Source organism: Indicator indicator, chromosome 24, assembly GCF_027791375.1.
Source record: "Indicator indicator isolate 239-I01 chromosome 24, UM_Iind_1.1, whole genome shotgun sequence".
Classification (NCBI taxonomy): Eukaryota; Metazoa; Chordata; class Aves; order Piciformes; family Indicatoridae; genus Indicator; species Indicator indicator.
The window spans coordinates 16,764,169-16,902,992 of record NC_072033.1 but is presented as its reverse complement, the minus strand read 5'-3'; the positions used below and the strand labels follow the sequence as shown (position 1 = coordinate 16,902,992).

Sequence of the window (138,824 nt, the reverse complement as noted above, 5' to 3'; positions counted from 1 at the left end):
AATCCTTCACGTGCCAGGCAAACCTTTAGCTGCTGCTTGCCCCCAGGAGGCTTTGGGGGAGCTGAGGGCTCCTGACCTGCTGCTGGCTCCCAATCCAAACTCCGTATTTTGGAGAGACAAACTTTCCAAGCTTAGAGCCTGAGAGGCTGCAGCCTGAGGTGTGGACACACAAAGGCAGAGTCAACATTGCTGTGTTTGCTTGGTGTGGTGACTGCAGAGGGGCAAACCCAGCAGCTTGTTCTCAGGCACCTGGGAGGGCCTGTGGCAGAGCAAAGGCACCAATCCTGCCCCCATGGATTTCAGCTGGGAAAAGCATTTGGTGGCCAAGCACATTTGTGTGTGTGGTGTCTCCAGCCCCACTGCTGTGGGGGTTGCTCTCTTTTTCCCAGTTAACAAGTGACAGGACAAGAGGAAATGGCCTCAGGTTTCTCCAGGGGAGATTCGGGTTGGACATGAGGAACAATTATTTCTTCCCCAAAAGGGTTGCCAAGACCTGGCCCAGGCTGCCCAGGGCAGTGGTGGAGTCTCCATTCCTGGAGGGGTTTCAAAGCCCTGGAGATGTGGTGCTGAGGGCCATGGTTTGGTGGTGACCTGGAACTGCTGGGTTAATGTTGGACTTGGTGATGTGAAAGGTCTCTTCCAGCCAGAGCAATTCTATGATTCCAGCTGATTTCCTGTGTCTCAAGTCATGGTGCTGCCTGCTGTGCTAGGACAGCAAGAGGAGCAGAAGCCAGACAAGCAAAAGGTCTCCCTGTGCATCATACCCCTCTGAGCTCACTCTCAGAGGGGCAAGCCCCCTCCTCCCATACCACCAACCCACCAAGGGACACATGTCCCCTCTCCTCCTCCCCCATGGCTTTCCTGTGCCACTTGAGCAGTCTCTGTGGTTTGCCTGGTGCTTCACTCACACATTTGGTCCAAAACCAGGCAGTGGTTTACTTGCAGGGGCCCCTGTGCCACCCCTGCCACCTCGGGTGAGAAACATTTCCCTTCGTTGCCTGCCTGGGGAGTGATGATGATGTTGTTCATCCAAGCAGCCTTGCTTTCCCCTCACCCTTCAAAGGGCAACGCGGGACCTTAAAAATAGAAACAAGCTATGCAGGTCAGACCATCCCAGCCCCTGGCACAGGGTTCAGATGCCACTGGCTCAAGCTGAACCCACAAGTGGGGCATGTGCCAGGCTGACAGCAGAGCTGCAGAGTGGCCCCAGCAGCAGGGCTTGCAGTGCCCACTCTGAAGGGTTTGCAAAGCAGTAGAACGCCAGCAGCTCTGCCTTCGTGGGGTGGATTTTTGGGAAGAGCCTGCTCCCTGTAGTGGCCCCCATTTTAGGGTGGAAGCTGCAGCACCCAGCCCAGACTGAGATCCTCGGAGCAGCTGAGACTGTCTGGGCTCCCACCCAGCCCTGGCAACATTGAGAAAGCAAGCAATGACTTAGAGAAATGCCAAACCTCAGCTGACCCTGCTGGAGAGCAAACCCGGGCAGGGGATCTGCTTTTAAATCAGCTGCAGAGGAGGAAGGAAAAGCTGCTGTGGGTAGCTCTGTGCGTCCAGGGCCGCCCTCCACACCTCCCACCGCGGCGTCACCACAGGAGGCTGATGGCTCTGGTGCGAGCAGGAGGGAACACACCAGCAGGGCTCCCCACACCACCCCAGCACCTCCAGCGCCTTCTCCTCCTGCTTCGTTTTGAGCTCCATCTGGTGGCAGCCAGCCCTGCACGTTTGAGATCTTTGCGCATTTCATACTGAGTGCTGAAAAAGCTCTGCTCCACGCTCGGCCCTGCTCCGTCCTGCCAAACCCAGCAATGAGGCTGCCGAGGGCGTGTGAAGAGCAGCTGAATGAGCTGGGGGTGTTCAGCCCAGAGAAAAAGAGGTTGAGGGCTTCTGGCTCTCTACAGCTGCCTGAAAGGAGGTTGGAGCCAGGTGGGGATTGAGCTCTTCTCCCAAGGAACAAGGGACAGGACAAGATGAAATGGCCTCAAGTTGTCCCAGGGGAGGCTTAGGTTGGATATTAGAAAAATGTCTTCAGCCAAAGGGTCGCTAGGCACCAGACCAGGCTGCCCAGAGCAAAAGTGGGATCCCTGTGCTTGGAGGGGTTTAGAGACCCTTGGCTAAGGTGCTGAGGCCATGCTCTGTTGTGTGCAGGGTTAGGTTGACTCAAAGACCTTAAGATCTTTTCCAAGCAGGTGACTCTGTGATTCTATAAACTTGATTAACTTCACAGTTCCAGCCCTGCTGGGTGTTTCAGTGCCACCAGTCACCTCCTCTGCTGCAAACAGCTGAAATGGATTTATCAGGAGGAAATCTAAGCCCAGGCTGTGCCAGGCTTCCTTTCACCCACAACATGTCATGACACTAGTGCCCCAAGCTTGACTCTGCTCAAGCAGCCATGATCAGGCTGGCCCCAGAAAGGTTTTGGCACCACTCCCAGTGCTGTTTTTCAGTGAGTTCTTCCACCACTGCCAACCACAGCCCAGCCTCCAGGAGTCAGCATGAGCAGCAGGGGGGGAAAGCTACCTGGCTGGAGCGAATGGGGACAAGAAGCTCAAGGTCCTCCTGTACTGGGATACCTGTGAGCAGGAAGGAGCTGGAGGTGCTGGGAACATCCTTTGGCATTGCACCATGAGTGTGATGAAGACCAGGGCAGGGTGAAGCAGGTTTTACTGAGTGGTGCCTGCACCTGGGCTGAGCACATGTTAGAGATTTGAACCCAGAAATTAATTTCCCTTGGAACAAGCACATGGTGGTGAGCAGGGTAAGGAACCAGAGAGGAGCTGCCAGGGGCTTGGCTGAGGAGCACCAAGGTGTAATCCACACCTGGGCAAAGAGAGAACAGAGATACGAAGATGTTTGTGGTTACAAGAGCAGGACTGGTTGCAAACTTCCCGGTTGCTTACCAGGAAGGGACAGGAGCACCATGGTGAGGGTGAGTGCCCAGGAAGGAAGGAACAAAGTAAAGAAGGGAAGGGAAGGGAAGGGAAGGGAAGGGAAGGGAAGGGAAGGGAAGGGAAGGGAAGGGAAGGGAAGGGAAGGGAAGGGAAGGGAAGGGAAGGGAAGGGAAGGGAAGGGAAGGGAAGGAAGGGAAGGGAAGGGAAGGGAAGGGAAGGGAAGGGAAGGGAAGGGAAGGGAAGGGAAGGGAAGGGAAGGGAAGGGAAGGGAAGGGAAGGGAAGGGAAGGGAAGGGAAGGGAAGGGGAGCAAGGATGGCTGCACATACGTTTATTGATAAATACACTGAACACACACAAGAAAAATCAAGCAGAGCCACAACTGAACACAACCTGCAAACCTTCAAGTGTGCCTGGGAGCGACAGGGACCTCCCACCCTGCTGGCTGACTGAAGATGTAAACTCTGGGTGATGCCTTCACTGCCACAGGGCTTTTTCAGACTGGTGCACAGCCAAGTGCTGGCAATGAGTTCTCCACAGCCCATTGCCTTTTCCCTTGGCCATCTCCTTGCTTCCTGACCAAGAGGGACCATGAGCTGGTTTTCAGGGGTGGATGTGCTTTTCTTGGAGCTCTGTCAGAGGGCAAACCAGAAGGCTTCTTGGCAAGAGCTGGCCTGGAGGGGCTTGTGCAGGAAGGGTGGTGGTCCCTCAGGAGAGGAGGCTGAGCAGCCGTCTGTAGATGAAGCCCAGCTTCTCCTGCAGGGCCAGGAAGGTAGGACGTTCCTCAGTGCTGCCACTCCAGCACTCCAGCATGATGCTGTAGATCTCAGGGGGGCAGGAGCTGGGCCGGGGCAGGCGGTAGCCTCTGGTGATTTGCCGCACGGTTTCTTGGTTCGTCATTCCTGCAAGGAAGGAGAAGATGCCCCTGAACCTAATGTCCCCAAAGGAAGCCCTGAAGGTATACCTGCAGTGGACCAAGATGTCAGCTGGTGTTGCTGTGGAATGGTGTTTCTGTGCCACAAGACTGGTAGAGAAGAGATTGTGGGAATCATCCAGCCCATACCACCCAGCTGCCTCCAGCTCCGGCACCCAGCACTGAGAACACTTCAGAGCAATCCCCAAAGTGGACAATAGAAAACAACTTGCTTGTGCCCTTGGAGCTGCCTCTACATTCCCTGTGCAATGGATAACCTGGCAGTCCATGACGTGCTGGCTTTTGGGGAGCATGGCCAAGCTGCCTGGGATGTGGCTGGAGGAGGCTGGCAGCTCTACCTTCATAGGGGATCTGGCCATAGGTGAAGACTTCATAGAGCAGGATGCCGTAGGACCAGACATCGGACTTGAGGGAGTAGGTGCGGTAGTTGGCTGCCTCTGGGGCTGTCCACTTCACTGGGATCTTAGTGCTGCTGCTGGTGGAATAAATGTCATCCTGAAAAGAGTGGGAGATGGTGTGATGAGCTCAGCCCATGCTGTTGGGGTTTTGCTGGGGCTGGGAAAGGGACTGAGGGGGAATGGCTGCAGCGTGGGGCAGGCTGGTGGGCTGGGGTGGTGGGAGGGACCTCAACATCCTGCTGACCAACCTTGAGCAGCCGAGCAAGTCCAAAATCAGCGATTTTGCAGGTGAGTTCCTCTCCCACCAGGATGTTTCTGGCTGCCAGGTCCCGGTGGACAATGTGCTTCTCCTCCAGGTACCTCATTCCATCTGCCACTTGACAGGCGATGTTGAGCAGGTGGGAGGTGCCCAGGGACTTCCCTTCAGGACCTGTTAACCCAGATGACCCAAGCATTGGGGGTAGTCTAGCAGCAGCTATTGTGGATGCTCTGGTTGGAAGGAACCCCTGTGCCAGCAGTGTGGGACCAGGGGAAGATGGAAAACCTTACACTGGAAGTCCTACCTAACCATGGCAGTTGTGCTGCCTGGGCAGTTCAGCACAGCCACATGCTGTGCTGAAACAGGCCAGGGGTGAGCTCTGAAGAGTCTCTGTGCCTTAGCAAAGGTGCAGATTTCCACAGCTCATTCAAAGCTAAAGGTGACCTTCTGCCATGCAAATCTCCAGCTGAGCTTCTCAACCTGTCCTAACTGCAGGCTCCAGCTCCTCTGGCACCAAACACTGCTGGAGCCTCAACCAAAAATGAGGTCAATGTGGGGGTAGAGTGGGGAATTGTCCTAGGCAGAAAAACAGGTCTGGGGGGGAGTGGTTTGGCTTGGCTTGTTTCTTCTCAAGACTGATTACTGAGTCAGGAAAAGAAAGGCCAAGAAAAATAAACTGACAGCCACTGATGAGTGGCCTATGGCCTGTTGGGAGCCCTGCACATGAGCAAAGCCACAGTGCCAGCCCCGAGGAGCACTGGGGCATCTCATTCCTAATAAAGACAGAGTTGCCCAAACATGGCAGTGGGGGTTCTGTGCACTGCTGAGGGCTGGAAGAACAGGAGTGAGTGAAGAAAGAAGGCTGAAAGTCCTTACCAACACTCTTGGGCTCCCAGGGACTGATATGGACCCAGCTCACAAAAATACCAAAGGGATCATACCAGACTATGGCTTTGGGTCTAGGTGCCACCCAAGATGGTCTCCACCAAGCACCCAGGACTGTTCTGCATGATCACTGATCTAAGCAGGGCTCAAAGTAGTCTTGTGCTCTCTTAGAGTCCCCACTTGGGTTTGTGGAGCTGTTCTGGGGCACAGAAAGCATCCCCAGAGAAGCAGTGCCCCAGGAGCCTGCAGCCCGTGGTGCCAGCTCAGATGGTGCCAGCTCAGGTGGTGCCAGCTCAGGTACTCACTGTGGAGGTAGCTGTGGAGGTTGCCTTTCCTCATGAGCTCGGTGATGATGTACACTGGCTCACCCAGCGAGCAGACAGCGTGCAGCTGGATCAGCTTCTCATGCCTCAGGTGCTTCAGGTTCTGAATCTCCTTGGTGAAGTCTTCTGCCTTCATGTCAGCTGAGGGAGAAAGCCAACTACTGTAGCCTTGGAACTCAGCACCTCCAGCTGAGAAAAAGATCTTTTTCTTCCTCACAGCCACCCTTGCTCTCAAAGGTCACGTCTGCACATCCTGTGACTCAGATTCAAATGCCCCAGAGGTGTTTTCCACAGGGCTTTGGATCCCATTTTCCAGATCCCATCAGGATTTGACTTACCACAAACCCATTGGACTCGACTTACTTTTACTTGTCACAAACCCATCTGTCTGGACTTGGTGTGACTTGTCACCCGCCCCTTTGATTTGACTTGATGTGACCTCACAAATCCATTGGATGAAGCCATTTCAGAAAGGTGCAGCCCAACCTGAGATTTGGCCACAGGAAGTCCAGTGGCTGCTTACCAGCTCCTACCACACTTTGCTTGGTAAGACAGACACAGCCACCAGGAGGGCTGGGAAACAGAAGGAGGCCAACCACGTGGCAGTGAACAAGACATGCAGCTGGCTGCTGTTAGCCTCCTCTCCTCCACCTACCTTTTATGATCTTGATGGCCACTGGCACTGTGTTCCTCCACAGCCCTTCCCACACCTCTCCGAAGTAGCCCTCGCCCAGCTTCCTCCGCAGACTGAACTCCCAGCGCGGGCGTTCCCAGCCGTCCCTCTCGGGGGGAGTCTGAAACGGGCACGGCATGCTTTGCACAGCTGCCCAGCAAGGACCAGCTCTTGGTGCCCACCGAGGCCCGCCACGAAACAATGAGCAGGATGTGATGCTCTACCACCTGCATGGCTTCTCCCTCTGCTAAATATTCCTCCAGGGCATGAAGCATGTGCAGCATCCTCTACCCTACCTCTGCTGGGGCCCAACATGCACAAGGGGGCAGATTTTTGGAGGCTACATGAAACATCAGGAATTCAGGTCATAATTCACTCCTCAGCAGACCTCAAAGGTGGCTTTTCTCCATTGCCACCAATACATAAGAAAGATTAAATGAGTATTATTTCATATTAAGGCTGATTCTGACTTCAGCTCATGAAGCATCTCTTTTATCTTACACGTTTCAGGCTCACCCTGGGCTCATTTACAGGTTTAATTGTTATTTCTGAGTCATAATCAGTGGATGGAATCTACTCAGGAAATGAGCTGGCAGTTAGGGATTAATGCTCTAATTGGATTGATGAGTGCCACCCTAACTGGCATGAAAACGATAGAAAGGCAACATGGTCTGATTGTGCTCGAGGGAAACACAAGTTGGAAGTGCAGGCATTTCCAGATTGCATAGCAGAGAGATTGGTAACCACATGGACAGGGAGGGGCCTTGACAGGCTGGAGAGGTGAGCCCATGCCCACCTCATGAAGTACAACAAGGCTAAGTGCAAGATCCTGAACCTGGGCAGCAGAAATGCCAAGCACAGATACAGGCTGGGTGATGAGTGGACCGAGAGCAGCCCTACAGAGAAGGACTTGGTTGTGCTGGTTCATGAGATGTTGATAGGAACCCCAAATGTGCTCTGGCAGCCCAGAAGCCACCCTTGTCCTGGGCTGCATCAAAAGCAGTGTGACCAGCAGGTCAAGGGAGGTGATTCTTCCACTCTGCTCTGCTCTGGTGAGACCCCACCTGGAGCATTGCATGCAGCTCTGGATCCTTCAACACAAGAAGGACCTAGATCTGTTGGAGAGGGTCCACACAAGGCCACGAAGATGATCAGATGATATGAACCTTTCATATGAGGACAGGCTGAGGGAGTTGGGGTTGTTCAGCCTGGAGAAGACAAGGCTCCAAGGGGAGAAATAGATGATCTTTAAGATTCCTTCCAACCCAACCCATTCTGTGATGATTCTATGGTTTCAGAAGAGCCTTGTGCAATGTGGCTGCTCAAAAATAAACTACAGTGCCATGTCCTGGCCTTAACACTGCTGATAAAAGGTGATGCTGGCAGCTCCACTAATGGTCTATCCTAAATTTAGTTTAAGAAAGCTCAAATCCCAATGGACAGACTAATTCTTTCTATTTTTTCCTAATACCTCTTCCCTTTTCCCACCCTGGCCGTGGCTGGGCGCTTGGCTGAGCCATGCTGTGTACGCACCGCGGGGCTGCAGGGCTGCAGCAAGGGGCTCTGGATGACCTTCCAGTGCTTGGTGTAGAAGGTGAGGAGCTCCTCCATGTCGGGGAAGGGATGTCCCTTCTGGATGTAGAGGCTGCCCCCAGGGCTCTTGCAGATTCGGAAGTGGCTGACCTTGGCATAGTTCCGCACTGTAGGGAAGTCCATTCCAGGGAGAGCTCAGCTCATCCATCACCAGCTCCTTCCCAGCCTCCTTCATGACTCTCACCTTCCCTCCTTTCCAGGCATTCACTCTATTAATTCACTCTAAAGCAACCCAATCACCCTGGGGTTACATCCCAATCCCCATCACCCTCTTTGCTCCCACCTCCTGGCTCAGAAGGCTCCTGGCCACGGGCGAGTGGGGCTCAGTTGGACTGGAGAGGCAATGCCTAATTAGCAGGGACAGTTCCCCCCACAAATGAACTGCTTGGAGAGCAGTGGAACTCATTGCTGCTGGGGGTGGGTGGACCAGCAGCAGGTGGAGCTCCTGCAGGCACCTCACAGCCCATAGAACTGATGGGTGACATGTGGGGTTCATCATGAATATCTCAGGGTGGATCAGACCAGATCAAGTGGAACTGCCTGGTCTGAAACCCTCTGAATTCAGACTTCTCTACATGGGAGCATCCCAGGCCCTGGTAATCTGGAGGGGCAGCATATTTTCAGACAACCCTCAGATGACAAGAGGGATGGAAGACAGATTGAGATGGTTGGGGTTGTGCAGCCTGGAGAAGAGAAGGCTCTGGGGAGACCTTAGAGCAGCATTGCAGTATTTGAAGGAGACCTACAGGCTGGGGGTGGGGGGAGGGCTGTGGGGATAGGACAAGGGGCAATAGTTTGAAACTGGAGTAGGGAGATTTAGGTTGGACATCAGGAGGAAGTTCTGCACAACAAGGATGGTGAAATACTGGAACAGGTTGGCCAGAGATGTAGTAGAGGCCCCATCCCTGGAGATATTCAAGGTCAAACTTGATAGGGCCCTGAGCAACCTGCTCTAGTTGGGGATCTCCCTGCTCACTGTGGGGGAGTTGGACAAGATGACCTTGGGGGTCCCTTCCAGCCCAAACCAGTTGTGATTCTATGACAACAGCCACTGGAATGAAATCCTGGGAGTTAGTGAAACAGAGGCATCATTAAGCTGCTGGGAGTTGTTTCTGGCTCTCATACCTTGGGCAGGAGCAATTCACTTTCCTTGGCTGCAGTAACCCAGCCACCTAGACCTGCACCCATGAGTTTCCCACTCACTGCTTTACAAGCAGCCAATTAATTCCCCTTAACAAGATGCTGTAAAACACTTCAAATCCCACATTTTCTACCCCATGCTGACCAAGCCAAGAGCTGCCCCTGAGGAACAGGCTGCTGCTTTCTTTCCCTCTGCTAATTTTCTCTGGGTAATTGTCACCAAATTACCTGAGAGAGAGTACTCCCCCTTGCTGCTCTCGCTGTCCCGCACCAGGAAGGAGCCATGTTGGTTGGGGGCTGAAAGGAGCAGCTGCTCAGCTTCGTTTCGGCTGATCTTGCTGAAGTACCAACTGCAGAGGCAGAGCAGAGGGGGTAGTGAGGTGTGAGAAGATGGTGAATCAGCAGGGACACCTCAGGGACCTTCTGAGCAAATTCTAAGCCAGGGAAAGGGAGCAATTCCCTCTTGCCATACACAGAATTATTTTGGCTGGAAAAGACCTTCAAGATCCCACAGAATGGTAGGGGTCTGGTGAGGAGCAGCTGAGGGACCTGGGGGTGTTTAGGGGTAGGAGGCAGACTGTGGTACAGCAGGCACGAAAGCTTGGCTGTGCTGGCTACCCAGACTGACTCTGCCATGGCCAATGGAAGACTGAGCTGGGTTCACCTTGCACTTCTAGAACTGCAGCTCATGGACACAAGCAGCTCTCAGAGCCCATGAGCAAATCATAGCAGTGAAAACGTCTGGCACCTGCCCTTTGCAGTGATGCTTGGGGACCTTGGCAGCACCACGCCGGGAGGGAGGGCCCAGCCAAGCCCCTCTTGTGTGCCTGATCAGTGCCAAGACTGATAGGAGGCTCTCCAGCAGGAAGAGGCAGGCAGGCTGACTGGGTGCCAGCTCAGCAGGAGCAGGGGGACATGGGGAAAAGGCTGCTTCACCCACCCTACGGCCTGGAGGACATGAGGAGCCAGAGGTGCCCTCACAAGCTGGGATCACCAGGGCAGGAAATTACACAGGATGGGGTTTGAGCAGCTGGACAAATTAGCACCCAGCCCCCACCTGCAGCTCCACAGAGTCTGTGTGCTCTGCACAGCTGCACATGGCTGCTGCCAACCAAAGCAGCAGCATGAGGGAGGGGATTCTGCCCCTCTGCTCTGCTCTCCTGAGACCCCCACCAGGAGTACTCTGCCCAGTTCTGGTACCCCAATACAAAAAGGACATAAAACTGTTGGAGATGGTCCAGAAGAGGCCATGAAGATGGTCAGAGGGCTGCAGCACCTCCCCTATGAGGACAGAATAAGGGAGTTGGGGTTGTTCAGCTTGGAGATGAGAGGGCTTCAGGGAAACCTTAGAGCAGACTTCCGGTACTTGCAGGGGGCTCCAAGAGAGCTGGGGAGGGACTTGTGACAAGGGCTGGGGGTGACAGGACGAGGGACAATGGCTTTGGGCTGGAAGAGGGGAGATTGAGACTGGAGACTCTCTTTAGAGAGAAGGTGAGGAGACACTGGAACAGGTTGCCATGGGAGGCTGTTCAAAGCCAGGTTGGATCAGGCTTTGAGCAGCCTGGGCTGGTGGGAGGTGTCCCTGCCCATGGCAGGGAGCTTGGAACTAGATGGTCTTGAAAGTCCCTTCCAAGCTAAACCATTTTATGAGTCTATGAACCTGCTCCTGCATCTCTTGGTGTCTCCTCCCCCCCCTCTTTCCTCCTTGTCAGGATGGGGCTGGGCAGCAACTGGGCACAGGTTGTGCACACACACACACAGAGGAACTCTAGCTGCAGCCTGCCCAACCATTTCTTGTAGTGGGGCTAAAGGGGACTAGATGGGACTAAAGCAGAAAGCTGGCCCCATGATCCTCACTACTGCAGTCCCAGCATGGTACACTCCAGACCAGATTTGTCTTTCTCCAAAGCACACACAGGAAAGTGAGGGAGGGTCTCTCCCATCCCACCAGCTGCAGTCATTGCCCCTGCATGTCAGAGCCCTTCCCAGGCCTACCCTGCTCCTTTCCTTTACCCCAGCCCAAGGGGAATGCCTGGGAGCTCTGCAGGTTTGCTGCACCCAGTCTGTGCCTTCACTTCCCATCCCTGGGCATGACTCAGGGCCTGGGACAGAGGGAGCAGCAGTGTCTCAGGGCGCTTTGCCCGGTGTGTCAGGACCAGGCTGCCTTATGCAATGATGAGCCTGGGCTTTTCCCTGCTGAGAGAAGGCTGAGACATCAACCTGACCTCATCTTGGGTAGCACAGGATCTGACAAGGAGGGATCCCCCAGCCCTGCAGAGCTCTGAGCTTCCCAACAGGTTCCAATCCAAATTGCTTCTCCCTATGCTCCTGGACACTTTGGAACTGGCAGGGTTCAGGCACAAGCTTTCTCCAACTCCCTCCCTCCCTGCTGCCTCCCCTTTAATGTGGAGAGGAGACAGAGTAAGCAGGTGTCCACTTATTCAGCACCATGACTGCATCAGTGCACACCATCACCCCATGTCCCAGTCCAGAGTCACCTCATCCTGTGTGAGGGTACAAGCCCAGGAAGAGGACCCAACATCTCTGCCCCTCAGAGCATCCCCCAGGAAGGGGAACCAGCATCTCTGCCCCTCAGAGCATCCCCCAGGAAGGGGAACCAGCATCTCTGCCCCTCAGAGCATCCCCCAGAAAGGGGAACCAGCATCTCTGCCCCTCAGAGCATTCCCCCAGGAAGGGGAACAAGCATGTCTGCCCCTCAGAGCATCCCCCAGGAAGAGGAACCAGCATCTCTGCCCCTCAGAGCATCCCCCAGGAAGGGGAACCAGCATGTCTGCCCCTTGACACAACCCCAAACCCTTGCTTGCCGTGCTGACTACCTCCACCCCACAGCTGTGAGATGCAGGAGCTTCATGGAAGGGATGTCCAAAGAAAGGCAGATCCTTACTTGGTCCCACCACTGCTGATGGGAAAAGCAGGGCATAGAATCATAGAACCATTTTGTTGGGGAAAGTACTCTAAGGTCCCTTAGAAAGTCTTCAAGCCAGCCCTGATCTGTCCTTACACTCGTGCTCATGCTCCCACCACAGGTTGCCTTGCCCTGGGCAGGGGCATGGTGCCCTGGGCAAGCATATGGTGCCCTCAGCAGGGACATGGTGCCCTGGTCCAGCCTCCATCCCTGATGGATCTGTGGGTTACTTACGGCCGGCGAGCAGAGGTGCCCTGGCTGAGGCTGGCCACATAGGCAGCAGGAACGTAGCCCACGGCCGGCTCCCCCAGCAGCCGACGGGCAAGGACGTAGTCTCCTTCCTCTCGGAGGACACGCAGCTTGTCCCCTGCACTGACGCTCAGCTCCTCCTCACTGCGGGCTGTGAACGCGTACAAAGCGATGAAGAGGGAGGACTTGGGGATGAAGGAGATGGAGCTGGGCTCCGAGTGCAGCGAAACCGAATCAGAACCAAGATAGGCCAGGGAGCAGCTCTCCTGCACGGAGCGGGGACGGAGCTTGTTCCAGAAGGATGTCAGGAAGGTCAAACGCTTCCGGACAAACTGCTCCATCCCTGCTGGACGTGGTGGGTGTGGTGGTCTAAGGCACCGAGCTCCTGGAGGTCAGCAGCAGGGCTGCTCCCGGGCTCACGCCGCCGCCTGCCTGCCTCATGCCGGCGTCCCGCGCGCGTCTGGGCGCTCGCCGGCAGCTTCCCGACCGATCCCTACTTCTGAAAGTGAAACTGGTTGGGCTGGTGGGACGAGTCTGCCGTTGAGATGAGTCTGCAGAGGGGACGAGCCTGCAGCTGAGACGAGTCTGCAGGGCGGGAGTGCTACGCTCAGAGCCACAGGCACATCTGGGAGCCGGGCACAGGTGGAGCCAGGCTGGTTGCTCTCCAAGAAGCAGAACGGCTTCGTGTCTGCTAATTATTGCTGCAAAGGCTGCTCTCCTAAACACAGCTCTCCTGTGAGCAGCTCTCCTGACAAGAGGCTGACTCCAGCTAATACTCTTCATCTTGCTGGTGTGGGAGGGTATTTTCTTTCCCATAGGAAAATAATTGCATCCACGAATGTGGGAGAGCTCAAACAGAATTAAAGAAATAACCTCAAAAGAGACCTGAAGTGGTTTGGATAGTTGCTGCGTGGATGTTTGCTGGCTGGGGGGGGGGGGGTGGGGGCTGGAACTAGATGATTTTAAGGTCCCTTCCAACCCAAACCATTGATCTGTGATTCTATGATTCTGTACTGCGGGATTTATAACAGAAGAGCCTTTTGATCTGCAGTGACCTCCCATGTTACCCCACTGAAGCATTCATCTCCTCCCACTAATTCCCCATTGCAGCAGATCTCTAGAAAATCCACCTCCCAGCTCCACCAGGATCTAGTGCTTGCTGGGCCTCCAGCAGAGATGGGTCCCCATCAGTATCAAGATGTCCTTGGCTGATGCAGGGTATGGATCCTCCCTGCCAACTCCCAGCAACCACAGGCATTGGTTGAAGGATGTAGATTTCCACTTCACATCTTGCATGCCCACTTTAAGCCTCTTGAAGTCCACTGCTTTGGTGAAAAATCCCAACTCCAGCCCCTGCCTGGGATTTGTCATTTAACTGTTCCACCTAATTAGTGGGAGCTTTGTGCCTGGCAGCTCCTAGCCTTGAGCCCAGCACTTCAATCCTCCTCTGCTTGTAATCAGTCTGGGTAGCTCCTTTTGGATGTTCAGTTGGGTTTTGAAAGAGGTTGTTTAAAAAAAAATCCTGATGGAAAATTAATTGTAAGGATGTAAGCTCCAGGCTGCAACCATAAAGTGTATGAAGAACACACTGGACCCATCTCTGGGTCAATAGCTCTAGGTCTGCCCTGTCCTGCATCCTGGGTTCTTCACCATGGCCAAACAACCTGCAAAAGCTGGATTTCAATATCTGGATTTAGGGGTCAGGCCTTTCATTATCCTCCTCCAGGCAGAGAAGCCCAGGGCAGAGGTCAGGAGTACACAGAGCTCCCTGAGCATGCCCTGTGTGATACTGCACAGATGGGAACTAGGGGAAAAACAAACAAAAAAGGTCTTTAATAAAAGATTTGCCCCTCTGCTTCTCAAAGTAGCACCTAGATATATGGATGGTGCCCCCAAGATCTTCCCTTAGGTGCTCAGCACACAGCCTCCCCCTTGGTGGCACACAGGGATGTGTCATTGCTCTTTGAGTTTGGGGAGGGGAACAAAGGATGGAGCACAGAAGGGTTTGGTACATCTCCCCTGCTGTCTTGCAGCACTTCCACCACATCTGCTCCTCACCCCCTGCTCCATCAGAAGGAACCTGGACTGCTTGGTTATGCACTTAGAGATGATCTGATCAGATCCAGCACTCCACATTTATGCCTTTACTCTTTTGAATGGGGACTTGGTAGCCTTGTGGCCCGCAGAAGGAGTCTGGAGACTGATTTACCTTTGTTGACCTTTGCCAGATTGGGCTCTCTGCTGGTACAAGGGATAGACAAGGGCAGCTGGTGGATAACACACAAGGCTTTGGATCTTGATTTGCGCCTAAATGAAAGAGGACTTCAAAATGACAAACAGCCCTGGGAACTAAATGCTGCCTCTGAGCTGGGCTTTCCAGACATGCACAGCACACAGTCATCACTACAGCCCTGTGGCAGCACAGCACACAAACAGCTCAGAGTCCCATGCCACAAAGGAGCTGAGAAATCACAACTTTTCCCCTGTTTTTCTTTTTTTTTTCTTTCTTTATTTTCCTATGAAGTTCCATGAGCATCCCTGCTGCTTTGAATCCCTTTGGTTCTACAAGAACACCTAAAAGTAGAAAAGAAGGAAAGAAAAAGCGAGTTTCTGGTCCTTGTGTTGTGGGAGGGTGCAGGAAAAGTGAGAAAGATGAGGAAGGCACAAGTGGATCAAGTGTCTTCTCTTTAGTCCCTGTGATCAGCTTCCAAGGGTGTATCAAAATCAATCTGTCCACAGGTTTGGAGCTATGGTGGCTACACAGGGACCTTAGTTCTAGCACCACTACAAAGCACCTCCAAAGAGCAACAAAACCAGAAGACCTCCTCACTAAAGCTGGTTTCATGATCTTGGTTTCGTTGCAGAGCACCTGGGATGAATAAGCAGAGCCACATCACATTCATCCATGTCTCAAATGCTGCACATCAAGTTCTCCAGAACTGATAGACAGGAACCAGCAGCTCCCCTCCACTAACAAGAGCACCCATTGCATCTAATTATCTGAGAGAATTACCTCCTCCAGGTCCTGCTAAGTCTGAACCCAAAATACATCTTCCAGCAAGGAGCCTTTTTGGGGGGAAGGAAAGGAAGAGAAACACAAATTCATTTCAACTGCTAAAGAGGCAGAAAGTGTGAGGCCATGCCAAGGAAGATGATGTTGAGCACTGGGTGCACAGTGGCAGGTCACTTGCAGGATCATGCAACCAAGGATGTGCCACTTGTTACCCAATGATTGGCAAAGAAGAGCAGGAGATTGAGGGCTTCTGTGTCTGGCATCCCATCCTGGAGCAACCCAACAACTGGGAGACTTCCCCAGCGCTTGGTTTCACCTCCTCACTGCTGGCAGAGGCTGTGAGCCCAAACCAAACGGTGCTTGCCAGGGCCCTGAGGTTCCTCTTGCTCATTGTGTTGGCATGAGAAAGTGGTTGGGGGGTTGTTTGGGGTTTGATGTTTGTTTAATCTTATTTTTGTTAGATTTTCCCAGACATCTCCTTGGCACCACAGTGCATTTGAGAAATGTTTTGCCTCTTGATGAGTTGTTTTGGTTGGGTGCCCATGGAACATTTCAGACAAGGGGTGGTGAATGATGACAGCGTTGTGTGGGAAGAGCAGAAGAGCAGAATGGTGGCACTAAAAAGCAGCTTCAGGTATCCTCCATTCCTGGGGACTGTGGGAGAAACTGGCTTCTTGGTACCATCAAAGAGGGCAGAGCCCATTCCGGGAGGCTGACAAGGGCAGGAATGGTCCAAGGGCTGAAGAGCTCACAGTCAGTGCAGAAGATTTGATACAGGCAGAAACACAGTTGTCCTGGGATAGGGAGTGATACAGGAGGTGTGAGAGGAGGCAGAGCATGGTGGGGGCTCGTGGCTGCTATTTCTGAACCCTCTAGGAGTGGATTAGGCTGGTGGAGTGCAGGTCACAGAGCACCTGAAATGGCACAAGGAAGCAGAGCAGCTAGGGCAGAGCAAGGTATTGGTACTGTGTCTGGGAGATCTGGGGCAGGCATAACTGCAGCATGAAACCAGCAGCAGCCCTTTACACCCTCAAAAACACTTTTCAGAGACCCTCTAGAGCCTAGAGGGTTTGCCCCAGAGGTCCCATGGGGTCCCTGCTCTTCAAGGGTCTGAAGTGATGGCAAGGGAAAGCCAACTCAGGTATCACACTGCAATGTCTGTCAAGTGTCTTGAGGTCAATTTCTGTTTGAGTGGAAAATCTAAGACAACCAACACAGCAAATCCGAGTTGGCAAAGGATGTGGCCAGCCTATAGGCTTCTGCTTTCTGCTGAGATTATCAGCACCAAGCAGCCTTTGCTGGTCCTGCCCTGTAGTCTGCCTTCCAGAGGATGCTCCTTCAGCTACAGACTGCCTGGCAGAACAACCCTTCTGCAGAACTCCTCTGTTGCTGTTCCTGGAGTGATCATTTGCAACCACTCAACACCTCCTCCAGACTGGCAGGTGCCAGCGAGTTGCTCATCCTCTCCCTCAAGGCTGTAGGGATCTCCATGGGAAACTAAAGGAGATCAGTTTGTGCTTTCTAAGCCCCTGAAGTCCAGCAGCTTTCTGCCAGCACCTTGCCACAGCTGAGCAGCAGCAGGAGGCCCCAGGCTGATGGGTGCTGCCTGAGCCCTCAAACACCCAGTGCAGAGCCTTGCTCCCTGGGCTCGAGCTGAGCAAACAGAGGGCTGAAGCCTTCAGCAGAGAGCTGCACAGTGACACAGATGTCAAGGGGAAACCTCTGCCAATATGTAAGCAAATGATGGATTGCTCCATCAGCCCAAATGTCCTCGTTCCTTTCAGGAGGAACCAGTCCATCTACTCCATCACTGAGCTTTGTGATATCTCTCCCCACAAAGGTCCTTTGGAGGCTGTTGGATGTGGGGTTCTGATATTAATTGTTAGAAGAAACCTACCCAGAGTCCCAGGAGAACAGGCCTGAGAGACCTCACCCAGTCCACCTGGTCCATCCTATACTTATGTCTTTCCCCATCTTTGCCAAACCAGTTCTTAAAAGACCTCCAGGAATGGACAGACCACAAGTTCCCCAGACAATCCATTGCAGTGAGTCACTAATCAGTGCTGGCAGAGATGAGTGTCCCAGCTGCTGCACTTAAGCCTTAATTACCTCGTGTCCCATTCATCTCCTGATTGCTACAGTCCTTTCTTCACCAGCTTCTTCTCTGTGTAAGGACACTGAGGTGTCCCACTGCATGCTCAGCAGAACCACACTGACCCAGCTCTGGGACCCCAGCCCAGAGCAAACCCACTGACCTTATCTGAGCAGGCATCATGGGAGCTTTATCTCCATTTGTCTCCAATCTTCCTCTGCCTGTGTGTGCCGATGTGCCTCTGCTGCCACCTCAGCTGGCCCTCTACTGCATTCACCTGGTGGGGACAAGGAAGCAGCAGCTCAGAGGAGATCACAGATCAGCTTCAACCTGTCCCAAATACAAGAAGAAAGTGCTGGCTCAAGTTACTTTCACTGAGGCTCAACCTCATGTTTACCCCACAGCCGGCAGAGGTCTGAGCTCACCAAGATCAGCTTCATCTCTTTTCTCCCTACGCTACCTATTCTCTACCTGCCACTACTTGCCTCTCATGGGATGCTTGCTCTTGGCTGTAGAGGACACAGAAGTCTCAGAGGCTGCCTGTAGCAAACAGCTCATTCATGCCATGGGGTCACTCCCTGGCAGACAAACACTGGGGCACAAAGTTTTACCTGTTTCCGTAGGGCAGTGACTGTCTTCTCCAGCTCAGCCACGAGGGACTGGAGATCCTCTCTGGAGGAAGGGCTTGGAGAAGGCACCTCCTTCCTGGGGTCAGAGAGAAAAAGTCCAAGGGATTATGCAAACATCAGATGTGAGAATCATGCTGCCTTCTCCAAGAAAGCATCACACAGAAGGGCCCAGCTGCCAGAATCACCTACCAAAGGAAGCCAACCAAAGAGCCACTCAGCCCAAACATTGAAATATCAGAGCTGGGCTCTGCACTACAGCACTGGAAAACTTTGAACTCAGTACCTATCTACTGAATCACCCCTGACCTCCACACCTCAAAGGTCTGAATGGGTTGACAGATCACAGACTCATAGGCTGCATTGGTTTGGAAGGGGCCCTCGAAGGTCAGCTTGTCATCCTAGAGCAACTAGAGCAGGCTGCTCAGGGCTCCATCAAGTCTCACCATGAATGTCTCCAGGGATGGGGCCTCCACCACCTCTTTGGGCAACCTGTTTCAGTGTCTTCCCACCCTCACTGTGCAGAACTTCCTCCTGATGTCCAACCTAAACCTACCCTGCTCCAGTTTCAAACCAGTGTCCCTCATCCTATCCCCACAAGCCCTTCTGCACAGACTCTCCCCAAAGCTTTCCTTCTGCTCATAAAGTGGAGGTCAGAAGTGGTGATACTACACCTGGAGGAGGCAGGGTTCTCCTCTGGGTAGCTGAAGCCAGGAGACCTCTTCCTTCGGAAGCGCTGGGAAAGAGCCCTGAGCTGGCCCCGTGTCTGGCAGTCTTGGGGAGGAAGGGAAAGCCTGCAGTGAGCACTGGTGTCCAAAGCAGAGCCATGGCAGAACTGCCCTCCTTCACCACACACCCCTGACAGGGCTCATGCCAGAGGGGAGGAGGCAAGAGAGGTGTGAGGCAGGACAGGCATTACACATGGATCCCCGTGTCTCAGCTGGACCTGTACCCAGAACATAGCACAAAGGGCCAGGGCAGGATCTGTGGCTTGGTGGCAGTTTGTCAGCCTCCCAGATGAGTCTGTAGAGTGACACGTGGTGGGGATCACCATGGCTACATCTTGCACTCTCTTCCCTCAGACTGCTGCCAGAGACAGAAGCCCTGAGCTAGACGGACCTCTGGCCAGGTCCAGTGAAGCTTCCCAGGGAGATGATCGATGCCCCAAGCCTGCCAGTGTTTAAGAGGCACTTGACAATACCCTTAATAACCTGCTTTAACTTTTGGTCTGCCCTGAAGTGGTCAGGAGGTTGGTCCATGGTTGTAGGTTGTAGATGATGGTTGGAGGTCCCTTCCAACTGAAGTAGTTCTGTTCTATTCTGTTCCGTTCCATTCCGTTCCATTCCATTCCATTCTATTCCATTCCATTCCATTCTATTCTATTCCATTCTATTCTATTCCGTTCCATTCCATTCCATTCCACCCCATCCCATTCCATCCAATCCTTCTCCTTCCACCCCATCCCATCCTACTCCTTGCATCCACTTGCTGGCATGTTTCTCACGGTGTTGTTTGAAAGCAGGCCCTAGCACTTCACGTGGGCTGATGGCATGTGACAAATGCCCCCCAGAGCCATCCCCACATCATTTGGTGCTGGGGTAGTCGCCTTCCTTACCCTCACAACAGTCCTGCCACAAGCGGAGGTCCACCATGGGAATCTCTTCACAGCCCACCATGCCCTGTGGGTATGATGCCACCCGGAAGACATCTCTCTGGAGCTGCTGGATGTGGTCACTGTTGTCACAGATGACACGAGCAAGGGATGTCTGCCTGATCTGAATCAGCTGTGCCGGTGTGAAGACCCCAGGATTCTCATACCAAAATCTGCAGTGGGTTGTAATCAGAGCATGATTCAGAAGCAGAAGACAGGGAGTGAGGCTCTCTGGCAGCACCCACACCCCTCAGAATCACAGAATGGTATGGTTTGGTTTGGAAGGAACCTTATCTACTTCCCACCAGCCCAGATTGTTCAACCTGGCCTTGAACACCTCCAGGCAGGGGGCATCCATGACTTCCCTGGGCAACCTGTGCCAGTGTCTCCCCCCACCCTCACTGTAATGAATTTCTTCTTCATCTCCAGTCTCAGTCTGCCCAGCTTTCTTGTAGCCCCCTTCAGGTACTGGAGGGCTGCTCTAAGGTCTCATTGGAAAGAGCTTTTACTCTGGTTTCAAGTGGCTGCCTGCCTTTTTCTGAACCCTTGAACCCCCTGCAGCTTCAGAGTGCCACCATCTGGAGGTACAGCCCCTTGGAAGGCAATCCCAAGGCCGAGATAGCTCTGCTGTAGCAGTTGGGACATGGGTGAACAATTCTGCTATCCTAAGTGCCTCACCAGCAAAGCTGTGTCTCATTCAATGACAGGTTGGATAGGGGAGCAACCTGGTCTGGTAGGAGGTAGCCTGGCCCGTGGCAGGGGGTTGGAACCAGATGATCTTTATCTTTAAGGTCCCTTCCAACCCAGACCATTCTGTGATTCACACAAGCAGCAAACAGGGATGAGAAAGAAGCTGCTGTGGACATATTCAGCATTGTCAGGTGACATTGAGCACATCCTCAGTGTCCTGCAATGATTGGGAGCCATTAAATCAGGAACAGATTCACTGACAGTAACTGTGGCAAGTCCTTTTGTAAAAGTTAAAGGAGACTCTTCCTTATATCACAAGACAAGAAATAATCAACAACTACAGGTTCTGTTCTTCTCCATAAGAACGAAATGCCCCCAAAGAGGGTACCAGAGATGCTGGGTTGACCCTGATGACAATACCTATCTCCATCCCTCAGCCTTCTGAATTGTGTTGTTAGCAGGCACATCAGCGTTGGGCCAACTCTGGTACCAGGGACAAGATCCTCCACCATCAGTGCTGGAAACAGGTCAATATTTTTGGTAGTTCCATATAAACTGTGGAATAACATAGGAAAAGAAGTTAGGAGACTGTTCAAGAGTGGAGACAATACAAATCTGATCCCATCATAGGAATCTGTACACAAGGAACTTCTCTTGGACACTATTTCTAGTGGTCTTATCTACAAGATAATGAGATAAAGGCCTGCTTTGGAAAGAGGCAGCTAGTGCAGGTGGGAGATAGTTTGGTCTCACTGGAAAATAGCTCCAAGGCTCAGTCTGCTCCCAAGCTACACCACAGCAGGGCTTGATGACATTCCACTAAGAACCAGACTGATCACTTGGAGAGACACCATTTGTCCTACCCCATTCTTACACCACAGCTATTACCCATCTTAAGATCAGTGGGGAGCAATATCTGAGAAGGTTATTTGATGGGTGTCCTGGGAGAAGCAGGAACTTTTGACTGACTATCTCCAGGGACTGTGATGCTTCCAAGCCCAGGCTGCAGTACCTCCTGAGTTTTTCCCTGATCTCCAAGTTCTTAATCTCATTTCTGAGGTCCTCAAACTCCTGTGCATATGAGAGGTTGCAGAAGACCCTGAAGTCGTTGTAAGGGGGGATGCCATGGTCTCGCCCTCTCTGGATGTTGATAGCAGCCAAGTCCAGTGAGACAGAGTGAGCCATGGAGAAGAGCTTCTCTGTCAGCTCCATGTTGAGGAGTTCAGAGGGGACCCGCATTTTCCCAGGCACCCCAAACAACCCACGAAGGAGGGGATCGATCCCACCCTCCTGTGTGATCCTGAAGGGGGAGAAGAAGGCCTTGTGCAGGGGGATGTGACCTTGGGGTATGGGCTGGAAGGTTTGGTTCAGGCGGTACAGGATGGGGTTGATCAAGGTGTGCCCGAAGCGGAAGGCAGCAGTGGCAAAGGAGTTGAGAATCCCTGCGTTGACGTTGGGGTCGTAGCCTTTGTACTCCCCCAGCATCTTCATCCCAGCTTCCCCAAGGACCTTGGGCAGCCACTGGGCATAGGTGATATGCTGCATCTGGGCCCCCACAATCTTCCGTGCCTCATGGTACAGGAGGTCCCCATCCCAGTGGGGGTTGAGGGCCGACAGCGCCACGGCCACGCGATTGTGCTCGCGGAACCACAGCGTGTGCATGGCCGTCAGCCCCAGCTGCTCGTTGGCACGGTGATCCCCGGCCAGGAAGCACGGCACGGGGCTCTCCTTCTCATCCCTCATGCACTCAGTGGGTGGCCCCACAGAAAAGGGCAGGAGATGCTTCCCCGAGCTGGGCACCACTTGCCCTCGCTTCAGCAGCCCATTCTGGCCTCTCAGATCCCGCAGCTCCTGCGCCTCCTGCTCTGTGCTGCCATAGACATTGGAGGCGTCAATGTAAGAGGTGAGATGGTTGATCTGCTCCCGGGCATAGACAGAGTTCATCAGCAGGGAGGTCATCCCGCTGCCACAGACGGGGCTGGAGCGCACAAAGAACATGCAGCGGCCGCTCCTGACGCGGGGGTCGTTGGCAGGCACCGTGACGGAGAAGCAGGGGGGATCGTTGCTGCACACCTGGCTGCAGGGAGCTCCATCTGAGAAGCGAGACATGCTGATGGCTGCCACCGTCTGGTCCATGTCATGGTCCAGAAACTGGCCCCACTGCATCAGCATGTGTGTGAATTGGGCATCGGGGGTGACGGTCTCGGTCCCAACCATGGCGGTGGAGACCAGGCGAGGCAGGGGCAGGGGCAGGTCCCTGGCATCTTCTGCTGAGGAGAACCCCCGAGGGAGGTTAAATCCGTTCTGGTAGGCAGGTTTGAGGAGCCTCTGGAAGGCAGTGAGAGATGCACCCCACATTGGGTGCTGGAGGTTGTTGCAAGAGCCATCGTGGGTCCTGTACTTCTGGTGGAAGCAGATGTCTGAGCAGTTGGGCGTGCGGCGGTGGGCAGAGCAGCCAGAGAGGTTGGCAATCATGGCCAGGTAGTGAGGGGACACCAGGTCATTGTAGCGGTAGCCTGTGAAGGCAAAGCACCAGTCAGACCCTGCCTGAGGCAGCCATCTGCATCCTACCAGCCCACCTCTGGCCTCCGGCGTGAAATGTTCTGCTGGGGCTGTCCAGGTGGGCACAGGCAGGTCAGGTCTCTGGGCATGGTGTTGCTGTGCAATGTATGGATGGCAAATGGAGCCTGGGATGATACCAGCCCACAAAGAAGAAAAGAAGGGGAAGAATTTAGACTAAATTGCACTGAGGTGGAAATCAAAGATGCGAGTAGTAGACCAAAGTGTGGGGGTGGTCTCAGTGTCCATTCTAGGCTTATTTTACATCTCTCTGGGTTATTGCTGCACCCTGGAGCTCCACCAACCACCCAAACCCTACGTGACAAGCAGCAGGGAAGCTGTGGGTGACTGCCAGGCTGCTACACCACCTGAAAGCACTGAATAATGCTGCACTCTGAGGATGCTGACAGGCAACCAGGAGTCCAACCAGCCCAGACAAGACCTGCAGCCTGGAGAGAGACTCCTCATGCCCTGGAATACATCCAAGCAGGCAAAAATATTTATGGGCCTCAAAGGTACACACCTGCTCCATGGTGACTCACATGTATGGGTAGAAACATGCAGCATACAGGAAAGTCTCTCGTACTAAGGAAGTCCCAAATAAAAGTTTTGGAGTCCAGCTGCTGGCTGCTTGGACCTCACTAAGTTAATTTGGTGTTGCATTGCTTTGCTCTTTGTTATCCTGCCTCAATAAAAGGAACCTGAGTAGTGCAACCCAGCTGAGCTTGTAGCTAAGAGGTTAAGTAGTAGAAATACAGAGAAGAAAGTCAGAAGTGGTATCTCCCTTCCTCTACTCCAGTTTGCAGTATGCTCCCTGCCACTTGGAGGGCAGGAAACCTCTCTGACCACACTACTGCAGGACTCCACAAAGGCTCTCCTTTGGGAGTCAGGTGGTTAGATGGTTTTAAAGATTAGAACTTATATAGCCAGACCTGAAAATCTTTCCATCTTCTCCATAGTCACAGCCCTCCAGCTCTCATGAAAACCGTGAGATGGAAGAGAGACCACCCAGACAACACAAGTCTTGAGAGACCCAAGATCTGTCTGGACCTTTTGGTACACCATTGCCCTTCTGAGGGTGTCTGCACATTGTTGCTTTAGCTTAGTCCTAGACAAAAGGTTAAGAAAGGGAAAGAAAAACCTCTCCTACCTGTGACATTCATATCCACGATCAGTCCTTGCTGCACGTGTTCCTGAATCAGCTGCAAAGTCCTCTCAAAGATCTCCCCTGCCCTGGCTGTCTCTATGGTGTAGGGGTCCCGGGGGTAACGGAAGAGAGCCAGCAAGTCGTTGGGAGTCTTGGGGCGTCTGTTTGAAGGGGTTAAGTGAGGCAAGAACATTAAAAGAGAGACTTCACAACATCCTTTGGCTTTGGATCAGTACCAATGTGGCCAGCAGGACAAAAACTGGGTTCAGTGTTGGGCCCCTCACTCCAAGAAGGACATTGAAGGGCTGGAGCATGTCCATAGAAGGGAAACAAAGGTGGGGAAGGGTCTGGAGCACAAGTCTGGTGAGGAGCAGCTGAGGGAAGAGCTGAGGGCCCGGAGAAAAGGGGGCTCAGAAGAGACCTTGCTCTCTACAACTCCCTGAGAGGGGGTTGGAGCCAGGTGAGGGTTGGTCTCTTCTCCCACAGAATAAGCAATAGGAGAAGAGGAAATGGCCTCAAGGGGAGGTTTAGGTTGGACATGAGAAACAGTTTCTTCCAAAAAAGGGTTGTCAAGCCCTGGAACAGGTTGCCCAGAGGAGTAGTGGAGTCACCATCCCTGGAAGTGTTCAAAAAACATGAAGATGTGATGTTCAAGGACAGGGTTTAGTGGTAGGCTTGGCAATGGTAGGATAACAATTGGACTTAATGATCTTGGAGGTCTGCTCCAGCCTTAACACTTCTACAGTTCCCTGATGCTATAAAGTTCACATCATGGAGCTCTACCACCACCTTACACCTGCATGGAGCTTTCCTTTGTGGATTGGTAACCACAGGGGATTCGAGGTAGACCCTTGCATTGTCTTTCCCACCTCTTCCCTGCCTCAGGCTCTCAGGTGGTAGTGCTCCAGGGACTTACTTGCTGAAGAGCTCTATGCGTGTGGAATTGATGGCGTGGTCCACGCTGCTGATGGCTTCTCGTAGTGAGGTGGCCACAAATGTGTCCCCACTCCGGCCAATGTCTGTGGCTTCCCAAAGCAGAAAGAAAGGAAAAAAGATCCTAAATTTACTTTGGTAATCATTTGTGTTCCAAGCTCCAGAAAATCTGGCTGTCAGCACAAGCCCTGAGCTAACTCCATGGCAGATTGAGCTGCAGTTCTACTTGCAACATCAGCAGCATGAGTTGATTGTTTCCAACAGATATGACAAAGGAGACTGGAGAGAGTCCAGCAGAGACTGCAAAGATGCTGAGGGGCCTGAAGCATCTCTGTGAGGTGGAAAGGCTGAGAGCCCTGGGGATGTTGAGCCTTGAGAAGAGCAGCCCCAGAGGGGATCTGAGCAATGCTCAGCAAGAGCCACAGGGTGGGGGGCAAGAGGACAGGGCCAGACCCCTGTCAGTGACAGAAAAAGGGACAATGGGCACAAACTGGAACCCAGGAGATTCCATCCGAGCAGGAGGAGAAACTTGTTTGGTGTGAGGGTGCAGAGCCCTGCAGCAGGCTGCACAGAGAGGTTGTGGAGTCTCCTCTGGAGAGCTTCCAACCCCCTCTGGGCATTGTGCTCCTGGACAAGCTGCTGTGGGTGCCCTGCTGGAGCAGGAGGGCTGGACTGGGTGATCTCCAGAGGCCCATTCCAACCCTCACCATGATGGAATTCTGGGATTCTGTTAATTAGTTCCTCCCTCACAGCAGAGGCAGTGACTCCAGGCATTCCAGCAGCTGGGCTTGCAGGAGGAGGATTATGACAACACCTTTGGCTTTGCAGGGAGCAGCTGCAGCTCAGCTGAGAAAACAGCAAGGAGCAGTTGGGGATTTGTGGGGCTTTCACTGTGGAGACTCTAGTCACGTCTGCAAGGGACCTGTCTGCAAGGCATCTAGAGAAATACCAGAGTTATCTGACCAAAGTGTCCACACAGCAGAGCCCTGATCTCAGGAGAGCAAGAGAAGGCTCAGGAGGCCCACAGGAGGTAGCCTACCGGTGATGGTGAGCTGCATGGTGCTGGAGGTGAAGCCAAAGGGGTTTCTTGCTATGCACTCGTATCTGCCCTGGTCAGCCACGCCCAGGTCTCGAATGGCCAGGGTCCCATCCTGGCTGATGTGGAACTTGCCACTCTCTGTGATCTGGATCCCCTCCTGTGGCACCACCAAAAGACACAAAACCTGTCAGGGGATGGAAAGCTTCCCATCGGCCCAGCCTGCAGCCTGCCCAGCGGAGCTGCAGCTGGGTGTGATGAGCAAGGTGGCCAGCAGGTGTTAGCATTGCTCTGCCAGAGAAACCAGAGAGCCACCCGAGGACATCTGCTCCAGCCCAGATCCACTGCCAGAAGGTTCTTGCCCAGCTTCTTCCCCCAGCTCCAGCTCCAGCTCCAAGCACTCACGGCAGGGCACAGCCACCCCACACATTTCCCTGCACCCCTTGCAGACAGGCTGGTGCCAGTGCTGTGCCCTGATGCTGCCACTGCAGGGTCATGGCACAGAAGGGAGTCTAAAGGTCTGCAGTTTGGGGACAATCTGAAAATGATGGATTGTTGATGGCCTTGAACTGTAGGTAGCAGATTCACTGGCTCTGGGAAGCATCACTGATCCAATCCACCTCTCAGCCTGGATGTGGCTTCAGGTTTGCCTTATTTATTCTCCTTTCTTAACATCCTCCTGCTGCCCTGCCCCAATCTCATCCTTACTCTTCTTCCCAGGCTCTTTTCTTCTGCTCCCACAGCTGGCTGGAGCTCCAGGCAAGCTGCAAGGTCACCTTCCATGAAACCTCTGCAGGGTAATTGGGGCTCAAGCTTTTTCCCTTCTACTTTTGTGTGTGGCAAGGCTTGGAGCATTCTTCTGGACCATCAAAACCCTCAAGTCAGTGGAAATGCTGATCCTTAAATCTGAACCAAATACAATTCCTTCCATGTGTATTGCACAAACTGATTTAATTAGCTGAGCTGGGAAAGGTGTTTACTGAGACAGGTGTTTAATGCCTCCATGGAGGAGCCACCCTGTTCCCAGGGGCTGCTGCAGTCATCTCTTACCTTGACCCAGGTTATGGTGGGCTGGGGGTCTCCTTGGGCAGTGCAGGTAATGGCAACGTCCTGGCCTGTCTCTGCCACCACGTCTTGGAGGGGGTGAAGGAACACAGGTATCACTGTGGGGAGAATCACAGAATCACTGGGGTTGAAAAGCCCTCTAAGATCATCCAGTCCAACTGTGTCGGTGTGAGCTGAAATTCCCCCCCCCCCCGACAATAACCAGGCTAGCCCAGTCTGGAAGCAAATGAAAAGCTGTATTTACAAGCAGATGAAATGCAATGAATATGTACAAATATACAAAATTCACAACATTTACAAATATATACAATCAACAGAAAAGCACAACCGATCTCCCTTTGCTTCCCCCCAAGGGGACCCTCCCAAAGGGGCCACCCTCTCCCAGGAGCTTCCCCCCCAGACCCCCCTGGGCAGAGAAGCAGAGTTTAGTTAGAGCAGAAAGTTGTTAACTTAGCTGCCAAGGTCAATACGTGTTATCTTCAGCCAGAAGAGAAGAAGAAACAGCAACCAGACAGCCCAGCAACTGCCCCCACTGCCGAACGCAGAATGTGCCGAATGCCTACTTTGTTTTGGGTAATAGTTCTTAAACATTTCTATCTATCCAATGGAAGTGTTTAGAACAATCGTTATTTTGATTTCTTACACCCAATAGTGACTTATTTACATTCTTTCACTTTCTCTGTTCTGAACTTTGCAAGGAAAAATTAAAAAGACAGTTTCAAACCACCACACCAACCATCAGCCCAACACCACCATGGCCACCAAAACATGGCCCCAGGTGCCATGGACACAGGTTTCTGGAACACCTCCGGGGATGGGGAGTCCACCACCTCCCAGGGTAGCCTGTTCCAATGCCTGACTACTCTTGCAGCAAAGAGATTGTTCCTCATATCCAACCTAAACCTCTCCTTGGCAACTTGAGGCCATTTTTTCTTGTCCTATCGTTAGTTACTTGAAAGAAGAGACCAACGCCCAGCTCACTCCAACCTCCTTTCAGGGAGTTGTAGAGAGCAATGAGGTTTCCCCTCAGCCTTCTCTTCTCTAGATTAAACAATTCCAGAGAAGTCACGAGTGGAAGAAATCCATCAAGGAAAAGAGAGAAATCTGAGTGTAGAACACCTCAGCATGGGCAGGGCAGAGCTGCTGGACTGCTGTTCTTGCAAGGGCTCTTCAAAGGAGTGCATGGTCAAGAGCACTCCTTCAAGGAGGTGGCTGCTTTAGGTGAGGAGCTGTGCCAGCCAGATGTTAATCACATTATAATGGCCACAGTTTGAACAAAGTTCATCTGCAGTTAGTCTGGAGCCACTAAACCTGCTCTAGCAGGCTGGACAGACCTCCTCTGCCCTGACCCTCTTGTTTCTCAAGAGTCTTTCAGCAATCATTCATCCACTGCTTCTTAAGACCCGTGGTCTTTTGGCTATCATTCACCCATTCCTACACTTCGCAGCCTGCCCTGGACGGGTGAGCTGCAATAGTGCCCTGGTGGGCATCTACCACCTCTCTTGGCAGCCTGGGCCAGGATCTCAACGTCACAAAAGTCTTCCTTCTACCTAGGAGTACATTTTCGAGCCCTCATTCCCCACAGCCTGAGGAGCTTACCTCGAGGGGTCACTGACAGCTGTACTGGGAGGGTCTTCACGCCGATGGCACTGATGGCATGGCATTCATACTGCCCCTGGTCGTGCAGGGCCACCCGCAGCACCCGCAGGGTCCCCGTGGAGAGGATGCTGTGCCTCCGATCGCTCGGCAGCGGCCCTCCTGCTCACACAAGGTTTGTTAATGGGCTGTGGGACTTCTCTTCCCAGCACTGCAGGGGTTGGTGGGACAGCTACAAATCTCATTTCCTTCCCAACATGCCATCAGCCACCCTGGAAAACCAACTTCATCCTGCCAAGGGAGGAACTTAGGTGCTGCTCTTCCCATAAGAGGGATGTGCTCCAGCAGGGAGGTTGGACTGGTTGATCTCCAGAGGTCCAGTCCAAGCCCCACCGTGCTGGGATTCTGTGATGATGACTGAATCAGAATTGTTTTGGTTGGAAGAGATCTTTCAGATCATTGAGTCCAGCCTTCAACCCAACACCACCATGGCCACTAAACCACAGCCACAAGTGCCATGGCCACAGGTTTCTTGAACACGTCCAGAGATGGGGACTCCACCACCTCCCTGGGCAGCCTGTGCCAATCCCTGACCACTCTTTCAGCCAAAAAATGTTTCCTAATCTTGACCCTAACCCTCCCCTGGCACAATTCCAGGCCTCTTGTTCCATCACCTGACACTAGTGAAAAAAGACCAACCCCCACCTCACTCCAGCCTCCTTTCAGGGAGTTGTAGAGAGAAGTTGTCTTGTCTGAGCACCTGGAAGGGAGCTGGTGCCCTTTTCTTTCCTCCTCACTCTTTCCTCAGTGCAAACTGCAGCCTTGCTGACACCTGATGGGAAGCAAATCTGTGTCCAATTACCCAAAGTGCTGTTTAACCAAACAAATGGAAGCATTCAGCTCTGCTAATTGGGTATTTTGATTTCCTTTTCTTTGGGATCTGCATTGTTTCAATATTTCCTCTATTTAAGGAGAAAAGTTCAAACTCAAAATACTTCAGCAAACCCAATTAGAACTTCACAGTTCAGTGACTTTTTCTTTTTAATATTCTATTCCCCCACCAAATAAGGGCTCTGTTTATTCATCCCAAATACCAAAAGGAGTCTGAGTCCTCCGCTTGCTGTCAAAAGTGGCTTTGGGATGAGCGATGCTCCATCACTTCTTGTCTTTCTCTTAGCAGCCCTTCTGTGGAAGCACTGCAGAGCCTGGTTGATTTCTGGTTGCTGAGTGACCTAGCAAACCTGGTTACAAAGCAGCCCTTGGCCCTGCTTCTTGTCACCATGCTCCTGGCCACAGTTTGTAAGCGGCCCCCTCTGAAATCTGGGCAGTGGAGGAAACCAGGTTAAAGTAGATGGAGAACATGATGGTGGAGGAGAATTTCAGCTGGTCCTTCTTAACTCCATGTCAGGGCTGTTGCTGTGGAAGCTGGAATACAATAGCCATGAATTCTCCACAGCACTAAACCATTAATTATGGCTTGTGAAGCATAAGGGAAAGCTGGAGGGGCTCTGGGCCAAGCATTGTTGGCTCCAGTCCCAGAAAGTGTGGGATGGGATCAGTTCTGTGGAGCCAGTGCTAACAAGCAAATGAGACCTTAAAAGTCCACCACCACCTGTTGGCCCAAAGTGCTTTTTGCTAAGCTAGAAGAAACCTCAGAGGTGTGTCAGTGGTGAGCATTGCTCTCCTGCAGTGTGCTCCGTCAGAGGAGCAAACCAATGGCAATGATGGAGAGCTGGTACAGAGTGAGAGCCTCTGCTTTGCAGTGTCCTGACCTTGTCTTTTTAGAGGTCACAAGCCACCACAGGAGGAGGTTTGAGGCTTTCCATGGGTCTCATGGTGATGAAAACCAGCACACTCCTTCTTTCTGACACAACAATTGAGTGTGTCAAAGATCTAAGCAGCTCCTCAGTGCTTAACATCACCCTTGGTGACCTGTAACATCCCTCCTAATGTGACTGGCTCTGGTGATCTCCAGCTGTCCTGTGTCACCAGGCAAGTCATCACCCAGCCCGTGATGATGGCACGGGAGAGAAATGATGAGTCAAGTGAAGCAGTACCTGCCCTGGTCCAGGTAATCACAGGGGGAGGGTGACCCTCAGCAGAGCAGGGAAAATCCACACTTTGTCCCTCAGTTGCTGTCTGATCAGTGGGAATGAGGAGAAACCTGGGAGAATCTGGAGGGGAAATCAAGGACTGAGCAGCAGAAAAAAACTCAGGCAGCAAGTTTGGGTTAGCTCTCCATTCATGGGAGGAGAACCAGTGACAGGGCTTAAATCCACCCCCTTGAGCAAACCCCAGAAATGTCACCTGGGGCTCCTCACCCTGTACTATGATCCTTGCTGTGGCCTGGATGGAGCCCTCGGTGTTGCTGGCATTGCAGTTGTACTGCCCCTGGTCTGAGAAAGTGACATTCTGGATGAAGAGTTCTCCAGAGCTGGCGATAGCAAAACGAGGGTCCTGTGGTAAAGAAGAGCCTGTGCCAAGGGTCCAGCTGATGCGAGGGTGGGGGTGCCCAGAGACTCCGCACTCCAAGGTGACGCTTTCCCCAATCAGCACTTCAGTGTTCTGTGGCTGGATCACAAAAGTGGGCTTGGCTGGAAGGAAATGAGCCCTTTCAGAAGCCAGAAGCTCTCCTGCCCACTCAGCTGTGGGCAGAAATTGTTTGGACTCCTCATGCAACCCAGCTAGCAGTCACCTGGCTCCTCCCTGGCCTCCAGCTCCTCACTGTGAGCAATTCCCCTAAGCACTACTTCCTACCACCTCCTCCCTCCCAGTTCTGGAGCCCCCCAGCTTCTGTGTCCCCTTCACCCTTAAGCCCTCTGTGCTGCTGAATTCCTCCCAGCCTCCAAACACCCTCCCCAGCCCCAAATTGCCGTCGATCTCTAAACCTCCAGTTTCCCACTCCCATGAGGAACCTCCCAAAGTTCAGCCCACCCTATCCCATAGGCATCCTCTTTCCCACCACACCAGGAACACCTTGGCACATACAAAGCTGGGACTGGCTCTGGCTTGGCTCCACTCCCAGCCCCAACCTCCTGAGGGGTGCCCAAGGGAAATTACCTGGGGTGCCAAAGTAGCGCAGCACAACTTCCTGAGTCTTCACCTCCCCAGCTATGTTCTTGGCCATGCACTGGTAGACTCCTTTGTCTGACTCCTTGGTGTTCTGGATCATCAAGGTACCATCCTGCAGCAGGTTCAGGCGAGTGTCATCTTTCATGTCAATCTCATTGCTGAAAAACAGCCACAAAGAGGCAAAACCTGAATGGAGTAGAAGCTGATGATCTGCCCCTGAGCCCCTGGGAGCAGGGGGACTTTGCAGACATTGGTGCTCCTTGGAGATATTCTGAGACTTCCATGAAATTTATAGCAAGAGTGATGATTTACAGCACTGAAGGTCAGCTCCAGCTCTGGCTTACACCCTGGGTGAGCTGCTGCTTCCCTCCCCATTGATTACAGATGACATTTATGGACCATGAGGAGAGCACTCTTGCCATTGTTCAGGGCAGCCTGGCCCAGAAGGCTCCTTCCCATCATTTACTAAGTGCAAATATAACAAGGAATTAATATTATTATTTCTATTCAGACAGACTCAAAGGCCTCAAGAGGGCACAAAGCTCTGAGCAAGTCACTCAGCACAGCTTGGACTCCAACCCAAGAACTGTGAAACTTCTTCCTTCTCTCTACAGTGACCTGTGACTCCTGGATCCCAGCCTGCAGCAGGTCAGGTCCCACTACTGCATCCCATTTGTCCCAGCACAAGGGAATCTTGGATGGCTGCAGAGGACTGAGAGGGAAGAAGGGACCTCTTTCTGCCCAGGACAAAGGTTGAATCCACTCTGCAAAGCAATCTGCTTGCTGGGCATTTATTTAACTCCTCTGGTGTCTATCTCGCTGCAGCCATATCTCACGTGAGGAACATTTATTATCATTCCCCCTCTGGCAGTGCTAGCTTTGGGAGCCTGCCAGCACTTCCCTAACAAACCTTCCCTTCCAGAGGGATTTAACTCAGCCATAAACTTTTGCTCTGTGCTGAAACTCTGCCTGGTGGGGAGTTTGCTGAAGAAGCAAACATGGATCATTTTTATTCGTAACCAAGCCTTGCTCAGGCTCCCACAGACAAGAAGCTCCTAAAGCAGTGAAGTGACTTCACTTGCACAGCTGCTGGAGCACAGAGGGTTTGATCCTGCAGCATTTCCCAGGAACACTTAGCATCTAGCAGAGCCTTGTATCTCTGGAGTTGCTGCATGGAATGAGGATCTCCAGGCTGCTTTACAAGGTCTGTCCTTCAGGAGAGCACAGTGATTTATTCTTTTCCCTTGGAGAGGAAAACAATACAAAAGCCAAAGTGTACTCAGAAAAACCTAGAGAGGAAAAGCATCCCAGCAGCTAAGGAAAGGCAAAGATGGTGCCTTAGAGCAACACAAAACACTCATTGGATTTTTCTCTTGCTAACAAGACAATTGCTTGCAGCCTGCAGATTGTGTTTGTGGGAAAGTTGCAAGCCCTTGGAATCCATTCCAAATGCAGATGAAATGTTTCCAGTGCAGAAGCAAACACCCGTTGGGTCAGGTGGCCACCAGAGAATGCTGTTAAAGGGGAGGTGGATAAACCCCAGGGACTATTTGTGAGGATTTCTCTTTTCATGTTGCATGAAACAGCTTCTACAGTTACAGGCAGTGAAGAGCTCAGTGCCTGAAAACCTCTGCTAGCCCAGGGCTCCTCCTGTGTGACTTACTTGTTGTGCAGCCAAATAATGGCAGGTTTGGGGTTGCCTTCTGCCCTGCAGGTGAAATAAACTGTGTTTCCCAAGAGGACGTCGACATCGTGGGGCTCAGAGGTGATGCGAGGTCTCTCTGTGGAAGAACATCCCAGCATAAGCCAGGTCAGAGCAGCACAAACCACCCTCAGCCCAGCCCAAGTGTAGAGACAAACACAGCCCCCAAGCCAGCAGGCCCCAAGCCAGCAGGCACCAGCAGAGCACAACCTGGGCACAACAGCATCCACCCAGAGCCACCCCAGCACTCCCAACCAGCACCAGCAAGCACAGCATCGTTCAGCTGAGCCTACTAAAAGCCCTGGAGAAATGATCATCTCCAGAGGTCCCTTCCAACCCCACCATGCTGGGAAGAGTCTACTCCTTAGATCACAAGTTCTTGGCTTGGCACTTTAACCCCAACAAGAGCACCAGAGCAGGATGAAACCCACCCCAGCCCCACAGTACCAAAAGCTGTTCCTGGGCAGATCTTCTCCCCTGTGAGCCATGGTGGGTTAAGATGGTGCCAGCAGCTCTGCACTGACTCAGATATCAGCTGCCTGCATCATTAGAGCTTGATGCTGAATTATGCAGCATTTGTCTTTCCCAGCTGGCACCAGACCAGCCTAAAAGCCTAATGCCAGCCAAATCTTCCCACCAGGTGCTCTGGATAATTTTCAGGCATCCCACTGTGTGCCCCTGCCTAAACCAGAACAAATTTACATTAATGGCTGTGCTGTGGCAGCAGGGGTTGCTGGGGGCAGCTCCTTGTGTGCCACATCCACTTCCAGTGAGTCTCACTCCATATGCCTCCCACCTGCTTCCTCTAGACCCTTCCCAGAAGCCCCTTCCTTGAAGATCACAGACCCTTTTGTGCCAGAATCACAGAATGGCAGGGGCTGGAAGGGACTTGTGGAGATCATCCAAGTCCAACCCCCCTGCCAAGGAAGGTGCACCTAGGGCAGGTCACACAGGAACACATCCAGGTGGGTTTGGAGTATTTCCAGAGACGGAGACTCCACCACCTCTCTGGGCAGCCTGCTCTAGGGCTCCAGCACCCTTCAATTAAAGAAGTTCCTCCACATTTAGATGGAACTTCTGATGTTCAAGGTTGTGCCTGCCACTGGGTACCACTGAACAGAGCCTTGTCGCATCCTCCTGTCACCCACCCTTGATCAGCATTGATGAGATCCCCCTCAGGCTGCTCTTCTCCAGGCTAAACAGCCCCAATCCTCTCAGCCTTCCCCCATAAGAGAGAGGTTCCAGCCCGCTCATCAGTTCAGCTCCCCAAGGCAGAAGGCAGGCAAAGGGTGGCAGGAGCAGTCGCCAGACCAAAGCCTGCCCCCACAGGCGGAGGGGTTTGAGCTCCCTCACCGCAGTTGAAATCCTGCGCGGTCAGGCTGAGGACAGAGCGGCCCTGAAGCTCCCGCGGCGCCTCGCAGCTGGCAGCTGTCTGGATACTGCCCTGCTCCGTGTACCTCTGCAGCAGCTCAGCCAACCACATCAGCTCACAGTCACACAGCAGGGCGTTGGAGTCCAGCCTCCTGCAAGGACAAGGAGCAGGCAGCTCAGCTCCCAGCCTCCTCCTGCTGCCTCCTCACGCAGGACACAGCAGGGGACCAGTCCCCTGGAAGGAAGGGTCACTTAGAATCAGAGAATCATGAAGGCTGGAAAAGCTCTCAAAGATCATCCACCCAGCTCCATCATGGCCACTAAACATCAAGTTTCAACCAGGAGAGGTTTAGGCTGGACACAAGGAACAATTTCTGACACCAAAAAGATTGTCAAAGCCAGGAACGGGCTGCCCAGGGCAGTGGTGGAGTCTCCATCCCTAGAGGGGGGTTTGAAGCTTAACCTCTCCAACCTAAACCTTCCCTGGCACAACCTGAGATACAGGGCAATGGGCACAAACTGGAACCCAGAAGGTTCCATCTGAACAGGAGGAGAAAATTCTTTGCTATGAGGGTGCAGAGCCCTGGAGCAGGCTGCCCAGAGAGGTTGTGGAGTCTCCTTCTCTGGAGAGCTTCCAAACTCCCCCTGGCCATTGTGCTCCTGGGCAAGCTGCTGTGGGTGCCCTGCTGGAGCAGGGGGTTGGACTGGGTGATCTCCAGAGGCCCATTCCAACCTTCACCACGCTGGGATTGTCTGACTTGGACTCCCCAGATTCCAGAAGGATGTTTGGTGGGTTCAAACCATTGTGAGGACTTCCCAGTAATGTTCATTCCTGTGGCACTGCTGAGCTGTAAGCAGAGTGCAGTTGGATTACAATTAGACACTAGTATAAAGAAACTACCAAGTGGTTAAATCAGTGCCCAATCAGCTCTGGGGTCCAATCAAAACTGTTTTATAAACTGAGCAGTGGCCTTAGAAGTGCAGCAACTAAAAGCTTTGCCAAGCAGGCACATTCTTCCTCAGGTCCTGGCCATTTGAACAAAGACGAACAATTGCTCCTTGCAGGCACTGGTTCTGACTTACAGTCGTTTGAGGGATTCCAGTTGAGAGAAGGTCCCTGGATGTATCCTGGAAATCTTGTTGTTGTGCAAGAATCTGCAACAGGAAAGCAACAGAGCAAAGCATGGCTGAGGGTTTGCACTCCACAGATGACAGCAGCCCAGGTCAGAACTCAAACACAAAGCTGCTCTTCAAAATGGAGCTGAGTCCTGAAAGGCTCTGTGCTTGTTTCCAGGAGCTGTTGGGATGTCATTCATTTGGGCAATGCAACCAGACCAAAGTGGAGAGAGGGTGGGGATTGGAAAGGGTGATGTAACAGGCTGAGACTGAAACCTCAGTCTGCTCCATGCTCTCCAAAGAGAGGAGAAAGGGCACAAAATCCCCACAGGCTAGACCCATCCTGTGTTTGCTGTGCCTGTCCCAGCTCCAGTTCAGAAGGGCACTTCTCTCCCCCCATGGAGAAGATGTGAAGATTTCACAGCAGCAGCCATCAAAGGAAGGCTCCAAGAGACACAGGACAGCTGATGCCCTGGGCTCAGGGTAGTTATTAACCCAAAGCCAGGAGTAAATCTAATTCAGACGACAATAGCCTAAGCTGGGCTTATCTCCCAAAAAAACCAAGGCAAGTTCTCACTTCTCCAATCACCTCCAGAAGGAGCTGTGTTTTCCTTGGGAGATTTTTCTTCTGACTTTATTCCACCCCAGTTTTTTGTTCACACTGCCCAAGAGTGACTAATGTTGACTTTCTGGTCTGAGCAAAACCCCAGTTGGCTTGGGCAGCTGTAGGGCTTTCTGCAGACTTATGCCTGCTTGGGTGGAAACATGGACATAACACACCAAGGGAAATCCTCTTCCCATGCTCAGTATGCCTTGGCAAGGACACACAATTCGCTTCTCCAAGGAAGGTCTTATTGGTTTTGCATTTCTCTCCATTTTTGAAGATCAAACCTCATGCTACCCAAATTGTTACACAAACCCAAGATTTTATTTCTGCCCTCTTTCTCCTCAGCCCTAGGAATGTCCCAGCTTTACTCACAGCCTTTCAAGTTTAGGCAGGTCACTGAAAGTCTCCAGCTTCAGGCTTTCCAGGTTGTTGAAATGCAGGTAGCTGCCACATAGAAAATCACAAAGGGCTGCCTTACAGATTGCACTTTAAGACAGAAGAACTTTCAACCTACCAACATCCACCAACTGGACACCACCCCTCTCAGGGCAGATGGAGAAGCCAGGATGAACTTGGGTGCCTCCACTTCCCCCATGCAAACAGAGCAGCCCATGCTGCCCATATCCTGTCAATCAGCTACTCTTAATGAACACAGAGGAGGACAGATTTGCTCTTCTCTGAAGCTTCAGACCACCACCTTCCCTGAGAAGGGTCCTGATGCTGTTAAGGGCCAGGATAAAACCACTGTCTATGGAGAGCCAGCAGCATCTGCTCCCATCTGAGACCGTCTGAGAATTTTCCCTGTCATGTGGAGCTGTCTTGTAGAGGGGGGCAGGAGCACAGGGCAGGGGCACAGCAAAGTGAATTCTGAATTCCTGCCTGAGATTGCAACCAGATGGCCTTTAGGGGTTGGTTGTTGGGCTTTACTTTTTTTCATTCCTGTATTCATGACATCAAGTATGGAATGCTCATTGTTCAAACACCACTGCAGCCAGCACCATCTCCTCTTGAAGCACTCTCTGCTCTCTCCCAGGTCTCCTGGCTGAGCTGGCTGATGAGGAACCAGCTTGTGCACAAGGCTGGTAGCACTCCTGTTATTGAGGCCACAGAAATCAGTGCTGGGACCTGCTCTTCACAAATGAAGCCAATGTAGTCTTGCAAAGCTGGAGGCTAAGACAGTAGAAGGTTCATCTTCCCCCTTGCTAAGGTTCTGGCACCTCACCCCTGGGAACACAACCCTGGGGTTCAGTGAGCTGCTGAATCAGCTCTGACACCCCTCACATTCAGCACAGACAAGACCTGTGTGTACTTACAGCTGTTCCAGGGAAGGGAGCCCGTTGAAGGCATGCTGTTGGATGCTCTGAATTTCATTTTTATAAAGGTAGCTTTCAAAAGAAAAGGAAGGGAAAAGCATCAGGCTGAGCATGGGAACAGCTATGAACCTCAACCCAAAGCAGAGCTTGCTGGTTGGGTCCAAGAGCAGTGTTTCATAGCTGTGACATTGACACCAGAAATTCTGAGCACAGAAAAGGTGTCCCTGACTGGCAAAGATCAGAAGTTCAGTCTCAAAGAGGTTAAGAAATGTGTTGAGCTACCAACTCACAGGTACTTCAGGTTCTCCAGGCCTTCAAAGGACCTCCTCACAATGTGTTTTATCTGGTTGTTGTTCAGCAGCCTGTTCAAATCAAGAAGGAAAAAGACAGCTGGTGAAGTCAGCACGTTTGAGACTGGGGGCATGGCTGTCCTTGGATAGCCACCAAAACAGCCCTGAACCTCTGCTTTGCAGAGCTAAAGGTTTAAAGAGGTTGGTCAGGCAAAGGCTGGGTTCTCACTCCAGCTAAGACAACGAGCAGGTTCCTCCCCCCGAGGTGCCAAATGCTGCCAGTAGCTGCAAGGTTCAAAGACTTCTCTCACCTTTTCCCACAGTGGTTTTCACCCCAAAGTTACCATTTTGGCCAAGAAATGGATGAGGGGAAGGAAGACAGGCAGAAGGCAGTGAAAGTGAGGGAGAAATCAAATCATTGCTGCCATTCTCAGAATCATAGAATGAGCTGGGCTGGAAGATCATCGAGTTCCAACCCTTCTGCCATGGGCAGGGACACAGCTACAGAGTCACAGAATCACAGCATGGCAGGGGTTGGAAAGGACCCCCAGAGATCATCCAGTCCAACTCCCCTGCCAAAGCAGGATCACCCAGGAATGCATCCAGGTGGGCTTTGAGAGTCTCCTCAGATGGAAGCTCCACAACCTCTCCACTAGAGCAGGTTGTTCAAGTCCATTGCCAGGCTTGGAGCCTCCACAACTTCTCTGGGCAACCCGTTCCAGTGTCTCACTGGGAAGAAGTTCTTCTTGATGTCTAATCTAAATGTATCTTCTCCAACCACACCATGCTGGTAAGTGACCTCCCACTTGTATGTGCAGCTGCCACGACCATGCATGCCCCTGGTGCCAACAGCAACAAACACCTTCCAGAACCACCACAGAGGTAACCACGGAGCTGGGCCCTACAAAAACCTCTTCTGCAACCACTGCCAAGCCCAACACCCAGAAATACAAATAAGTCACTCAAAAGTAGCTTATTAAGACACAACATTGAACTATCCACTGTGGCTGCTCAGCCACACTCCTCGTGGTGGCATGTAGGGAACTCAACTGCAGAGACACTTTTGGAAGACAGAACAGTAAAGGTCTGAGAAGAATCTCAGTATCCATGACTTGACCACCCTCTCTTCATTAGCTGTCCTGCCACCATGGAAGGACAATGCCACCTCCTCATGCCAAGTCTTTCCTGTGAGGGTGCTGGATCATACAGGCTGTCCAAGAATCTCCTGGAGAGATTCCGTATCATCCTGGGCAAGCTGCTGTGGGTGCCCTGCTTTAGCAGGGGCTGGGTTGGATGCTCTCCAGAGGTCCCTTCCAACCCTCACCCTGCTGGGACTGCACCCCATGCACCAACATTCAGGGGTGTTGGTGCCACTACCAAACTGCACACTGCCAGGGTTGTGGGCAAGCAGCTTGAAGAGGTTAAGGCAGAAAGCTGCTGGCAGGTTTCTGCCCAGCTGGAATCAATGGCTCAGGACACACACAGCTGAGGTTACACAAACCCACTTCACTCATGAGGATGCAAAAATGATGTCAAGTCCTTGGAACACACCATCCTGCTTTGGCAGCCAGAAATGCTGAGCGCAAATCCAGCCCCTGAGCACCAACCCAAAGTTTATTTGATGATTGAACACCCCAAGACTGGGATTGCTTGAGAGCAGCACAGGAGAGGGCCTTTTGCCTATTTACCCAGAGGACAAAGCCAACAGAGGCAGCAGCCATGCAGGCTTTCATCTCCAGCCAAGGGAGAACGGAGGCAGCTTGTTCTCTGCTCTCTGATCCTTGGCCCCACTTCTGAACATGCTAGATGGGCTGACAGATGGGTGCCAGCTCCCCTGTCCTTCCCACAGATACTACCACCTGGCCTGTGCCATGCAGCTGGCATTGGCCACTTGTTTCACAGGGGACATGAGAGAGTGACCAGGCAAGCAGGTCTTAGAGCAGGGTGACACCAACAGCCTGAGCAGCCTCATGCACCATCATGCTCTCAACTCCTCCACTGACCCTTTTTCTTCAGCGCAACAGGTTCAGGCCAGGACTCAAGCCCGGGGGGAATTTCCAACGGCAATGTGTTCTCTGATTGCATTTTAGTGCTATTTAAAACCATTAGCCTGAGTCTGTTTTGTTTTCTTGGCTATTGAGGCCAGTCCAAGGGGGTGTGGTCAGTGCCCCAAGGCAGAGCTCTGGGAGCTCAGCTGGCATGCAGCACCTCTTATCTCATCGTCTGATACTCAGACAGATGTCTTACTTGCCCAGGGAGAGGTTAAAGACCTATGGCAGAAGACATCTCCATTTCCTGTCTCAGGATTCCCCACTGCAGTCGAAGGATTCGTCCTGGCAACCCCTCACAAGTGAGAGGATTGATGAAGCTCAGCAGCCTCCACGTATTCCAGCTGCTGCTTTCGGAGAAAGCCACAACAGGACAGCCCAGCTGGTTCCTAGAAAGACTGTAGGTGGCTTGTGCCCAGCTAGGGCTGCCCCTCAGCTCCTGTGCACTTCACCCAGGCAAAGAAGTGTGCAAAATCCTGCCATGATCTGGGCATGGATCCCAGCTTCAGTCCATAAGAAACCCCCCAAATTCCTGCTAATGGGAAAGAGGATTGAAGGCTAAGATCTGCTGCTGACCAGACCTCCTGGGAATAGCCACTCTGGCAGACTGAAGCTGGGAAGATCAGTATCAGTTGAATCATGGAACGGGAATGGACCTTCAAGCTCATCCAGCTCCAACCCCCTGCCATGGGCAGGGACACCTCCCACCAGCCCAGGCTGCTCAAGGCCTCATCCAACCTGCCTTGAACACCTCCAGGCAGGGGGCATCCACAGCCTCCCTGGACAACCTCTTCCAGTGTCTCCCCACCCTCACTGTAAGAATTTCTTCCTCATCTCCAGTCTCAATCTGCCCTCTTCCAGCTCAAACCCATTGCCCCTCGTCCTGTTGGTACAAGCCCTTGTCAAAAGCTCCTCTCCAGCTTTCTTGCAGCCCCCTTCATGTCCTGAAGGCCACAAATGATGTGGCATTGCCCTTCGTGCCAGCTGGTGAAGAGCTCCATTCAGCAGTTGGACTGAGTCATACAACTTTTACTCCTGAAAAATTCTTCTGGGAGGTTTGAGATCTACAAGCATGACAAGATCCAGCCCTGATTCACTAAGAGTATTTTACATTCAGCTTCCTTTAGGTTTTATGTCCTGACCACCCCTCCCTTCTCCTTCCCCACCCTCTCGCTGGGTTGCCAGGTGCAGGCTTAAGTTGCATTCAGTGAGTTGTTCTCTGGTTTGAAGAATGTTTTAAATGATGTGAGAGTTCAGAGCTCAGGCTCAGACCATGCTCTCTTGCCTCTTTTCCTCTCACAAACCACATGCTGCAGTTATGGGGACATAAAATATGTTTTTTTCCTTCCCACCAGTAACAGAAATCATCTTGTAGGGTGTTTAAAGGGGGAGGGAAACTGAGTTTACCATTCAGCCCTGAGCTGTGCTTTGGTGGCAGAATGATCTGGAATAGCTATTTCCCATATTTGAGAGAGAAACTTTTAACTGATCCAAGCAGGCTCCAGCATCCCCTCTTTGCTGGCAGGAAGATGTTATCTGGAGCTACTGGAAGGTTCCATAGCCTCCATATCACTTCTGTTGTTCACCCTGAAAGCCTTTACAAGCAGCATCTCAAAGAGAGCTGCAAAGCTCACCAGAAGTGCCCCTTGCTGTCACCTCAGCAGGAGGAGAAACATGATGTGAGCAAAAGCTCAGGGAGAGGCACAAACAGTGATGTGGTCTCCACAGTCACAGCATCTCAGCATGGTGAAGGCTGGAAGGGACCTTTGGGGATGATGCAGTCCAACCCCTGCTCCAGCAAGGCAACCACAGCAGCTTGCCCAGGAGCACAATGGCCAGGGGTGGTGGAAGTTCTCCACAACCTCTCTGGGCAGCCTGCTCCAGGGCTCTGCACCCTCATAGCAAAGAAGTTTCTCCTCCTGTTCAGATGGAACCTCCTTGCTTCCAGGTTGTGCCCATTGCCCTTTGTCCTCTCCCTGGGCACCACTGAGAAGAGTCTGGCCCCAGCCTCTTGTTCCTCACCCTTCAGACATTGATCAGATCCCCTGCAGTCCAGTCCCTCTGGGCTCCTCTCACTGCCCACCTCCCTGCAGCCACTTCAAGGCTACAAAGGTTTCCTTATCAGGGTGGCTTCTAAGCTGTCGAACTCAGACACAGCACAGCCACCCTGCCCAAAAGGAGACACAGAACAGAAGCTGCACCAGAATCTGCTGCCCTTCCTCTGGCAGGCCAAAGCACTGCAGGAGAAGGCTCTTTCTAAAGTGTTTATTTGCTTATGCAACATTTATTGAAGTCCCAAGGCAGAGAGCTGCAAACTCAGAGCTCTGCATGTGGAACCTGAGCTACTCTGCTCTCCAAACCTCATCTTTCAACTGTTCTGGCCAAACCTTCCCAGCAAGTCTGTCAGGGATTTGAAAGGATTTCTTCTCTTTATTGCATGAAGACCTCGCTGAGTCGTCAGGCAAAAGTTTGCCATCTCTGAAACATCAGCAAATTCTTCAGCTCTTGTCAGTTTTGATGTGGGAATAGGACAAAACAAGAGCCCCTGCAGAGAAATTGGCTTGAGGAGGGTCTGATGTTGGCTCATTTTCTTAGCAAGCTCCTCAGCTGGGGGGATTTAACTCCTACAAGTGTGAGGAGAAGTGATTCTTCCAGCTGCTGGCCAGAGCAGGAGCTACAACCAAGCATACAAAGAACCACCTGCAGGGAAAGATTTTATAGTGGTGTAACAAGAGGGAAAGGTCTCAAGATGCAGCCAGGGAAGCTTAGGCTGGACATTAGGAAAAGGTTTTTCACTGAAAGGGTTCTCAGGCATTGGAACAGCTGCCAGGGAGGTGGTGGAGTCCTCATCCCTGGAGGTGTTTAAAAGCAATGCAAATGTGATGCCTTGGGACATGACTTGGTAGAGGAGGGTTAATGGTTGGACTTGGTGACCCTGAGGAATTTTTCCAGCCTAAAGGATTCTGCAATTCTGTGGTTTGCAAACCCAAGTAATTTTCAGCATTCCCATGTAAAAATGCAAGATGTTAGAGCAATGTTTCATCCAGCCCAGGATTCCAGCTCAGAGCAGGGCTGCAGGACAGTGCTGGGAGAAAGCAGGAGGGTCTGCCCTCCAGCTCTGCAAAGCACATTCCTCTCACTGCCCTGCATCAAGTGAGGCATGTTAGAGGGTACAATCCTGCCTCTTCCCTCTCCTAGCTGTTGCTGGTCTTGAGGTCCCTGTCCAGGAGGGTTGGAAAAGGAAGGCAAAAGGAATTGGAGACATTCCTGGAGCACAACCAGGTATGACAGAGGGCTAGGTCTGGCCACCTCAGCCAGGCTGCATGTCTATACCCAGCTTTAAGCAGAGGGGCAGGAGTCAGGAATCACAGAATTGTTTGGGTTAGAAAAGCTCTCCAAGACCATCCAGTCCAACATCAACCCAACCCCACCATGGCCACTAAACCATGTCCCAGGTGCCATGGCCACAGGTTCCTTGAACTCCTCCAGGCATGGTGACTCCACCACCTCCCTGGGCAGCCTGTGCCAGTGCCTGACCACTCTTGCAGTAAAAAATGTTGCCTAATCTCCAACCTTACCCTCCCCTGGCACAATTTCAGGCCATTTCCTCTCATCCTATCACCTGATACTGGGGAGAAGAGACCAAGCCCCACCTCAGGCAACAGAAGCCTGGCAGCTGTCAGGGACCTGCCTAGGGCAAGGCACTGGCAGGGCAGGAGCTGGGTGGAGCATCTCTGCAGCTCCAGGCCTGCCAGCAGCCTTCATGTCCCCAGAGTCCAGCTGAACCTCGCCTGCAGTCCTGCTGGGCTGATACCAAACATCTGTCTGCAGCACACAGATGACATCATCTGGAAGGGTTTCTGGGCTCAGGAGAGCTTCAGGGGTGGAAGAGCAGGGCTGGAGATCCAGATGCCTCAGCAGAGCTTTGTGATAAAGTAAACCCCTGTGGACTCAGGCTTTATTTTCTCTCTCTAGATATTTCAGCCTCATTTATCACCTATCTGACCCCAGGCTCAGATGGCAGGAATCCAGCCAAAATATCCTTCCTCTCTATTCTTTTTTGGGAATTAAGCACCACGTGGTGCTGGTTAACAGCCTGCCATGGGCTGTTCTGTGCTCTGGATGAGCAGCAGCATTGGCCAGGAAGTTTTCAAGCAGCCTACCAGTTACACATCTCTCCCAGGAGCAGGGACTTGGGCCATGACCAGGGTGCTCTGAAGCGTCCTGCAGTCGTGGTTTGGCCAATCAGTCCCACACAGAGTGGAACAAGCTCTGGCAAATACTGATTTTCAAAGGACAGCTTTTGAGCAGGGCTCTGTGATGAAGCCCTGCTGCACCCCCCCTGCTGGGTGTGATCTCCTCCCTGTAGGGTCACTGGGTGGAACTTACAGAGTGCTGAGGCTCTTCAATCTCCGGAAGGCTCCAGGCTGTATCTCCTTGATGCGGTTGAAACGTAAATCCCTGAAAGCAGAAAACATAATCAGAGCTAAAGAAGCCATCAGCAACCAGCATCACCCATGGGAGGGAGGAGGGCTCTTGGGAGAGTCACAGAATCACAGCATGGTAGGGGTTGGAAGGGACCTCTGGAGATCACCCAGCCCAACCCCCCTGCCAGAGCAGGATCACCCAGAGTAGGTCACACAGGAACACATCCAGGTGGGGCTGGAAAGTCTCCAGAGCAGGAGACTCCACAACCTCTCTGGGCAGCCTGCTGCAGGCTCTGGCACCCTCACAGGGACAAAGTTTTCCCTTCTATTCCTGTGGCACCTCCTCTGCTCCAGCTTGCCCCCAGTGCCCCATGTGCTGTCCTTGGACATCCCTGAGCAGAGCCTGGCTCCAGCCCTGCACATCTTTATCCCCAGCATGAGGGCAGCCCTCAGGCTCCTCTGCTCCAAGCCCCAGCTCCCTCAGCCTGCCCTCACAGGAGATGTTCCACTGCCTGCAGCAGCTCTGTGGCTCTTGAGTCCATCCTACCAGGACTATGTGAGCTGGAGAAATGGAGGCAAAGACCAGGGAAGGAAGAAAGAGCAGGGACAATGCCTGTTTGCAAACTCAGCCAACAGCCAGGACAGGCCTAAACTTCCACAATTCACTTTAATTTCATAGGAAACTAAAGACTGAAAAGGACCCAAAGGATCCTTTCCAAAGTCTGCTGCTCAGACCCCAAGTGCAATTAGCCATGCAGCTCCTTCTGATCTGCAGAGGAATGCATCTCACCTCACAGAGCCATTCACTTTCTCCTTAGCAAAATTAACTTTGCCCTAAAATGGTTAAATGTGATCAAATCACCTCACAGGGCGAGCATCTCTCCCTGTGCTCCAAGGCTCAGACCAGCTTATCACTGCCTGCATTTCACATTTGTGCCAACTTCAATTAGAATTAGTGCAGTCCAGGGGATTCTGGCAAATTTCTGGTTGTAGCTACATCAACTTGGAGCCCTGAGAGGTGGGGGTTTGGATTGTTGAGGAGGTATCAACTAAGGGCTAAGTGGTTTAACCTGGGGAACAAAGCAGAAACACTCCTGTGGGGAACATGCATTGGTTTGACACCTTCCACAGTCTAGTGTGGGAAAACAAGTCCCAGAGGAGTGACAACCCTTCCAACCCTGTCTGATTCTAGGATTCTATGACAAAAGGATTTGTTGCTGCTTGTTTCTATCCAAAGCACAATGATGAATCTGCTTTTACTTTTTTCTCCCACCTTGCCCTGGTCTCCCACATTTAGAGGGCACACAGCTATTTCTTGGTTTAAGGCAGCCTTTTAAGAGGTAAAAACCACATCAAGATGCCCCCTGAGCAACCTAGGCCAGTGGATGGTGTCCTGGCCCATGGCAGGGGGCTGGAACTGAGTGATCTCAAAGGTCCCTTCCAACCCAAACCATTTGGTGACTCTGCTGATTAGTGCAAATTTCTGATGACAAGTCACAGAGCACTTAGAGGCAGAGCTGAAAACAAGAATTCTATCCAAAGCTACAAGCTCAACCTTTGTTTTCAGAAGAGGCACCAAGAAGAGCCATGGTCTGTGGAAAAGGAAGGAGAGAAAGAGGTGAACTCATCACAGGTGGCTGGAAACCTGAACTGAGAGTGAGGATGCAGAGAGCTGAAGCATCTTTGAGCAAGTACTTGAGAACAGAATCATAAAGGTTAAGATGTCCAAGATCATGGAGCCCAGCCCTTACCCCAGCACTGCCAGGGCACCACTAAACCACATCTACACAGCTTTAAAACCCCTCCAGGGATGGGGACTGCACTGCTGCCCTGGGCAGTCTGGGCCAGGCCTTGACAACCCTTTTGGGGAAGAAATTGTTCCTCATGTCCAACCTGAACCTCCCCTACAACAACTTGAGGCCATTTCCTCTTGTGCTATCATAAATACCAAGGTTAACAAACCCCTCAGGTGGGCTGCAGGTGAGACAGACATCAGTCACATATGGTTTAGGGGGATGGATGCTGTCCAGGAGGCAGCTGGATGAACTTAGCATACCCTTGTTTGGGTTGGAGAAGCCCTCTGAGATCAAAGCCAGCTGCTGACCCAACCCCACCATGGCCACCAAACCATGGCCACAGGTACCATGGCCACAGGTTTCTTGAGCACCTCCAGGGATGGGGACTCCACCACCTCCCTGGAGAGCCTGTGCTAATCCCTGACCACTCTTGCAGTGAAGAAATTTTTCCTAATCTCCAACCTAACCCTGCCCTGGTGCAACTTGAGGCCATTTTCTGTCATTTTAGACTGTTCTGTTCCCTGTACTCAAGACAGCAGCTTCCTCCTTTCCAGTGCATTAAGATAACCCCAAGAGGTTTTGCTCATCCATCATGTTTTTTTTTTTTCCTCCAGACCTTGCCTTAACCTGAAGCTTAGGTGATGATGAAGGCCACAGAGGGCTGCACTGGGCAGTTCATGGCTTTATGTGTTTGAGAGCATTCCCTGGAGTTTGTCCCCTCTTCCACAGGAATGTTTGTTTCTCTCTGTTCCCAGGGCATTCACTCTGGAAATGTTTCTTTTCCTGAACAAGGAGCTTTTCATGGGGACCCACCACACAGCTGCTCCCATGCCAGCCCTTTCCAGCTGGTGTGAGCACCAGCAGCTGGGTTCCCTCACTCCCTCCTGCTGCTTTTCCACCTTGGAATGTGCAAAATGGGGGGAATAAAAAAAAAAAAAAACAACCCAATCCCCATTGTGATTTAACCCTCCTCTGTGATTTCAAGACTTGGCAGTCTGGGGTTAATCATTGAATCAGGGAATGGTTTGGGTGGTAAGAGAGCATTAAAGCTCACCCAGTGCACCACCCCCTGCACTCAGCAGGGACATCCCCAGCTAGAGCAGTTTGCTCACAGCCCCAAACAACCTGACCTGCAATGGTGCCAGCTGCCACCTCTCTGGGCAACCTGGGAGAGGGTCTCACCACCCAGTTCCTTCCTTCTCTCTGGTTTGAATCTCCCTCTTTGAGTTCAAACCATCCTCCCTTGTCCTGTCCCAATAGACCCTGCTCAAAACTCCATCCCCAGCTTTCTGCTCACCCTTTGAGCACTGCAAGGCCACCAGAAGGTCTCCCTGGAGCCTTCTCTTCTCCAGGCTGAACAACCCCAACTGTCTCAGCCTGGCCTCACAGCAGAGGGCTTTCAGCCCTCCCAGCATTGCTGCAGCCTCCTCTGGCCCTGAACTAACAGCTCCAGGTCTCTGCTGTGCTGAGGACGCCAGAGCTGGCCCCAGCCCTGCAGGTGGGCAGGCAGAGCACAGCAGTAGGATATTACAAGATACCTCTCTCCAAGGAAGAAGGAAGCTGCTGCTGGGGGATGTCAGGTCCTCTTCTACCTTCACACACAGTGCCTGGAGTCCTGGGAGAGCAGCTCTCCTCCATCACACAGTCCTGACCCTTCCAGACAACAACAGCTCAGGTGGCTGAGTAGAAAATCCCACCAAAGCTTCACGCCAAAGCACCACAGCTCTGGCAGGACACTGGGATGGAACATGTGGATCATCTGGGATCACCTGTTCTGGCTGCTGGAACTCCTAACCCAAGGATTCCAGAATTTGTGAATGGATGGGGAAAGAGCTCTTTAGGGAGTGACACTTGAATCTTGCTGACTCTCAGCTGCTGCCAGAACAATCACTCCTGACAGTGCTGTGTTAACTAATGGGCAGTAATTAGCACTCAGAGCCTGCCCTGGCTTTTAAAAGAAACTTCCACTTCTGTTGAATCAATTTAGGCTTTTACAGAACCCTCTGACACTATGTCAGCTAAGCAGATAATTAGCTGCCAGAGGTGTTTCACTGCAGCTCCATGGAGGTTACTGGCTTGGTTCCATTAAAGCATCTTTGGAGTGCAAGACCTTGTGCACATGGATTGGTGCTGGCAGTGCTGGACCATTCCACCCAGGGCTGGTTGAGGAAGGGGCAGCCACCCACCCACTAGCAACAAGGACACAGGAGAAGGACCTGGACCTGCTGGAGTGAGTGCAGAGGAGGCCACCAAGATGACCAAAGGGCTGGAGCACCTCTGCTGTGGGGACAGGCTGAAAGTTGAGGCTGTTCAGCCTGGTTAAGAGAAGGCTCCAGGGGGACCTTAGAGCAGCCCTCAAGAGCCTGAAGAGGGCTGCAAGAAGGCTGGAGAGGGACTGTTCAGAAGTGCTTGGAGTGACAGGCCGAGGGGCAATGGTTTGAAACTGGAGCAGGGCAGATTTAGGTTGGACATCAGGAGGAAGTTCTGCACAATGAGGGTGGTGAAATACTGGAACAGGATGCCCAGGGATGTGGCTGAGGCCCCTCCCCTGGACACATTCAAGGTCAAACTTAATTGTGCCCTGAACAACCTGATCTAATTGGGGATCTCTCTGCTCACAGCAGGGGGGTTGGACAAGGTGGCTTTTGAGGGTCCCTTCCAACCCAGTGCAATCTGTGTGTGAGGGAAGGTGGTTTTACAAAGAGGGCAGACATCAAGGTTCCTTTCAGTGTTTCCCAGGGAAGGAAGAGTGTGAAAGACATCCTGAAGACAATTTTAGAGTTAAGTTGTCCATAACTAAGCAGCCCCAGAACATCCATCAGGAAGATGCTCATTTCTCTTCCTTATCCACAGAGCTAGCTCTGCAGGTTCCTCTGTCCTGCCAAACAGCTTCAGTCCTGTCAGGAAGGAAAAATTGCCTTGCTGAGATGGCAATGAAGTCTTCCAGACTCACTGTCATCAGCTCCCCAACTCAGGAATGTCCCTATCACACATAAGCCCCCAAATGGCTTTAATAAATGACAGCCTTCATCCCCAAATCCCTACATGGACAGCTAAGTGTTGTCATCTCTGCTCAGCAGATGAGGAGGCCACAAGGAGGCTCAGTGCTGGGTTTTTTTTGCCAAGTCCTGGTTATTTTGGGGTTTACTAACTGAAGGCATCAAGATTTCAGAGAGTGAAGAGGAAAGAAAATATGTTCAGAATGGAAAGAGCAACACCCAAATGATCTGCTGATGGATGGAGCTATGCAGAGCAAGCAGTGCTGCTGCTCTCTCTCACTGCCACACAGTTTGGGACTCAGGATGGGCACTCGAGATTTTAACTAAGAAAGGCCCACAGGGGTTCCCCCTTGGGGACCACCCTTTGAAGATTTCAGCTGCCACAAAGAGGGCTCAGTTGTCCTGCCCTGCTGAGACCTCACCTCCAATACTGGGTCCAGTTCTGGTGTCCCCAGCATAAGAAGGACACAGAAATGTGGGAGCAAGTCCAGAGGAGGCCACAAAGAATCTCCAAGGGCTGGAGCAGCTCTGCTGTGGGGACAGGCTGACGGAGCTGGGGTTGTTCAGCCTGGAGGAGAGAAGGCTCCAGGGAGACCTAAGAGCTGCCTTCCAACGGCTGAAGGTGGCTACAAGACAGCTGGGAGAGACTTTTTACAAGGCCTTGGAGTGACAGCACCAGGGGCAATGGTTTGGAATGAGAACAGAGCAGATTTAGATTGGATGTGAGGAACAAGTTCTGCACCAAGAGGCTGCTGGAACACTGCAGGAGGTTGCCCAGGGAGGGAGTTGAGGCTCCATGCCTGGAGCTATTCAAGGTGAGGCTGGAGAAGGCTCTGAGCAAGCTGCTGAAATGTGCTTCTATAAACAGAGCATGCAGGAGGCTTTGGTCACCTCAGAAAGGTTTAATGAGGATTAAATACTGCAGTGAAAGAAGTCAGAAAGAGCTCCCACCTGGCAGATGCAGAATGTGTAGGAGTGCATTTAATGGCTGCATGCAAGGCTATCACAGACAGAGGAAATGAGTAATGCTCTCTTCAACTCAAAGAGCACGACAGAGACCACAAAGGGAGCAGCATTTCCAAGAACTCATTTGCCCTGTGAACCTTTCCCTAACAACTGCAGACGGTCCCTGATCCAACGTCTGCTCCGTCAGGCTGTGAGCTGCACGCAGTCCCACTATAGCTTCCCTACTGCAGTGTAATCACCCGAGGGAGGAAGAAAGGGACTGAGTGGCCACCAAACAGGCAGCACAATGGTGAAGGGAAGAAAAAAAACCTTGTCAAGCTGGCCATGCTTACCCTGCCCAACTAGCAGCCAGGCCTGTGAACAATTGAGTCACCTTCTGTTGGTGCCAGCCATGCGCTGAGAGCCCTTTGCTTGTGCCCTCAGCTCCGCTCCTCCAGCAGCACTCATTAGCAGCAGTGCATCAGTGCAGAGAGGAGAGTAAGCCAGGGATAACTGGATTGCAGCCCATTAGCTGCCAGCCAGAGGGGAACTTCTTTCCATGAATTTCTTCTTCTCATGCCCACACGTCTCAGAGTTTATTGTTTTAAATGTCAGCTGTAGAACAAATGGCTCAGAAGGTTACAGACCTACTGAAATGTCCTGGTGCATGTTTCACAGCTGTTCCCTCCTTGGGCTGCTGCCTGGAATTGCTGCTTGAATCCCAGCAGTGACCAGCAGATCACATCTGGATAATCATGTTCCAGCTGAGCAGACAGCAGCCAAAATACCTTTGCAGTTCTGCCCCAGGAGGTTTTCACAGCTTCCTTCTCCATACACACGTAGCCATCCCTGCCACCCTCTTCCCCTCTCAGGATACAGCCAGCAGGCTTCCCTCCCAGAGAGAAATAGTCCATTGGTAAACCCAGACTTTGGGCCAGATCCTCAGCTGCACCCAGCTGGGCCTGGGAGGGGAGGAGGGACATGGTGACCATAGAGGAGCCAGTAACAGCTCATCAATCCTGGAACTGGTTCCATGCCAATCCCAGCATCACTGGGAGAAGGCTATGGGCTGCTGGAAGTGAAGCCAGCTGGCTGCAGCCCTGAGGGGGCCATCTGCCAGTGGGGCTTGTTGGAGCACAGCCTGTGCCGGCTACAAGGCTTCCCCACTCTTCAAGGATTGCTAGAGAGAGGGTGGCATGGAGTCATGGGGGTCAGAAAGTCCCAAATTCCCAACTTCAAAGCAAAATCCATCTGGAAAATGCAGCTGTTCCATGAGGGAATCGAGCTGGAGCTTGGGGCTGGTGCTTGGATCTGCAGTCACTGCCTTGGTCCTGTTCATACCAAAGGGCAAATGTGGAAAATAGCTCAATCCCACATTTTCCACTCAGAATAACTCCACAAACAGGACTGTTCTTGCTCTAGTTCTAAACCTCCCCTCTGACACAAGGGTCCTCCCAGGAGGAAGATCAACAGGGACACAACAGGATGCTGGCTGGCAAAGGCATCTGCATGCACCAGAGCTTCAAGGTTTTTTCTTGCCACACATCGCACAAAGGCACAGGATCTGCCAACAGGGAACACTTCCCAGGCTCCAGTGTCTGTCTGTCTGTGGGGATCTGTGCTCATCAGTTTGGGGTTTGGTCACAGTTATGCAGGCAGGACTAAAGGAGAATATTCCAGATCAATCTCTTCAGAACACACTGCTCTGTTAATGCAGTTTTCTCATTTTGGACTGTTAGTACTTTTCTATCTTATACCTATGCCCTTTAGCAGTTTAAATCCTGTTTCCCCCTCCCTCTGGCTGAAGATGTCCCTGCTGTCTGCTGGGGGGTTAGATTACAACACCACAGCACATTAGGGGTTATCTTGCTAAAATCAAACAGTGGGAGGGTAAACAAAAGACTATAATATTTCAAGATGTAGGGGAATAGGGGGAGACAAAAGTTTGTGACAATTGAGTGAGTCACACTGTGCAGATTGTTGTAGGGCAGATAACTACTGCCCAGTGTCCCATACAGTACTGACCACTCCCACACTACCCAGTTTGCAAGAAGCCACAGAGCACTGACCAGGTCCACCACCGGCCTAGGGAGGAGGCAAGCCCAGATGCACCACATCAGGATGACTGTGGGTAGCCCAGCTGCCATCAGTGTCCCACCAGCACAGCTCTGGCAGCTGTAGCAAGTGTAGACATTCTCCTGTCTACCACTAGTGCTGGAACCTCTGTGGCTTCCATCTGCCAAAGCAGGTCTGGGTGGCAGCATCCTGCCTACATTGGGTTCCTTAGGCTGCCAGCAGAGAGAATGCTGCAGCAGTATCAGGGAGAGAAGTTCTGGGGAGCACACATTAGGTGTGTGAGAGGCACAGGGAAAAGATTCTCTAACTGTCGTGGAAAGCACTTTACAAGGGTCTTAAGGAGTGGTTAACTTTAAGCAGGATGAGTACAAAGAGAAACTTTTGACAAGTCTTTCCTACCGTTTACAGAAAAGCTCCTTCCCAACCAAGGGATCAGCCCAGAGTAGCACAAAGGGAAGAGTTTTGTCCCCTGCCACTGCATCTTAAAGCTGCCTTGAAGTTAAGAATCACAGGGAAGTGCTCTTCTGGATCTGTCAACTGTTTAGGAAGCTCTAAGCATTAACTGCCCCTTTTTACCTCTGCCTTTTCCATCCAGACTCAGCCAGCAGCTCCCTCACCGCCAGTGACTTTAGTTCTGAAGGACTCTGTCACCAGTTTGGTTTGTGTAATTCAGCTAGAAACTGGAAAAGCAGCACCTAAGGAGTGGGTTAGAAATGCTGCTGCCTGTGCCAGAAGAATGTTTGTTAAGTACAGACAAAGTTGGAGCTGCTGCATTTCCCCTCTCTCCCACACACAAAGCCTCCTCAGACATTAGCTCTGCACATCTCTATAAGCTCAGTTGAACACTGGTGACCTTTGCTTCTCCAACCCCCCTTTCTAGTGACATTATTCTCCCCACATTCCCCAGTCCCTTGCTTGCCCTGGTAATGATTAACTGAAGCCAAAGGAAGCAAGTTCTGTTTCACGCTTTAAAAGCACGAAGCTGTTTGTGATGCAGACAATGCTGCAGGAAAAAAACAGAGGCTAAAAAGCATCTCTTTGGCCTTGACTTTTTCTTTCCAGAGCCCAAGGAGGTAAGAAAGGCAGTAAAATGAAACAGCTACTCACAGGATGCTCGTCTGGGGCGGGATGTCAGGGATGCTTTCCAACATCAGATGCATGCATCTCACTGTAGTCCTGAAGCACAGGCAGCGACTGGGACAGGAGCAGGAGAGACTGGACAAGAGAAGCAAGAACAGAAAGCCTGGGAGAGCTGCAGAGGTGAGCAGCATGGTGTTTGCTGCACTGGATTTGCCTCAATTCCGAGCTGCAGGGAGCTGACAGGGAAAAAAAAAAAAAAAGAAAAAGAGTTTCCCAGCACTGAGGTCCAGGAGGAGGGGACTCATCAGCATGTGTTTGTGATTAAATTAAGGCACTTCGACAGTCCAGCCACCCACCCTCTCTGCCATTAAGCACATCACTGAAGACCAGCCTGTTCCCACCCACTTTAACTGAGGTGCTGAACCCCAAACTCTTCATTTGGATTTCATTTTGCCTCCTTACTTATTCTGAACAGAAAATTAACTCCCCACCTTCTCCTCAGGCATCCATATGAATCTTCATGGATAGTGACCACAAAACGACCCTGGGCTTCCAGAGCTGAGCAAGGATGCAGATGGCCCAGGGTCAAGTTTGATAATGGCAAAACTTTTGCCTTAGCACATTAAGGACAGTGTCTTATCTAAGAGCCTGTCAAAGCCATCAGGCAGCAGGGCTCTGAGGGTAGAGGCTGTCTCCTATTACATGTGGTTATAACATCCAGCAAGAAGAGGTCTCCAGCCATTGGTGGGAGCAAGAAAAGCTACAGATAAGAGATTTTAAAAGGGAGATCATCCACAGAGATAAAAAGCCTGCAAATAAAGGAAAGAAAAAAAACCCACAACAAACCCAAACCAACCACAACCCCTCCCAATTAAGTACATTCTGCAGTAAAAGCTGATTAGTGTCAAACAGTTTCTAAACTAGTAAAATTTCTTTTTTCCAGGGATGTCATCCAGCAAAGTGGTGGGATTTTGGAGAAATTGAAGACAGTTAAGGGTTGGAGAGGAAAACAAACACTGAAATCAACTGGGATTGAACTGGAGGAAGTGCAGAGCTCAGCTTGTTCCTTCCACGGGAGGATAAAGCTGAGATGCAGGAGGGACAACTTGTCTCCAGGTGAATTACAGAATGGTAGGGGTTGGAAGGGAACTCTGGAGATCATCCTGTCCAATCTCTCTGCCAGAGTAGGGGTACCCACAGCAGCTTGCCCAGGATCACAATGTCCAGATGGGTTTTGAATGACTCCAGAGACAGAGACTCCACCGTCCTGAGAGTAAAGTAGTTCCTCCTCATATTAGATGGAATTTCCTATGTTCAAGTTTGTGCCTGTTACCTATTTTCCTTGGCTGGGTACCACTGAAATGAAGCCTGGTCCCATCCCCCTGACACCCACCCTTTATGTATGGATCAGCACTGATGAGACCCCCCCCTTAGTCTTCTCTTCTCCAGGCTAAAAAGCCCCAAGTCCCTCAGCTTCCTTTCATAAAAGAGAATCTCTGGTCTCCTAATTCATCACATTTTGCTGCTATAAAGAAATGACAGCTGTGGCTTCAGCAGGAGTGAGAGGATTTAACCCTCATGAGGACAGAAAAGTGCTTTAGGAATTCCCAACATGGCATCACCCAACCATTCCACATCACCTGGTAGAGCAGCCAGAAGTTTCCCATCAATCTGCACACCTGCTTTGGGCTGTAAGCTACAACAGAAGGAAGACAACACAGCACTTGAGAGTGACATGTAAACCTCCTTGGTTCTCTTCTCCCTTCAGATTGCTATGTGAGCATTTTGGGGACAGAACCTTGGGGTTTGGGGTCTCACTTACATGTCATAGGTGGGAGATGTATTTTTTCCAGCTACCGAGGGCATTATACTGCAGGTTTCCTGCACCTAGCCCTCAGGGGATCTGTTCTTTGCTCGCCCTGACATCACTGAGAGCTGAGGAGCTCGACTCCTCCCAGCTCTCCTGCGGACCCAACTCACGGCTTGAGCGCAGCGTCCCCTAGCGGCCACCCAGCCCCTGCCTGCGAACTCAGGGTGCCAGAGGCCAAAGACCTGCTCCAGGCTCCAGCTGAGGGCAGACAGCTCCAGCGGAGGAACAGCTTCCAAGTCCAGTTTGAGAAGTGCACTGAGTGCATTCTTCATGTGCGGCAGATGAGACAATGCAGGCAGTGCCGTCAAAGGCCCCAAGACTTCAGCCATGTTCTTCCAGCCTGGTTGCTCTCCATATCATCTCTTTCCAAACCAGACAGAGCTCTGTTAGGATACAGCTACTCAGGAGCTGCTCTGTGAAGAAGTAGCTCCAGGAAAATAGCCAAAACTGCTCTCTTCAAAGCACACTTCAGAGTTTAGGGCACTCATCACCATCAAGTGAAGCGTGACCAGCAGGACAACAGAGGGGATTCTGCCCCTTTATTCTGTTCTGCTGAGACCTCACCTGGAATATTGCCTCCAGTTCTGGTGTCCCCAGCATGAGCAGGACACAGAGCTGCTGGAGAGAGTCCAGAGAAGGCCACAAAGATGACCCAAGAGCTGGAGCAGCTCTGCTGTGAAGATAGGCTGAGGGAGCTGGGGGTGTTCAGCCTGCAGAAAAGAAGACTCCAGGGGAACCTTAGAGCTGCCTGCCAGTACCTGAAGGGATCCTACAGGAAGGCTGCAGAAGGACTTTTCATGAGGATGTCTAGAGACAGGACAAGGGGGAGCAGGGTTAGACTGGAGTTGAGGAAGAAGTTCTTCTGTACAAGGGTGGTGAGAGTCTGGAATAGGCTGTCCAGGGAGGCTGTGGCTGCCTCCTCCCTGGGAGTGTTGAAGGCCAGGCTGGATGAGGCCTTGAGCAGCTGCGTCTAGTTGAGAGGTGTCCCTGGGCATGATGGGGAGATTGGAGGAGATGATCTCTGAGTTCCCTTCCAACCTGAACCATTCTGTGATTCTGGGATCAGGCTGCTCTACAAACACCTTGCTTCTGCCTGCATCTTGGTGCATAAACTCTGAGCACTAAACAAATCTGCAAAACCAATCCCTTCCAGGTTCATTCCTGTTGCTGACAGAGAGCTGGGCTGGCCACCAGCCATGTGTCTGCAGGAACTGCCTTTGGAATCCTAGTTCAGTGCCTGGCAGCTCCTGGGAGGGTTGAGGGGCATTTCCTGCTGCTTTGTGGGAATAGGATCTTCAGCCAAGTCAGCAGATTTTAATGGGAACAATTTGAATGCAAAAAGGCAAGTTCTGAGACCTGTACATTTCCTTAGAAGCAGATCTCCGTTTGAACTTGAAACATAGCTCAGATGTCTCCCCCTGACGGGATGCCTGTGAGACATTAGGAAACATCAGCAATCACAGTTCCCTTCTGCCTGCATTAATTCCTCTTATTTTCCATCAATATTGTTTTAAAGGGACTGTGAAGCTCTCAACAGGAACCAAAAGTTCACTCCTAAGCCACAGCAAAGGAAGTTAACTCTCATATGTCCCATGTTTAAGCATCTCTAGCCTCTGCTGGACAGAAGTTTTTCTTACACCAGCAGAATACAAGGCAGGAAGTTTGGGGTTGGTTTTTAGTTGTGGGGTTGTTTCCTCTCACCTTTTTAAGTCTCACTTCTGCCCCAGTAGGAACACTTCATTGGAGTAGGTTCCCAGAACTGTGATAGGAAGGGGATTAAGGGGACCTGGAGTAGGGAAGAGAGATGTTTTACCTGACACACTTAATGCACCTGACACCATTTGTGTGACACATCCAGAACTTTCCAAAGCAGAAGAGGTTTGTTTTTCCACAGCAGTAAAAGATTTTTCCTTTCAGCAAGCATCACATGAAGGAAAGCATTAGGAGTGAACTAGTCCTGTGCTGGTGCAAGAATGAAGGTGATTACCCTGTGGAATTTACTCTGCTCTGGTTAAGACCTCACCTGGAGCACTGTGTCCAGCTCTGGAACCTTCAGCACAGGAAGGACATGGACCTGATGGAGAGGGTCCAGAGGAGGCCATGAAAATGCTCAGGCAGCTGTGGCAGCTCTGCTACAAGGACAGGCTGAGGGAGCTGGGGGTGTTCAGCCTGGAGAAGGGAAGGCCAGTAGCTGAAAGGGCTACAAGAAGGCTGCAGAGGGACTGTTTGCAAAGGCCTGCAGGGACAGGAACAGGGGCAGTGGTTTGAAATGAGAGCAGAGCAGATTGAGATTGGATGTGAGGAACAAGTTGTGCAGCAGGAGGCTGCTGGAACACTGCAACAGGTTGCCCAGGGAGGGAGTTGAGGCCCCATGCCTGGAGCTATTCAGGGTGAGGCTGGAGAAGGCTGTGAGCAAGCTGCTCTGGTGGAGGATGTCCCTGGTGAGTGCAGGGGGTTGGACTGGGTGACCTTTGGAGGTCCCTTCCAACCCAACCCATTCTAGGATTCTATGATTTCATTAGCAAAAGCTGTGTTTGCTGCTATGATCCATTCCAGATGAAGACAAAATATTATTCTCAGTAGTAGCAAAATGGAAACTTGAAAATCAGCTCTGAAAAATCTACATTCATGAAGCACTGACAGAGAGCACAGGAGGCAAGAGAGTAGCTGCAGTTCAGAATGAATTCAACAAATCCCTCACCTTTGGTTCAGGCAATTCCTTGAAGTACAGAAATGGACTAAATGACCTTTAGGTATCTGTTGTCCATAGGTCTAGCAGTGAATTCACTCTGTCAGCATCCTGATCTATTAAATTCAGATCAGTTCTGTCTGTGCTAATTCCAAACCACTGCTTGCACAATTCCATTCCATAAAGGTTTGGAAATCAGCAGCTGGGCAGGTCTGAGAGATTATTTTCTGAAGAGTTTACCTACAACTATGCAGCTGCACCATATTATTGAATGCCTTTTCCCCCCTAGTGTTTCAATTAGGGAAAGAAATCCTTCTCCACAGAGTATTCTGATCACAAGAAGATGCAGAGCCAAAGTAAGAAGGCTAAAAAGTCTTTACTGAATTTATTGATACAGAAAAACTTCTTAAAGTTGAAATTGAGTAACACTTGTGCATGCCTCAGGCCAGCTTCACTCTAGTTTCTACAGAGAGTTTTGTTTTGGTAACTTACACACTAGTGATTAAAGCAGCTTCAAGTTCAGTTCTTTCTGCAAGTTAAGTTTTATGACTTAAAAGGAGTCAGATCCAGTCAAAATGAAGAGAAACATCAGAGCAAGAAGGGAAATAAAGCAGGTAAAAACCACCAGACAGCTTCCAGACTCTACAGAAGCAGTTGTGCTGCAGTTAATCCACAAAGAAAACCACAGTGCAAGTGTCTGTGCACAGGGGAAAGGGCTTTAGCTGCCCTTCATTTCCAGGCTCTAGGCAATCCTAGCTCACAGCTGTTACTACACATCACATTTCTGCTATGGGGTTGTTTGGATCTGTGGGGTTTGAGGATACTCTGATAACCCAGGACAAAAATTTCCTGTATAAATATTTATTTGTCAATAACTTCCAGGGAAAAATAGCAGTATTTTTATAGGCATCTTATAGAAAGCTACAAAAAATCTAGCAGATGTGATTAAAAACAAACAAATAAACAAACAAAGGCAAATCTGGTGAAAAATCTGCTAAAAGATCTTTTGACAGCTAGGGGTAGGATGGGGCTGAAAATCCAACAGGGATAAATGGAAAAGAATTCTCCCACAACTGGTCAGCTTTAACAGGATCTCAGCAAGACCTTCACAGAATAGTTCGGGTTGCAAGGGACCTCAAAAGACCCTCCAGCTCCAACCCCCTGCCATGGGCAGGGACACCTCCCACCAGCCCAGATTGCTCAAGGCCTCATCCAGCCTGGCCTTGAACACCTCCAGGGAGGGAGCATCCACAACCTCCCTGGGCAACCTGTGCCAGTGTCTCCCCACCCTCACTGTACAGAATTTCTTCCTAATCTCCAGTCTCAGTATGCTCTTTTCTAGATTTTCCTATATCTGACCCAAAACATCAGGTGCTTTAAAAGAAGTTTTTTAATCAACAAACTGAAGTATGACCTGGAAACCAGAAGCAGGAGCACCCTGTTCTATGTAGGGATACCAAACTGTGCCACAATTCAGAAAGGCACCTGGTATGACAGCTAAAGAGCAGAAAAGCCTCCCAGATGGAGGTGACAGCCTGTGGGGAAACACAAAGAGGTCTCACACCTTGATTATGCTAAGCCTCTATTTGCCACCAGCTCCAAGATTTTCATTTGTAGATAGAAGTTCATGGTAGTTGCCAGATTCACACCAGGGGTGTTTGCATGTGTACAGGAAACCATCAGCTCAGTGGCCACAGAACTGCCCTGTTTGAACAACGAACTAAAACCTGAGGGAGCAAGGTGGTTTGGGGTGCACTGAGACCAGAAGTGGGGACTTGGGAAATGAGAAGCAAAACACAGCCTACAACCATGTATGTGCCAGCAGCCACATGGCAGACACCACATTATCTGACACTCTTAAAAATACACCAAAAAAATGAAGAGCAAGGAAGAATTCTCTACCTCAGACTCAGACATCAAAGTCATCTGTTTATTTTCAAGCCACACAGAACTTGGAGACACTGTTTAGCACTAAGCAAGCTGTGCAACTCAGCACCATTAACTGAAACCCCAACAGATTTTTGGCCACTCTTCATCCATTCCTCCTCACACAGTGAGCTGCCAGCCCAATAAAAAAACCCACAGAAGATATCAAAGTGACATCAACTGAAGTCCTTCTGCTGGGGCAATGCCTTACCATAGCTTCATTACCTACTGAGAAGGGAGTTTTAACCCCCTCCCAGCTTTAGGGGTGTTTGACATCAACACAAGCTTGAAGGTTTCTCTCCAGCCTTTACTGGTTTAGGTAGATTCTTCTAACAGGCTGATCCAAACTTCCCTTCCTAAACCTATCTCCTTCCATCACCATTTCAGGAAGACTTGAGGATAAAAATTCAGAGTTCACATCCACAGAACTGCAGGGTGCAAGGTCCTTCAGCATGAGCCTGTTAAAACATTCCTTAATCGCTGCAGGAAGAAAATCACCTAGCAAGTGAATCAACATCATTCCACCCATGTATGTGGATGGTGTGTGCATGGCTGTGCTCCAGCCACCTTGCAGGCTGCACACACACAGGAGCACTAAGGGCTGCATCACTGTGGCTTTGTAGAGTGTTTTCAGGTTCTACACACCCTCCACAAAGCTCCATTTGGCTTATCCACCAGGACACAAAGCACCCTGCTCAGCCCAGCATACTGCACTCCCATCTCTTCGCCCCAGCTGATCTCTCGCACAGCAGCAAAATCCACAGATTCTGCTTTCACAGGCAAGTTTTCACAACCTCTCTGCTCTGCTTCTCCTCTCTACCCTCTTCCCCACCCAGAGTTACTCTGTAAATATCTCCACAGACAATAGCCCCAGCCCTGACTCTCCCAGCATCCTGCCAAAGCTGATCAGGTTTGCAATTCTTCCCTTGCTTCCATCGCTATAATAAATGAAACCAAGCAAGAGCTTTGCCTCTCTTAGACCAATTCACCAGAACAGCTGTTTCCCACCAAGAAAACCAATGTTCTCTGAAACATTTATACTCCTTAACCTTTTACTAATTATAGATATTTCTAAACAAAACTGAGACCAAGCAAAGAGGAACTGATGCTTTCCTTCTTGTTCAAAACCTGGATAGGACCTAAGGTAACACCAAGGATTCTTCCCTTCTTGCCAAAGTTGTGCTGTTTTTAGATGACTGGATGAGACAAGAATTGCCCAGGTTAGTTTTTACTAATGATCTTCAGCCTCCCTTAAACACACACCAGAGTAAACACATGGCAGGTGTAGTGGGAGAGAGCAGACACAGCCAAGGGCTTTAGGAACTGCTTGAAAGGATTTAAACCTGCAGTTCAGCAGAGCAGCCACGAGATATTTCGTGTCTCTGCACAGGTAGTCTCAGGGAATTCAATCCTCCTTTCTATCAGCAGCTGAGCATTTCACCAACTTGCTTCCTAAGGAATCCCTGCTGTAGGATAAAACTCTAGCACACAACTGAGGAGATAGAAGAAACTCAAAAAAATAAAAAAAAAATAAAAGCTATCAAGTTTAAGTGTACAGGAGCGACATTCCCCAGCTAGCCTACTGCCTTGGGTGGTCTTTTAGCAGGCAAGCAAGTGGTATACATTTGTCAAGCCCTATGTAGCATCTTCTGCCTACTCCCCACTCTCTCGGAGGAGGGAATTACTTCTCCCTGTAATAGAGCAGGTAATATTTCAAGGGGTCAGGCAAAGGCAGGCTCAAGACCTTTTCTCTCAGAAAGTTTACAGGGGGCTCGGGCTTTAGCTCAGAGGGTTTGGTTTCCTCCTCCTCGCGCCTCTCCTCCTCGGGGTCCTCGCTGTTGTTGTTGTCATCCGAGGGGCTGGAGATGCGGCTGGCAAAGACCTCCTTGTCCAGGAACACGATGGTCTCCAGCCGGCGGCGGCGCAGGCGGCGCCGCTTGAACCGTGGCGGGTCCTTCAGCCCGGGGCCACTTCTGCTCAGGGCTTCCTGGTGGATGATCTTCTTGATGGTTCCTCTGATGGCTATGCGAGCCAGGTCCTGGAGGCTGCGAACCGCCACAGGGGCTGAAACGGAATGGGAAGGGCGAACAGGTAAGGGGAAACCTCCCTCGAATGTAGGGTCAGAGAATGGAGGAACGGCAGAAGGCTTGGGGCTGGAAGAGAACTCTAAAGATCAAGTCCAAATCCCCCTTCCAGAGCAGAGTCACCCACAGCAGGTCACACAAGAATGCATCCAAATGGGACTTGAAAGTCTCCAGAGAAGGAGATTCCACAACCTCTCTGGGCAGCCTGCTCCAGGGCTCCAGCACCCTCCCAGTACAGAAGTTTCTCTTCACTTCGAGGTGGAAGTTCCTGGGTTCCAGTTTGTGTCCACTGCCCCTTGTCCTATCACAGAGAACCACTGAAAAGAGCCTGGCCCCTTCTTCTTGCCCCTCACCCTTTAGATATTTATAAACATTAATAAGATCCCCTCTCAGCCTTCTCTTCTCCCGATTAAACAGCCCCAGGTCTCTCAGCCTCAAGTACTCACAGGAAAAGAAAGTGGTATTTGCTCAAAATTAAAATCAGGCCACTGGAATTCCCTGCTGGGATTACAAAACCAGCTCTATTCAACTGCTGTCAGCTCTGATAAACTGGCTTGGAAGTTTCCAAACAAACATTTAATTACACTTTTCTCTCATTAAGAATAAGAATGGGATGAAAGAAAAATTTCATAGTTTGATGTCATAGAATCATAGAATGGTCTGGGTTGGAAGGGACCTCCAAAGGTCATCCAGCCCAACCCCCTTTGCAGTAAGCAGGAGCATCCTCAACTAGATCCTGATGATTATTTTAACATACATATGTCTTAAAGATTACACAGATGCAGACTTGGTTGGTGACTGAAACCATGGTTCATTGGTGACAGAGAGAATTATTTTCCTACTGGAGATAACCAGACCTGAAACCTAATCAATTCTTCCATAAAATCATTTTTCTCTTGTGAAGTTCCTTCAGCATGGCTAAGTTCTTCACTTCTAAAACCTCAGCACGCCCTTCAAAAACTGCTTCAGACTTCAGTGGGTTAAAAAAGGCTGGAGACCATTTGCTAAATGTTAATTATAGAAGCATACAATAAGTTATTGTATTAAAATCCTTTCCACAAAGAGGGTTTGGAAAACTGTTCTGTCTTCAGCATTTGTTTGCTGCCAGCCTGGAAGTGCACAGCACAACTTCTGAAGCTAAAGAAATAAAATGTCTTGCTGCACACACATCCATGTACTGAAATGAACTGAAATTGCACCACAAAGCCCTGCTTTCTACCCAGGGATGAAAACCCTTGGACCTGAACGAAGGAATCAGAAAGAAAATGCATGGAACACAGACATGCAGGTCTCACTGCACAGCCACCATGCAGAACATGCTGCAACAGGCACTTAAAGGACTTTCCAGCACTGTAAGGGCTGCTGCCTGAGCTGCCTTTTGTCACACAAAGACACCTTTCCAGAATAAGAACAAAGCCTGACTAATCCCTTTATGGAAGTGTCTCTGTCTTCATGTGTTCTTAAGAGGCCTTTCTACACTGCAAGCTTAATCTCAAGATTGAGGCCACTGCCTACAACCTGCATTTCAAACAGCTCACCAAAAATTGCACAACTTGTCTCTCCCTCCAGTATTGCAGAGTTCAGAATAATTCTGAATCCTGGGTGGGGACAGCCTCTGAGTAGATAAAAATGTTACAGGCAGTGCTCGTGTATTTTTCATCCCCATGGCCTGAGAACCATGACAGTGCCTCACTCTGGAGTAAAGGAGATGTGTCTGGATGTGCAAAAACAATGTCCCACAAAGCTCAGACAATTCACAAGCAATCAGAATCTGAAATGGTGATTCTTGCAGTAGGCCTCCACAGTTATTTTATGGCCTGAAATTGTGCCAGGGGAGGTTTAGGTTGGAGCTCCTCAGGAAAAATTTCCTTCCTGAAAGAGTGGTCAGGGATTGGAACAGGCTGGCCAGGGAGGTGGTGGGGTCACCACCCCCAGAGGTGTTCAAGAAACCTGTGGAAAATGGCACTGTGGGACATGGTTTAATGGCCATGGTGGTGTTGGGTTGATGGTTGGACTAGATCACCTCAGAGGCCTTTTCCAACCCAAACAATTCCATGATTCTATGAAACACAGAGTGACAAAACTGTTCAAAGCAGGAAGCAGTTGGAGTAATTTTCCCCTGAAGGATCCACAGGGATATGACATCTAAGGAGGCAAGGTGGACATTAAAGCCCCAGAGCCAAGGAAACCTCCCCCAAAGCCAGGAGGGTCTCTACTCACGCAAGTGCACGAGCCTGGATTTCCCTGAGTCTGCATGGTTTGGCTGAACCAAAGGAGCAAAGGACACAGCCAGAATCTTCTTGGTCTCCCAGGCAGAAGGGCCAGTACGAGTGATCTTGGTCAGCTACAGCAAAACAAGGAGAGGATTGTCCACTGTGAGAGTTACAGGAAGCTCTCTGGACACACACAAAAAATGAAGAAGCAATTTGTCTGCCTGGACAAGTGGTGAAATCTACAAGAGGAAATGTTTCAGTGACCAGGAGAGACATCAAGGCTTATTCTGACAACCGTGAGAACCCATGACAGGATTAACCCCAAGGAACTTCATCTGTTGCAACAGCAGTTTGGGTCCCCCTGCTTTCCCAGATCTTAGAATCGTGGGATCATTCCATCTGGAAAATACCCCCAAGATCATCATATCCAGCAGTGCCAGGGCACCACTAAGCCATGTCCCTCAGCACCACATCTCCAGGGATCTGAAACCCCTCCAGGGATGGGGACTCCACCACTGCCCTGGGCAGCCTGGGCCAGGCCTTGACAACTCTTTTGGGAAAGAAGTTGTTCCTCCTGTCCATGTTAAACCTCCACTGGTGCAACCTGAGGCTGTTTCTTCCCATCCTGTCTCTTGCTGCTTAGCTTCAAAGGAACTGTCATTTCACCCCCACAGAAAGAATTTTTGCCCATGGCATTTCTGAATCAGTTTAGAAGGAAAAAAAAAAAAAATCCGTGATGCTTCTGGTTTCCTTACATGATCCAAAACCACACAAGCTTTAAGCTCCACACTTAAGGGATGATTTCAATAGAAGCTGAACAACACATCCACTCTTCTTCTGCTGTCTTGAGAGGCAGCTCGATGCAGCCCCTATTTATTCCTAAGCACTTTGTGAAGCTTTTGGGTTTCGCAGTGTGAGAGACACTCAGAGCAGCCAGCTAACAGCTCCTGCATAGGCTGCTTTACCAGCACGACCCAGCAGACATTCCCTCAGCAATGCCAACTTTCCAGTCACGATGGTTTCTTATCTCTTCTTTATATTCTTCCTTCTACCTAGCTGAATCTCCCCTCTTCTAGTTTTAAACCATCACCCCTTCTCCTGTTGCAACAGATGTTGTAACTTGAAGCTGATGTAACATGCTGATGTGTTTTTGCAGCATGGAAGTTCATTTGCAATGAGCAGATCAGAACTTGTGAAAAATGGCAGAACCATCAGTGACACCTGGTAGGCTTCATGCCCTCCTCAGCCTGCTACAAAAGGCAAGCTGAAGGAAGAGCTATTGACCAAACTGAGATGAGGAGAAAGAACTGGAAGAGGTGTAAAGATCACTCCACCTTCTCTTCCAGAGGCATGACAAGAATTCCCCCAACTTTCAAGAGGTTCTTCATGTAGTCTTCATGTTCCTTCTGGACAGCAGCACCGCAGTAAACACGGTCGTACTGAGTGCAGTCAGGAGAGATCTCCAAGCAATTGCCAGTAACGAAAGAGGGCTCACAGAATTCAAATCTGGAAGTGAGGGAGACATGAATGGTACAAGAATATTACAACTGAGCAAATGAATAGTTTTTGTGATGCTGACAAAAACAAAACCATGAGAAATACTTGAAAAAAGAAACACATTATAGCACAGAATCATAGAATACTGTGGGTTGGAAGAGACCTTAAAGATCAGCCAGTTCTAACCCCCTGCCATGGGCAGGCACACCTCCCACCAGCCCAGCTTGCTCAAGGCCTCATCCAACCTGGCTTTGAACACTTACAGGCTTGGAGCCTCCAGAACTTCTCTGGGCAACCTGGTCCTATGCCTCACCACCCTCATGGGGAAGAATTTCTTCCTTATGTCTCATCTAAATTGATCTTCTTCCAGTTTGAGGCCCTCATCCTGTCACTCCATGCCATTTTACAAAGTCTGTCCCAGCTCTCCTGTACCCCCTTCGAACACTGGAAGGCTGCTCTAAGATCTCCCTGGAGCCTTCTCTCCTGCAGGCTGAACAACCCCAGCTCTCTCAGCCTGCCCTCACAGCAGAGGGCTTCCAGCCCTCCCATCATTGCTGTGGCCTTCTCTGACCCTGCTCCAACAGGTCCCTATCTGTGCTGAGGACTCCAGACCTGCCCCAGCACTGCAGCGGGGTTCTCAGCAGAGCACAGCAGAGGGGCAGAACCCCTCCCTGCCCCTGCTGCCTACACTGCTGGGGATCATCAGCCCAGGACACGTCTGGCTCGGGCTCTGGGCAGGGAGTCCATGCTGTTATCTATGCAGAAGCAGCATCCATGCCAAAAAACTTTCAGTCTGCTGCCAACATCAAGAACACTCAGCCTCTGCCATCAGCAGCTTTCCAGTACAGCAGAAACAGCACAAGGCTGAGGAGTTTAAATTCCAGCATGTCACGACTTTAATTCTCTTCCTTCCACAAGAGGAGCACTATCAAGTATCCAGAGACACTTCCCTGTTGGAACAAACTGAGAGAGGGATCCAAAACTATGACAGGCACAACTTGTTTTGCTGAGGTTACTGTTGGCAGTGGTTATCTTGTTGGAAAGATAGTACTTGTGACATCAACAAAATGAAGGTTCTAAGGAAGAACATAAATCAAAGGCCAAGCAGCTTTAGTACCAACTCAATCATCATGAAACTACCTTCTCATTTTAAACCAGCATTCCTCTTCTTCTCAGAGAAAATATGAGGCCCACACTGTAATCAGTTCATATTCTTCTGGTAACCACACCCTTGATGACAAACCTAACCATTGTAGAATCACAGAAATGTTTGGGTTGGCAAAGCCCTCTGTGATCATCCAGCCCAACCAGCAACCCAACACTACCATGGCCATCAAACCATGTCCCCAAGTGCCACGGCCAAAGGTTTCTTGTGCACCTCCAGGGATGGGGACTCCACCACCTCCCTGGGCAGCCTGTTCCAGTGCCTGACCACTCTTGCAGCAAAGAAGTTTCTCCTAACCCTCCCCTGGCACAATTTCAGGCTATTTCCTCTTCTTCTGCCACCTGATACTAGGGAGAGGAAATCAACCCCCACCTCACTCCAACCACCTTTCAGGGAGTTGTAGGCAGCAATGAGATCCCCTCTCAGCCTCCTCTTCTCCAGACTCACAACCCTGGTTCCCTGGCATTATCTGCAAGTTCTTGCTCCCTGCATGTTTCCAGCTGTAACCTGCAAGTGCATTTTCAATTAAACAACCTTCTCCATTTCTAAGCTCTGCAGCTCCACTGTTAAGAACACTGAACACACTCCTGAACCTCCCTCCACAATCACAGATCAGCTTCAGTGGTCACACACTGCAGCTCAGCAAGCCTAAGGAGCCAGAATCCTCAGATTACCCTGGATCCAGAGCTGCCACATGGGAGCAAGAGCTGCTGTGAGCAAACCCAAGTGCACAAAGGGAAGCCACACATTCCATGCTCTTACTTGTCAAAGCTGTCACTGGTTTTAATGAAGAAGTCCAGCTTCTGCTTGGCGTACTCGATCACATCGGAGTGAAGCTCCACACCGTGGTTAACACCAAAAGGACCTGCAGGTTTAGGACACTGAGGCAACGGAAACAGGTAGCACCACAGAATCTACCAGCATGGAGTGGTTTGGGGTACTTCCTAGAACAGATTGCTCCCTCAGAGTCAGGCAGTGTCTGCATAGGGTCAGCTCTCAGCACTCCAGTGGAACCTGCAACCCTTTACCTGCTGCTTCTGGCAGCAAATGAGGTTGTTTGGCACAACTGATTTTGAATCGCTTCCTTTTAACTATGCAGGAAATTCCTCTGTAGGAGAGGAGAGAAATGTTGATATGCTTGCTGGAAAACTGACCACCTGGAAAATATCCCAATGGAGAGCACTAGCCTGCATATTTTAGATCATCCCTCTAAAAGAAAAAAACTTCTTTTTCTTTTACACCCCTTTATATGGCATAAATCTCAAAAGACACAGGAAAAGCTACCAGACGTCTCAACAGCAAACTCTATTGAGGAATATAGAAGTTGTTCAGCACTTTTCAGTTAGAATTGAACTTATAACTTCCAAAACTACAAAAGGATTCAATAAGCCCTGCAGTTATCTACTGGCATCCTGGGTAACCTCAACAAATCACAAATGGAAGATGGGAGTGAGGCTCTATCCTGACCACAACAAACATTTCAGCAGTTAAAATTCTTGACACCTCCTCAAAAGGGAAATATTGAATCACAGACTGGTTTGGGTTGGAAGGGACCTTCAAAGGTCCATCCACCATGCAGTCAGAGGGACATCCCCAACCAGAGCAGGTTGCTCAGAGCCACAATCAACCTAACCTGCAATGGTGCCAGGGATGGGGCAGCTCCCACCTCTCTGGGTGGCCTGGGCCAGGCTCTCACCACCCTCGGTGTCAAACATTGCTTCCTTCTCTCCACTCTGAATCTCCTCATTTAGTTCAAACCATCACCCCTTGTCCTGTCCCAAAACGTCCTGCTAAAAGTCTGTCCCCGGCTTTCTTCTGGCCCCTTTATGCACTCCAAGGCCACCAGAAGGTCTCCTTGGAGCCTTCTCTCCTCCAGGCTGAACAACCCCAACTCTCCCAGCCTGGCTTCACAGGAGAGGGCTTCCAGCCCACCCAGCACTGCTATGGCCTCCCCTGGCCCTGCTCCAACAGGTCTCTGTCTGTGCTGAAGATTCCACAGCTGCCCCAGTACTGCAGGCAGAGTCTCAGCAGAGGGGCAGAATCCCCTCTGCCCACCTGCTGCCCATGCTGCTGGGGATCAGCCACAGACAGGGCTGGCTCTGGGCTGGGAGCACTCTTGTGCCCTGTGGTCATTTGCTGTCCATTCTGCAGCACAACTGCTGACTGAAACACATCAGGCTGATTGCAGTTGTATAACTGCACTTTGATGCTTTTTGCCTCCTGTAGATGTGGACACAAAGCCAGCTCCAATTCATAAGCTGCTTTCCATAGACTATCCTCACCTCTATGTTGGGAAGAGTCAAAACTGGATCTCAAACATGCTTCAGTCTAGACAGGACAGTGTGAAAAAAAAACAGGCATGGAGAAGTTTGTTTCTGTGGACATGCTCAACCCCAGCTTAACCATGGCACTGCTGCCCCTGAGCTGGGTTCTTGCTTATGGAACAATAAATCCAAGTTTGTGTCCAGTCCCAGAGGAGTCTTCTACAGTCACTCATGTAACTACACTGCCCATTCTGAACTGACACAGAAATCTGGGTTCCATCCAGTTCCAGAGAGAAGGCTGCAAGCATGCTGACAACCTGGCCAGCTGCATGAATGTGTTCTTTATGCCCCTACCTACTCCTCAGTTTCAATACCTGCGGAATGCTTCATTGCCAGTTTCAAAACCTCTTTTTTAACCTAATGTAAACTGTTAAGATGACTGAAAAGTTATTTACCCAAGATGAGTCCAACCATAGAGCTCAGATAACCAGTGCCACTGCCAAGATTCAAAAATGACAGCCCTGGCTGCAGATCCAAAGCTTCCATCACCTCAGAGTAAATGCACGGTGCTGACAGATGAATGTTTCCATGCTTCCACGCCAGATCCTTGTAGGCATTGTCTTTGAACTCTTCCAGGTAGTAATCTGCTCGATCGATGGCTCGGAATGCCTGCTCCACCAGCTCTGTCCGGATGTACTGTGCCTCCTTCAGGTTATCAATCAATTCATCATTATCTTCTCCTGCGCTCACTGCACCTCCCATTTTCAAGAGCTTGCTTTAAGCACTGCAACTAAAAGAATAATAAGGAAGGTGAGGCACAGAAAATGCAGTTAGTCACACTGAGACACTCTAAGGACCACGAGCACCAGCAAAGCATCCCCACAAGCACCTCCATCCACCCCCTTTCAGATAATGAAGGCCAAAATGCAGCAGGTCTGGCATGGAGTAGCTGAGGCAAGTGGGGAAAGTGACACCAGACATGTGCAATGCCTGTCTTCAAATACCACCACTGTTTTACTACCACATCAGCTTTTCCACTGAAGCCCTTTTATATAAAGGATTATTCCAGCTCCTGTGCTCACAGGTCATTTTTCACTGCAAATCCAGCCAGCAGTGCAAGTTGGGTTTGTCTGTTAGAATTCCTGCCACACAGGGACTTTCTATTCCTAACAGCGTTGGTGGGAAATTGAGAGGCTAAGACATAGACAGAAAGAAGCTGAAAAATCTCCAGTTTTCTTTTCACAGAGGTTAAAACAACTCAGAGCCAGAGAAAAAGCTTTTTTGGGCTTCAGCAAATGCACTTTGACACAACTCATCCTTAGAGCTGGACCCACCATCATTAGTAAAGCACTTGCAGCAACAGCAGAAAGTTTCCACTGAAGCTTGTGGAACTTCTTAGGTCTGAACTCTGAGATAAGCCAATCCTCAACATGGAAACTCTTTAGTGGCACAGATTTATGAATTACAAACACTTCTGAATTCACCAACATGATCTTCTTCAGCAACCTAGCCAGGCTGGTTGACACAGAGGGAAGAAAATGAAACACCTTCCTTGACTGTGCATTACACTAAGCACAGCTGCAGGCTTCATGTATAAAATACCTGTAGGTTTGAAAGGAAAAGGTGTAGGGGGAGAAGAACACAGAAGAATTTAGCACTTCAAATTAATTCAGCTGTTCTTCCTTTCCCATATCTTAACAAACTAAATCCTCTTCATAAAACACGAGGTGATTTGTTGTAAAATGCATTGCTTTTCTCTGCTCACAATAACCACAGAGGCAGCAGCTTCATTCCTGCCTAGAGCTAAATTGTTGGGCTTTATTTGTTCCATTCAGCATGAGCAAATTACACACTTTCAACTTGCAGAGGAAACAAAGAAAAGCTAAAGGAGTCTGAGGAAATGTCACAGCTATTCAAATAACACCCATCCTACCTGTGGAGACACACAAAGCAGGGCACACTCAGGCAGGGAACTCCAGCCACTTTTGGATACACTCATGGCTCAAACATCAATCCCAATCATGATTTAAACTTAAACAAAATGCCACTTCTCCCCTTCCTGTAGTTACACCTTCATTTTCCCTACAATAAAATGATTGTCTTTTACCACTTCACATGGGAAAGGCACCCAGCTGAAGCCTTAAGTGGGTTCATCAACCAGCTGGTGGGTTCTTTCTTGTTGTCCTCCTCTTACACACCAACTATTTGCATCTGCACATATCCAGCTGCTTATCCCTTTGCTCGGTATGTTTTATGTAACATCCTGTATTCAATCTCTTCCCTGAGGGTGCTGATTCCCTTGATTTTCCTTTGTATATTTTATTCTTAGGTTTCCTGGGTTTCTTCCACTTCAGCTCATTTTGCTATTAAACATACATTCAATAATATAAATTTGAATCTGAAGTGTACATTTTTAGATTCAAAGCAGGAATAAAAAGTTGTGCCTTTAACAGTGCACACACCTGGGACAACTGGTCCAACCTGGTTTTAGCTCAGCTGTGTGATCAACAACTGTTCTTCCATGTTGCACAACATGGGAGACATCTTCCTAATGAGCTCGAGGAATATCCAAGTGATGACAGGTGTCAGATTCTTCTGAAGTGGTCATTTATACTGGAAACTGGGTTACTGCCAATAAAATGCACATTTTAGATGCAGAAAATAGAACTCTGAAATTTTAATTCCTCTTGGGATAATTCTACATATTATTTAACCTTGTTTCCCTTCTCCTGTTGGAAGTGGGAACCAAGATTAGGAGCAGGGCTTGTTTTTAACCAGCTTTTTAAGACCTCTCCCTCCAAGATCAGCCCACTTGCACTTCTCTTTCATTCATAAAGCACAGATTGCCACAAATCTGAGCAGGGACAACTCTCACATGCAAAAAAAACCCTGATCATTGGCTGATCACAACACAGATATCAAACTGAGCAGCCTTTCAGTGAAAACATCTCAGTTACATGTTGCAATCCTCCCCTTTAACGAAAACAAACCAAAGAAACAAAAAAAAAAAAAAAAAAAAAAAAAGAAAAAAACCCGAACAAGTCTGACAAGAGAAGCTGCATTCAGAGGCCTGAAGCAAAACGCTGAAATTAAAGCAATTTCTTCCAAGGCAAACACCAGCAGATGCACAAGGGAAGACTCCAAACAATGCACAAGGCACAACAATGCAATTCTTCACCCCAACACGTTTCCAGGGTAATCCCTGCTCTGGCATAATAGGCTGCAGAAGGAATAACAGAGGGGAAGCTATTTACCGATTAAAAACCAAATTACCTTTGGCACAGATTTCAATCTGATTCCTTCCCACCCTCCCAAACAACAGTTAAAAAAAGCCCCACAACACACAGCTCAATCACTACCTGCCTTATCAGGCTGCTGCCGGGGAAAGTGACGGAGATAGAGAGCGAGAGGTCGGTCTAGATAAGCACGATTTTGATAACCCCCCTCGCTTTAATTGCACCTGCTTGGCCCCGGCCCCCACACAGCATCGCTGCCTCCGGCCATGCCCAGAGCCCCAGGCTACCCTGACGGGAGGTGTTAAGGCAATGGAAAAGCCACGGGAAAGGCCGTGGGCCCACGGCAGAGCATCCCTCAGAAGAGACAGGAGCCGCAGTGCCGGAGGAAAGCCGCGGGGCAGCGACTGAGGTGAAGAAGGGTGAGAGGGGTGGGGGGACTGGGAGGACGCAGCGGCCCGGTGAGGTCAGATTGAACCAGGACCAGCCGCAGCTCAGCGAACAGGGTCTCTCCTCGCCCTCCAGCCGTACCTGAGCAGCGGCGCGGCGCAGCTCACCCCGGTTTATCCCGCTTTATCCCGGTTTATCCCGCTGCCCTCCCGGGCCCGTCCCGCCGCGCTCCGCAGCTGTAAACACAGCCCCAGCTGAGCGCCGGAGCCGCCACTGCGCATGCGTGGCGTGCACCATGCGCCGGGGAGAGAGGAGAGAGGAGCAGACTATTGCGGCCCAGTGGGGGGCGCTCTCTGGGCTCTACCATAAAAAGCCGGGGGGGGGGAGGGGGGGGGGGGGGAGGGGGAGGGAGGGGGGAGAGGCAGAGGCAGGCTGTACCACTGTGGGACGGGGCGGGGGGAAGCACTGATTACCAGAGGCGAGATCTGCTTGTAGAAACTGGTGGACAAGTTCAGCATGAGCCTGAAATGTGTCCTCGTGTTCAAGATGGACAATGCTGTCCTGAAATGAATCAAGAAGAGTGTGACCAGCAGGTCGAGGGAGGTTCTCCTGGAGTAGTGCATCTGGTTCTGGGCTTCCCAGCTGAAGAGAGGCAGGGAGCTACTGTAGAGAGTCCAGCAAAGAGCCACAAAGATGCTGAGGGGCCTGCACCATCCCTGTGAGGAGCAAAGGATGAGAGCCTTGGGGCTGTTGATCCTGGAGAAGAGCAGCCCCAGAGGGGATCTGAGCAATATCCAAAGAGCAAATGTGAAGAGGCTGGGACCAGACTCTTGTCAGTGGTGCCCAGCCACAGTACAGGAGGCAATGGACACAAACTGCAACCTAGGAGGTTCCATTTGAACAGGAGGAAAAGCTGCTTTGTTGTGAGGGTGCAGAGCCCTGGAGCAGGCTGCCCAGAGAGGTTGTGGAGTCTTCTTTCCTGGAGAGCTTCCAACCCCTCCTGTCTCCCCACCCCCCCCCCCCACCCCCCACCCCCATTGTGATCCTGGGAAAGCTGCTGTGGAATCAGGGATATTAGCTAGACCTCAATGCAGACCAAGCCTAAATACAGGCTGGACTAAGAGCCTGCACCCCCAGATCCAGCCTAAATATTGACCACCACTAAATACAGTCTGGGACTCTCTTCTTTCCCCACCTGTGCCATGGCACATCTCCTGGGAAGCTCTCCCATCCTAGCATGGCTCCTTCCCCCAGCCCTGCACCACTTACCCTGCCCTGCGTGGTGGCTCCCAACACAGGGCTGCCTTTCCACGCCTGCTCCTTCTGCTCAGCAGCCAGTTCTCCCAGTCCTCATCCCCTGTAGGACACCTCCACAGCAATCCCCACTGTGACAGCACATTGTCCCAGCTCCAGCTGAGAGCAGAAATTCCCGGGGTGTGGGAGTGGATGCCCAGAGCAGCCTGGCAGTGGGAGCCAGCGAGGAGCTGGGGAGATGCCAGTCTCCATCTGGCACATGCAGTCCTCCTACTATTGCTGAGCCTCCTATGTGAAGTGTGGCCAGCACCAGATGTTCTGATGTCGTCAGTCAGGCTTGGGAAGGAAATAAAAATCATGAGAACACAGAAAAAAAACCCAACATTACTCTGGGAGCTAATTGATACTCTGCATTCTGAGCCTGTGAACACTCAGCTTGAGGAACAGGCTTCAGTTTATTTCAATTTTTTTTCCTGCAATCTTACATGTCAGATATAAATTTACTAAGGAGAAAATCAGCAAGATGTATATTCAAAAAAGATGTGGGCAGGCTGGAAAGTGTCGAGAGAAGGGCCACAAGGATGATCAGAAGGCCAAGTGACCTGCCATGTGAGGAAAGCTGAGGGAGCTGGCTTTGGACAAGGCCTAGGGAAGACCTTATTTCCATGGACCAGGACATAAAGAGTGGTCTCCAAGAAGATGGAGACTCCCTTTTTCCAAGGAGTCATGTGGAAAAGACAAGGGCTGATGGGGACTGCAGGGGAGATTCTGATGGGAACCCAGAAGAAAATATTTCCCCATGAGGACAGTGAGATTGGAATCATCTCCCAAGGGAAGCAGTGGAGTTCCCTCACTGGACAGTTTTAAGAGTCATCTTGACAGGGTGCTGGGCCATCTCATTTCAACTGGACTACAACCTAGAAAGGTTGAAGCAGAGGATCCTTGGGGGCCCTTCCAAATGAATTCTGTGATTCACCTGGCTCCAGGGGCTGGAGCTTGACTGAAACATGGATTGTTGGGAGACTGCCACAATATCTGACTTTCCATTTGTGAAGCTGAAGGATCCCTGTCTCCTGACATGGTCTGGCTGAGTGTTAGGCACCTGATTTAGATTTTACCTCCCCGTGCTGGCTTTTTTTGGTGGCTGTATCCAACATGGCAGTCTTGCCAAGACATGGGGAAAGGTGGCTACTGTTACCCATCTCAGACTGGGAGAAATCATCCTTTAAAAGTTTATGTCTGCCTGCATCTCTGACTGACCCACATGGTGCTACACCATCTCCGTGACTGCTGAGGCTGCAGATGGAAGAAAATTATCTGGACTAGCTTTAGATCTAGGTTCATCTCACTTTGGGTCATCTCACTTTGACTATGCTAGTGCCCAGAAGGGTTGGACCAGATAGTCTGGAAACATTCAAGATTACACTTGATGTGGCTTTGAGGAGCCTGATCTGGTTTGAGGTGTCCCTGCTTATTGAAAGGAGTTGGACAAGATGACCTTGGAGGGTCCCTTCCAACCTGATGCATTCTGTGAATCCTTGGGGTCCCTCCCAACCTGGCATCCTGTGATTCTGTCACTTGATACAAAGTGTGGCAATGAAATGAGAGGGAATAACAAAATATAAACAAAGTGTCTTGATTGGACTTGAATTGTGACAAAAGAATAAGCTGTCCTTCCAGGCACCCCAGCCCTGCAGTGAGCAAAAATGACAATTACCTTGGGAAATGAGAGCCACACAGGAGAAAGTGAATCAGCATCTGAGATGTGTTTATGCTTGAAGGTGATTATCTCAGCTCCCTTCATTAATATGATAACAGCAGACTCTGCCAACAGGCACAGGGTAATACTGTAGATGTCTGCACTTTCATTCTGCAGAAGACAGCTGCCTGGGAGAATGGGATTAGTGCTGAATCAGCTCCTTGCTGATTCACCCAAACAGGCCACGGGGATTGCGCTCACCTCATTTTAACACAGGAAGCACTCCAGCATGATGGCCATGCAGGGCCAATGCTGCACCTCAAACATTGCCTCCAGCTCTGGTGTCCCCAGCATGAGAAAGACACAGAGCTGTTGGAGCGAGTCCAGAGGAGGCCACAAAGATGCTCCAAGGGCTGGAGCAGCTCTGCTATGAGGGCAGACCTTGCTGTTGTCCTTACAGCTCCTCCGGGGCTTTCTTTTCCATGAGTTATGGTCAGCAATGGATTAGCAACTCCTGCATCTGCCTTGTCCACAGGTGTGTGTGGGCATCTCTCCTTGTCTTGAAGAGTCCCAGCAGCTCCTGTGAGCGTTAAACAGCAGCCTAGGATTGGGACAGCAGAGCCTGGTGGCCCTGCTGGAGTGCCAGCCTTGTGCTATTGCCCACTCGCATACCACAAGGTGTCACCAGCAGTACAGGCATTGCTGTGGGCTTTGGAGTGTGACAGGCATCCTGCCAGGCAGAACTGCAATGCCTTTGCCCCCCAGCTCTACAATTTTTACCTGTAAGAATCAGATCTCCATCCTTCGTTAGCTGAGACTGAATTGCTGAGCAGTGATTTTAGTGAGGCCAAGCTGAAGCCAGGAGTTGTCTTGGTTTTCCTTGCCTTTGTTTCCCTGTGTTTTACACTTTCCTTCTTCTTCTCCTTTAAACCAATTTATTTTATATATATTTTTTAAAACATCACTCAGTGTAAATTAACTTCCCAAGGCCATCTCAGTAATGGGATGTTAGATAAAATAGGGTGGGTTTATTTGTTTGAAGGAGGAGCCAGTCAAAATGCCTTTTAGCAGCTAAGTGAGGGCCTGGCAGGTCGAGCTGGTGGCTTCCAGCAGCCAGACCTGAGGAGCCTTGAAGGTCAGGTGGCTGTTCAAGGCAGCAGGGTCATTGGTGAGTGACAGGATGACTCACACAGAGGAGCATTAAATCACAGGGTTATGTATTGGAATCATAGAATCATGGAACTGTTTTGGTTGGAAAAGACCTCTGAGATCATCCAGTCCAACCAGCAACCCAACCCCACCATGGCCACTAAACCATGGCCCCAAGTGCCATGGCCACAGGTTTCTTGAACACCTCCAGGGATGGGGACTCCACCACCTCCCTGGGCAGCCTGTGCCAATCCCTGACCACTCTTGCAGCAGAGAAATTGTTCCTAATCTCCAGCCTAAACCTCCCTTGGCACAATTTCAGGCTGTGGTGCTGAGGGATATGGTTTAGTAGTGACCTGGCAGAGCTGGGTTAAGAGTTGGACTTGATGATCTTAAAGGTCTTTTCCAAACCAAACAGTTCTGTGTGTCTTCTAAAGCTATCCACTTTCCTCACATCACTGAAGCAAGAGGAAGAACATACATCTTGATTTCCACTGTGCTGCACTGTGCATAACCACTGCCATTTGGAAAACAGGACTCACAAAGACTGGGTGCCTCTGAACTGGGTCACCAAAGGAAAGCACCCAGGAGATGATGCAGTCTGGCTGAGAATAGGAGAAAGCCTCACTGGAGGTCCTTGCCCATGGAACAGCAAGGTGCTGCCAGGAGCACCAGTGAGCCCCACTCAGTGTTCTGCCTCTCTCCTGCCCCTTCATGGCCTATCTGCCATGATTTTAGAGAGGTTTGACAAAAATCTCAAAAATCAAGCATTTCATATTTAGGGAGGAAGGAAATGATTCCTGGATATTTCAAGAGATTCATGGATTTAATAAGTCCAATGTTATGGATTCATAAATAACAAAAGCACCACAAGACAGCATGCAAACCACATCACCCTGCTGCTGCTTTGGCGGCCCTACCTCTCCTGCCTGCAGACTCACCTGTCAGGTTGCATCAGCCACAGGGGTTGTCCCTCTCTCCTTCAAAACCACAGGAGCTCAACCATCCTGGCTTAGACCTTTCCCAAACGTCCCTTCTCCATCAATAAGAAAACCTTTTCAGATACCAAATGGAAGGTTGTTACTGCCCAAGGTGTGCCTTATTTAATCTCCTGCCCTTCTTATCCTCTAACTTGGATCGTTCCCCTTCCTCCCACCCTGCATGTATTTATGAAGAGTAATCATATCCCCTCTTAACCTTTGTTTTTCTAGGCTAACCAAGCCAAGCTCTTTTAATCTCCTCTCCTAAGATAAGTTCTCTCCTCTGCTAATCACCCTGCCAGGCCTTCCCCTGCACCTGTTCAAGGATAAATTCATCTTTTCTTTCTCCAAAGAGAAGTCCCAGAACTGCACACAGTATCCCACACCAGGTCTTGCCAACACCAGGAGTAATATTTCTCTGTCTCTGTCCAAGAAATGGTTTGCTGGAGGAGTCTTTTTGCACAGCAAACGGTAAATAGATACAGATCCATAAACCATACGAGGAAAGGCTGAGAGAGCTGAGCTTATTCAGTCTTGAGAAGAGAAGGCTCAGGGGAGCCCTCATTGCCATGGACCAGGACATAAAGGGTGGCTAGCAGGAGGGTGGAGACTCCCTTTTTCCACAGAGTCCCATGGAGCAGACAAGGGCTGATGCTGCTCCTGGGGAGAGTCCAACTGGACTGCAGAAAAAAATGTTTCCCCATGAGAACAAGTCAGGCACTGGAATGATCTCCCAAGGGAAGCAGTGGAGTCCCCTACAGTGGACAGTTTTGAGACTCAGCTTGCCAGGGTGCTGGGCCAGCTCAGTTTAAAATATGCTATGACCTAGAAAGGTTGGACCAGCTGATCCCTGAGGTCCCTTCCACCCTGGCATTCTGTGATTCTGTGTGACCACATAACCATAAGGCAACCTGACTCGAGGAGATCATTGCTGTACCTGGCAGGACATCCTGCTCCTTGCATTTGGGACTCCCAGTCCTTAGCAGGCCCTTTGATGAATGGTTGTCTACCTTTACCCTGGACAAGCATCAGGAGGCACCGAGGGAGGTCTTTTCTGTGTTTCACTCAGCTCTTGCTCTGGCAAAACTCTTTTTGAAGTCATGGCCAAGGATTTGAACTGCAAAGACACAGAGTCAAATGATGGAACGCATTTTACATTCATCTCTCCTCTTTTCAAAATAATTTTCCAGTTTTTATTGGGCTTTAATTAAATTTTTGTGACCCAAGCAGGCAGTTCAGCCTCTCTTGATGAATGTTCTTTTAGGTGGCTCTGATAAGAATTTAGCATCAACAACTGAGCTAACAAGCCCCAGCGAACAGTTTGTAGCAGGAGACTTAATTCTATTAGCACTTTGCAGTGTCAGGACTGCACTGAGAGCTCCCAGCTGAAAGGAGGGATGGGTGAGAGGGAGAAAATGTAAAGTTTGGCAACTAAATCACCAGGATTCGGCTTCTTTGGGGGCAGACCTCATCTGGAAATTAGTTTAGCTGACAACATCAGAATTTCACCTGTTCTGGGTTTATTATTGTTTTCTTTTTCCCTCTCCTGGCTGATGCTCTGCACTTTCTTGTCTCATTGTGATAAGGGCTGAGAACAAGGACTGGAACTGACTGGTGGCATTGATAAGAGAAATGAAAGGGCAATGACAGGATGCTGGGATAGGGCCCCTGCAGCTGGCTCTGCCCATGCTGGATGTGTACAGGGTGGGCAGGACAAAGGTGCTTGTGCTGACAGTTGCAAATTAGTCTGTTGTGAGGGAGAAATTGAGGTTAGTGCTCTGCAGAAATGGTTCTGTTACTCTTTGGTGACAGCAGAAATACCTTGCAGGTCTATCCTGCCATTCAGTGCTGAAGAAGCCTGAGTCACAAGCAGCTTTTCTTTCTCTTTCCCTCTCATCCCTACCCTGATTAAGGTGCCAATAAAGTCTCATTCTATCTGTTCTAAACACAGCCTGGTGTCATTAAACCAAAGTGCAAAGGCTTGGCCATGGTATCCCAGCTGATCCAGGGCTTCTCATCTTCAGTACCTGGAGATCCAGATTCATACTTGTCTGGTTTGAGCTGCCCAAACCTCACACAAGCCTCTCCTTTGTGAAAGCCTGGAGAAGCCAAAATATTATTTTACAGAATCCCATCATGGGGAGGCAGGGTGGAGGGGGAGTGGTGGAAGGGACCTGTGAAGATCACCCAGTCTAACCCCCTGCTCCAGCAGGGCACCCACAGCAGCTTGCCCAGGAGCACAACGGACAGGGGGGGTTGAGAATCTCTCCAGAGGAGAATCCACAACCTCTCTGGGCAGCCTGCTCCAGGGCTCTGCACCCTCACGCTAGATTTTCTCCTCCTGTTCAGAAGGAACCTCCTGGGTTCCAGTCTGTGCCCTTTGCCCCTTGTTCTGTCCCTGAGCAACACTGAGAAGAGTCTGGCCCCAGCTTCTTGCCCCCCAAAGCTCCTTAAGCTCTTGCTGAGCTGAGCCCTGGGGGGCTGCTCTTCTCTAGGCTCTCAGCCCCAGGGCTCTCAGCCTTTGCTCCTCACAGAGCTGCTCCAGGCCCCTCAGCAGCTTTGTAGCCTCTGCTGGCCTCTCTCCGGTAGTTCTCTTTCTCTCTTCAACTGTGGCAGCCCAGAACTGGACTCAATGCTCCAGATGTAGGCACTGACAAGAGTCTGGCCCCATCCTGAGCTGAACAAGTGTTGAGCCCCACAAAGATCCTGCTGCCTGCATCCCTACAGCTGCTGGAAGCAGCCCTGTGTACAAAGGGCAGTGTCCTCATTCCGTTTGGCAGAGGGTTGCCATGTGGCCAGCAGAAATTTGGTTTTGTCTGATGTGGGTAAGCAGCCTGGTAATATATTCAGCACCTCCAACTGGAATGGAGTGACAGATGGGAGCTGGGCTCTGGCTTGCATGGGAAAGGCTCCTCTCAGCAGGGAGGCAGTAAGTTTCCCACCTAATCTTCTGTAACCTTCAGACTGCTAACAACTGTAAGAAGTGAAGCAATGGGAACTTATTAAATTAATGACTTCATCCCCAAGCTGGTAATAAATATTTTACAGTTTTATCTCTCCACCTTGTAGACTGGCTAAACTGTTTATTAGTCTGGTTGCTGGATTAATGTTATTTAATTGCTGAACACCCCGTGGTTGAGGTGGAATATTGAACACTGAAGCTCAAGAATCATAGAAAAGACCTTTAAGATCATCGAGTCCAACCATTAACCCAACACTACCAAGTCTGCTGCTAACCCATGGCCCTCAGCACCACACCCTCACAGCTCTGAAACCCCTCCAGGGATGGGGACTCCACCATCTTTCTGGGCAGCCTGTGCCAATCTCTGACCTCTCTTGCATGAGAGAATTTTTTTCCTAATCTCCAATCTAAACCTCCCCTGGCACAATTTCAGGACATTTCCTCTCATTCTATCACCTAATACTAGGGAGAAGAGACCAAGCCCCACCTCACTGCGACCTCCTTTCAGGGAGTTGTAGAGAGCAATGAGGTCTCCCCTCAGCCTCCTCTTTAGTCCCTGCTCTGTCCTTTCCTGGCTCATGTTTCTTTGGATCATCAGAGGTAGTCACCGGCAGTCAAACAAAGGAACGTTGCAGTCACAGAGCTGAGAGCAGTGTTCGTGGTTGTTACACTTCCTTGCTGACAGGGTTGGGAATGTCTTTAAAGCTGAGAGCCCAACCTTTTTATAGCAGTTGCTGATTTATTCATCCCACGGCAAGGTGGGGATGAAGGCATCTGGAGTAACAAGAGGTATTTGTCTGAAGAATGCATCCTGCATTGCTTTCTGCAGCCCCAGTCCTACGAGCCCTCTGCACAAAGCAGAAGGGCGTTTCAGGATATATCTTCTGGTAACGGCGGTGGCGAAGTGAGCCTGAGAACAACTGCCAGCCAGAACCTTTCCTCCAGCCAAGCTGTGCTCACTGCAGGTGGGGAAGGAGCAATTTCCATCCAGGGGCTGCTCCATTGGCTGCACTCTCATCTCCAGCCCCACTGAATGCTCCCCAGCCTCAGCATCATCTTCCTGTGGCCCAAGGAGGTGCGAATCTGGTGCCAGTTAGCATCTCTGAAGAGCAAAGTTGCTTTCTCTCCCCAATAACCTGAGGGAGAATGAGACAATGTCCCCAGATGCACGTTTTCAGGACCCATGGCTGTGGGAGACATCAACCAGAGGAGCTCTGGGGGGCAGAAGCCCCTTTCTATGCACACCCAATAGCTGGAGCTCTTGGCTTTGGGAGAGGCTGGGGAGACATGGACAAGTAGAAGGTACCACTCAAGGAGCAGAAGGGAGGGATGGCTCATTAGCAGCTTGTAACAATTAACAGCAGCATCAGTGAGGCTCAAGGATGCCCTGGTTGGTTAGTGATTTATGGAGGTGTTCTGGAAACCACCATATGCTGACAAGAAGCTTTTCCCCTCCAGTCTTGGACCCAAAGACCTGCTCTCCTCCACTGCTCAGCTCTCACACTGCCTGTGCTGGAGGGGGCTGAAGAGCTCTCCAAAGCACACCTATGAACTGCCAGCCTACCATCTTAAACCAATTCAGTTCCCTTCCCTGCCATAAAGGACCCAGCTCTGAGCAGATAACATCTCCCAGTGATGGCTCCTGGGACTGCCATTGAGCCCAGACCTAAGGGCTCTGTCCTGCAGCACAGTCAGTTGATGACAAAGGACAAGCCAGAGCCTTGCTAACTCCATCCCCAGAATCAAATGTTGGCACAAGGAACAGCTCAGCAGTGCAAAGCTGAGCAAAAAACAACAAACCATAAAGCAATCACCTGCCCTTCAGAAAACCAACCTGCCAGCCTCTTCAGGGGTGCCATGGTACCAGCCTCGCTCTCTTTTCTCCTTTTGGATGTGCAGCCCTGAGCAGAGATGGCAGAACTTCATCAGCTCTCAGCTGTGCCCAGCAAAGCCAGCCCTGGAAACCCAAAAGCATGAAGAAAGAGCATCTACTGCAGCCTCTAGAGCATCTACTGCAACCTCTACAGGAGAGGTCTGTCCCCACAAGCTTGAGGAATGGCTTTAAGAAATCTTCTTTTTATGCAAAACTTTGCTCCTTTTTTTTCCCTGACTACAGTTCTCACCCTCTAGGCTCCACTTTCCTCTGTCTTTCACCCTTGAGTCTCTCAGACACCACCACCACCTCCTGCCTTAGCCCAGGAGCACTTGTGCCTCTTCATGAGGACAGTCAGGAAAGTTCAGCTCAGTTAAAGATAGAACTGAATTTCTGGGTGATGAACCTGCCTGAAATTCCCGTTTGACCCAACTCACTCAGCTCCCAATGGCCTGGATGTGATTGACCTTAGTTCACCTTGGAAGCTACAGCAGAGGGAGAGCAGAATTCAGCCACGTTAGGGATGTGAAGTTCTCTTCACTGCCACAGCTTCCAAACATCAATTCTTCTGCTGATGGAAGAGCTTTGTTCTTCCAGCAAGGCAACCTGTGAACATCATGGCCAGGCAGAGAGAAGTGAGGAAATCTTGTCAAGAAAATCAACCACCCTATTAAATAAATAGGAAAAAAGTATCAGAAAGTATTTAGCCTTTGAAGCTAAACCTCCAAGAGCAGGTTGACAGAACTTACTGGAAATCCAGGAGGGTAAAGTATCTCTCTCTAGGACCCATCCCAGGGCTGACATCTCCTGCATCACTCCTGATGGCATCTCCTCTGCTCACACACTGTGTGTGGGAGCACAAGGTGGTGCAATGCTAGAGATGCTCAGCACTAGAGATGAAGGGTGTGAGGTGGAGGTGTCTGCAGCCCTCTGTGTTGGGCCAGGGGTTCAAGCAGCCAACCAAAGCAGGACTTACCTCCACTTGGGCACTGGCAGGGTATCAGGTGCCCACATGGCCGGATGGTGACAGCTCCTTGTTACACAGCAGCCCAGCATGGTGAGGGTTGGAAGGGAGCTCTGGAGATCATCCAGTCCAAACCCCTGCCCAAGCAGGGCATCCGCTGCAGTATGTCCAGGGTCACGATGGCCAGGGTGGGGGTTGAAAGCTCTCCAGAGAAGGAGACTCCACAACCTCTCTGGGCAGCCTGCTCCAAAGCCTTCAGAGGTGGATCCTTGAAAGCCTTCAGAGTCAGACTCCTGGAAGACTTCAGAGGTAGACTCTTAGAAGCTTTCAGAGATACCAACCCTAAATTCCCCCCAACCCTCTCAGTTTAGTAAGTGGGGAGAGCCAGCTTTGAGATAGCCACTGCCTGACCACAGCCCCAAGGAGGAAGAGCACCAACCAGGCAAGGAAGGAACCAACTGGAGCCACACCAAGGTCAGGAGAGAACATTGGCAAGAACTCAAAAAAAAAGACCATAGGAGCTAAAGTCACAAACAGAACTGGGCTTTATTACAAACAACCCTGCCAAGTACATAAGGAAGTTCTGTCTGCAAAATACATTTCCTGAGGAAAGTAGATCACAGTATTTGTGTTTTAGTTTTTGTTGTTTTGTTTTTTGTTTTGTTGTTTTTCTATCCACAGAAGAACATGTAGCCTGCTAGAACGTTCCATGTGACTTCTTTATTATTTAAATATGAACAGTATTCCTTCACATGAACAAGTACTCAGTCATCACAGAACCGACACACAAACAACAAAATAAATATACAACAAGAGCACAGGGCTTGAGTTTTTTTTCTTGTATTTTTTTATCTTGTTTTTTTTTTTCTTCTCCCGACTTAAATATTAAATAAATAATAAATACAGACTTTTTCCTTTCCTGTTATCAGTGCCTGAAACAATAGCAACAAAAAAATGAAAACAACAACAACAACAAAAAAACCCAAAACTCTCTTCACCTCCCTGCTCTCCCCACCCCCCCCTTTTTCTCTCTCCCCTGATGCCCATCCCTAAAAAAACAAACAAAAAAATTATCAAAAATGTCTCAGTTATAAAATATCTTTAAAAAAATTCCCGGCATTAAAAGAATAAATAACAAAATATATAAAAAATAAATCAGTTGCATCAAAATTACAAGGGAGGAGTTGGAGATGAGGGGAGGTTGTGGGGGATGTTTTAATATTTTTTTATGGTCAGAAGGTTTGTGTGTTTTTTTTTTCTTGTTTGTTGGTTTGGGGTTTTTTGGTGCTGTTTTTTTTTTTCCTATTTTTTTGCTTCTTTTTCTCTTCTTTTCCATGGTGCAGTGTCCAGTTTAAAATTAAGTAGAAAATTATTTTTTAAATAATTAAATAAATAGGAAAAAAGTAACAGAAAGTATTGGAAATAAAAATTACATACATCTGGCCAAAATTTCAATAATTTACAGGATAATTCAAAGTACCTACTTGGGGTTTCTTATTTGATTTGATTTTTTTCTCCCTTCTCTTTCTTCCTGGAAGTGCAATTTCTCTACTTTTCAGTACTACCTCAATTGCAGTCACAATCAGTTTGGATTCTATTTACATCTTCAGAACTCTGTGTTTTTAGCACCTCAAATTATTTAGTATTGTTTTCAGTCTTTTTATTATTTTTTTCTCCCCTTTCTTTTGTATTTTTGCACTTGGAATGGGTTCTAAAATAAGTGAATTCATGGAGTCTGATCCTGCAAACACTTCAGGATGTGAGCAACCTCCTCACACTCCCACTGGACCCAATGCAAGTTGAGTTGCTCCTGAGCTTCAAGACCAGATCCAGTGGTCCTTGTCACTGGGAAGCTTCCCAGTGATGTCTCCAAATTCAGACTACAACCTAAATCTCTGCAGGTTTGGGTTGCCCATCCTGCTGCCAGCAGGGATGTGGGATGCAAGATTCATAGATCCATAGAATGGGTTGGGTTGGAAGAGACCTTAAAGATCATCCAGTTCCAACCTCCCTGCCCTCCCACCAGCCCAGGCTGCTCAAGGCCTTGAACACCTCCAGGAAGGGGAATTCCACAACCTCCCTGGGCAACCTGTTCCAGTGCCTCACCACTGTCACTGCAAAGATGCAAGATTCAGAATGCAGGGTGTGGGATGCCAGGGTCAGGATGCAGGATGTGGGATGCCAGGGTCAGGTTGCAGGATGTGGGATGCCAGGGTCACGATGCAGGATGTGGGATGCCAGGGTCAGGATGCAGGATGTGGGATGCATCTCACAATTAGACCCCCTAAGGGTCCCCTAAGGAGGATTTTGTCTCTTCTGCTTCTAAAGCGTTTGCCACAGGGGGACAGCAAGTTCTGGGTGGGAGCAAATGTGGAGGACAGCAAAGCCATGGGGTAACAGCCAGGTGCTGGAGAGCAGCGTCACAGAGACATTCATGAAGTGGTTCCTTAAGTGCACAGAGGACCTGTGTGTCCCAAACTGCTCACAAAATGCTTCTTTGGCAGAATCCCCAATACCTGAAGACTTTTTTCCCCCCATTTTGTGTTGTTTTGCTTTATTTTTCTGAGTTGTTTGCAGAGTGGTCCTTGCACTGGGATTTCAAGGCAGGGCATAAAACACCAAACCCAGAAGAGTCCCCATTGGCCTGTGGACAACTGTCAGAAATCAGTCGTGGTGGGGAAGAACTTTGCTGGCCATCAATCAACATCTCTCTTTTTGTTGTGTTTTGGGGTTTGTTTGGGGTTTTTGCTTCTTTTGTGGTTGTTCTGTTTTGTTTTTTTTTCCTTTTTCTTTCTTTGTTCATCACCATCTCAGCTGTTCTCTGGCATTGATGCATGATCTCTGGACTGGCCGCTAGAAGGATGATCACAATACTGAAAACAACCAGAATGGTCATCAAATAGACTTCCAAAAACTCATAGACACTGGACCATGACACACAAAAGAATTCTTCTGTATGAAATATCTGGTGTTGGCCTGTTCATAGTAGCTATTCTCCTAGTTAAGACAGACAAAGGAATACTGTAGTTGCAAACTCCAAAAGCTTCCCTGAGAACCTTTTATCCATTGCGCTTTCCACTGGGAATCCAGAACTGCTCTCTGGATTTCTTTTCAGAAAATAAAAATAAGCTACTTTATAATACTGCAGAGTTCCCATGCCCAGTGGATATCTGAACCCCTCGGGGCTGGCAGGCCCAGCATGGGTTCAGATTTACAGGTAGCTTGCAGCTCCAGCACTTGTAGCAACACAGAACATAAGTCATGTGTGAGAAGTTGATCTGGACATAGGACCACAGACAACAGGAGGGTTTCAGCCAGTCCCACGCTGGGCTTGAGCCAGATAGGACCCTGCTCTTGGAATGTTTTAACCCTTGGCTCCACTTCAAGGGCATGGCAGCTCAGGACAGCCTTGCCCTTCACCAGCTACCAAGCCCTACAGCCTACTGGAGAGTGACACCTTCCATCCTCAGCTACCTCATGGTACAGGTAGAACAACCTCACTTTTCTCAAGAAGGTCCAAAATTAAGTAAACGACAGAAGAGAGTTTGCTCAGGTCCAGGGCTGGGAAATGGCCTCTTGGTTACCTTTTGGTCCTTTTTTTTTCCTCTTCCTCTTTTTCTTTCTTTCTTTCTTTTTTTTTTCTTTTTCATTCATTACACAAGTTTTGTAACTTGTAAACCTGAATACTTGGAGGGAAAGTTCCATCTTACAGTCTCTGTTTGCTTGCTCCTCAGCATGCCCTGGCACTACACTTGGATACCCTTAACGGCTTGCTTGATGCTCTCCAGCAGGTCCTTATTCTCCGGGTTCTGGTAGCACTCCTGGTTGGTGTACATGTCGGTCAGCGTGTTCACGTAGGCATCAAAGTTCTGCTCACTGATTGGCTCCTGCAGCCACAAAAGCCAAATGAGGTTAGGAGTTGAGCACAAAGAGGCTGAGAGGTTGCTTTGCAAGGTCTCCCTGTCAGAACCTTCTCATCCTGCAGCCCCTGGTCCTGCCAGATCCGAACTGAGTCATTAGTCATAAAATTATCAGATTGGTTTGGATTGAAAAAGACCTATAAGACCCTTGAGCCCAGACATTATCTAGCTCTACAGAAAGTCTGGTGCTCAACCATGCCCCTCAGCACCACAACCAAGCCCCTTACCATCACAGCATCCCTCAGCACCACAACCATGTGCCTTAGTGCCACAACCATGGCTCTCAGCACCACAACCATGCCTCTCAGCACCACAACAATGTCTCTTAGCACTATAACCGTGCCCCTTAGTGCCACAACCACATCCCCTAGCACCACAGCTGTGCCTCTTACCACCACAAAATTAATTTTCTGCATTGGCCTCATGAAAGCGAACAGCACCAGGCTATGTGGGTGCAGCAGTTTGACAGGCTGGAGGAAGCCATGAAAATGAAAGGCTGGAGGACGAGAGGACTGCTGAAGCATCACGTAGGGAATCAAAGGCAAAGTCAGGACAGGAGCTCAGTCTCCTTGAGCTCACATCTGCCCACACCAGCACGCTGCTGCGGGTACAGCCTGTGCTTCAGAGGGACACTGTGGAAACCCTGCATACATCTGACTTGCAGACAAAAAAAGAAAAAGGAAGGCAAGGGAAAGAAAAAGACCAGGAATAAAATGAGCATAGAAGTCTCGTGGGCATCATTTAATTGGAGTTGCCTGAAACCTTGAAAAACTATTTGCTGAATAGTTTGTTTGACCTTTGTGTGTCAAATACTTGACAACAACAAAAGCACTCAGCTAGAGGTTTTCTGCCAGTGCAGGCAGCTGAGTGAATGCTATCCAAAACCACACTGCTGGAGGATGGCTTCTCTCCAACCAGCCTGAATTTAAATACAAACCCCAATGAAAAGGATCCCCAACAACACACTGGCACACACAAAAATAATGGAAGGAGGTAAAAAAGAAAAAAAAAAAATCAATCAAAAGCTGAATCCTCTGATCCTAGGGAAGGGCTTCATGAGTTGGAAGAGGAGTTGGAAGAGGGCAGCTACTCCCAACAACATCCCCCCCTGCATACACCTGGCTTTGACAACAGTAATTACATTCCTGGGACTAGAGGGAAGGTAATTAATAGCCCTTTGTGCTTTTACTATTTTAATGCAGCCTTTTCAGTCTGCTGTAGCTCTCTGGTAGCTTGCTGTGGGCTCTTAGACCTTGTTAAATTAAACAAAACGCAGGCTCTTTACCGATGCTATTCTTTGGCTGCCAGCTATTCAAACACCCAATTGAAACTACCTGCATTATAATGGGAGCTGTAAGGTCTTTCTGACGTTGAAATCCAATCCCTCCTGATCTCTGCTTGTGCCGCCTTAGCCTAAAAGGCACTGGATAGCCTTGATAAAGTTTCCTATTTTGTGATAAGGCTCCCAGATATAATGAGACAGAACAATAGATGCAAAGGGAGATCAGCAGAAAGAGGACAACAAAAGGGAGATGGAATGCAGGCTTCAGAGATAAGGCAAAGCACTGATCTTCTAAAGGACACTAGATGTCTGGAGAGACATTCTCCCACTCCTCAGCTGTACATAAGCCCTGGCTTTGGCATGGCTCCCTCGAGGTCTGTCGAGGTTCCTTACCATCTGTGGAAGGCGGATATTGGCAAGACTTTGGATTAGAGCCTGGCTCAACCCTGAGAGCTCCAGGAACAGGGCTTCGTTTTGCTCCTCAATGATTTTGTTTTCCTCCTCAATGTTCTTCAGGTTCTTCTCCATGCTGGAGATCTACAGAGCAAGGAGCATGGCAGGGTTACCAGCATTCAGCACCCAGCTCCACCCGTGCAAGGGGCTTGGCCACACACCCCTGGGCTTGGGTGCACATCTGAGGGCACAAACCTGTGACTGCAGTTTCACCATGGCTGCTTCCATTTCTGAGTTGGACTCATTCAGCTCACTGATCTCCTTGTTCAGCTGCTTGATCTCTTCATCATTCTCCAGAACTACAGGAGAGAATCACAGAATGGTAGGGGTTGGAAGGCACCTCTGAAGAATATCAAGTCTAACCCTCTGCCAGAGCAAGGTCCCCTAGGGCAGGTCACACAGGAACCTATCCAGATTGGTATTGAAGTCTCCAGGAGACTGCATAACCTCTCTGGGCAGCCTGCTCCAGGGATCCAGCACCCTCACAGTTTCTCCTCATGTTGAGGTGGAACTTCCTGGGTTCCAGTTTGTGTCCCTTGCCCCTTGTCCTATCAAAGGACACCACTGAAAAGAGCCTGGCACCCTCTTCCTGACACCCACCCCTCAGATATTTATAAACAGTCATAAGATCTTCTCTCAACCTTCCCCACACTGAACAGCCCCAGGGCTCTCAGCCTGTCCTTATCAGGCAGATGTTCCAGACCCTTCATCAACCTCACAGCCTCCATTGGACACTCTCTAGCATATCCCTGTCCACCTTGAACTGGGGAGCCCAAACAGTCCAGATTTGAGGGGGGAAAAAAAAGAAAGAAGCTGTGGAAAAGAAGAAGGTCAGAGGCAGGCAGCAAAGGCTGATGGGAAGTGTAAAGGTGTTGGGCTTTCTGCTGAGCTTTCTGTTGCAGACATCAGCACTCATCAAGCCCTCCCCTTGCTTTGCCACCCTCTGAACAGGATGCAAGTCTCACCTGGGGCTATGGCTTTTAGTACCATTTTTAGCACCATGGTTCAATGGCACTCTAGAGGTCAATATGGAAATGCAAAAGCCAAGGACAGTGCAGTGGTTGGAGGCTACCAGCATCTCCATGCACCCTGCAAGGCTGACTGCCCTGAGACCTCAGGACCTTCTCTAAAGCCCTGAGTTTAAGAAGATGCCATTTAAAGAACCAATGCATGTCATGATGAGAAATTATGAGGGCCATAGAAAAAACCAATACATTTAGCAGAGTGCAGGTTATTTATGGTCCCAGACTCTCAAAGTACTGAAGTTAAATGCCTGAACCTTGTCAAATCCCACAGAAACCTCACTGGAAATGCAAAGTGCTGCCACTGACAAAATCCTAGATCCAGAAATACCTGCAGGATTAAAATCCCTGAATAGGTGAAAGTCACTGAAAGACTTCAAGGCATTTGTAAAAATGGCAAGGAGTACTTCAAAAAGTGCCTCAGATAATTATTTTTGCCTGGAATTTCTCTATGGAATCGTAAAATGGTTTGGGTTGGAAGGGACCTTAAAGATCATCCAGTCCCAACTCCCCTGCCACAGGCAGGAACACCTCCCACCAGCCCAGGTTGCTCAGGGCCCCACCAAACCTGACTTTGAACACTTACAGGCTTGGAGCCTTCCCTGCACAACCTGTTCCAGTGCCTCTCCATCCTCATGTGGCCTCCTCTGGCTCTGCCCTAACAGATCCATGTCTGTGCTGTGCTGAGGACTCCAGAGCTGGCCCCAGCACTGCAGGGGCGGGTCTCAGCAGAGCAGAGCAGAAGGGCAGAATCCCCTCCCTGCCCCTGCTGCCCACGCTGCTGGGGATCAGCCCAGGACAAGGCTGGGGCTGGGCTGGCAGTGCCCAGTGCCCACTCCTGTCCAGCTTTTCACCCACCAGCAACCCCAAGTCTCCACAGGACTGCCCTCCATCCATTCATCACCAGCCTGGGTTTGTGTTTGGGATTGCCCCAATCCAGATGCAGGAGCCTGCCCTGGAAACTCCTTTACCATTTCACCTGCTCCCTCAGGGTGTGGCACTGGAGGAGCAATGCTGGTACCACACCACCCCCAGTATCCAAGGAACTTGAGAAATGGGAGTTTCTAGCACATGATAGCCTTGAATATCCCTGACCAGGTTTTCCTTGTTGAAGTACCCCTGGTCTGCAAAGACAGTGCTCTGTGAGCTTGGTGTCTGACACACCTGCAGGGCAATAGGATGGAAAGTCCTTACCGTCGCTGGTCTTGAACTTGGTGTTGAGAATTTCATCCCCTGAGAGTTTTCCTTTCTTCCCAGCAAAAGGAGCTCTTGGACACCCTGACAAACTGCAAAGGGAGTGACAATGGGTGTCATAAACTCTGGGTGCTCACAGAAGCTTGTGCTCCCCACAAGAGCAGGTTTGGTGGAGCTCATGCTGTGAGCCAGTTCTTCTGAAAGCTTTTCATGGCACAAAGGAAATTGCTTTTCAAGCAGTGACACCAAACCTCCTCAGTTCTAAAGGAAGAGCAATTTTCTCTGAGCAAAGGTTACACAACACACTGCCTCCTAAAGGAGAGGGAATGACAGGTGAGGAAGGTGAGGTGAATCTGGCTGATTCAGACATCAGACCTCTGGTCTGGGTGTTACAGCTCTGCTCTGGCTTGCTCATGGAAGGCCTTTCCTGGTTCTGCCCAATCCACATCTCACCATTGCAATATTCAAACAAATAGAGTCAGAGAATGCATTGGGTTGTAAGGGACCCCTGAAGGTCATCTTGTCCAACCCCTCTGCAGTCAGCAGGGACATCTGCAACTAGATCAGATTGCTCAGAGCCCCATCAAGTTTGACCTTGAATGTCTCCAGGGATGGGGCTTCTACCACATCCCTGGGCAACTTTTGTTCCAGTATTTCACCACCCTCATGGTGCAGAACTTCCTCCTAATGTCCAACCTAAATCTCCCCTGCTCCAGTTCCAAACCACTGCCCCTCATCCTATCACCACAAGCCCTTCTCAACAGTCCCTCTGTTTTTTGTTTTTTTTTTCTTTCTCTGCATGGTTTTTTCCACCCAGAAAGCTCCAACCTTGCAGCAACCTGACTGAGGTCACCATCAAACCCAGCAGCTCCTGAGCCTTGAATGAAGAGCTGAAGGATGCTCCAGCAGCATCCCCAGGCAGGCTAAGGCACAGCAGTGCTGCCGGCGACTCCAACTGGGTGTTTACCTCCTGTGAGTGAGGAAGCTCCCATTGGCATGGCCAGAGCCATCACAGCCTGGGGTTGGGCAGGTGGGACCTTCATTCTTCAGTGACTTCCAGGAAAAGGAGGAGCCATTGAGGGATCCTTCCTTCTGCCTGCGGGCTGCCAGGGGACACCCCGAGGCGCTCCGATGGGAGGCATATTTGCCGCTGATGTGGCCGAGCCCCACGCAGCCAGGGACTGGACACCTGCAACAGGGAAGCACCAGCAGTTACAGCATGGCAATGAGGAGCAAGGAAATCAGGGAGGAGGAGGAATGAGGAAGCCTGGGAAGTATTTGCATTTGGGGATCTCATCTGGACTTAGTGGGGGATGGAAATCAAGAACTATGGCTGCCCTATGGCTGTCCCTTCTAAAGGAGAACCAAGGTAAATCCTTCAAGAGAGAGAGACTGCAGAGATCACACCACACTCATGCTTGCAAGCTGAGCAAGGCTCAGCTGAGGGGCCTGAGGTTATTCAATCTGGAGAAAAGGAGGCTGAGAGGAGACCTTCTGGCTCTCTGAAAGGAGGTTGGAGCCAGGTGGGGATTGGTCTCTTCTCCCAAGGAACAAGGGACAGGATAAGTGGAAAGAGCCTCAAGCTGCACCATGGGAGGTTTAGGTTGACCATGAGGAACAATTTCTTCCCCTTGAGGGTTGTCAAGGTCTGGCCCAGGCTGCCCATGGCAGTGGTGGAGTTCCCATCCCAACTGACATGATCAAGTGAAGCACAGGGGAGCTGTGAGGGTGCTGTGGAAGTGCTGACACAACTTGTTCCCAAAGGCGTGAGTTCCTCTTCCCTCCCTGCTCACTAAATTCAGCCATTCAACAGAGCCTGCTGTGTCTATTAAGGTTTCTGCTGTGGTTTGCATTTGTTCAAAAGCACAAGTGAATTCTAAATACAGCTAAAGGTTTGTGGCTCAAGAGAGGCTTCTCTAAAGAAAACAAGGGAGGTGGGAGTTGGTAAGAAATGGTAAAAATAACCCCTGGTGTCCTCAGCTCTCTACAGCTCCCTGAAAGGAGGCTGCAGTGAGGTGGGGGCTGGACTCTTCTCCTTAGAATCAGGCAATAAAATGAGAGGAAATAGCCTGAAATTGAGCCAGGGGAGGGTTAGGTTGGAGATTAGGAAAAATTTCTTTGCTGCAAGAGTGGTCAGGGATTGGCACAGGCTGCCCAAGGAGGTGGTGGAGTCCCCATCCCTGGAGGTGTTCAAGAAACCTGTGGCCATGATACCTGGGGCCATGGTTTAGTGGCCATGGTGGGGTTGGGTTGCTGGTTGGACTGGATGAGCTTGGAGAGCTTTTCCAACCCAAACAATCCTATGATTCTAGGAAGAGCAATTAGAGACTTGGAGTTTCCCCCAGAACATCCCCCCAGCTGCTCCTGAGCATCAGGAGCTGTCTCACCACAGGAGTGCTTGCCCTGATTGTTTACATTTAGTACAAAAGGGAGATGACAGCAGAAGTTGGAGGGAGGATGGGGGAAGAGCTGCCCACCCAGCCTTCTCCCGAGGTAATTTGAAAACTGCTGATCTGGGTTTTAATCAGCTGCAAATGCAGCACAATTCACATCCAATATCCCTGCCAGCAGGATCCTCAGTAAATTCATAACATCATTGCTTTTATATGATCACGAGCAAATTACTGAATCCTCAGGAGGAAAAGAAGAGGGGGGGGGGGGGGGGGGGAAGGAAGAAAAGGAGTGAGAGAGAAAGAGACAAACCCCAGCACTTAGCATGCAGTGCTTACAGCCCAACCATTACATATTTTATGCTGTTAATTTAACTTTCATTACCTTTTCAGTGTGAAAAAATAAACCAAGGCCTTATTGTGCCAAACCAGCCAGCCTGGATGGTTTTAGTTCCTCTTTTAAATTATTATTATTATTATTTAAAGGAAGCATCAAGCAGCAGTTCCTCACTTGGGCAGCTGTGGATGCTTCCACTTTTACGCCAGAGCTGGGCTGAGGGTTGGGGTGAGCTGTTCAGTCACTTCTGTAGCACATTACTGGCAGGATGGAGAGCAAACCCAACAGGGACTAAATGACTTCCTCCTTGGTGGTGATGTGCACAACTCAGCAAGCTTCCAAGTGGTGCTTGCTGCAGACAGCCAAAGCTCCTTAACATGAGGCTGAGCCAAGCACACCTTGCACTGCACAGGCTGGGGGAAGGTGGTGGCAGGGAAGGGATTGCTTTGCACATCTCAGGGGAGCCTTTGCTCCTCCTGGGTGCATTGAAGGAGGAGAGGTTGCTGCTCATGCTGTGGGACTTTGGGGAGTGTTTTCACATCCTCATGCCACACAGACCCTGACAGCCCACCCTCACAATCCCAAAATCCCAGCATGGTGGGATTGGAAAGGACCTCTGGGGGTCATCCAGTCCAACCCCTGCTCCAGCAGGGCACCCACAGCAGCTTGCCCAGGAGCACAACGGCCAGGGGTGGGTTGGAAGCTCTCCAGAGGAGACTCCACAACCTCTCTGGGCAGCCTGCTGCAGGGCTCTGCACCCTCACACCAAACAAGTTTATCCTCATGAAACCTCCTGGGTTCTACTTTGTCCCTGTTGCCCCTTTCCTGTCCTTGGGCACCACTTAGCAGAATCTGGCCCCAGCCTCTTGTCCCCCACAGGTCCTTTAGCTCTTGCTGAGCATTGCTCAGCTCCCCTCTGGGGCTGCTCTTCTCCAGGCTCTCAGCCCCAGGGCCCTCAGCCTTTGCTCCTCACAGAGATGCTCCAGACTCTTCAGCATCTTTGTAGCCTTCACTGGGCCCTCTCCAGCAGTTCGCTGTCTCTCCTGAACTGGAGAGCCCAGACCTGGACCCAGTACTCCAGCCTCACTCAGCAGTGCCTGCACCGAATCCCAATGGTCCTTCTGCTGAGAGAGCTCATCCTGTGCTCCTGTCCAAACACCAGCTGCACCACAACCCCCCATGGCAGGGGGTTTGACTACAAGATTTTTCCTAATCCAAACCATTCTAGGATTGTAAACCAAAACAGCCATACAAAAGCCTCTTTGTACTGGGAAATAAACTCTTTGCAAAGAAATCACACTGGGGAAGCTGATTGACCCAGCCCTGATGGTCCCAGCCCCAAATGGGGCAGGCAAGGATGAGCAAAGCCACAGCTTCCCACTTCCCAGCAGGGAAAACGTGGAGAAGGCAACTTCCCAGCTGTGAGCCTCCAACTGCTGTTTAAAAACCCAAATCTCAGCAGCCAGCAGTTCCACAACAGCCTTTGCTGTGATCTTTCCTTTGCTGTGGCACCAGGTAGTGGCTGAGCAGTGCAGTCTTGAGCCAAACCAGGCTTTCCCCTCCAGATTCTCAAGTAGGTTGCTTAATTTTTAATAAACTCTACTAGCTCCTGCTAATTACCATAGGGCTCATTTAACTGGGAGGGTTTCCTTCCTGTGGACTGGAGAGGAAGAAGAGAGCAGATGGCTCAAATACCAGCTTTTCCTTAAGGTCTCTCTCCCAGCTGCTGCATCCCAGCTTCCTGCAGCCCCCACAGGGTTGCTTCCTGCCCCAGCTCAGCTTCTGCTCCAGGGCAAAGCCTGGATAGGAGGAGGTGTTCACCTCTGCTCTTCTGCAAGGGCAAGGCCTGCCCCAGGGCTAAAATGAGGAACAGAAGAAGCTTGTGGGGACAGTCTGCTGAGCCAAAGGGGCTTGGCCAGATGCCAGAGCTAATGAAACCCTTAGCATCATCAAATCAAACAATTATTGTGGTTGGAAGAGACTTTAACACCATCAAGTCCAACCCTTAACCCAGCACTGCCAGGTCAACACCAAACCATGGCCCTCAGCACCACATCTCCACAGCTCTGAAACTGCTCCAGGATGGGGACTCCACCACTGCCCTGGGCAGCCTGGGCCAGCCCTTGGCAGCCCTCAAGGGGAAGAAATTTTTCCTCATGTCCAACCTGAACCTTCCCTGGGGCAGCTTGGGCCCATTTCTTCCTGTCCCATTTCTTGTTCCTTGGGAGAAGAGCCCAACCCTCACCTGGTTCCAGCCTCCCTTCAGAGAGTTGTAGAGAGCCAGAAGGTCTCCCCTCGTCCTCCTTTTCTCCAGGCTGAACAACCCCTGAGCTGCTCCTCCCCAGCCCTGTTCTCCAGACCCTTCCCCAGCTTCATTGCCCTTCTCCAGACCTGCTCCAGTCCCTCAATGTATTTCTTGGAGTGAGGGCCCAAACTTGAACCCAGGACTCAAGGTGTTGGCTGAGCAGTGCTGAGCACAGGGGAGAATCCCTGCCCTGCTCCTGCTGGCCACAGCATTGCTTGATCCAGGCCAAGATGCTGGTGGCCTTCTTGGTGATGGTCAGAGCAGTGTGAGCAAGGGAGATATGGGATGGATGCTGCTCCCCCCTGATAACACTGTGTGAGGCAAAGGGGATGGTGCAAAAGGGTCTAGTTGGGAATTTCATCCAGACTTACTTCATCAGCTCTGGGTCTTCTTTATCATCCTTGGTCGGGGTGATCTTGATTCCACTTTTCTTGGCCCGTGGGCAGCCTGACAGACTGTGGTGAGAGAGAGATAAAGTCCTGTCTGATTGGCAGGCTCCCTCCCTGCAGTTGCTATTCCCCTGCTTCAGTCATCTCTGTCTCGAATTTGGCAGAAGGCTTTTTTGATCTCCCTCCTTTTGAGGCTCCACATCATGAGGAGAAGTCAGGAGCAGAAACAAAATTGGAGGGAGATGGACAGTAATTAATGGTGTCGAGATAAGAAGCTGTCTGCTAACAGCCTGCAATGGTTAATGGCAGTGGGGAAACAGAAGGCTCAGATCTCTGCTATTAATGCTCTAAAGTGATAATAGAAGTCATAAATAGGTGGCATTATTAACAGGAACATGGCATCAGCTAAAGTCTGACCCTTTGTCTTTTATTCTCTTGAAGGCAGCTTCTAATCAGATGCTGGAAACATCATAAATAAATAAATAAATAAATAAAGATAAGTCAGATTAAAGAGATGAAAATAGGCTTCAGTTGTCAGTAACATTAATGTTTTATGCAGAACTTTACAACTCTGCCCACTGCTGGGGGGAGGGGGATGGAATGGGGATTGGAAATAGCCACAGAACAACCCCAAACCATAGGAAGAAGGTAGGGAGCAAATACCTGAAGGGGCTCTCACCTTCTGTGTGATGCATAATTTCCTGTGATGTGACCAGAGCCATCACAGCCAGGAGTAGGGCACCTGTGGAGGAAAGACAGGCTGGGATTAGCCCCAGGGCATCAGCAAGGCACTAGATGCTTTGTGCCAGCTCAGTCCAAGGAGACACCTAAGGACTGGTAACACAGAGTCAGGTTTTGCCTTCCTGCCCCTTCCCCCTGGCAAGGATGAGGGCTGGCTGTGGCACCCAGGGTCTCCCCTCAGCCTCCTTCTCTCCAGGCTGAACACCCCCAAGCTCCCTCAGCTGCTCCTCCCCAGACCCTTCCCCAGCTTCATTGCCCTTCTCTGGACCCACTCCAACCTCTCAATGTCTCTCTCATGCTGCAGTGCCCAAAACTGAACCCAGGACTCAAGGTGTGGCCTCCCCATTGCCAAATCCAGGGGGGAGCAATCACCTCTGGGGAGGAACACTGGTGGGAAGAGGCTGTTGGGAGTGTGGGGGGCAGCTGCCCTCCAGTGAAGGGATGCAGGTACCAGCCTCACAGGAGGGGACAGCTCAGGAGATGACAATGAGCCAAAACAAGACCTCCAAGACAGTCTCTGACTTCTGAGGAAGACACAAAGAACCAGCAGGTGCCACCCAGGGCCACTGGGGAAAAGGGGCTCCAGTCCTAGGCTGCCAGAGCAGAGACATGTCCTGGAGCCAGAAGGGTGGCAAGGAGACAAAAAGTCAGGGCCAAGAAAAACACATGGAAAAGGGACACATCAGCAGGGTCACAGTGAAGGTGTGAATTCTCTGACTCATTTAGAAATGAGAGCTTTAGAAGGTCATTGTGACATCTCCTTATTAGATGCTGCTGAAGTCAAAAGCAAAACTCTCTGTTGTTCTACCTTCAGGGTGGGCTTGAAATGATGACAACACTGACATCAGACTTTTTGCCTCTCAGGATGTTTAAATAAGGGAGAAAAGTGATTTGATTTTTATTTTTAATTATCTGGAGAAAAATGATCCCAACAGAGACCTTTTATTGCATGTTCCAGCTTGGAGCTATTGTTTTCTATCAAGGATCTTAACCCCTGGAATGGAATTTATAGTGGAAACACTGCACAGCCTTATCTGAAGCAGTGAAGAGCTGGGACTGCACTATCTCTGATAGCTTCAAATCCTCTTCCCTTCCTCCAATCCCCAGCAGGACAGGGGAAAAAAAAAAAAAAACCAACAAACAGCACCTGGGGAATAGCATGAAATGGCTTTTTTAAAATTAATATTATTTTGTCAGAAGTCATCATAAAATGGTTTGGGTTGGAAAGGACATTATAGACCACCCAGTTCCAACCCCCTGCCATGGGCAGGGACACCTCCCACTAGATCAAGTTGCTCAAAGCCTCTTCCAGCCTGGCCTTGAACACTTCCAGGCTTGGAGCCTCCACAACTTCTCTGGGCAGCCTGTTCCTGCGCCTCACCACCTGGGGAGGAAGGGCCCTGACAGGACCATGCTGTGCCTGGTGGTTTGGTCAAGCAGAGCTCAGCATCTTCTGTTTTTCTTCCTCTTCCTGACCTCTGTTTTTCACTTGGCTCTCAACCCAAAATTCCTTTTTTTTTTTTAACTCATGGGGAAGAGTTTCTTCCTAATGTCTAATCTCCATCCAGCTTCTTGCAGTTTGAGGCCAGCACTCATCCTATCACTCCATGCTTTTATACCAAGTCCTTTTCGAGCTCTCTGGATCCACTGGATCCAGGATGCTGCAAGCTGCTCTAAGCTCTCCTGTTTTCTGCAATCAGATGCCCGAGGGGAGCAGGGATGCTACTCAGCAGGCTCTCAGGGGTGACCCCATTTGGTTTTTCTCTGGCTCCTTGCAGGAACTGGACACTTGTTCCTGAGAGCCTTTCATGCTAACTGCTGCTCACTGGGCTGTTCTTTAAGTTGCTGGAGAAGCATCAGTTCAGCAAAGCTCCCTGGAGAGCTCCTTTCAAACTGTGGATGGTCTATAGTGGATGATTGAGGGCACTTAGCTCTAATCACCAGAGTCCTCTCCATCCACTGGCATCTTCTATTAACATCAACTAAGCCACAGACCTTTTCCACCTCTCAGGATCTTGAGGAGCAGGTGGTTAACAAACGTTTTTTTGCTACCAGCACCCACACTGAAGGTGAGCTGAGGAGCAGTAGGAGCAGTCCTGGATGGACATTGCCCTGTGGGTCACCAAAAGGGGTTTGGGACTTTACCATTCACCTTAATGACCAAATGGGTTCCCACCTAACCTGTCTATTCTTACTATGCCTCCAAACATCATTGACTGCATAGAAGACACAGGACATGTTTGTTTTCATGATGACTCTGTGCACTGTAAAGTCCTCCAAGGGGTATTACTCCCCAGCAGTGATCCCAACTCTTATAGCAGAGGGCTTCCAGCCCTCCCAGCATTGCTGTGGCCTCCTCTGGTCCAGCTCCAACAGGTCCCTGTTTGTGCTGTGCTGAGGACTCCAGAGCTGCCCCAGCAGCAGGGGCGTCTCAGCAGAGCACAGCAGAGGGACAGAATCCCCTCCCTGCCCCTGCTGGTGGGGCTCAGCCCAGGACAGGCTGGGAGCTGGCTTGTCACAGAATCACAGAATGTTAGAGGTTGGAAGTGACCTCCAGAGATCACTCAGTCCAAGCCCCCTGCCCAAGCAGGGTCACCCAGGGCAGGCCACACAGGAACTCATCCAGGCAGGTGTGGAAGTTCTCCAGAGAAGGAGACTCCATAACCTCTCTGGGCAGCCTGCTCCAGGGCTCTGTCGTGCTTATGTTGAGCTTCTCATCAACCAGCACCTCCAAATCCTTCTCCACAGGGCTACTCTCTGTCCCTTCATTCCCAGCCTGGACTGATACCAAGGACCCCAAACCCCAGCTCAGGACCTTGCCCTTGGCCTTGTTGTGGTCCCACTTTTCCAACTCGTCAATGAACATCCATGGAAATGAACAGGAGCTACTGTTGCTGGCACCTGAATGGCCACTAAACTTTAGCACCAAGGCAGCACTCCAGGTTCTCCCAAAGCATTTTCTTTGCTTTCTCCTGTTGGTATTTTCCCAGCTGTGTCTCTACCCCACAACGAAGCTTGTGCCTTCATCTAGACTTTGGATCACTTGAGAGATGGACAAAACAGGTTGAATGAAAAGGGTTATGGCACAAACTGGGAAGGAAGAGCTTGGGAAAAGACACCAAATTAAAAGGAAAATTTATCTACAGTGCCCACAGGACACCTGCCAAGGGTCCAGCTTGTTGCTGATCGCTGCCATCCTCCCCCCTCCCCAAAGGCTCCTTTCCTCTGTGCCAATGCTCCTCCCAGTTGGACTCCATCAGAGCTCCTTGCAGGTAGATTTCCATCATCTCTTTGAAAGGAGAAAGGAAGGGATGGAAAAGCAGAAGCAGAGCAAAAGGAGGAAGGGGAAGAGAGAAAAAAGGGTGGAAAAAAAGAAAACCAAAAGGTGTTCCAAGTTGTGCGAAAACATACTTGAGGTCAGCAGAGTGGGCAGCCATGAGGTTTCTGAGGCTCTTGTCAGCAAGAGGACAACCAGAAAGGCTGAAAGAGAAGAGATGGAATATCTGGATAAGCCAAAAAAAAAAAAAAAGAAAAAAAAAAAGAAAAAAGGAAAAAGAAAAAGAAAAAAGGATCAGGGCATGGGGAGGGAGAGGGGCAACAGAAGGTGGGGAGGAAACAGAACCAAACTACTCAAGTGGACACAAAATAGACTAAAAGAAATCCCAAAAGTCATCTTTGGAGTCTAAAGCATGAAGAAAAGGTCAACCCACCTGCGGTGAGAGGCATAGTTCCCTGTTATGTGTCCACTGCCATCACAGCCTGGGGTTGGGCAACTGGGCCAAGGAAAAGAAGAAGAAGGAGTTTAAGTGCTGGAAAGGAATAGGGTCACCTACTGCCCCAGCCTGGGGTCTGTCTGAAGGGGACTCAGCCTGGACCTGGAACCAGACCCTTTAAACTTCATCCTTATAAGTGTTTGTGTGTTCACACACAAATGAACCAAGTCTTTCCCTTTCCTTTCCCCTTCCTCCCTTTTTCAATTCCAAAAGATCCCAAGGATCCTGAAAAAAAAATATAAAAGCTTGAGAAACCTTGTGGCAAATCATAGACTGGTTTGGGTTGGAAGGGACTTCAAAGGTCCCAACAGGCCCTGCTGAAAGTCTGTCCCCCGAGTTCTGCTCAGCCCACTTAAAGCACTGCACGGCCACCAGAAGGTCTCCTTGGAGCCTGCTCTTCTCCAGGCTGAACAACCCCAGCTCTCAGCCCGGCCTCACAGCAGAGGGGTCTCAGCCCTCACATCATCTTTGTTGCCTCCTCTGGATGTGTTCCAACCCATGTCCTGGGACAGTTTGGCCCAGCAGGTTGAGGCTTGGAGGTTCACCTACTCCCTACTGACTCCCGAGTCCTCTTCCCAACCACAACACTCTCACAAACCCTCTGCAGCACTGCTGTGGTGTTCAGGCAGCAGTGATGGATGGCTGTGTGGTACCCACTCATGTGATGAGAAGGTTAAGGTGAGGAACACCTCCACAGCCACTGCCATCAGTGCCTGGAGATGGCTCAAGAGCTGCACCCAGCCAGTGAGCATCAAACAGGCACAGCAGGTGAGTCTGCTCCTGAGTGAACTCCAACTAATGCATTCCAGCCCTGGTGCCAGAGAGGAAGGAGGATGATAAATGGGGAGAGAAGGCTCAGGGCTGCCCAAGACACTTATTCCATTTCCTTATTCCAAGGCTGTTTCCATTTAGGAAATTCCTCTGCCCTCCTAACACAATTGAGGCTCAGAAGGACTTCAGGGCTCTGCCTCAGAAATTGCTGCTCACATCACTGCAGGGCTGTAAGCCTGGAGGGCTTGGCACAGCTGGGCTTTGCTCATGCAGGGATGGTGCTGCTGCTGCTCTGCCCCCATGGCTGCCCTCCCTGTCTGTCTGCTCCCTCAGCCTCCTGCTTGCATCATCAAATAATGAGCTCTGTTGTATGAGGTCAGCAAAATTATGCCTGCAGACTCTTCCCTGTTTGACATCCAGGAAGGTCAGAAAGCCAAAAGCAGCTGGGATGACTGGGAGAAGAGACCTCCCCATCACAACCTCCAACCTGATCCCAATGTGGCATTAGATCAGAGCAAAGTCCAAGCTGCAGCATTTGGCTCAGACTCCAAACCTTGAGGATCATAGAATCATGGAATTGTTTTGGTTGGAAAAGCCCTTTAAGATCATTGAGTCCAACCATCCTCTAACTCTGCCAAGTCTGTGGCTTTTAAACACCTCCAGGATGGTGATTCAGCCACCTCCATGGCTGGTGTGGGTGCAGAGCAAAACAGAACAGAGCTGGGTCTGTGTTTCCCCCCACCCAAGACCATGAATTCACAGATGGGAGCTGGGTTAGGCTCTCTCTGCAGTAGAAGATGCACCATGAAGCAGTCTTGCTGCAGCCCTAATTCCCATTTTGTTGCCCAGCACTGTCATGGTGATGTGACCTCACTGCCCTGCCTGAAGAAACCACCAAGTCCTATCTTCCAGGTGAGGCACCCTATGATTCAACAGAGATCCCTCAGGTGCTCTTGGCTCCACAGCATCACCCAAAGCTGAGGCTGGGCAGGCTCCAGCACTGTGCCAGAAACACTCTTGCAGGAAACCATCAGGGAAAATGAACCCTGCAAGCAGATTTCCACAGCCCTGTCCATGAATCTTGAGAGCACCAAGCTCCCTAGGAACTTCCCTTCACCTCTGCTGAGTTTCAAGGCCATATGGAAACAGATTTGCCTCAATGATCAGTTGCATGAGGACAGGGCCCCTCGCTGAGCTTTCATTTGAACACTTGGGATGAGGCCAGACCAATTGCAGTAAGAAAGGGAACTTCACCTCTCCTTTTAAAACATATTTGCTATCAAATTTTCTGTCTCCTACCAGTCTGGCTGTACAGCTTGGAGGAAGAGACAAGAAGGCAGGACTCACGTGAGCAGCTCCTTCTTGATGTCCTTGGATAGGAATTTAAGCTTGAAGTTGGTTAAAGTCACTTCCCCTGGGTATTTGCGTTCCTCAAAGCTTTCCTCTGACACTTCTTGCTCATCAGCTTCCGAGGAGGCAAAAGAGTGGGCAGCAGGCTCTGACTGCAAGAGAACAGCCAGGAGAAGTGATGGTAGTGGTGGTCATGGCTGCTGAGCCATGGTGGGAAAGGATCCCAGCTTCTCCCCAGTCAGTGCAGCACTGCCAACACTCCTGAGCCCTCTGTAAGTGCCTCATGGTACCCAAAGCAGAGATCAAACAGTCCATAATTTCCCCTTATAGGAGAAATGTGTGACAGGGGTTCACATCTGGATCTCAGGGTCCTGAAGGGATGAAGATCAGTGCAATCCCTTTACACCCATCCTCAGCAGCACCTCCACATGGGCAGAGAGGTGGTGGCTGCTTCTAGGTCCAAGGTCAGGAGGTAAGAGTTGGGTTCCCCCAACTTGAGCGTCTATGTTAGGGCACACAGAGTCACATCTGCTCACAGTAGGTGTAAATCATCCTGGGGAACACCACCAGGAGCACCACTGGTGGCAGTAAGCTGAAGGAATTTACTCTAAAGCAAGAGCTGGGACAATCACAAGGGGTAGCTTTGTCCTTGGCCAGCCCAGCCCAGCAGATCCAGGAGCATCTTCCTCCTGCTGACTGTCCATAGCTGGTGTCTGGCAGCACTGATGGAGCTCAGAATATTTATTTCCTAGGCTCAAAGGGCAAACTGGAGGTTCTGGGGGGACACAAACCACCCGTGCAAGCAAACATACTCAGGGAATCATAGAATCCTTTGGCTTGGAAGGGACCTCCGAGGTCACCTAGTCCACCCATGGGCAGGGACATCTTCTACCTGAGCAGGTTGCTCAGAGCCCCACACAACATGGCCTTGAATGCCCCCAATGAATGGTGGGCATTCACCACCCCTCTGGGCAACCTGCTCTGGTGTCCCAGCACCCCTCAGGAATCCGCACTCACCTCCTCCGGCTCCTCCTCACGCTGGCGGTTGGGTTTGGTGTAGTCAATGGGCCCGTCCCACTCGTCCTGACGGGAGGTCTGGCTGGACTGGGGGGAGGTCATGGTGCTGCTCGTGGCACTGGTGCTGTTTTGGCGCTGGGACACGTCTGGGGACTTCATGCTGGGACTGCTGCTGCAGCTGCCGCTGCCGCCGGGCAAGGTGCAGTCCCGCTTGCGGTGCTTGTTCATGCTCAAGTCCAGAGTCCCATTCTCATCCACTTCAATGTCCATGGCCTGCAAGGTGGGAAGCATGGCCAACGTGTGTGGGGGCAAGGCCACCCATGTCCTGTCCTCCCCAGAGTCACTTAAGGGACTGAATGCAGAGGGAAGAACTTCCACAAACGCACCAGAGACATGCATGCAGATGCAGACCTGTGCCACCAGGCAAGGCAGCCCTGTGCCACCAGCAGTGTGCCAGCTTGGCTTATGGCTTGAACACAGCCAGCTGCTGCCATTTAAGATGACCTCTGGTGTTTAAGACATCTGCCCAAGGCTGGGGATGCTACATGGCACTTCTGAAAAACATGTCTGCCTCTGAAACACATCTGGAGGTTAGCCTGGATGCAACTGGGGAGTCCCAGACAGCATCAGATGCAGACCACTGAGCAACTGCAATCTGCTCTGAGACTGCTTGGCAATGATGCTTGTCTCAGAGGGGTAAACTTGGCCCACGAAGCATCTCCACAACATACAGAGAGCCAAGGTTAGCTCCTGCAAACTGCATCACCCAAGGCAGGAAGAGAAAGGGTGATGAGTCCCTGGATTTCCTCAAGCATTAAAATGAAATGAAGGGGAGGAAAAGGTATTTCCCCATCCCAAACTCCACATTTTTGCCCCACTGCACTGCATGCTGGTCCCCAGGCATGGTCAGCTCATAGAATCTTAGAACTGTTTGCTTGGAAAAGACCTCCAAGGTCATCCAGTCCAACCAGCAACCCACCACCATGGCCATGAAACCAAGTCCCAGAGTGCCATGGCCACAGGTAGGTGGGGTGGGGTCTCCAGGGCTGGGGACTCCACCACCTCCCTGGGCAGCCTGTGCCAATCCCTGACTACTCTTGCAGCAGAGAAATTTTTCCATATATCCAAACTAAACCTCCCCTGGTGCAACCTGAGGCCATTTCCTCTTGTCCTATCAGCTGTCACTTGTGAGAAGAGACCAGCCCCCACCTGGCTCCAGCCTCCTCTCAGGGAGCTGTAGAGAGCCAGAAGGTCTCCCCTCAGCCTCCTTCTCTCCAGGCTGAACATCCCTCAGCTGCTCCTCCCCAGACCCTTCCCCAGCTTCATTGCCCTTCTCTGGACCCACTCCAGCCTCTCAATGTCTCTCTCATGCTGCAGTGCCCAAAACTGAACCCAGGACTCAAGGTGTGGCCTCCCCATTGCCAAATCCAGGGGGGAGCAATCACCTCTGGGGAGGAACACTGGTGGGAAGAGGCTGTTGGGAGTGTGGGGGGCAGCTGCCCTCCAGTGAAGGGATGCAGGTACCAGCCTCACAGGAGGGGACAGCTCAGGAGATGACAATGAGCCAAAACAAGACCTCCAAGACAGTCTCTGACTTCTGAGGAAGACACAAAGAACCAGCAGGTGCCACCCAGGGCCTTTGTAGCCTTATTGCCCTTCTCTGGACCTGCTCCAGCCCTCACCTTTCCAGGGGCCTCCTGCTGCTTGGTGCTGAGATTCTCTGGCATCTCCCAGCAGCGGGTGGAGAGGTTGAGGATGGCAGTGGCAGCCATGTGCGCGGCCTCGGCGTCATGCGAGTAGTCGAAGCCTGTGGAGGAAGATGAAGTGCTCTTCACATAACTGCTGGAGGGGCTGTGGCTGGGGGAAGAGGCCTTTGGAAAAAGTTTGGCTGGAACAGAAAGAGAAGGAAGAACACAAGGCTGATGTATAACTGGCACGGGCAGTGAAGAGAGGTTAGGTCAGTCTGGCACAGCTCATGAGATAGCAGCTCCAGAGGCAGCCAGCATGGCCTGCGTGACAGAATTCATAACTCTTAGAATTGTTCTGGCTGGGAGAGACTTTCAGGATCATCAAATCCAGCCATTAACCCTTCACTGCCAGGCCACCACTAAACCATAGCCCTCAGCACCACATTTACACAGCTTTGAAACCCTTCTGGGGGTGGGGACTGCACCACTGCCCTGGACCAGGTCTTGACAACCCTTCTGGGGAAGAAACTTTCATAGAATCACAGGATCATTAAGGCTGGAAAAGTCCTCTAAGATCATCAAGTTCAACCATCAATTCAGTACTTCCATGCCCACTAAACCATAATGTTCTGTCTGCCAGGAGCAAGGCAGCAAGACAACCTTGGTGGATGCTACAAGAGCAGCATGAGGGATGGATGATGTAGAGCTGCTGGAGAGCGTCCAGAGAAGGCCACAGAGGAGATTAGAAGGCTGGAGCACCTCTCAGATGAGAACAGGCTGAGAGAGTTGGGGCTGGAGAAGAGAAGGCTCTGGGGAGACCTTAGAACAGCCTTGCAGTACCTGAAGGGGCTCCAGGAGAGCTGGGGAGGGACTTTTCATAAGGACCTGTGGTGATAGGGCGAAGGGCAGAGGATGAGGCTCTGAGCAACCTGAGCTAGGGGGAGGTGTCCTTGCCTGTGGCAGGGGGGTTGGAACTGGATGATCTTTAAGGTCCCTTCCACCATTCTCTGATTTCATTATTCCCAGCACAGAGTGATGATAGAAGGCTCTGTGAAATGCTGATCTTCCCAAGGACTTTGTTCCTCCTCCTGGCATGTGTGGATAATGCATATTGACATTAATGGGAGCTGTGCATACACATGCAGGGGGATGTAAATCCCCCTGGATGAAGATCTCCTTAAAATAAGTTCCCAGTGAAAGGAACAGATTTTCCTGCTCCTATTGGCAATCATATTCATCTTGTCTCTTTGATTAACTCCTTGGAGCTTTGCCCAACTGATTCTCCTGGTGCCCAGCTCCTTGTTTCCCAGCCTGCTTTAATCTGTGTCTTTGCAGTGGGGTGAGGGTCTTTGCCAGCCCAACCTGACACCATCCAGTGTGGTGAGATGCCAATTGCAATTTCACACCCTGGGCTCAGGGATGCTTTTCCATCTCAGAAGTATTTCTCCCCCTAATAGACTTGCAATCAGCAAATTAGGCAAAGTGATGAGAAAGAATGGAAAGGATTATCCAAGTGGGTTTGCTGGAATTATTTTTGTCAGTACAATTACCCTGAAAATTCTTTGCTAATATTGCAAACAACACAATCTATTCAGGGGGAGAATCACTTGTGCTGGGAAACAAATTGCTTTTCCATCAGCCCTAACCTGGGATGACAGTGGCAGTTGTGCTCTCTGGCCTCCCTCCAATTTCATTGCCTGATCCTTTGCAGATTTAGTGCTGTAATAAAGGCTGCTCCCATTGTAGTGCAACCACCAGGATGCTTTCAAGTACCAGCATTTTATTTATTTATTTATTTATTTATTTGCTCGAGAGCAGCTGCCTCAGGATTAAGCAGGATTGTGGCAGTGGGATTAGCCCAACAGAAAAACCCTCTGGAGGCTGCTGACTTCTGCAAACTGGGCTCCTAAATCTTTATCTTTTTTTTTTTCCCCTTTCACAAAAAGATATCTTCAGGTGCAAGGTTGGTGTCAGAGGCAGGAAGAGGTTTGACATCATTTTCCATCAAGCTGTCCTCATTCAGTTTAGAATCACAGAATATTAGGGGCTGGAAGTGACCTCTGAAGAACATTGAGTTCAACCTCCCTGCCAGAGCAGGATCACCTAGGGCAGGGCACACAGAAATGCATCCAGATTGGTATTGAAAGTCTCCAGAGAAGGAGACTCCACAACATCTCTGGGCAGCCTGCTCAAAGGCTCTGCCACTCTTAGAGGAAATAAGTTGTTCCTCATGTTGATGTGGAAGTTCCTGGGTTCCAGTTTGCATCCCTTGCCCCTTGTCCTATCACAGGGCACCACTGAAAAGAGCCTGGCCCCTTCCTCTTGACACCCACCCTGCAGACATTGTTAAACATTAATGAGATCTTCCCTTCTCCAGCCTAAACAACCCCAGGTCCCTCAGCTTCTCTCCTGTCCCTGCGAGTCCAGCCCTGAGGGTTTATTTACCCTTTTCATTTAGGGGCCTCTCCCTTTTCAATGGTGTCCAGTGGTAGGATGAGGAGAAGCAGACCGAAACTGGAGCACAGGAGGTTCCACCTCAACGTGAGGAAAAACTTTCCTGTAAGGGTGCTGGAGCTCTGGCACAGACTGCCCAGAGAAGTTGTGGAGTCTCCTTCTCTGGAGACTTTCAAACCCCACCTGGATGTGCTCCTGTGTGACCTGTCTTGGCAGGGAGTTTGGACTGGATGACCCCTTCCAACCCCTACCATTCTATGATTCATTTTCATCCATCTCCAGTCCAACAAGGACCAGGACAAGGTCCTTATTACAGATCAGGGGTGGATGGCTATGACAGGAAAGAGCTGGGAAGTAGAGGGTTGGTGATGAATGGGTAGCAGAGCTGGAGAGCAGAGCACAGCAGAGAAGATAAATGGGTGAACTGGGTCATAGAGAAGATGGAAGAGAAGCAAACTGTAATCCATTTAGCTTAGATGAGGAAAGACAGATCAATAGCTATGAACTGCAAAGCAACAGGGACCTGCTGAGGACGGCTGTGTAGCTTATCCCACCTAAAGACATCACTCAGATTAATGTTCCCACCACTCAGTGCAATTCATCCCAAAGCCAAAACCTAAGTGACTCTCCACCAAGCAAATCTTTACTGGCAGCCACAAGCTCCTCTCTCCACCACAGACATCCCACAGGACCCATCTCAACTTCCCCCATCCCCACTACTCCCCATGCTTCACAGCAGCAGTGGGGGAGGATCAGCCCCAGGATTCTCCCATCATCCCAAAGCCACCATCCTGAGAGCCTCACCACATGGTGAGAAAAGCAGAAAATGCAGAACCCAGCCCAGCCCTGCTCCCAACTTACATTTAAAGGCTTTAGGTGAGGTTTCGCTAGTCTGAATCTTTGGGGCAAGCATGCGTTTGCCAAAAACCTGAGCATCAAAACTTGCATAATCGAAGGTGACCTTGGAGTACTTCTCCAGCTCCTTGGCCAGGTTGGCCCGGGGCGTTGCTGGCACCATGTTGGGCCGGTAGCTTCCATACTGAGGGATCTCCAGTTGCTTTACAAAGCACATGGGCCTGAGGATGAAACAAGGAGCAAGAGTGATTTCTCCTTTCCTTAATGAGGTGGCTGTCGGGAGAGGACCAAAGGTGTAGCAGCACCTTGTCTCTGAGGGCTACAGGGGAAGCAGAGGCAGACCTTTTTCTCTCCCTACGCATCTGGTTGGGGGCTTTTAGATTTCCTTTTTATTTTTTTCTCCCTTTTTTCCCTCTATTTTGATTTCTTCTTCTCTTTTTAACCAAAAGGCTGAGCTGTTGTAGTCATCCCAATCTACAGCCTTGCAGGCTGCTGTGCCGTGGCAGCGTTTTCCAACAGCAGCAGAACTTGGGACCCATGACACAGGATGGTCCACAAAGGCATGAGGGCCCCACCACAGCTCCATTGCCAAGGCACCAGAGCCTCTCCCCTGCCCTCAGAGCCCTCTTCCAGTTCCCTTTCTGCTGGGCTGCCTATCATGAATCAATTTGTCTTGCATATAAATGGTGTATCAATGGCCTATTGTCATTCTCCTTCCCATGACCTCTTCCCACCTCCAGCAAGTCCTCAGAGCAGGAGCTCCATGGAGCACAGAGCATGCTCAAGATGAGCTCAAAGCACTCCAGTGCAAATAAATAAGTCATCACCCTAAATGGCCTTTTCAAAGCATGGGGCTCTGGTGCACTGGGGTGCTTCGAGTCTTGAGGAGCAAATAAATACTTGAATCAGACCTCAACACCTTGCTGGGGGTGCTCAGGGCATGCAGTGTGGGTTTTATCTTGTTGCAAAATAACTACAAACAGGCTGCAGCCCGTCTGCAGCTTCATGAATCACATCAGCGATGGAAGCCACCATCTCTCTGGGCCATCCTTACCCTGAGACAAGCCCTTTCTCCTGGGCTGACGGAGATGGGTGAAATACCCAAAGAAATGGGATTTGATTAGGAAGGAGTGGGGGCTTTCTCTCCTCTGAACTATACATGATGAAGGAAGAAAAGCAGCTGGACTTGAGGGAAGCTGCCAGAGCATGATTTATGGCAGCCTGAATCTCCTCCTCCCCCTCCCTGAGCCCACCCCACTTATAATGCTAATATAATAGCCATCATTCTCTGGCAGTTTGCATGGCAGAGCCAGAGGCACAAATGTCTTCTGCTGCACTGCTGAAAGCCTTTGGCCTGTAGCCTCAGCATTAATTGATGCTACAGAAGCAATTCATTGTCCTCAGTGCCCTCCCTAGGATCATCAATTAAATACTTCCCCACCTTGGCAAGACCTATGATCGTAACAAGGGGAGTCAGCAGTATTAGGATGCAGCTGGAGGGAGCTGTGATGGATGCTCTGGAGAGTGTGGGATCACAGGGAGGGCTGGGGCAGTGTGGCTTGGGGTGCTGGGTCTCACCCTCCCATTTTACCTGAGTATTCGGTCGGAATTGGAGCTGCTCTTTGAAGGATCACCAGACTGGGTTTGTTGCTTTTCATGTGATTTGGCTAATTTTTCAGCAGCAGCAATGGGGCACCCAGATAAACTGTGGGAGAAGGAGAAAAGAAAAGGAGAAAAAAAGAATAAGAGAGAAGGAAACTAAGTGTGAGGGAGGAGCATGAAGATCTTCATTTCAGGAATGAGCAAGGACATCTTCATTTCAGATTGCTCTGGGCCCATGGAAAAAAAGCATTTCCATTTGAAGGTGGTTTTATCATCACCCTCCTGGGTTACTTTTAGTCTTGGCAAGCAGCAAAGCAGCCAAATATCAAGTGCTAAATCTCTCCAGGCTGAGCTCCAGACCATCCCCACTGCCCAGAGGTGGATCAAGGAGGCAGCACCCTCCAAGGGCAGGAGGGGACAGGTCTGTTTCTTGAAGTGGTTTTAACACTTAAATGGCATTTTTGATTTGGATTTATTGGGATCTTTTGCAGGGGCTGTTTGAAGGGGTCTTCTGAGGGGCACTTGTAGGGAAACATTTGCATGTCTGATGTGCAGGGCTGTCAGTATGGCTTTTGCTCACACATATCCGACCTGTGAGCCTGGCTCTGCTTCTTTGGGACATATTGGCTCTTATGGTGATCACAGAATCACAGAATTTTTTCCACTGGAAAAGACCTCTGAGATCATCCAGTCCAATCAGCAACCTAAGGCCACCATGGCCATTATACCATGTCCCAAACTGCCATGGGCACACATTTCTTGAACACCTCCAGGGATGGTGACTCTTATCACCTCCCTAGGCAGCCTGTGCAGTGCCTGAGAACCCTTTCTGGGAAGGCATTTTTCCTAGTATCCAACCTGAAACTTCCTTGGCACACTTGAGGCCTTTTCCTCTTGTTCTGTCATTTGTTGCATGTGAAAAGAGACCAATCCCCACCTTACTCCAGCCTCCACTGAGCAAGTTGTAGAGGGAGATGAGGTCCCCCGCTCAGCCTCCTCTTCTAAAGACTGAACAATCCCAGTTCCCCATCTTGCTTTCTCACCTTATCCCTTGTCTTAGGGTCCACCCCTGCTTCACCTATCTTAGTTCATACAGTCAAAGAATCATAGAATGATTTGGGTTGGAAGGAACCTTAAATCTCATCCAGTTCCAACCCCCTGCCACAGGCAGGGACACTTCCCACCATCCCGGGTTGCTCAAGGCCTCATGCAGCCTGGCCTTGAACACCTCCAGGGATGGGGCATCCACAACCTCCCTGGAGAAGCATAGCCAAGGCTTCTCGAGGCTGGTTGCTCTGCTTCCCTCCTTGCTCTGACCATGATGGAGGAGAAGTGGATCTGGTACCTCCTGTGCGTGTTGCGGTTGCTGTTGACGTGACCCTGTCCTGTGCAGCCGGGCGTGGGGCATTTCAACACGTTCTCGTGCAGCGCCAGGACTTCCGAGCGAGAAGGGGAAGGGGAGAGGGGAAGGGAAGCAAAAACAACTTGATAAAAATCAGAGGAAAGAAGAAAAAACAAAAAGACAAAAATCAAGCCTTGTCCTTTGGATTCCTAGAAATCAGGGCAGGGGAAATGCTGTCATTAGAATTCATCTGCACATAGGAAATGAAGCTTTGCAAGGCAGCAGGGCTCAGCTCAGCACCAGATTGGCATCTCTGCACCAGGGCTCAGTTCAGCACCAGGTTGGCATCTCTGCACCCAGCTCTGGGCTTTCTCCACCTTTGCTGATCATCACCCAAGTTTCCCCCTCCCAAACCCAGCCCAGCCCCTCCTGCCCATCACTGGCTTGGAGCCAGGTCTGCCAGTCTCAGGTAGTTTGAAGCAATTGAATTTGTATTTCAGCTTTATCCTTTGGACTACTCTTTGCTTGGTGGTTTTGGTGTGTTTTGGTTTTTTATTTGTGACTTTTTATTGTTGCTGTTTTTTGTTTTGGTTTAATTTTAATCTTCAGGATTATTTTGCTTCCTACAGTGCTGACTTTAAAAAGTAAAGAAAACAATTTGATCTGCAAGCTCCCCTAAAGCACCCAGCTCAGATTGGTTATTTTCTGCTAGGTTTTGTTTTCTTTTCTTCCTTGTATCCAGGCTCGTGTGAAGACAGTTGGGTTCTCTCCTTCCTTCCTGCAGCTCTGTGTTCATGGCAGGTCTGCAACCTTTGAAAGGAAAGGTCTTTTTTTGCCCTTTTTTTTTGTGGAGGGGAGGGGCGGACATGGGGGTGGGAGGTAGGGGGATCTATTGTACCATCATCAGAAATAAACACTGATTTTTATGTTTACCTGCAGGGAATGCTGCTTGAGATGCTGGAGAGGGAGGAAGAAAATCTCTCTCTGAATATATTTAATTTTAAATGTATAGTAATTTTTAATACATTTATTTATTTTAATATATAAGTTTTTAAATATATACAGATATTTATATCTATTCTATACATCTTATTTATATACTTGTTTATTTATGTGTATTTAATTTTATATGTATAGTTGTTTTTAATCTGCTTATTTATTTCTAATATATAAAATACATCTTTTTAAATATATGAAGATATTTTTACCTATTCTATACAGCGATATTTGTTTATGTACGTTTTTTTTCTATAGATAGATATTAAAAAATTAATTTCTGAGGCTGCTAAATATTCCCAGCTGGATCTTGGCAGAGAACCTTGTGAATGTAAGAGTAATGAAAGCAGCAGAGGCCATCCAGCTGACCCCACACAGCCTCAGCAGCTGCTCTCCTTGCAGCACCTTGGGACAACAAGAGGGAACGGTTTTCCCCTTCTCCCCAGCATGGAATCCCAGACAGGGACAGGGTAAAGGTGGGAACTGCCTCACACCCCTCTGAGGGGGGCAGTCAGTTCTAAAACATCTCTTTGCTCACCAGAGAAGGGACCTCCTTCTCCACAGGATGGTGCTAAAAATCTTTAAGAAGGGTTACACTTCCTCAAGATCTCCCCGGGAGGAGTGGTGACACTTTGGTGGATAGAAGCATCCAGGAGCACCTTGGAAAACACCATCCTGTGCCAGAAACTCCCTCCTGCCCCTGAGGACTCACATCAGGCCTGTGCTAGGAGCTCCCTCATCCAAATCTCTTTGCAATCCACACAGGGCTTGAGACAGCTCTGCCCATCAGGTGTGCAGACCCCCCTGGCAGATGAGGCTGCAGGCTCCTTGAGGCAAGCCCTGATCCCCCCACATGTACTCACTCTCAGGAGGGATCCTGTCCTTGTGCGGACAACCGGAGAGGCTGCGATGGTGGGGGTAGAGTCCTGTCACGTGGCCAGTCCCATCACAGCCAGGAGTGGGGCATTTGATTTCTCGCTTCTCAGGTCTGGAGGGATCTGTGGAGTGTGGAGAAAGGGTTCTGTTGGAGACAGTCCAGAGGAGGACACCAAGATGATCAGTGGGCTGGAGCCCCTCCCGTAGGGGGACAGGCTGAGAGAGTTGGGGGTGTTCAGCTTGGAGAAGAGAAGGCTCCAGGGAGACCTTAGAGCAGCCTGCCAGGACCTGAAGGGGCTACAGGAGAGCTGGGGAGGGACTGTTTGTAAGGTGATAGGACAAGGAGCAATGGTTTGAACTAGAGCAGGGGAGACTTGGATTGGACATTAGGAAGACGTTCCTACGAGGGTGGTGAGACACTGGAACAGGTGGCCCAGAGAAGTTGTGGACACCTCATCCCTGGAAGTGTTTAAGAGCGGGCTGGAGAAGGCTTTGAGCAGCCTGGGCTAGTGGGAGATGTCCTTATTCACAGCAGGGGGGTTGGAACTAGATGGTCTTTAAGGTCCCTTCCATCTCAAGCTGTTCTATGATTCTATGAAGCAGGTTAATGATTTGGAGCAGAAGAGGTGGAGAGAAAAAATGCCAAGGATGCTTCCTAGCACTTTTCCAGTCAAATAGAGAGTGACCTTTAGAGTTGGAGGAGTTTTCTTTTTCCTCAAGGTGGAATTGCAAAACTGGAAGTTTCAAACATTAAAATCAGCAATTTGATTAACCAACCCATTTGGAGCATCTAAGCAACTAATCCCTCTAGGAGGGCTCAGGTCAATACCAAGGGCACTCTGAAGCCCCTGTGGAGATCCTCACGTTGCTGGGGCCGGGCACCTACCACAGCTTTAAAGCCTACATAAATTGTAACCATCCCTGCTGCTCATGCTGAGATTTTCAAGGCCAGAAGGCAGTTTAGCCAGGGAGTTCCCCTCAGGAGGTGTAGAGGACACCATCCTTTTGTGCATTCACTACTGGGCTGGCCTGGATCAGCAATAGTGTGGCCAGGGCATGGATTGTGTCCCTGTACTTGGCACTGGTGAAATCACAGCTTGAATACTGGGTTCAGTTTTGGGCCCCTAACTCCAAGAAAGACATTGAGGGACTGGAGCAGGTCCAGAGAAGGGCAATGAAGCTGGGGAAGGGTCTGGATAACAGGCTTGAGGAGGAGCAGCTGAGAGAGCTAGAGGTGTTCAGCCTAGAGAAAAGGAGGCTGAAGGGAGACCTTCTGGCTCTCTACAGCTCCCTGAAAGGAGGCTGGAACCAGGTGGATGTCAGACTCTTCTCCCAAGGTACAAGAGACAGGACAAGAGGAAATGGCTTCAAGTTGTCCCAGGGGAGGTTTAGGTTGGACCTGAGGGAAATGTTTTTACCCAAAAGGTTTGCAAAGCCTGGCCCAGGCTGCCCAGGGCGGTGGTGGAGTCCCTGGAGAAGTTTCAAAGCCATGGAATCAAAGAATCGTAGAATCATAGAATCAAGGAGGCTGGAAGAGACCTCAAAGATCATCGAGTCCAACCTGTCACCCTAGACCTCATGACTATCTAAACCATGGCACCAAGTGCCACGTCCAATCCCCTCTTGAACACCTCCAGGGATGGTGACTCCACCACCTCCCCGGGCAGCACATTCCAATGGCCAACCACTCTCTCTGTGAAGAACTTTCTCCTCACCTCCAGCCTAAACCTCCCCTGGCGCAGCTTGAGACTGTGTCCTCTTGTTCTGGTGCTGGTTGCCTGGGAGAAGAGACCAACCCCCACCTGGCTACAACCTCCCTTCAGGTAGTTGTAGACAGCAATGAGGTCACCCCTGAGCCTCCTCTTCTCCAGGCTAAACAGTCCCAGCTCCCTCAGCCTCTCCTCATAGGGCTTGTGCTCAAGGCCTCTCCCCAGCCTCGTTGCCCTTCTCTGGACATGCTCCAGCAATTCTACATCTTTCCTAAACTGAGGGGCCCAGAACTGGACACAGTACTCAAGGTGTGGCCTAACCAGTGCTGTGTACAGGGGTACAATGACCTCCCTGCTCCTGCTGGCCACACTATTCCTGATGCAGGCCAGGATGCCATTGGTTCTCTTGGCCACCTGGGCACACTGCTGGCTCATGTTCAGCTGCTGTCAACCAGTACCCCCAGGTCCCTTTCTGCCTGCCTGCTCTCCAGCCACTCTGACCCTAGCCTGTAGCTCTGCATGGGGTTGTTGTGGCCAAAGTGAAGCACCCGGCACTTGGATTTGTTGAATGCCATCATGTTGGACTCTGCCCATCTGTCCAGCCTGTCAAGGTCCCTCTGCAGAGCCCTTCTACCTTCTAACAGATCAACACCTGCTCCCAGCTTGGTGTCATCTGCAAATTTACTGATGATGGACTCAATCCCCTCATCCAGATCATCAATAAAGATATTGAACAGGATGGGGCCCAGCACTGATCCCTGGGGGACACCACTAGTGACAGGCTGCCAGCTGGATGTGGCACCATTCACCACCACTCTCTGGGCTCAGCCCTCCAGCCAGTTCCTAACCCAGCGCACAGTGCTGCTGTCCAAGCCACAGGCTGCCAGCTTGGCCAGGAGTTTGCTGTGGGGGACAGTGTCAAAGGCCTTGCTGAAGTACAGGTAGACTACATCCACAGCCTTTCCTACGTCCACCAGGCTGGTCACCTGATCATAGAAGGAGATCAGGTTGGTGAGGCAGGACCTGCCCTTCCTAAATCCATGTTGGCTGGGCCTGATTCCTTGGCCATCCTTCAGGTGCGCAGTGATTGCCCCCAAGACAATCTGCTCCATGATTTTCCCTGGCACTGAGGTCAGGCTGACAGGCCTGTAGTTCCCAGGTTCTTCTGTCCATCCCTTCTTGTGGATGGGTGTCACATTGGCCAGTTTCCAGTCTTCTGGGACCTCTCCAGTGAGCCAGGAGTGGTGGAAAATGATGGAGAGAGGCTTGGCCAGCTCATCTGCCAGCTCTTTCAGCACCCTAGGATGAATCCCATCAGGTCCCATGGACTTGTGAATATCCAAGTGACTCAACAAGTCTCGAACTAATTCCACATGGATTTCAGGAGTACAACACTGCTCCTTGACCCCATCAACCAGCTCAGGAGGCCAGTTATCCTGAAGTCCTCCTGCCTTACTGTTGAAAATGGAGGCAAAGAAGGTATTTAGAATCTCAGCCTTCTCCTCATCCTTAGTTACAATGTTACCCTCCACGTCCAATAAAGAGTGGAGGCTCCTCTTGCCCCTCTTTTTAGCATTAATATATTTATAAAAATGCTTTTTGTTGTCCTTCACGGAAGCGGCCAGTTTAATTTCTAACTGTGCTTTTGCCTCTCTAATTTTTCTTCTACATGATCTAGCAACATCCTTAAACATATCACTAGTTGCCTCCCCCCCTTTCCAAAGGCAATAAACCCTCTTTTTTTCCCTTAAATCCTTCAGGAGCTGCTTGCTCATCCAGGCCGGTCGTCTTCCCCGCCGGCTCGTCTTACGGCATGTGGGAACTGCCAGTTCCTGTTGCCTTTAGGAGCTCCTGTTTGAAGTAGGTCCAACCATCCTGGACCCCTTTGTTCTTAAGGGCTGTTACCCAGGGAACTTTCTGAATAAGTTGCCTGAACAACCTGAAGTTTGCCCTCCGAAAGTCCAAAGTGAGGGTTCTGTTACTGCTCCTCCCTATTTCCCTGCATATTGAAAACTCCACTATCTCATGGTCACTGCACCCTAGACAGCCTCCAACCATCACATCTCCCACCAGCCCTTCTCTATTTGAGAACAGCAGATCAAGCAGAGCCTTACCCCTGGTAGGTTCACCTAAGAGCTGCATCAGGAAGTTGTCATCCATGCACTCTAGGAACCTTCTGGACTGTCTCCTCTCTGCTGAATTAAGTTCCCAGCAGATGTCTGGTAGGTTAAAGTCCCCCACAAGGACAAGGTCTGATGATCTTGAGACAGCTTCCAGCTGCTTATAGAATATCTCATCGGCCTCCTCGTCCTGGTTGGGTGGTCTATAACAGACTCCAACCAGGATGTCAGTTTTGTGCGGCCTCCCTCTGATTTTAACCCACAAGCATTCAACCCTTTCTTCTGCAACCTCAAGTTCTGAGGCATCAAAGGATTCCCTAATATACAGGGCCACCCCTCCTCCTCTTCTCCCTTGCCTGTCTCTCCTAAAGAGCTTATAACCCCCCAGTGCGGTACTCCAATTGTGAGAATCGTCCCACCATGTTTCTGTAATGGCAACTACATCATAGTTCTCCTGGTGAGCCAAGAGTTCCAGTTCATCTTGTTCGTTGCCCATGCTGCGTGCATTGGTGTACATGCACTTCAGCTGGGCTGCTGATTTCACCAGTTTATGTGGTCCTCCCTCCTCTCCAGGGAGACTGGTTTCCACACCCACCCCCTTCAGACCTAGTTTAAAGCCCTCCCAATGAGTCCTGCCAAGCCCAGTGCCAGCATCTTCTTACCCTTTCTAGATAAATTCAACTCAACTTGGTCCAGCAGGTCGGGTGCAGTAAGAGTTGCCCCGTGATCAAAGAAGCCAAAATTCCACTGCTGGCACCATCTCCTAAGCCAACTGTTGATGGTGTGGGTTTTCCTGTTCCTCTCAGTGTACACCACTGCTGCTGAGGGAACTGAGCAGAACACCACTTGAGCTCCTGCCCCGTCAATCGATTTCCCAAGGGCCTTAAATTCCTTTTTAATCTTCCTGGTGCTGCTCTTTTCAATTTCTTCACTTCCAGCCTGGATTACCAGCAATGGGTAATAGTCAGAGGGCTGGATTAGTTTAGGTAACCTTTGGGTGATGTCCCTCACCCGGGCCCCAGGTAGGCAGCACACCTCCCTATGGGATGGGTCGGGACGACATATGGGTCCCTCTGTTCCCCTCAAGAGAGAGTCTCCAATAACTATAGCCTTTCTCTTTTTCTTTGTAGCACTGGTCCTTAAGGTTTGGGGGGGCTGCTTCGTCTTTGGCATCTCCTTGATTGGTTCCTCTACAATACTCTCATCCACATTGCCCTCAGCCTGCAGAGTCTCATAGTTATTGCTCAAGGGCGGCGGGGGAGGGGAGGAGGGTCGGGGTGCATTCCCTTTGCTTCCCCTGACAGGGACCTGTATCCATCCTCCACCGCTCCCCTCAACTGGAGGGGGTTTCAAAGCCTGTTCCCACATATCCAACTCCCTTTCACATTCTTGTATGGTCCTGAGCCTTGCTACCTCCGCTTTCAGCTCAGCCACTTCATCCTTCAGCTCAGCTACCAAATTTAAGAGAAAATTCACCTGGTCACACCTGACACAGGTGTCTCCTTCACCCTCCACACCAAGTGCCAGGCTCGAACACTCACTGCAGCTAGAAGCCTGAACACCAGCATGCTTGTAGAGAGACTCAGTCTGGGAACCTACTGCATGTTTAACACCCTTTGTCCGAGTTGTTACCATGGTAGGTACTTGCTGGCAAGAGATCTTGAGATCGGAGATTTTATTGAGAGGTTTTTTTGTTTGTTTGTTTTTCCCCTGTACCCTGTCAGCTGACCTGGCACGTGCAACCAGGCAAGAAGCCTATAGCTCACCAGCCAAAATGGCGTTGCGCACTCAGCCCTGCCGGGTTTTAAACATTCCCACGGCTGACGTCACAATCCCGAGCAGGCACGCGAGAGGACGACCGCTGGTTGTCGCTCTCTGCCAGGGGTCTTTCCGCCCCGCAAACCCCGAAAAGAAACGTAAAGAGAGAGAACCCAAAGCAGGCACAGCGGACCCGGTGTCAATCCCGATCAGCTCACCAGCCAAAATGGAGATGTGGTGCTGAGGGCCATGGTTTGGTGGTACCCTGGCAGTGCTGAGTTAAGGCTTGGACTCCATGATCTTAAAGCTCTTTTCCAACCCAAGTGATACTATGACCTCTAGGTTGTCCCCATCCCTCTGGGCACTGAGGATTTCTACCTAAATCCCTCTGTGGGTTGTGAAGCTCCCCAGGAGCCTCATTGTCAGCCAAGTTCAGCTCTTTGCCTGGGGACAGGAAGGAAGCAGACCTGTGGAGGTTCACCACCATACCTTTGCCATAGTAGCTCTTGCGGATGCTGTCCATGGGTTTGTTCTGTTTCTCATCCACCTGGAAGTGCTTCCCCTGCTCTCCTGGCAGCCTGCTGGGCTCCCGCACGACCTTCACCTGCTCAGCCTTCAGGGCAATGGCCTGCTCCAGCAGCCCCAGGTTGCCCCTGGTCATCATGTCGTACATCTCGGACTCATCTGTCACCGCTGACTTCTGGGAGTGAGCGTCCTCGTCCTTGTCGTCATCCGACCTGACCTCCACGATGACAGAGTACTCAGGCTTGGGGCTGAACTGCCCCTCACAGTGGCTTTGCTGGGCGTCCTGAGACGTGTGAGGAGCTTCCTCGCAGATCACTTCAGGAGCCATCTCTTCCTCCTCTTCATCCTCCTCCTCCTCCTCTTCTTCTTCCTCCTCCTCTTCATCCTCCTCTTCCTCCTCCTCCTCCTCTTCAGCTTCAGCCTTCTGCAGCTTGCAGGCCTTCTGGCAGTTGACATCGTCCCGGAGCTCCGGGCACAGCCCACTGCTGCGCTCACTGGTGACCTCGATAACCTCCTCTGCGTCCTCCGTCTGGATGATGATCTCCTTCTCACACTCCTCCTCCACCAGCTCTTCTCCTGCGTCCTCGTGGACCAAGTGCACAACGTTGGCTGGTGGCTTGGAGACCTGCAGCTCCTCCTCAGGCAGCTGCCCTTCGATGGCCAGGGTCTCCTCTGCTATTTGGCCTAGGTTGAGGAGAGAGTTGGCAATTATCTCCTGGTAGCTGCTGTAGTTGGGCTTGCTGGGCCCAGATGTGGCTGTGGCTGTGCTCTGTCCATAATGGGAGGATTTTTCTGGGTTTCTCTCTGAGGCGGGAAGAAAGGAAAGGAGGAGGAAAGGTGGGGGGAAAAAAGGAGGAGGAAAGGTGGGGGGAAAAAAGGAGGAGGAAAGGTGGGGGGAAAAAAGGAGGAGGAAAGGTGGGGGGAAAAAAGGAGGAGGAAAGGTGGGGGGAAAAAAGGAGGAGGAAAGGTGGGGGGAAAAAAAGGAGGAGGAAAGGTGGGGGGAAAAAAGGAGGAGGAAAGGTGGGGGGAAAAAAGGAGGAGGAAAGGTGGGGGGAAAAAAGGAGGAGGAAAGGTGGGGGGAAAAAAGGAGGAGGAAAGGTGGGGGGAAAAAAGGAGGAGGAAAGGTGGGGGGGAAAAAAGGAGGAGGAAAGGTGGGGGGAAAAAAGGAGGAGGAAAGGTGGGGGGAAAAAAGGAGGAGGAAAGGTGGGGGGAAAAAAGGAGGAGGAAAGGTGGGGGGAAAAAAGGAGGAGGAAAGGTGGGGGGAAAAAAGGAGGAGGAAAGGTGGGGGGAAAAAAGGAGGAGGAAAGGTGGGGGGAAAAAAGGAGGAGGAAAGGTGGGGGGAAAAAAGGAGGAGGAAAGGTGGGGGGAAAAAAAGGAGGAGGAAAGGTGGGGGGAAAAAAGGAGGAGGAAAGGTGGGGGGAAAAAAAGGAGGAGGAAAGGTGGGGGGAAAAAAGGAGGAGGAAAGGTGGGGGGAAAAAAGGAGGAGGAAAGGTGGGGGGAAAAAAGGAGGAGGAAAGGTGGGGGGAAAAAAGGAGGAGGAAAGGTGGGGGGAAAAAAGGAGGAGGAAAGGTGGGGGGGAAAAAAGGAGGAGGAAAGGTGGGGGGAAAAAAGGAGGAGGAAAGGTGGGGGGAAAAAAGGAGGAGGAAAGGTGGGGGGAAAAAAGGAGGAGGAAAGGTGGGGGGAAAAAAGGAGGAGGAAAGGTGGGGGGAAAAAAGGAGGAGGAAAGGTGGGGGGAAAAAAGGAGGAGGAAAGGTGGGGGGAAAAAAGGAGGAGGAAAGGTGGGGGGAAAAAAGGAGGAGGAAAGGTGGGGGGAAAAAAGGAGGAGGAAAGGTGGGGGGAAAAAAGGAGGAGGAAAGGTGGGGGGAAAAAAGGAGGAGGAAAGGTGGGGGGAAAAAAGGAGGAGGAAAGGTGGGGGGAAAAAAGGAGGAGGAAAGGTGGGGGGAAAAAAGGAGGAGGAAAGGTGGGGGGAAAAAAGGAGGAGGAAAGGTGGGGGGAAAAAAAGGAGGAGGAAAGGTGGGGGGAAAAAAGGAGGAGGAAAGGTGGGGGGAAAAAAGGAGGAGGAAAGGTGGGGGGAAAAAAGGAGGAGGAAAGGTGGGGGGAAAAAAGGAGGAGGAAAGGTGGGGGGAAAAAAGGAGGAGGAAAGGTGGGGGGAAAAAGGAGGAGGAAAGGTGGGGGGAAAAAAGGAGGAGGAAAGGTGGGGGGAAAAAAGGAGGAGGAAAGGTGGGGGGAAAAAAGGAGGAGGAAAGGTGGGGGGAAAAAAGGAGGAGGAAAGGTGGGGGGAAAAAAAGGAGGAGGAAAGGTGGGGGGAAAAAAGGAGGAGGAAAGGTGGGGGGAAAAAAGGAGGAGGAAAGGTGGGGGGAAAAAAGGAGGAGGAAAGGTGGGGGGAAAAAAGGAGGAGGAAAGGTGGGGGGAAAAAAGGAGGAGGAAAGGTGGGGGGAAAAAAGGAGGAGGAAAGGTGGGGGGAAAAAAGGAGGAGGAAAGGTGGGGGGAAAAAAGGAGGAGGAAAGGTGGGGGGAAAAAAGGAGGAGGAAAGGTGGGGGGAAAAAAGGAGGAGGAAAGGTGGGGGGAAAAAAGGAGGAGGAAAGGTGGGGGGAAAAAAGGAGGAGGAAAGGTGGGGGAAAAAAGGAGGAGGAAAGGTGGGGGGAAAAAAGGAGGAGGAAAGGTGGGGGGAAAAAAGGAGGAGGAAAGGTGGGGGGAAAAAAGGAGGAGGAAAGGTGGGGGGAAAAAAGGAGGAGGAAAGGTGGGGGGAAAAAAGGAGGAGGAAAGGTGGGGGGAAAAAAGGAGGAGGAAAGGTGGGGGGAAAAAAGGAGGAGGAAAGGTGGGGGGAAAAAAGGAGGAGGAAAGGTGGGGGGAAAAAAGGAGGAGGAAAGGTGGGGGGAAAAAAGGAGGAGGAAAGGTGGGGGGAAAAAAGGAGGAGGAAAGGTGGGGGGAAAAAAGGAGGAGGAAAGGTGGGGGGAAAAAAGGAGGAGGAAAGGTGGGGGGAAAAAAGGAGGAGGAAAGGTGGGGGGAAAAAAGGAGGAGGAAAGGTGGGGGGAAAAAAGGAGGAGGAAAGGTGGGGGGAAAAAAGGAGGAGGAAAGGTGGGGGGAAAAAAGGAGGAGGAAAGGTGGGGGGAAAAAAGGAGGAGGAAAGGTGGGGGGAAAAAAGGAGGAGGAAAGGTGGGGGGAAAAAAGGAGGAGGAAAGGTGGGGGGAAAAAAGGAGGAGGAAAGGTGGGGGGAAAAAAGGAGGAGGAAAGGTGGGGGGAAAAAAGGAGGAGGAAAGGTGGGGGGAAAAAAGGAGGAGGAAAGGTGGGGGGAAAAAAGGAGGAGGAAAGGTGGGGGGAAAAAAGGAGGAGGAAAGGTGGGGGGAAAAAAGGAGGAGGAAAGGTGGGGGGAAAAAAGGAGGAGGAAAGGTGGGGGGAAAAAAGGAGGAGGAAAGGTGGGGGGAAAAAAGGAGGAGGAAAGGTGGGGGGAAAAAAGGAGGAGGAAAGGTGGGGGAAAAAAGGAGGAGGAAGGTGGGGAAAAAAGGAGGAGGAAAGGTGGGGGAAAAAAGGAGGAGGAAAGGTGGGGGAAAAAAGGAGGAGGAAAGGTGGGGGAAAAAAGGAGGAGGAAAGGTGGGGGAAAAAAGGAGGAGGAAAGGTGGGGGAAAAAAGGAGGAGGAAAGGTGGGGGAAAAAAGGAGGAGGAAAGGTGGGGAAAAAAGGAGGAGGAAAGGTGGGGAAAAAAGGAGGAGGAAAGACAACAAGAAGAAGGTCAACAAGAAATGAAGAGGAAAAGGAGCAATGGACAGGAAAGGAGGAAAAGGAAAGGAACAAGGAGGAAAAAGGGAGTAAAGGATACAAACAAGGAAAAGAAAAGGAAAAGAGGAAAAGGAAGAAAAGGGAGGAGAGGAAGGAAAAGAAAGTAATTCCATAAGCTCACAAAGACCTCTGTGCCTTACTTGAGCTCAGCTGAAAGCAGAGCCTGGCTGTTTGGCTGTTGCAGCCTGCAGTAGCCCAGGAGTGCCTTTAGGAAGGGAAGGGAAAACAGATTTCCAACTGGAAGCTTTCAGGGGGCTCAGGTGCATGCAGGCTTCCAGCACCCAAACTGTCAGCAGCCATCTGATCCCCTCATTGCCAGTGCTCCCCACACCAGGGGCTCCAAAACAGGGAGCAGACAGTGCAAGGACCCTGGTATGGACAAGGGGTGCAAGGACAGCTGGGGTACGGACACCTCGCTGGCCTCTCACCCCTCCTCTCCAGTGGCAGCTGGAGGGACAGCTCAGCACTCTGACGACATTGAGGTGCTGGAGCCTGTGAAGTGTCTCGAGCAGAAGATTTAGGAGAAGAGGCTGAGGGAGCTGGGGTAGCTCAGCCTGGAGAAAAGGAGGGGAGACCTTCTGGCTCTCTACAACTGCCTGAAAGGAGGCTGGAGTCAGGTGGGGGTTGGACTCCTCACCCAAGTATTAGGTGATAGAAGAAGTGGCCTCAAATTGTGCCAGAGGAGGATTAGGTTGGAGATTAGGAAAAATTTCTTTGCTGAAAGAGTGATCAGGGATTGGCACAGGCTGCCCAAGGAGGTGGTGGAATCCTTATCCCTGGAGGTGTGCAAGGAATGTGTGGCCATGGCACTTGGGGACAGGGTTTAGTGTCCATGCTAGTGCTGGGTTGCTGGTTGGACTCAATGACCTTAGAGGCCTTCTCCAGGCTGAAGAATTCTGTGATTCTATGGCCCATCCCCTAAACCACCCAGCAGAGCTGTAACTCCTGGTTATTAACACTCCCTGCCCTTTCTTCAGCTGCAGACCATAGCTCTGCAATCACTAATGAGCAAGCACCTTCAGCCAGCTCGGGGCTGTGGGTCTCCTCCTGCTCCACTGCCTCCACCTCGTCCTCCTCTAGCGTCCCCTCAGACTCCTCAGAGCCAGACTCTTCCTTGGCCTCAGCTTCCTCGCTGCCATCACTGTCAACGTTGTAGCCTTCATCCAAGGCCAGCTTGAGTGGATGGGATTTCCTCTTTGACACCAGATGTTCAGCCTCTGCATCCTGAAGTTTCCTCTTCTTTGCCAGAGGGCAGCTTTGTAAACTGCAGATGGGATCAAGGAGCAGAGAGGAGACACTGCTCAGTGAGAAAGGCTCAGCTATGGCATCTGAACTGCTTAGGCAAAGGCAAGTGGACAAGTGCACAAATACCAAGAATAAAATCCACCATCGGCCTGGATCTTATCTGCTTTAACCCTTTGTGGCCTTTCCCTCCTCATCTATGGAGGCACTGAGCAGACCAACAGCTCCCAGTAACCCCAAGCACTGGAGCCAGGTTCTTCCACCCTGGTTTGGGGTCTGTGGGAAAGCTGCAGTCAGCTTGGTGAAACAGATCCCCCAGGACCCCTTCTGGACTGATGGAGAAACAGAACTGGCCTCTTTGGAAGGCAGGTCAAGCGAGTTGGGTTGCTGCTCTGATCAAGCCTCTCTCCACTGAAGTCTTTGGACTTCTTGCTGGTATTTTGCACCCCTGACCCAGCACCCCTGACCCAGCCTCACCTTCTGTGTCTTGCGTACTTCCCACGGATGTGTCCTGAGCCGTTACAGCCTGGGGTTGGACAGCTGGGGAGGGAAACAAGCAACCATCAGGACAACCACAGGGACTTGGAGATGTCATTTTAAAGTAGAAGTGTGGAAAGTCAGGTCAGTTAAAAAGAGTCCTGTGAGCAAGGAACAAAACAACCCCAAAAGGGAAGAGAATTTCCTTCAAAAGGTTCTGCCTGTCCTTTGGAATTCCAAGTAGGGAGGGCAGGAGAGCAGCTTTGCAGCCTGCTAAAAGTTAATGAAATGACTCACCCCATTTAATTAGATGAATGGTTCATTATAGTTTTATGATGATGTTTAATTAAAGCTTTGCATGTAAGAGCAAGCTTTTAAACACCAGACAACTGCTGCTCCCTGCCTCCCACCACCACCACGCTTCACTTCGGCACTGGTGCAGGAGGAAAACAGGAGGAGATCTGATCAATGGTGGTCAACATCTTAAGGGTGAGAGGCAAAAGGATGCGACCAGACTCTTCTCAGTAGTGCCCAGCAGCAGGACAGGGAGCAATGGGCACAAACTGGAACCCAGGAGGTTCCATCTAAATAGGAGGAGAAACTTGTTTGGTGTGAGGGTGCAGAGCCCTGGAGCAGGCTACCCAGAGAGGTTGTGGAGTCTCCTTCCCTTGAGAGCTTCTAACCCACCCTGGCCATTGTGCTCCTGGGCAAGCTGCTGTGGGTGCCCTGCTGGAGCAGGGGTTGGGCTGGATGAGCTCCAGAGGTCCCTTCCAACCCTCACCATGTTGGGATTCTGTAACAAATTTTCCCTTGTTTGATAGCTTTGCAAGGACCTGGAGTTCCCTGCACTAAGAGGTGGGTGGCTCTCTGGAAAGAACAGGAGTGAGGAAGTTTTCACCAGATCAGTTGGGTGGAGATCACTAGGACAAAAATCCTTAAAAGCACCTCAAAGCCTCACTTTTGAGGGAACAGATGGGATTTAGGTGACCAGATCTCCCAAATCCCTGCATTTGTTCCTGCTACTGAGCAGAAGAGGATGAGTTAAAGACTTCCAAGGAGCTCCAGGCCCTGGTCCTGCCCTGAAGGTTTAATTAGTACCAGCTCCAGCAGCTATAAGGGCTCCAGATAAGCAGCATTAAAGCAAACATTTTCTGGCCAAACCAGCTTGCAGCATTGATTATGGGATACCCAAGTGACTTGCTTGACATCTGAGGAATTCCGGAGTCGTGTAGGATGAATAACCTCATTTAGCACCGAATCACCCTCAGCCTGGGAAGCTGAAGTGCTAATGAAATCTCTTGATGACAGTGCAAAGGGAGGAGGCATCACCAGCCCAGGGTGCATCTGGCCAGCCCGTTATTCTTGCAGCAAAAGACACAGGACAACATTAAATAGGACCAAGTGGCAAACCAGGCTTTAGGGACTCAGAGTTCCTCTCTCAGCAGAACTCAGCCTTTGCAGAAGGCTCAGGCAGGTGTGGGTAGGCCAATAGATGAAGCAGTTCTGGGTGCACTGGGGGGTTAACAACGGCTCAACTCTCCAGAACAAGTCAGATCACTGTGTCCAAAGAATATAATTCAGACCAAAAAAAGAAAGGGCTGCTGAGGTCAGGAGAGTAGGAATCCTTGCTTCAGGGAGAGTGTTCTGCTTTGGCTTAGCAAAGCCAAGAGGACAAGTGATGGCAGCATGTCCCCAAAAGGGCATGGCCTTCAAGATGAGGTGTGGGTGTAAGCTGCACCTCCTGGTCCCTCTGAAGTGAAGTTCTCCCTCCCTGCTGTTCCCTGTGGTCATGGCTTGGTTTCCACCCAGGATGCTGAGCATCCTCCAATGCCATGTCTTGGGGGATGGCTCCCAGATGCCTTTGGGGGAGTCTTGCACCACTAGCCCCAGTAACACACTTGAGGGCATAGAGAAAAAAGACCTTGTCCCATTACCATGCATGACCAGAAAAGGGAGCTCCCTGTCTGCTACTGCCTCTGCTGATGACCTGAAAGTCTACTTAATTTTAATTACTCCCAGTCAGGACTGAGGCTGCTCTGTCCTGGGCAGCCCCAGACACTTAAGTGACTGCCCAGCCAAAGACAGAGCAGTGTTTCTGTTACCAGTGACTTGCCTTGTTCAGTGGGAAACAAGAGCAGCTCTGATGAAGATGCCACAGCCTTTGCTAAGCTTTTCTGAATCAATACAAACTGATTCCCACCATTTTTTGATACGGTGAAATGAAACCTGCAGTAAAAACTGAGCAGGGAAGAACCAGGTGGTTCAGCACTGAGGCTTCCCAAAGCAGGTGACAATTTGGGATGCCTCTGCCTTCAATGTGTCAGTTGATTCCCTTTCAAAAGCACCAGCTAGGAGGTTATGCCTGCCATGCTCTGAGGCGGGCTTGTCCTGCTCTCCTCTGGGGAGGTTTAATTTATTTTGGCAGGAATCCCAAAAAGGAAATGGGGCTTTGAGGTCTATTAAATCACAGAATCACAGATTCTCCTTCCTTCCTTCCCTCCTCTCCTTCCTTCCTTCCCTGCAAGAGCCTCCACGCCAACCTGCTCTCCCCCTCTTCTCAGCCTTCCTAGGTTTGACAAAAGGAGCCTCTTATTGTCATGCAGACGCTGTCCTGCTTCCAATTAGTCGATTAATCGTCCAGTTATTCAGGCAATTAGGTGACAGCTGCAGAGATGGCTTTGTGGAGCACTGGGTCCTGCCCCTTCTATATGTCACCTGCTCCAATTACCACCTCCACTCAAGTGTTCAGCAATAGAAGTTGGAGAAGTGGCATGGCCACTGCTGGCTCCTCCCGGAGTGACAGGGGAGCAGGGATGCTCTGGAACTGGGTTGGTTAATGTCCAATTACTCTTTGACACACACACAGGGCTAGGAGCAGCAGCCCCTGCTGTTAGTGCCTGTCCATGTTAAAGGCTCCTACTTCTTCCATGAGCCCTTGTGCAAGCTTTAAAGGCAGCTCAGAGGTGGGGGAGGCTGCTGCTTCTGATGAGAAGCTCTGAAGGGCTACACAGGCTCCCTCCAGCTCCTCTGGCTGTTGCTGTTCATGTGCCAGCACTGCTGAATGAGTGAAAACAGGACCTTGGTGGCTCTGCAGGGGTCACAGGTCCAAAGGATGAGCATCTGGCATGAGAAGTGATGTGACACAACATTGTTTAGGGGCAAAAAGAGGGTGTAAAATAGATGGGAAAGAAAGTCTGGTTAGTAGGATGGCCCCAGTGATCCAGCAACAGAAAATGTGAGCATTGGGGTTTGCTGGGGCTTAAATCTGGGGTGGGACAGAGGATGGCTGGAGGGTCTTCAGTCCAACCCATGCAGACCTCCTGTTCTCATCCTTTTAACTCCTGTGGTTCCTCTAATGTGTGTTGTCAATTGCTACCTCAAGGACTTGGACACAATGAGGTGACCCACAACAAGGCCTCCTCCACTCCATTAGTTCCATGAGTTTGCTCCCCTCATCCAGACTCCCAAACTTGCAAGGAGCTGTGGGGCTTCACGCGAGGCAGTCCCAGCACAGGACCTCCCCTCCCTCCCCGCCCTGAGGAGGAGCAGGGTCCTTACCTCACCTCCTGGCCGATGAGCTCCGTGGGCACTGGGCAGGATGCAGCAATGGAAACAAACACAAGGTCAAAACCACAGCAGGAGTGCCCAGCCCCCCTGAGACATCCCCTCCTCGGGGGATCCTCTTCTTCCTGCAGCTGGGTTTCTGCTGTCTCCTCAGGAATCCCATTTGGGAAAGAAGGGACAAATCTATCCTGCAATCATTTCCTCATGCCAGCCTAGAGTAAACCATCATCCTGCCTTGAAAGTCTTCATCCCTGTGCTTCATTTCAAGCACGTGAGGCTGCAGCATCAGGGACTATCTCTGCGTGTCCAGAGAAAGACAACAAAGCTGGGGAAGGGTCCACAGAGCAGGACTGGTGAGGAGCAGCTGAAGGAGCTGAGGTTGTTTCGTCTGGAGAAGAGGAGGCTGAGAGGAGACCTCATTGCTCTCTACAGCTTCCTGAAAAGAGGTTGTGGTGAAGGGGTTGGTCTCATCTCCCTAGTAGCAGGTGATAAAATGAGAGGAAATGGCCTCAAATTGTGCCAGGGGAGGGTTAGGTTGGAGATTAGAAACTATTTCTTCACTGCCAGAGTGGTCAGGCACTGGAACAGGCTGCCCAGGGAGGTGGTGGAGGCACCATTCTTGGAGAGGTTCAAGAAACCTGTGGCCATGGCACTTGGGGGCATGGTTCAATGGTGGTGTTGGGCTGCTGGCTGGACTTGATCTTAGAGGTCTTTTCTACCCCAAACAGTTCCATGCTTGTTCCTGGTGTCTTTGGAGTCCTGGAGCTCTGCACATTTACAACTCAACGACTTCTAAGTACCAACCAAGCTCTCTCATGCCTTCTCTATGCTTGTCTTTAAATTCTGCTTCTCAGTTACTTCTTGCACCATTCAGTAACAATCTGCTGCAATGACCACATTTACATCTGTAACATCAACAGCTACAGGGCATTTTTATCCTCCCCTTGTCACAGCAGACCGATGTGGCCCTGCCCACACTCTGACACATCACAGAGGCTGTGCTACTGGCTTTTCAGGGTACTCTGTAGAGTGTTTTAGGGATTGTTCCCTGTTTGTGAACAAGAGGACATCCCACTGCTTACAATAACAACACACAACATCACCACATGGCTGCTGAAACCTTCCAGCCAGCCAGGAATACAAATAATCAGGACGGGAATGAAAAAAAACCAACAATACCCCCCACAAGTCTGCATATGCCCAGGCTAAAAACCCATAAGGTGTTTGCTCAACTTGGTTCAGCTAATTGGGTTTCCTGGGATCCTGCTCCCAGCGGGATGAGTCAGAAACTTCAACAAACTAGAGGCAGTGGCAAGTCCCAGGGTGCTGTGAGGAATTACCTTTGCACATGAAGAAACCCAGATCCCAGCATGGGGAAGGCAGGAAAACTGATAGGATCAGGGTGTGCTCATTAGCAACCTGAGTGAGCACCTGTCTGTACCTGGCACAAAGGAACGAGCCCCAAATAGCTGATCATGGCCCAGCAAAACTGGCAGCATCTGGCTTTGGGTTTGGTTTGAGAAAAGATGGAAATGCTGAGAAAGAGGAGGAGGAAGAGAGGAGAACAGGGAGGAAGGAAGGATAGGATGGCTGGGAAGAAGAAAGAAGGACAAGGAGGAAGGAAGGAGAGCAAGGAAGAAGGAAAGGAGGGTGAGAAGGAAGGAAAGAAAGCAAGGAAGAAGGAAGGCAGGAGAGTGTGTGTGTGGGGGTGCCCCAGCCCTGCTGTGTGGGTGACGCTGCAGTCATCACACTTGCAGCCAGCCCTACTCATTCCTCACTTCCAGCCACCTTTGCAATCCATCAAACACACAGCCACAAAATGGAATCAAAACAGAGAGGCCAGTCTGGGACCAACCCATGTGGCCAAGGTACCACCCATGGTGACAGCCAGCACTCCGTATCCAAGCACCCCCCCTCCTCCCAGGAGAAACACATGCAAAGACAGCCCCAGAGGGTTTTTTTCCAGGTTGAACAATAAATAATAACCAAGCTCTGCAGGAACAAGTCGTTTGCACTCAGGTCCCGGCCAGGGAGGGCCCCATTTGCTTCCCCAGCCTGCATTTCTTCTGCCAGCCACTCTCAGATGTGCAACTTCAAAGCCTCTTGCAGAGCTCATGATGAAAGCCCTGGGAGCTGATCTGAAGCTCCAGCAATTGCCAACTCCTAAAGCAAAACATGCAAAGGGGCTTTGCCCCCCTCCCCCTTCTTTTTTGTCTTCCCCTGGGTATAGGGGATGAGGGTTAAATACTGTGAGGACCTGTAAAGGTTTGTGGCTGGGAGTTCTCAATGTTTGAGGGCACGTTTCAGTGGGGTTAGACTGGATGATCTCCAAATGTTCCTTCTAACCCCCACCATCGTGCTGGGATCTGGGCAGGGCTCTGAGCATAACTGAAAGAGTTAAGCCTGGACCTGAAGAATCTAAGCCTGTTTGGAAGAAGCAAAGTGCAGGAAGCTCAGGTCTGGCCATCCCCAGGCCAAGCAGCTGCTCACCTCTGATGGACTTGGACCGCGTGCGTGCTCTCTTGTCATCGTTTTCTAAACTCATCTGGAATGGGGAAAAAAAATATAATTGTTGACAGATAACAAGAAAAATGTTGTTAAAGGACAATCTTGCACCTGGCTGTGGCTCTTCTCCCTATTAACAAGTGATAGGACAAGAGGAAATGGCCTCAAGCTGCACCAGGGGAGGTTTAGGTTGGATAGTAGGAAAAATTTCTTTCCTGAAAGGATTCTCAGGCACTGGAACAGGCTGCCCAGCAAGGTGGTGCAGTCACCATCCCTGAAAGTGTTCAAAAGACTTGTAGACGCTTTGGGACATGGTTTAATGACAATAGTGGCCTAGCTTGGTGGTTGGACTTGACCTTGGAGGTCTTTTCTGACCTTAATGATTCAATGATTCTAAATCCTAGGGTGCCAGGAAAAGCTTTCCTGCATTTGAGAGAGAGCTTTCTGGCATTGATTTTATTGTTCAACCCACAGGACCCAAAGTTAGAAACCTTAAATTAGTTTCCACACCCTGGGACACAACAGACTCTCTGTTGGTTGGGTCAAACACCCAGATGGGATGGGCTCTAATGAAAAAAGCCTATGCCTGAGGTATCACTTAGGACCAGAGCTGATTAATTCGGCTTTACACCATAGAAGTGGTGTGAGCAGCCAGCACACACCCAGGAATGCCTCAACATGAAGCTGAGCTGATCTCATGCCCAGGAAGGGAAGCTTCTCATGGAGTGCCCTAAGGAGAAATCTCTTCTCTCTGGTTAAATTTGACACAAAGAGGGTTGCATCTAAATAACCCCTGCAACACGGACATCAAACAGGAGGGGCTGCAGGGAATGACAGGCATGAATAAGTAACATCAGGAACTTCAAAGTGCTTGATGTTAATTAAGCATCACAACATGCCACAAGGTAGGGAAGGCTGAAGTGCAGCCACCTCTGGGGTACAGTAGAGGTTCTGTGTTGGGAGGAGCTTTGAAATCAGGCTGTGCCTGGAGGTGGGAGCAGCCAAAGCAGGAGACCTCCACAGCAGGGCAAGAAGCTGTGGCCAGCATAATAGAACTGGGCTTTGCCAAAGTTGTCAGTGAAGCTGCTGGAGTGGACAAAGAGCTGGGTTTATGTCTTGCCTGTGTCACAGATGCTCTCTGTGCAGCAAGTGCCAGGGATCAGGGTGTGAGCAGGGAGGTGGATCATGGTCTGGTGGGTTGGGGAGAAAGCGATTTGGGTTCCATTGCAGTGTTACTGTCTGGGATATTTCCTTCTGGGATAATGAGAAGGAGAAAGAAAAGGAAGGGGAAAAGCCAGTTCATACAATCATTGAACAGAATAGAATCATTTTGGTTGGAAAACACCTTAGAGCCCAGCTGTTACCCCAGCACTGCCAGGGCACCACCAAACCATGTCCGTCAGCACCACATCTCCACAGCTCTGAAACCCCTCCAGGGATGGGGACTCCATCACTGCCTGGCCCAGGCCTTAACAACCTTTTTGTGGAAGAAATTGTTCCTCATGTCCAACGTAAACCTCCTCTGGTGCAACATGAGGCCATTTCCTCTTGCCCTGTTCCTTGAGAGAAGAGACCAATCCCTACCTTGCCACAACAATTTCAAAGTAGTATATGACATCAGAACACCAAATTCTCTTTGGAGCATCCTCTGCAAGTCCTACTCAGAGGGGGATGCAACCAGCTCCTGTGCCATCCCCCACAGCTAATTCTCTGGCACCCCTAAAAGAAGGTGGAACAGAAGCAGCTGCTCCTTTTGGTTGAGGAGCTGGAAGTAACACACATGCAGAGCTCTGATGGCAGTGCCAATACGTCCCCAAGTGCCCCTGCAAACTCTTTCTTGATGGCTGCTGCTTGCAGTCCCCACCAGAAGGGTCCAGGGGGTCCTCACCCATCACCCTTGAAGGATGCACTGCTTGTTTTAGGTCTCTCTGTTCCTCCCTGAGGTCTGGAGGTGGTAAGGAGGGAGAAAGGCTATTGGGCAGGGAGAATGGAGGGAGATTCCCAGGCAGTGGGACCTCACAGCTGGAAACACCTCCAAGGGGAAGGATGAAACTGGGATGAAATTTCCCCAGGTGCCTTTTTCCCCTCCCACTGTCACCCTCCAGAAATGCAGCATTAACACAGAATTATTTCTGTGAGTTGGTAGGTGGGGAGAATGGAGAGGAAAGAAAGGAAAAAAGAAAGGGAAAATAAGAAAGGAGGGAAAACAAAAAAGAAATCCAAACCTGGAGCCATTTACGCCTCCTGTCAGCATTCAGCTCGTGGCACCGCCGTGTTGTGCTCCACGTTTATTGCACTCTTCCCCCAATAACCCAGCAGACAATTACTATAATTTCTATTTTTAAAGCCCTGTTCCCTGCAGACCAGTGGCTCCTGCTGGAAGCATGGAGAGGAGCAGGTGTCAGAGGGACTTCATCAGGTTTATGAGGCTGGCTTCCAGCACCGAGCCAGGCGGCCAGTGCCACAACACCACTGAGCCTTGGACTGCTGGGAGCTGCCTCCAACCAACTCCAGTTTCAGAGAGGCCTTTTGAGGCCTTTTTTTTTCCCACCTTTTTTTTTTTTTTTTCCAGTTTTCCCAGGGAATTGGCACAGGTTGGGCTGGTGCCTTGGCAAACCTGAGTTTCCTGCAGATAAATTATTCATGGAGGCAGAGGAAGGGAGGCTGTGGGAGGGCATGGGCATCACTGGCACTGTGGGACCCTGTGGGGTAAAGTTGAGCATCACTTCCTATTAAATCTGCCCTTCAAGGACAGTCAGGGGGGGCAGGCTCAGACTGCTTGCCTATAAATGGGGACGATCCTATTTCATGGCATATTTGCCTCCAAAAAAATCAGGCATCACTTCTGAGCTGACATCCAGGCTCCTCATCATACCACAAAGTGATTCCTCCCTTTGCCTTCAACACCTCTTTCAAGCCAGGATCAAATGGCTTACTGGTTGGACTTAATGATCTCAGAGTACTCTTCCAACCTCAGCATTTCTACATAAACACAAAGAAAAGCTTTGTCACTGTGAGGATGACAGAGCCCTGGAGCAGGCTTCCCAGAGAGGTTGTGGAGTCTCCTTCTCTGGAGACTTTCCAGCCCCACCTGGATGCATTCCTGTGTGCCCTGCCCTAGATGATCCTGCTCTAGCAAGGGGGGGTTGGACTCTATGATCTTTCAAGGTCCCTTCCAGCCCCTCTCATTCTGTGATTTCTAGGATTCTACAAACGCCCTTAGATGATGGGATAAGGCTCAGCCTCTTCCCAGGCAAAGGGGACAGGAGTCACCCAAGGCAAAGATGGATCCAACCTTGCTGAGGAGCAAAGGATGGAAAAGCCAAATAGGTTGCCTTGCCTGACCTGCAGTGAAAAACAGCCTTAAAAACAGACAAAAAAAAGTGCGCCCCCCCCCAAAAAAAAAAAAAAAAAAAAAAAAACCAAAACCAAAAAAACACAGTAAAATAAATCCCAAACTGAAAGTATTGGATGCTTTACCCATAGGGATGACCCCAATATCTGGGAGAACTTGACCTAGCCACACCACTACAGATCTAGTGTTTCACTTCCAGCCCCAGATGGAGCAAGTTGCAGACCTAGACTCTGTTTTCTACCATCAGGCTCCTTAAATCCCCATCAGAATCACAGATCCATTTCCCACCAAAATGAGAAACACCAGGAAAAAAACCCAGAGATGCCTTCCTGGGCTCAGCCCCTGCTCCTCCCAGGCAACTCCAGTGACCTGACATGGCCATTGCTGCACTCCTGGGGCCTTGCTGGTGCTGGGATGCAGGAAGGCTACACAAAACCACTGTCCTTTAGTGTTCACCTCCTCAGCGAGGAGCCCTCTAGACAGCTCGTTTGAACAGGAAATTTCAGGTCACACAGTGCATGTCTGCAGCCTTGCAGACTGGCAGGGCACTTTCCTTTGCTCTCTCTCTCACATGAAATCCAGACAGCTTCTCAGCTGGGCTCTTTATTCTGATGATTTTCACTCTGAATGGAAAACAAAGCAATCCAAAAAGAAACCTGCAAATAAATTATTGCCACCAGATGCCAGACAGAAAGCCTGTTAGTCCAGCTAGAAAAGAGGTTTGTCCCAGCCCTCCTCACCTGCTGCATTATCTCCTGCATTAAACCAAAATAAGCATCTGGCAGGTTTCCTTGACCCAGCACCACAGGACAGAGCAGGGGAAAGGACTCTCTGCTGCGCCTCAGGGCACTTGCTTCAGGATTCAGCTCCACACTCTGCTGACAGTCAGGGTAACCTTGAGAACAACACTTCATCTCAGGTGCCCCTTTCATCCCTTTTCTCTGAAGGTGCCATGGTACAAGGGCTGTTTCTTACCATGTGCTCACCCTGCACAAGGAGCTTCCTGACACAACAATTTCTTCCCACGAAGGATAGTTAAGGGCTGGCCCAGGCTGCCCAGGGCAGCGATGGAGTCCCCATCCCTGGAAGGGTTTGAAAGCTGTGGAGATGTGGTGTTGAGGGCTATGGCTTAGTGATGACCTGGCAGTGCTGGGTTAAGGCATGGACTTGATGGTCTAAAAGGTCATTTCCAACCTAAACAATTCTGGGATTCAAACTCTACTGACGATGTCCCAGTGCTGCAAATGTAAATCAACAAAGTTCAGACAGAGAAACCTAAGTGAGTTTAACCCAGGTATAAGCCGAGTTTTCATAGCCTACTTCTACAGTATCACTCTTTGCTCTGCTGCCAAGGCTACAGCAGAGCTGTAGTTTCATTTCAGCACAGAGCAGAAGTTTCATTTGATTGAATACCTCCAGGGCTGAGATTTTCTTCGTAGAATGGTTTGGGTTGGAAGGGACCTTAAAGATCATTTAGTTCCAACCCCCTGCCATGGCAGGGACACCTCCCACCAGCCCACCTTGCTCAAGGCCTCATCCAGCCTGGCCTTGAACACCTCCAAGCAGGAGGCATCCACAGCCTCCCTGGGCAACCTGTGCCACTGTCTCACCACCCTCACTGTACAGAACTTCTTCCTAAGCTTCAGTCTCAATCTGCCCTCTTCCAGCTCAAAGCCATGGCCCCTTGTCCCAACACCACAAGCCCTTATCAAAAGTCCCTCCCTAGCTTTTTTTGTTTGCTTGTTTCCTTCTTTGTTCCTATCTTTACCCCTTTCTTTTCCAGTGGAAGACCCTAGGTGCTAACATAAACCTCTGGAGCCTCCAGTGCCCTTATGCCCAGATGTGTCTAGGCTTCAACAGCTCCATGCAAATTTGCCATCAAGGGCTGTGCTGAATTCCCCACGGTCAGCAGTAATACTCTAGATGTATTCAAGAGCACCAGGGTGCTTCAGAGAAAATAAACATGCTGGAAAAGCCTTCAGCTGGACAAAGGGAGGTGAGGATTCAGCAGGAATGTTTACTTTGCTCTGAAAGCAGCAGAGCTTCCATCAGTGCTTGCTTGTGCATAGAGTAAATTGCCCTTTGTGGGAAGCTGTGTCCAGGCTTTAGAGTGACAGATGGACAAACAGAGCCTCTTTTTTCTTTTTTTTAAGTTTTAACCCCCATATCTAAGTTTGCCTACCAGCAGGTAAAGCAGAAGGAGGAAAATTCCAGAAGAAACTACAGTTTTTCCTGCAGAGCTGTGGAGAAGTGGTTTTCTTCTTGGATCTTTTCCTATTCCAGGACCAAACCACTCCTTCTGCTGGGGGAAAAGGCCACCCTCAGGAGGCAGGATGCCATCACACCTCCCTCTGGCCCTGCCCTTGCAAAGTCAGAGGATGGTTCAGCTCCCTCAGTCCTGTTTCAAGGCTGCTTTCAAAGTCAGCATGAGGGAAGAGAAGGGATTCACAGAATGCTTTGGCTTGGAAGAGACCTTTAAAGGGGGGAAATAAGGGAAACATATCCACTTGAAAGGGGCTGTGGGAAACCTACACCATCCCCAGTCTTGTCCCAGCAAATTCCTTCAGGCTTTCAGCAGGGAAGTTTCAATTTGCTGTTTGATTTGCTGGTTAATTTGCACCTTTGCCTGCTGCTCCTTCCCTACCCAAGGATCACTTCATCAGCAGGAGCCAATGAAGGGAGCAAACCCTGAGCTCCAGCTGGATGTATCCTATGGGACAAATCTCAGCCAGGCAGCAAAGCTACTGTTCAGCACCCACCAGCCAGTGGGGATGGGTTTGAACGGCCTGTCCTCATTTCTCCAACCTCTGCTTTTTGGCTTGGAGGGTTTTTCCCACCCCACAGGCTGCTGCAGGCAGCACAAGTGCAGAAATCTGGACCTGTTTTGTTCCTGATCCTTGGCTGCTGGAGGCTAAAGAAAGGCTGGGGCTCCAAACCTCTGCCCCTCGCTCTCTGCAAGGTGCTGTGGTGCTATCAGTCAGTGCAGGGAATGAAGAGGGCTCTGACCTGCTGGACCTTCTCTAAGCTGTTGATTGTATAAAAAATAGGTAAGAAGTGATTGAGGAGAAACCATTCTCAGTCAAGAGTCTGCCTCTGCTTTAGAAAGGTTCAGCAGTAGCTCCCAGCTCCTGTTTTCTAACCACACTCTGAGGTTAGTGGTTGGTTTTTTTTGTTTTTTTTTTTTCCCCCTTCTTCCTTCAGGGGTTTCCTTGCTGCTTGATTTAAATCCTCCTGACATTCCACCTATTGTGAGTCCTGTCCTTGGCTGAATCAACCCCTGTCTGCCTTTTGCTCTCTGACTGCTTCCAGGA

The 138,824-nt window shown here is 50.5% G+C and overlaps 4 protein-coding genes across 7 annotated transcripts; all 4 read right to left on the bottom strand.

Moving 5' to 3' along the window:
- Window positions 1-3,591: 3,591 nt before the first annotated feature.
- SRMS (src-related kinase lacking C-terminal regulatory tyrosine and N-terminal myristylation sites) lies at window positions 3,592-12,604 on the bottom strand. Its single transcript, XM_054391793.1, has 8 exons — window positions 12,249-12,604; window positions 9,317-9,438; window positions 7,889-8,055; window positions 6,338-6,476; window positions 5,665-5,823; window positions 4,464-4,645; window positions 4,156-4,312; window positions 3,592-3,785 (listed from the first exon to the last, which is right to left on the bottom strand). The coding sequence occupies exons 1-8, from the start codon at window positions 12,602-12,604 to the stop codon at window positions 3,592-3,594; spliced, it is 1,476 nt and encodes a 491-aa protein (XP_054247768.1).
- Window positions 12,605-17,558: 4,954 nt separating this feature from the next.
- LOC128975069 (peroxidasin homolog) lies at window positions 17,559-53,704 on the bottom strand. Of its 3 annotated transcripts, XM_054391864.1 has the most exons (23): window positions 53,541-53,704; window positions 44,580-44,651; window positions 38,143-38,214; window positions 37,853-37,924; window positions 36,912-36,983; window positions 35,900-35,971; window positions 34,799-34,968; window positions 33,407-33,524; window positions 31,732-31,901; window positions 30,993-31,265; window positions 30,729-30,845; window positions 28,675-28,833; window positions 27,061-27,173; window positions 26,014-26,170; window positions 24,958-25,066; window positions 24,045-24,202; window positions 21,348-22,851; window positions 20,756-20,890; window positions 19,610-19,818; window positions 18,669-18,768; window positions 18,233-18,242; window positions 17,980-18,078; window positions 17,559-17,645 (listed from the first exon to the last, which is right to left on the bottom strand). In XM_054391864.1, exons 1-23 carry the CDS (start codon window positions 53,702-53,704, stop codon window positions 17,559-17,561), a joined length of 4,212 nt encoding a protein of 1,403 aa, XP_054247839.1. The 3 variants fall into 3 exon arrangements, with proteins under 3 accessions (XP_054247839.1, XP_054247840.1, XP_054247841.1); XM_054391865.1 differs by lacking the exon at window positions 18,233-18,242 and having other exon boundaries at window positions 17,980-18,079; window positions 18,660-18,768; XM_054391866.1 differs by lacking the exon at window positions 18,233-18,242 and having other exon boundaries at window positions 17,559-17,635; window positions 17,970-18,078; window positions 18,662-18,768.
- Window positions 53,705-58,506: 4,802 nt separating this feature from the next.
- Window positions 58,507-71,745, bottom strand: PCMTD2 (protein-L-isoaspartate (D-aspartate) O-methyltransferase domain containing 2). Of its 2 annotated transcripts, XM_054392100.1 has the most exons (7): window positions 71,684-71,745; window positions 70,556-70,736; window positions 69,677-70,011; window positions 67,720-67,822; window positions 65,630-65,801; window positions 64,303-64,426; window positions 58,507-62,062 (listed from the first exon to the last, which is right to left on the bottom strand). In XM_054392100.1, exons 3-7 carry the CDS (start codon window positions 69,981-69,983, stop codon window positions 61,680-61,682), a joined length of 1,089 nt encoding a protein of 362 aa, XP_054248075.1. In that variant the 5' UTR covers window positions 69,984-70,011; window positions 70,556-70,736; window positions 71,684-71,745; the 3' UTR covers window positions 58,507-61,679. The 2 variants fall into 2 exon arrangements, with proteins under 2 accessions (XP_054248075.1, XP_054248076.1); XM_054392101.1 differs by lacking the exon at window positions 70,556-70,736.
- Window positions 71,746-87,471: 15,726 nt separating this feature from the next.
- MYT1 (myelin transcription factor 1) lies at window positions 87,472-132,198 on the bottom strand. Its single transcript, XM_054391909.1, has 21 exons — window positions 132,144-132,198; window positions 129,648-129,678; window positions 126,090-126,152; window positions 125,385-125,634; window positions 120,559-121,396; window positions 114,470-114,604; window positions 112,614-112,704; window positions 111,258-111,371; window positions 109,673-109,887; window positions 106,352-106,476; window positions 104,670-104,942; window positions 103,650-103,804; window positions 101,469-101,531; window positions 101,170-101,238; window positions 97,697-97,759; window positions 97,000-97,083; window positions 92,564-92,785; window positions 91,597-91,688; window positions 89,576-89,679; window positions 89,321-89,464; window positions 87,472-87,612 (listed from the first exon to the last, which is right to left on the bottom strand). Exons 1-21 carry the CDS (start codon window positions 132,196-132,198, stop codon window positions 87,472-87,474), a joined length of 3,327 nt encoding a protein of 1,108 aa, XP_054247884.1.
- Window positions 132,199-138,824: the final 6,626 nt, after the last annotated feature.

Bases quoted from the DNA above. Each gene is read 5' to 3' on its own strand.
- SRMS (XM_054391793.1), bottom strand. From the start codon at position 12,604: ATGGAGCAGTTTGTCCGGAAGCGTTTGACCTTCCTGACATCCTTCTGG. The intron at 5,824-6,337 runs GTAGGTGGAGGA...TTTCTCCCTCAG, and splicing joins GGCCATCAAGATCATAAAAG to CTGACATGAAGGCAGAAGAC. The intron at 3,786-4,155 runs GTAGAGCTGCCA...CCTTCCTTGCAG, and splicing joins TGGCCAGATCCCCTATGAAG to GAATGACGAACCAAGAAACC.
- LOC128975069 (XM_054391865.1), bottom strand. From the start codon at position 53,704: ATGCTGCTCACCTCTGCAGCTCTCCCAGGCTTTCTGTTCTTGCTTCTC. The intron at 30,846-30,992 runs GTGAGGAGCCCC...TTTCCCCTCCAG, and splicing joins AGCAAGGATCATAGTACAGG to ATTCTCCCAGGTTTCTCCTC. The intron at 20,891-21,347 runs GTACTGCAGCCT...GTTATTCCACAG, and splicing joins ATCAGGGAAAAACTCAGGAG to TTTATATGGAACTACCAAAA.
- PCMTD2 (XM_054392100.1), bottom strand. From the start codon at position 69,983: ATGGGAGGTGCAGTGAGCGCAGGAGAAGATAATGATGAATTGATTGAT. The intron at 65,802-67,719 runs GTAAGAGCATGG...CCTCACTTCCAG, and splicing joins ACCAGTGACAGCTTTGACAA to ATTTGAATTCTGTGAGCCCT. The intron at 62,063-64,302 runs GTGAGTAGAGAC...ATTCCGTTTCAG, and splicing joins ATCCAGGCTCGTGCACTTGC to CCCCTGTGGCGGTTCGCAGC.
- MYT1 (XM_054391909.1), bottom strand. From the start codon at position 132,198: ATGAGTTTAGAAAACGATGACAAGAGAGCACGCACGCGGTCCAAGTCC. The intron at 121,397-125,384 runs GCTTGCTCATTA...CCCGCCTCAGAG, and splicing joins GCCCCGAGCTGGCTGAAGGT to AGAAACCCAGAAAAATCCTC. The intron at 97,084-97,696 runs GTGAGAGCCCCT...CTCTCACCACAG, and splicing joins AATTATGCATCACACAGAAG to TCTGTCAGGCTGCCCACGGG.